Source organism: Episyrphus balteatus, chromosome 2 (genome assembly GCF_945859705.1).
Source record: "Episyrphus balteatus chromosome 2, idEpiBalt1.1, whole genome shotgun sequence".
NCBI classification, from domain to species: Eukaryota; Metazoa; Arthropoda; class Insecta; order Diptera; family Syrphidae; genus Episyrphus; species Episyrphus balteatus.
Window position 1 is genome coordinate 129,674,825 of NC_079135.1, and position 144,179 is coordinate 129,819,003.

At 28.6% G+C, this 144,179-nt stretch overlaps 1 protein-coding gene and 1 long non-coding RNA gene across 4 annotated transcripts; both read left to right on the forward strand.

Moving 5' to 3' along the window:
- The first annotated feature begins 20,177 nt into the window (after positions 1 to 20,177).
- On the forward strand, positions 20,178 to 76,301 carry LOC129909943 (cholecystokinin receptor-like). 3 transcript variants are annotated; one of them, XM_055987122.1, is made up of 6 exons: positions 20,178 to 20,298; positions 49,264 to 49,845; positions 56,287 to 56,484; positions 68,484 to 68,669; positions 75,009 to 75,204; positions 75,300 to 76,300. In XM_055987122.1, exons 2-6 carry the CDS (start codon positions 49,350 to 49,352, stop codon positions 75,691 to 75,693), a joined length of 1,470 nt encoding a protein of 489 aa, XP_055843097.1. In that variant the 5' UTR covers positions 20,178 to 20,298; positions 49,264 to 49,349; the 3' UTR covers positions 75,694 to 76,300. The 3 variants fall into 3 exon arrangements, with proteins under 3 accessions (XP_055843097.1, XP_055843098.1, XP_055843096.1); XM_055987123.1 differs by lacking the exon at positions 20,178 to 20,298 and adding an exon at positions 49,003 to 49,167 and having other exon boundaries at positions 75,012 to 75,204; positions 75,300 to 76,301; XM_055987121.1 differs by lacking the exon at positions 20,178 to 20,298 and adding an exon at positions 49,004 to 49,167.
- A 16,888-nt stretch (positions 76,302 to 93,189) lies between these two features.
- On the forward strand, positions 93,190 to 93,998 carry LOC129912007 (uncharacterized). Its single transcript, XR_008771732.1, has 3 exons — positions 93,190 to 93,335; positions 93,397 to 93,632; positions 93,718 to 93,998. It is a non-coding gene; the product is annotated as an uncharacterized LOC129912007 (long non-coding RNA).
- The last annotated feature ends 50,181 nt before the right edge of the window (positions 93,999 to 144,179 follow it).

Consider the following 144,179-nt stretch of genomic DNA (forward strand, 5'->3'; position numbering starts at 1 on the left):
TTGAATTATTCACATTTAATGAAGAATCTCCATTACTTCTGTCTGTAATTTTACAGAGTTTTCAAGAGGAATGATGAATAAATGTGAGATGTCAATGTCACTGATACCATTATAATAACTCTAGACACTCACAATGCTATCAAACAAACAAACATAAAATATTAAGGAATGATGGGTGTCTCTGGCTACAAAGTGACAGATGATCCTTTTCTTCCTGAAATCGTTATCCTTTTTATTCATACGGAAGAAAACTTTCCTTTTGTGTGTGGTAATCAGATCCGAAAAAGAGTATCTGAATGTCCGAAAAAATCCCTAAACGAGATAGCTTTAATTTATTTACTTTATATCCAAGCTATGAAAAATAAGGGACACATTGGATTAGATGCTTGTTTATATCTAGAAAATAATTGTTTCTGTCCCTTAGACATGTTCTAAGTGAAAAGTTATTCAAAGTAATTAAGAAGTAATTATGAATGAGAAAGAAAACAGAAACAAAACACCATCAGATCCGTAAAAGTGTTACTTAATGTTTCCAGGGATAAAGTTTGGCAATAAAGGACCAAAATTGTGAAACTGACCTACAAAATTTATCAACCGTAGAAATCTGAAAGAGAAATTTATTTTCCTTATTTAATTATATATTTAGTTACTCGTTTGGAATTAATTTTAGTCTTTTTATGTTTATTTAATGAGCATATAGTTTCAATTTTCCAGATTATTCTTTCAAATAGGTAGGGGCAGGATATTCGGCAAATTCTAGGGTGTCAAAACTAGGTCAAACGGAAACGAAACCCCTCTGATTTTAAATAGTGAAGAAATGATTGTATCACTTTTCATAAATGGTTTTTGGTGACACCAATTGATGAGAATCAACAAGAACGAACTTTCGTATTTTTTTCATTCTCAGAAAATAATGTAGTTTTCGGTTAATGGACGATAATTTTACGTGATACCGTCATAAGAAAACAGGTTGTGTGCTTTTGTTAAAAAATGATCTAAAAATTATTTATTTTTCTTTTCTCATTTTATCAATTTTTTTATATGAAAAGGTTAGAAAAAAATTACACCATTGAAAAGCATATCAATTTTCCTAAAGAATAAAGCCATACTTAAATTTTTACAATATGCAAAAAGCATAATTGAAAACAATCATTTCTGATGAAAAAAGCAAAAAAAATAATATATTTTCTTCTTCTATCACCATTAAATTAATTTTTTTTCTATGACAACCTATAATAAATTTTATATCATGTGAAAGCTTATTATTTCACCTTTCATATGATGCTTTAATCATATTTCTACGATGCGTTTTTTTTTTTCAAAAATTCATATTTCAAAAAGCAGAGATTTAAAGAAAAATCCATATTAGACCTCTAATTTTTTTTTATTATCTTTCAAGTGGCATTTTTTAAATTGTTATAAAAAAAATGTTCTCTATCTATAATCATTACTTTGTCAAAGGTTTAAGCTTTAAAAAAAAAACATTTATAACTTGGTTTTGAAATTTTCTAAAATTTTTTCAATACATTTGTTAGCCTTAAATCTATCGATTCAAAAAAAATTCAACTTTCCAGAACGTCGCTTTTAGAAAATAGCCACTTTTTTGTAATTTTGTTTTACCAAGGACAAAATCAAATAAATTTATTTGCTTCCAAACATAATTATTTCAACCTGTATTTTATCCAAGAACGTGTCTACTTTTACACAAACTCTGAAAATTTACAAAGCCCTTTGAAAATTTAATATCTTTCTATATTATCTTGGCCACATTTAAAGAATTTCAAAATCTTTTTCCTTCTTTGAATGAAAATTCTCGTTTTAAGAAGAGACTCTTAAAAGCTTTAAATTATTTTCATTATATCCCACATACCTACCAGTATTTTGACGAAATGTAGGTACTTTTTCGAACAAAAAAATGAAACGAAAATTTCTTCAACAAAGAGGTAATTCTTTTTTTTTTTTCGTTCTTTCTAAAGAAAGCTTGGGGCAAAATTACTTTCATATTATTCACTCACTCGTAAATGGTACATCTACGTGCTTAACTGTCACATGATGATAAAAAAAATTATATAAAAAACTTAAAACCATTCGGTAGAAAAAAAAATTCTTGGTAAAGTATTCAGGTAGATACAGATCTCTGATTTCAAAAAGAAGAGTAAACTGAAATGTGATAAAAAAGAAAAAGAATCAAAGTAATTCCTGGAAAGTTCTGAAGTAAATTTTTTTTATTTCGGTTCTTGGTTTTCCACATACTTAAAGAATATAAATTATAGCCATTAAAATGCATGGCACGAAAAATCTCTTTGATAAGTGTTTTTTTTTTTACGTCGAAAAATGAGAATTAAAACGAGATGGAAATGTTCATTCGTGTAGGATAAAATTCGTTGAGGTTTCAATGTCAATTATTAAAATCTTCTTCTTCTTCTTCTTCTTCTTCTTCTTCTTCTTCTTCTTCTCATAGTTAAACCAGTTGAAAGTTATATTTTCCGAAAGGTAGTATCTAAGGAATAAGTTTGCGCATGGGTTGCCTAGAGAGGGAAACCGACGAAGTTATGAATACCAGAGTTATGCGCGACAGAGTTACGCGCGTCAAAGTTACGCAAAACTGAAGCTACGAATAACCGAAGTTACGAAAAACTGAAGTTACGAATAACCGAAGTTTTGAAAGACCGAAGTTATGAAAAACCGAAGTTATAAAAAACCAGAGTTATGAACAACAAAGCTATGAAACGTGGTTTTTGGGTAATTTTATTTAGTAAATTCCCCCTCCCGGCTAAACGGAGGGAAAAAGACACCCCATCCCATAAAATTTTGTTTTTCCCTTGACTCAACCTATACGCTCTAGCTTTTTGGAACGTTTCTCCCCTATATCGTTCATCTCAATGGTTGCCAACCGAAAAACCACGTTTCATAGCTTTGTTGTTCATAACTTTGGTTTTTCATAACTTCGGTTTTTCATAACTTCGGTCTTACCTACAAACTTCGGTTTTGCGTAACTTTGACGCGCGTTACTCTGTCGCGCATAGCTGTTGTATTCATAACTCCGTTACCATTTCGCCTAGAGACACTCGTAAAGGCATAGGGTTGCCAAGCTTTAAAGTTAATTTTTTGAGTTATTTGACTACGCCACCCGGCTTAGATAGAAAGTCTGACAGTCTTCAAAAAAATATTATGTCATAGAAAAAACCATTACAAAATTTGGATATTCAGGATTTTTAAAATTTTTTATTTTAGTAGGGTTAACAAAGGTGAATTTACAAAAAGAGCAAAAAGCTATTTTCTAAACAAAAAGTGATAGAGACAAGATTAATGCCGCAATCTATAGATATTATAAATATAAGAAGGTTAAGCATACAAATAAAAAATGTCAAATATCCACAACTCGAGATATGGACTCTTTAAAGTCAAAAAATACAAATTTGATGTTTGAGAAATAATTCACCAAAAATCAGAATAAAACAATTTTTAAACAATTTTTATGTTATTAGACAGCATAAAAAATATTTTCACTGCCTCATTTTCAATTTAACTTAACATTTTTGGGGAGCGATTTTTTGAAGAAGTACTTATTCAAGTATTTCAATTTATTAAAGTTGAACTTCCCACCATATAGGATGACCTATCCTCATCGTTATACCAGTTGTAAGTTATATTTTCCTCAAGGTAGTGTCTAATGAAGCAGTTTGTACATGGGTTGCCTAGCGATATTCTGTCAAGACATAGGGTTGCCACGCTTTAAAGCTTAGTTTTTAGAATTGAAATAAATAAATAAAATAAAAAATAAAAGTTTTTGAGTTTTTTTCGACAATGCCACCCTGCTTATACGGTAAGTCTTGTTTGGGTCAAAATACTTTTTGATGTCTAATTAGAGAAGTGAATTTTGAAAAAAAAAAAAAAAAAATAGGTATGAAAATTTGTATCAATATATTTTCATATATTTTAGTTGATATAGAATGGTTATAATTTAATCTATTATAAAATAACATTTCTACCAATGTTTTGAATAATATTTCTATATTTATGACAGTTCAAACACAAAGTGATCAAAAACCAAACAACTGCGTTACTTTACTGCAAATTTCAGTTTTATTTGTAAAATCATATAATTAAGCTCTCTGATATTATTATTTGAAATTATAAGAACAACGTAAGTCTCCTATGAAGTTAAATCACAGAAAAATTAATTTCAATTAAATATTATTAATAGTTTATTAACAAAAATCAGATTTAAAACTTTAAATACCACTGCGTTACCAACATAAACCATAATTTTACCCCTATTTGTAAACAATTCAAACTTGTAAATGTAAATAATGTTAATTTTATAAATCAATATAGTTTTTCTACTAATTTGTAGTTTTTCTTCAAGAAAAATGAAATTCAACCAAAGGGACAACTTTTTAGACACTAAATAGTATTAAACAAAATAATTTGACACGTATCTGCCAAATTTTTTATTTAACAAAGTTTTATCAAACTTGATATTTTTTTAGTTCAAAAGTGTTTTAAGCACACTTTTGAACTCGAGGTTCAATTGGAGAAAATGTTGAAAAAACACTATTCTTGAGCTTATGAAGCAGTGGCGTACGTTGAGTCGCCGGGGCCCCGGGGCAAGACTAAATTTTGGGGCTCCTTTGATATTTTGGGCCCCTTAGATACAAAAAAGTACGTATACACCATACATTTTTTTTTGTATGGCTTATTTAATTTTAGGTTTATTTTAATGTTTTAATATGTTCGTAATGCACTTTGCTATATTTACTTAAAATGTCTATCATAAAAGTAGTAAATACTTGTACTAGGGGCCCCCAAAATTAAATATTTAGAGACCCCTAAAATAAAATTTTGTTTAGCTTAGAATTGATAGTTATTGGGGCCTCTGTTCTGAAGTAATATGCACACAATTGATTTTCCATCATGGGGCCTCAAAATTAAGTGCTTAGAGGCCCCTAAAATATAATATAATTTTTTTTGAGCCAAGAATTAATAGGTATTGGGGCCTCTGTTTTGAAGTAATATTCGGAATGCCACCAATAACGTAATGTTTTTATTTTGGGTCCTGATGTATTTATGTCAGGGCCCCTGAATTGATATTTAATTTTAAATTGGATTGTTTTGAACCACTGAAGTAATAGCTTTTAAGGATCCTCAAAAAATATTTGTCATGCCATCCAAAAATGTGATGAATATTTTTGGGCTCCTTAGTAATAGATTTTAGGCTCCCCAAATTAATATTTGACTGCCTCTCAACTAACGTGGCTCCTAAAAAATTATTTTTTGGGACCCTTCATATAATATTTTTGGAGCCCCGAAGTCATATTTTTTGGGGCTCCTAAAGTAATATTTAGTAATCCATCAACAAATGTAATTTAATTGTTGTTTTTTTTTTTTAAATTTTTTTTTCTCGCACTGTAGTAAAGGCTTTTGGGGTTGTTTGCTTATTTGGTACCCCTAATGTATTGACTTAAAGTAAGCCATTAAAAAAACTTTTTTTTGGGGCCCCTAGTGTATTATTTGTGGTTGCAAAGATTTTTCAAGTAATATTTTTTGGGGCCCTAAGATAAAATTATAATTTTTCTTTTAAAAAAGCAGTTTAATTTTCTGGGGCCCTGGGGAAACCCATTTTTTTAAATCAAAATATATTGTGTGGCTATCAACACATTATATATTACACTGAATGACATAATTTGTTTCCCTTGTATTTTAATTTACTTCGTAACTCAATTTATGCTTACAGTTTCCTTATCTGCATTGTCTCCAGTGCGGGCCCTGGGGTCGGTCGGGGGCTCCGGGGCACCGCCCCGCTTGCCCCAAGAAAGTGTACGCCCCTGTTATGAAGTCTATAAGGTTTTTTAATTAAAATCATATACATACTGTTGGACAGGTTCAAAAATTAAAAATTGGTTGAAAATTGACAAAGTTAGAGCAAACAAAATTTTATAACTATTTTTTATTTTAAAACTTGATGAATTTAATTTTTTTTTTCAAAATTTCATACTCTTATTTTTGTTTTGTTAACAAAAACAGAAAACCGTATGCAAAATTGTCTTATCGTTTTTGAAAAATTAATAAAAAAAACCATAACAACTTTTTTCTTTATTTTCTGTTTTTATGTGGCTGGGCAGGGTTAAAGTAAGGTAATTCTCCCACATTACTCGGTGTCGAATTCTTCCAAATATCTTTTTAACAATCCCCACCTGCTGCTCAAAACATTCAATAAGGGAAGGGAAATTTAATAATGAGAGAACCTAATACAATGCTTATTTTTCGTATAGTATCGCCACAAGATAATTTTTGCTCCAATAACTAGATGAAATCCGTTGGTCGAAATATAAGTAATCCAAAAGTTCCCTAAAAAGTTTACAATTGGGAACGAGGACATAATAAAACTGTGAGACGCTTTCTTCGCCTTCTTAGAATGTAATGTCATGCTTCCTCATTATCTAGTTAATTTTTTCGTGGAAATTCATAATTGGGATGAAAACTCGTTGTTTAATTAATTCAACTCCTTGGTCCTTATAATGATTTGATTTATTTTGGTATGGTTTTTATTTACGAAATAATCTCTGGGTTATAATGTACAAAAAAAAAAAAAAAAAAAAAAAACAGTTTAAAATGAGTCAATTGAAGTGTTTATTTATTTCAAACAATCATAATTTACAAGAAAAAGCTAAAAAAAATTACTTTATTTTATTTTCTCATTATATTAATTTTTTAAAAGCTTAAAAAAAAAAATTATGCAATTTAAAAGCCAAGTATTTCTTCTTAATAATAAAACCATTTTTAAATTTTTGTCAAAAAATCATCATTTTGTCATAGCCCCAACATATGTACATCGTTCAAACAAAACGTTATAGTTTAGTTCCAAAATTTTTTAGAATTTTTTCTTAAATGCAGTTATTCTTAAATTAGTCTCCTCTATCTATAGCAAAAAAAATGAACTCTCTACGACTTCGCGTTTAGATTTTAGCCCAAATTTCATCTTTCCGTTTTACCCCTGTTTACCCTATTAAATGATGGAATTTTTAAAAATCCATCATTTGGATTAAGCCTTAGGTTATTATCTTTCAAATAAGCTATAGAAGATTTTTGTATCTCTAATATCTAGTTTATTTTTAATTTTGAATTGAAATTTTTGTCGCACTGCGAAAAATTTCAAGTGGAACGCTAGAAAATGGCGTCACTTTTTTGTGGTGGCTTCATCGATTTATAAGACGTTATCACGTCAAAAAAAAGAAAAAAATATTAGAAGAAAAAAATACCTACAGAATACGAATATCACAAAATATCTCTTCTGATTGATTGATTTCTTCATCAAAAAAACATAACCTACACGAATTTATCTGACATAAACTAGACACATTTTTTTGCTCATCATCCGAAGTGTTATAAGTCTAGTAGCTTAATAATAATCTTTTAGAAAACACAAAGCATTCAAGGTGCTTTTTTTTTCTTTCTCATTTAATATTAATGACTTTCTCCAGTAATTGGCTGGCTTATATAAGTGATACTTATAATTTGTATCTTAGCTTTCTTCCAGAGCCCATTAACATCTTCATTCTCGGTTAGGTAATACCTATACCTACTTATGGTAGGTATAACGTCTTATCTATATCTATGAACAAAACGTAAGGCTATCTTCTAATGAATAGCCATTAAGCTCAATGAAATAAATGGTTATGTCTGGATTAGGTACTGGACTCTTGTGTTCAAATAGATATGAAGAAAATTCTTTTTTTTTTTTTTTTCTTCTGTTTTTGTACCTAAAATCTGAAAGACTAAAGGACTTAACGAGCTGGGTAATGAATTACTGAATTGCAATAAAAAAAAAAATATGTTTCACATGGATTATATAAATTGAGTGTTAATGTACTTGGAGTTTTTTTTTTGTAGCAAGGGATTAATGGGCTTAAAGGACATGTCAACAAGAGATTATTTTTCATTTTAAATAAGTTAACGTCATTTCTCAATTTTTAAGTGGACACTTAAATTGATGACAGTTGAAGTAGAAGAACCCAAATCGACTTCTGGAATTGTCATTTTTCTTGATATCGTTGTACGACGAGACAACATTTTTCAAAGAAATAACTTGAATCTTTTCTGTGAACACCAGTCTCCAGAAATAATGTTGAAAAAAGGTTTTTAAATATAAAATAAGAATTGAAAGACAACAAAAACTTTTTGAAGTAACTCTATAGAATGTACAAACTAAACATCTCATCACACTTGTGACCTTACTTTATGGTTTAAATTCCATCCGATGTACATACGTACCAAACACCTACACACACATGTGCACATTCATGAATAATGCCTTTGTTAATTAAGACCAATCTACGTTATCGATTTCCGGCAACCTAGATTCTACAACGGCATCATCTTTCTCTGAAACACACCGAAACAAACCGAATATGATATCAATACGCTTCGGCATAGATTAAAAGTTTTGTGCAAATTTCGATGATGCTATGCTATGACAGGCTGCCACAGAAACATTATTCCAATGGACGAGTATAGATTGGATTGAAATTTTATTAAAAATTTAAAATTATATTTAATATTCGGTTTGAAGCTGTACTCGCATGTGGCATTTATTTGGATATTGAACAAGACATTTATTGTGTTACCCGGTCTTTAAGAGAATTAAATAAAATTGCTTTGCTCATCGGTAATTGATTTTATGAAATTCAATTATAATTTTGTTGTTCGGTTCTTGATGAGAAATTATTGAAAAATATAAAATAAAAAAGATTTTTTATGCATCATTGCCGTATTATTTGAAAAATTAATTTTATAAATAAAAAGATAATTACGAACAATTTATCCATAGCCCATTTCTTACTAAGGCCTTGCCACAAGGAGCGCGTTTAAACGGTAATAGAAAAATATTCCCTCTGTCACATAGAGCCTTTTTTCAAATTTATTTAAAAGAATGTGCTTATTTTGTATCAAGGATGAAGATTAGAAGACTTTTATTAAACAAAAACCTGAGAAACCGTTCCGATGGTGCCTGTTTTTATTCAAAACTTCATTGATTCTATAACATAGAGGGAGGTTTATAATTCTTGATTTTTATATTGAGAATATAGTGTTGCCAGAAGATTTTGTAATCAAGGACAAAATTTTGAAAAATTTTGGAGTTAATAGCTTCTTTCAAAAATGGTCCGAAAAAAAAGCAAACAAAATTTTTTGGTATGCGATTTTTGGTTTTTTTTTTTAAAGTTTTTAGATAACTTTTGTTTATTAGACTTCTCATTTTGTTGATATATTGTAGTTTTAATGCTCATTGGCAGGTGTTAAATTAAACCCAACAAAAACATTACTGTTAAAAAAAGAGCCAAGTTCTCCTATGTTGAAATTATGCTGGCACAAAAAGTACTGAGATGTAAAAGTGTACCAAGTTCTAAAGTTTGGGTTCAAATTCGTATCAATAAAATTTTGATTGTTCTCTTGACAATTTTTCTTTTAATTTCCGATTTTTAAAGTTATTTCAAAAATTGCCAAGTAAACAATCAAAATTTTATTGATACGAATTTGAACCCAAACTTTAGAACTTGGTACACTTTTACATCTCAGTACTTTTTGTGCCAGCATAATTTCAACATAGGAGAACTTGGCTCTTTTTTTAACAGTAATGTTTTTGTTGGGATTTCACTACTTTTTGCAAGGTAAGGCTGTAGAATTGAAAATCTCTATTTTCACCTTAAAATTAGGTGAAAATGGGCGGTTGCCACGCCCCCTGGCTGAAATTCTCAAATTTTAAATTTTTTCCTTTGTATAAACTACCATCTCTACCATTCTACCAAATTTCAAGATTCTAAGATAATCAGAAGTGCTTTATAATATTTGATGAAAATTCAGCGGAAATGGGCGGATGCCACGCCCCCTGAATTGAAAATCTCAAATTTTCGATTTTTTCCTTTGTATACACCACAAGTCCTATCACCGTGTAAAATTTCAAGTTTCTACGATAACGGGAAGTTCTCCATAATTTTGATGATCTGTCAGTGAGTGAATCAGTCAGCCCCTCAGTTGAAAATCATGAATTTCATATATTATTCTTTGTATCTATTGCACGTTGTACTTGTACCTATGCCAAATTTCATGATTCTACTGTACTCCAAAGTGCTCCATATAATTTATACTAATAATATAAAAGAAGGCGGCTACCACGCCCCCTGATTGAAAAATGTCAAATTTTCGATTTTTTCCTTTGTATGTACCACATGGCCTATCACTGTGCCAAATTTCATGATTCTACTGCACTCCAAAGTGCTCCATATAATTTATACTAATAATATAAAAGAAGGCGGCTACCACGCCCCCTGGTTGAAAAATTTCAAATTTTCGATTTTTTCCTTTGTATGTACCACATGGCCTATCACTGTGCCAAATTTCAAGTTTCTAGGACAACGGGAAGTGCTTCATAATTTTGATGATCTGTCAGTGAGTGAATCAGTCAGTCAGTCAGTCAGTCAGTCAGTCAGTCAGTCAGTTACGGTTTTCGTGATTTTTGGAACGTTGTATCTTAGAAACTACTTATGCTAAATATCTGAAATTTACTGAGGTGCTTCTTCTTGACTAGCTTAACAAATAATGTGAGTTTGAAACTTTTGGCTTCTTTGGTATAGAAGTTAGAGGGGTGTGGAAAATGCCCTGAGTTGTATCCTGTAAATAAGGGTGTAGTGCCAAAGTTGCTAGAGAACTTGGCTGGGCACTACCGTGCCCCTTGATTTGTAATAATTAGGAATTTTATAAAGAGGATTTTAAAGCTCGAATTTTCTAGTTTTGAGATCTTCTGATAAAAACATTTTTCAATGCTATTGAATACCGAAAAAAGAATAGAAAATTTTCCGGTTCTCTTTTTGATCTAACAATTTTTTTTTTCGGTACAATATGGAACTTTGAAGGGAATAGGATATTTTTGTATTTAACCATCAATATCTCATGACCCGCTGGTTGATTGAACAAGAAAATTAAAAAGTGTTTTGAAATCTTTGGGATTTAGAAAAAAGAGTATTTTTTTCATTTTCTGCATTAATTATAAAAAAAATCAAAAAAAGAGGTTTTGTGGATTTTGAGATAGTAAGTTAGGAAAATCGAGAAAACTATAGTAATAATATATTCTATCGAATTTTTGCGAAAAAATTAAAGGATCAAGATTTTGACTTTAAATGATCATAATCTTTAGCAAACATGTTTTTTTTAAATTATCTTTTATTGATTTTTATTGATACCTAAAAATGTTTGAATTTATGACATTTGTGCAAAAAAAACATTTCTTTTGTTACAAATTATGTTAATTTTTTGTTTCGAATTTTTTTTATATTCAAAAGAAACGTAGGTTGTATTTTTTTTCATCATAAGATGACTAGATATTTTGACCTTTCAAATCTTTTTCAAATTCCACTAGGGTAGAGGGGGGAGTTTTCGACACAATAACTGTTGTTAATGAATTAAACTTAACATTTAAAGAAACAACGAATGAAAAAAAACTTTTGGTACCCACCACCCACATTTTTGAAGTCAGGGGATTTTTTATGATATTTTGGTGTATCATTTATTCGGTTATACCTACCAAAACGCCAAAAGTATTTAGCGACATTTTTTTCAAAAATGACATTTTCATGTGGAAATATACTATGAGTTAAGAGCCACGTTTTGATACCATTTTAGTTGTTCTATCATTTTGCAAATGAAACTAGAGAGAAAATAAAATTGTGCAAGCCATACATTTCCTCACTAGAATAATGTTTGTTTTTTTTTGCGTTTAGAGAGCAATTTAAGAAATGTCGCTTAATACATTCTTACGGGAAGGTATCGATATGTATTTAACATTGATAGGCCAGTCATTATGTCGGAAAAAAACGGCTTAGAAATGCAAAAATGACCGAGAAAGCTAAATTTTGGATATGTTGTAGAGGATGCTTAAAAAAGCTTAACTTGAAGTTTTCGACCAAGATTTCCTATGAGCTTTTTCCGCAATAAATTTTTTGACAATAACTCGGCTATCCTTCGAGATACGAAAATTGTAAGAGGATCTTTTTTGTAGCTTTTAACATGTTCTACAATTCATGCATAAACATTTTTTGCGTATCTTGAACCGTTTTCAAGATATCGATCAAAAAAGTCAAAAATTTACGATATGCGATTTGTTTTTTGACATTATCTATTTTTTGGTGATGAATATCCAAAATCAAATTTGTAGACCCTGTTCAGACCTACAATTTCGTATTTTAATTTTTTTTTTTTTGGACAAAAATTACGACCTCCAGCCGCCCGCAAAGTCGTTTAGTCCGCACCCACCGCCAAGCAAACCGCTCGTTCGGTTGTGAAAAAAACAATCATTCATGTTTTTTTTAATGTAAAAAAAAAAAAAAAAAAAATACGAAATTGTAGGTCTGAACAGGGTCTACAAATTTGATTTTGACATTTTTTTTGATATTCATCACCAAAAAATAGATAATGTCAAAAAACAAATCGCATATCGTAAATTTTTGACTTTTTTGATCGATATCTCGAAAACGGTTCAAGATACGCAAAAAATGTGTATACATGATTTGTAGAACATGGTAAAAGCAACAAAAAAGCTCCTTGTAAAATTTTCGTATTTCGAAGGATAGCCGAGTTATTGTCTTGGTCGAAAACTTCAAGTTAAGCTTTTTTAAGCATCCTATACAACATATCCAAAATTTAGCTTTCTCGGTCATTTTGTATTTCCAAATGTATATAATGACTGACACAAAAAATTCATTATTTTTCATTAGTCAAAACTGCAATTTTATGATTCACTAAATAGATGTTGTAGATGAGATATCGATTTCTATGGAACTAACTGCAACGGCATGTCACAAAGCAAATATGTTTTCAATGCGTTTCGCCATAGATTAAAAATTGTGTATCAATATCGATTATGTTATGCAAATATAACTCATCACAGTGGCTCGTTTATGCAGAATTATTTGATTTTGATTGATTAGTCAAATAAAAAAAATAGTTCAGGTGTAACATACCCAAAGTTCAGAAACGTGGGGCCTCTTTCTCGTCGAGGTATATCAACAACATATAAGCTCCATTAATGACATTAAACGTCAATAATGTTCATCCTATCGAACCTGACGGCAGTGTCGACAGTAATATCCTGTAGATATTCAATAGTGAATGCTTTCATAGGAGGCTATGAGATGGTTGTAATAAAGGCATCAGCTTTAACACAAAAGTCTTTAACTTAGACATATAACATTCCGAAAGGGCGAATGTGAACATCGACATTTCCAGTGCACTGGTTGAACATTTTAATATGGCAGTGCCGTATCAAAATGTTCAACCAGTGCACTACTAATGTATATGTTATGCCACATTCCTCCAAAATTTTATTTTATTTATTTATTTATTTAACAGCTCCATAGAATTTGAAATTATTATTTTTATAAAATGTATTTATGTTTGATTTTTTTTTTGTATTTTTTTTTTTAATTTTTAGCAATTTAATGCAAAATGTTAAAAATATATAGAAATACACTTACAACCTTATAACTGACAAATTTAAATACATGATTTATTTTAATAATAAGTGAACGTTGAAAGTTGTGAATTTTTCGCAAATAGGTAGTATTGCAAATGATTTGACATTAAAAATCCCAAAAAAAAATTGAATTAAATTTCGGTAATGTTAACAATCGGTCAAAAAATTACAACTTTTAGCAGTCAATTGAAATAAAAAATAGTTATTGTTTTGGTAAGCAAAAAAAGATAAACCGAGTCACTATTTTTTGTTTGACGCAATAATATTTCTGTGTATATTTACTGGAATGATGTTTAAAATTTAGTATTCAATCGAATTCAATTTGCAACATGTTGTGGCATTTATTTGGATATAAAACAAGAAATTAATCGTGTTGTGGAGGATTAAATCCAAATAGCATTATTAATTATTGATTTTTATAAAATTCGAAATGAATTTTTAATTTTTGTTTCAGCTTAAACTATTTTTGTTTATAGTGTATTTTGATGTTGTTTCGAATTGTCTTATTTTTTTATTTAATTAAAATTCAGATTTGTGGGATTAAAAATGATTGTAGGATTATTTATACGCCACAACTTAATTAAGCCCTCTGCCTATTATCTCCTTAAACATGCGTGGATGCACTTTTTTTTCAAATTTGGTACAGACGATTTTTATGGAATTAAAAAAATTTAATTTTTTGTTTGTTTCTTTATACGTATCTCGCAATAGACCAACTATAACGCTTTAGATAAAACAATATAATAACACTCGTCGGCAAAAAAACAAAAAAAGTCTAGACCAAGAACTTTGTTAGGTGATTTTAATTAACTTTAGGTTTAGTGTGCTGAATTCAAAACTGTTTACAGATTTATTCTATTACGTCTAGTTTTTTGGCTATATTCATTACTATTTTCGCTATAAAATCTCAAAATCTAGTTTTCAATTTTTTTGATGTTTAGTTAAAAATACATATTTTTCCGTAATATGTTACTTTTGTTGAGTCGAAATAAGAAGACGCAAACTGAAATTTGGTTCAGAAAAACCATTTATTACTTTTAAAAAACCAGTCAAGATTTTGAGATATTTATCACAATTTTTTTTTTAAATATCTTAGAGAAAAAAATTATTATGAAAAAAAGTAAATCACTTAAGGATGTTTTAATATGGCGTTTTGAGATTGCATAAGTAGTTTTGCAATAAATAAAAATTAACGGTGATGTAATTTGACATCAAATGTACTTAAAAAAGGCGTTTTCGACCTGTTTATACTCAAGTATTTCAAATTTTGATTTCGGATTCGGACTCAGTACACAAAAATCCTTTAAAAAAGTAGGTTTTGGTTCGAGATCTATTTTCGATGCCGACCAGTGTAGGTAATTAAAGCAAAATAACAATAAAACTACATTTTTAATATAAAAAAAAATCAAAACACTAGGAGTTTCAGGGGACTACTCACAAACACATAACTTTTAGTTTTTTAAATGGTGACCTTATTTATGGGTGCGATAAACTTTAAAATCAAATACGTGGCTGCCTAGTCCTGTATTTTATTTTCAACATATTGAAATCACGTTGATATCATAACACCATTAAATCCACCAGGTGACATTCTTGGGAACAATAACAATATTTATCAAAAAGTATCATCTGTTTTTACTTTAATAAATTTAATTTCTCAGAATAAAGCTCACATAGAAAACAGGACAAAAAATATTCTCGCTCAGAATACAACAACGTGACATTTGAATAAATTCTATTGCATTTTTGTCACGTTTATTTCGTGTGAATCTGAGAAAATAATTGAGAAGTATTGCAAGCACAGTTTGAACTAATAAATTTGTTAAATTTTTCAGAACAGAACGCACTCTGATATACGAGAAGCACGAATTAATATGGGTTCTTGGAACAGGTTGTTGTTTGAAATAAATCAGAAAATTTTATTTACATTTTCAGTTCATTTTTGTTTATGTTTTTTTAGATTAATGCTACAAAGCCTTGGGCTTTAAGTGGAATCAAAAATAAACGTATTTCATACAAAAAAAGCAATTTGCCATACCAGTTGGAGGATATGAAAATTAAAATAATAAACAAAAGATATAAAAGAGGGTTCTGGAAAAATATTTACTTGCTCAGACTTTGAATGAGCTTTTTAGTTCAAATATGCTTCAGATTACAGACTCTCTCATTACATTTTTTATACTAAAAGCTAACAAAAAATTACAATATAGGTTTAATATTTCTTCTAAGGAATAGAGCCATACTTTAAGTTTTATAATGCGTTAAAGGTATAAAAATAATTTATTGAAAACGATCATTTTTCATTAAAAAAAAGTAACACCATTAAATCCATTTTTTTTATCAGACAATCTATAGTAATTTTATACCATCTGAAAGCAACAGGCTTTCAGCTCAAAATATTCATATCAACCATGTCTGCATGACGTCTACAAAAAGAGATAGAATTTTTTGAACCCAATCACTTTTCGTCACAAAAAGCAAAAAAATCAATCTTTTTTATCTTCTAACACCATTAAATACTTTTTGTTATATGCCAACTTATAATGAATCATATATCATCTGAAAGCTTATTATTTCACCTTTTATATGACGCTTTAATCATACTTTTACAATGCCTACAAAAAAAGGTTTTTTAAAGCCAACCATGTCGAATTTTCAAGCAAGTGCTTCCCCTAAAAAATTAGGTATTTTTCAAAAATTCGTATTTCAAAACGCAGAGATTTAAACAAATTCCGTATAAAATCTCTAATTTTGTTTATTTTTGCAATTTCAAAGACAGATACAGTTTTTATTTATCCTTTTGACCATAAAAAGTTTTTTAATTGATTTGTTTTGTATTTCTATTTTATTACCCAATTTTTACTTTTTCGAAAATAGGCGTTCACAAACAGATGAATAAAACTTATTAGTTTTCATTCGAATGCCTTCCCACGTGTTTGGTTATACCTACCTATGGGAAAAGCAACACAAATTTCATAAAATCAATTAACAATTGTTTTTTTTTTTTATTCTCAAAAATACCCGTAACACAAAAAAGTGTCTTGTTAAAATATCCAAATAAATTCCATCCACATGCAAGTTATTTCAAATTGTCTCTGATCGAATATTAAATTTTAAATTTTATATAGAATTTCAGTCCATTCTGTGGCATCCTGTCATGACATGGCATCATCGAAATTTTCACAAAACTTTTAATCTATGCAGCACTGTATTGATATCATATTCGCTTTGTTTCGTTGTTCGTGTTTTGAAGGAAGCGATATGCTCTTGTAGAATCTTAGCTACGATGATGGAAATCGATAATGTTGATTCGTCTTAATTAACAATGGTATTATTCATGAATATGTTCAGAGTTATCTGCAGCACATGCATTAGAATGGAATTTGAACCATAAAGTTAGGTTAGAAGTGTGGTGTGATGATAAATATGTACATTCGTGTCTGCATTCTGGAGAAACTTAATGAATAGCCTTCATTTTCAACATGTTTAAAATCAATTAATAATATGTGTTAAAAAAAAACCTTGACATGAAATAAATATCATTTTCACCCGTTCCCCTTGAAATTTTTAGCAGTGCGGCAAAAATTTCAATTCAAAATTATAAATTAACTATTGGAGATCTACTTTAACTTATTTGAAAGATAATAACCTAAAGGTGATCAGGATCACTAATAAAGAATTTTTAAAAATTGAATCATTAAATAGGGTAAATAGGTGTAAAACGAATTTGCAAAAAAGTGGCTATTTTCTTAATGCGATATTTTAGAAAGTTGATTTTTTTATCCATAGAAAAATTTATTTTAACCCATTTACTACCACTGTACCCGCTTGGGTACAAAAAATTGGCTTTAAAAATTCTTACTTTTTTTGTAGGCATCGTAGAAATATGATTGAAGTGTCAAATGAAAGGTGAAATAATAAGCTTTCTTATGATATAAAATTTGTTTTAGGCTGTCGTATAAAAAAATGGATTTAATGGTGTTAGAAGATAAAAAAAAGATGGATTTTTCACATTTTTTCGTGAAAAATGATTGTTTTCAATAAATTATTTTATACCTTTTACGCACTGAAAAAAATTTAAGTATGGCTTTATTCTTTAGAAGAAATACTAAACTTTTTAATCGTGTAATTTTTTTGTAAGCTTTTCATATGAAAAATTTGATATAATGAGAACTTTTTCTTGTAAATTATGATTAGATTCAAAAACGTTATTCCGTTTTTCTACAAAACATACAGATATAAATATGTAAGGTCCTTAAGAATTATTATCTTATAATTTTTTGTACAATAAAGTTGACAAATTAATAATTTTTAGATCATTTTTTTCAACAAAAGAACAGAACCTATTTTCTTATGACGTTATCACGTAAAATTGTGTCGTCCGTAAACCAACTTTACAGATAACCACTTTTTTCTTTAATTTTAAACAACTTAAGAATTTTTTGGGTTAAAACCTTCTTAAAAAAGATTGTTAAAAGGACTCGAAATTGAATACCATATTTTTCTTTTTAAATCCTTATAGAAGTTAAAATATGGTTAATAGAAGGAGAACTGTTAGTAGGCTGTATGACTGATTACTCTCCTCAAGCTAAAAACCAATCTTTTAAAACCAGCACTTCACCATTAAGATGATAAATTACTTCTGTGTCAACAGTTTTTTTTTTATTTTAAATTACCTCAGAAACTATTCTATATTTTTTTTTAACACGTAAATTTATTTTTTACGTGCCTAAGAGAGATTAAAATAACCATCTCATATTTAACCAAAGCCTGCACCCACATCTTTTCGTTTCAAAACTTTATAATGCCAAAGATACAATTTTATTTTCACACAACAAAAACACGTAGGTATAATATCTTTTACTCGCATAAGCTAATATTTAATTTTCAAGCGCATAAAACTTGAACCTAGACTTTTTAATGACGGGTAGTATTACTTTTAATTATAATTTCACAATACTGCTAGAAACTGTGAAGTGTTAGGACGGTATTTTCTTTTTATTAAAACTAACCCTAACATTAAAAAACCTCACCTTGTTTTTTTTTTACCATCCAAGAGCACAAATATAATGAAAAAGAAACCCTCTTGGGGGTGTACTCTATGAATGAAGAACGAAGTCTTAATTCGCCCCAAAAAATACACGCTTTTTATAATTAAAATTTATCACAATCATATTCTCAGGATAACTCATCATTGTTTCTATATCGTTCTTCAGAGTACAATATAAGGCGTTATTACTTCAACAGGCATGTAATTCATTATTCATGACCTCTTTTTGGTCTTCAGACTTTTATGACAGTCCATTAGCAAAGTGATTATTGCTATAACTTACTCATAAAACCATAATAACCTTTATCTATAAGCACAAATCTATAAATTAAGGTCCTGAAGCCACAAGTGAGTATATTTTTCGCTAAACATATTCAATACTTTGAAAGTTAACCTACTTAAACACACAAACACACACAAATACAACTTTACAACTACATCGCCTGGCAATGACTTTTTCCTTTTTTTCCCCCTGCTTACATTTTTCAAGTTCTATTTCTGAATTTCATTGAGGAAAATGTAAATTCAAGGTTAATTTTACGCAAACCTAAAATGCAACCAAACGGGAAATTGTTGTGTAAACAAAAAATCATCCCTTAAATTCCCCATCCCTTAAATCTACCTTTTTCTACATTCCAAAATTTCCAACGCAAGCGCAATTTTATTCGATAACAAAAAACATAGAATGGCAATTTTGTTGCCATTCACAAGGACTACAAATATATCAAATAATGATGACTTGAATCCTTTGATGTCCCTACGAAGGAACTTGTATTAAGGATTCGGGAATTTTAGTTCTTCGGGATTCTTCAAACGGTTTGGTACTAATGAAATCGGTATTAATCCTATAGCATATCTTTTCTAACACAAATATCGGGAGTGTTAGTGGTTTAAGTCTTTGCTAAATTGGAATTAAGTGATAATAAATGGTTATTTAAAATTTAAGTGGTTAAGTTAATCAAAGTGGTTGTTAAACAAACATAAAATTAAAAAAATATTGAATGCTTCTATATAATAAATACAAAATATGTATCTAGAATAATTGATTAAAAAATAAATAAATAAATAAATAAAATTTAAAATTAAGTGAAATTTCATATAAATAAAAAGATAATAAGAATATTTCAATACAAAATTAAGTGAAATGAGAATTTTTGTTCATTTAAATAACAACGAAAAAAGTTAAGCTAATTTAACTAAACGAAAAAAATATAACATTAAATAAGATTTTAAACAATTCTGCCTATAGATTGAAAATAAAAATAAAATATTAATTATTATTCAACAAAATACGTAAATCGACGTACAAATATAAATTAAATCAAAAATAAAAAAAAAATAATTTATTGAAATCTTATAAAATAAAATATTTAATTTTAAAAACAAAATTGAATTTTGTAAATCCTATAGTTTAAGTGATTATCTAAAAGAAAAAAAAATTAAATACATATTTTGAATCAATAAAGCAAGTGAACACAAATTTTAAAATAAATAAATAAATAATAATAATTTCCAAATTATTATAAATTTAAATAAAAAAAGTTTATAGAAGAATAAACAAAAATATAAAAAAAAAAAATTTACATTGACATTAAAGGTGACAGAAATAAATACAAATATTTAGTAAAACAAAAATATACATTAAACAATTATTAAACAAATAAATGATACATTATCTGGATTGAAAAAAAAAAAATGGATAACATTAAAAATTAAAATTTCGGTGAGAATTTTTACTAAATTTTTTAAATACAATACTAAATAAAAAACTGAAAGATACAATTTTATAAAAAATCTTCTATAGCTTATTTGAAAGATAATAACCTAAATCTTAAGATAAATGAAGGATTTTTAAAAATTCCTTCATTTAATAGGGTAAACAGGGGTAAAACGGAAAGATGAAATTTGGGCTAAAATCTAAACGCGAAGTTGTAGAGAGTTGATTTTTTTGCTATAGATAGATGAGACTAATATAAGAATAACTGCATATAAGAAAAAAATCTTAAAAATTTTTAAACTAAACTATAACGCTTTGTTTGAACGTTGTACACGTGTTGGGGCTATGACAAAATGATGATTTTGGGTAGAAAACATTTTTTTTTGACAATTCTAAAGGTGCCAAGTGAAAGATGAGGACAAAAAAGTAAGCGTCTGATACGGATTTTTTTCCAACACTCTGCGTTTCGAAATGTGAATTTTTAAAAAAAACACCTTGTTTTTTAGGAGTATTTTTGGGTAGTTTTTGATTTTTAGCTTTTAGTGAGTTTTGACTGAATAACGGAAGAAACACGTTTTAAAAAAACACGTTTTTTTACCGTTTTTAACCGATTCTCATCGTTTTTTTATTTTTATCTTTTTTTCTTTAATAGATACAGGAATAAAGTATATACAGTAATGATAGACCATGACCACGACTAAATGTGTGCCAAGTTTCAATTATTTTCGTAAACATAATTTTGAGATAACGGTAAAATAAAATTTTAGAATTCAACACGTTATAACTTTTGACCAAGAGCAGATAGAAATTTTATGAGCATCCTGATACAATTACCTTTCATTTGGTATATAACACATAACGGTAGACTAACTACAAGCTCCACAATGTTAAATCATGAAACTTACGAAAAACCTCAAAACACTAACACTGACTTTAAAAAATTCTAACTTCTCATGTAGGCATCTTTGAAATGATAATGATACGTCATATGAAAGGTGAAATAATAAGCTTTCAGATAGTATAAAATTATGTATAGGTTGTAAGGGGAAAAAATGGAATTAATGACGTGAGAAGATAAAAAAGCAAAAAAAAAGAGCTTTTTTTGATGAAAATAATTGTTTTCAATAAATTATTTTTATACTTTTTGCGCATTGCAAAAATTTAAAAATGGTTTTATTCTTAAGAAGAAATGCTTGGCTTTTAAATTGCATAGTTTTTTTTTGTAAGCTTTTAAAATAAAAACAATTAATATAATGAGAAAATGAAAAAGATATTTTTGTTTAGTTTTTTCTTGTAAATTATGATTGTTTGAAAAAAGTAAACGCTTCTATTGACTCATTTTAAACAAAAGCACACAACCTGTTTTCTGACGACGTTATCACGTAAAATCATCGTCCGTAAACAGGCTTTACAGACCTCTTTTTTTTACTTTTTATATCCTTAAGTTTATCTGTAGAAGCGCCAAATGAAAAATTACAAAGATAGAAGCAATCTGACGAAAATTTTTAGAATAATGAACAAAAGAATTGTAATTTTTTAAAATACATACGTAAACGAGCAAATATTCCTTTGTTACACATCCACTTGTTTCGTATTTTTAAGAAATAAAATCATGTTCACTGTGGTGTATGAGTATTTTTTTTAAATTATAAAAAAATACTCATACTCATTTTTTAAACTATAAAAAAATACTCATACATAACAGTGAACATGATTTAAGTAATTTTTGAAATATACAAACTTTGAATTTTAGGGAAAGTACGTATATACACTTTGGTATTCAGTATTTTACTCAGTAAACATTTTATGCTGTTAACAACAATAATTGATTACTTTTATTTATTTGTGAAAAAAAAATTCGCTTTAAACCAACAAATAAAAAACTTTTGTTTATCCTTAGCAATAATTTTTGTTACTTCCCGTGCAAAATTTTACTGAAACGGCTTATGTTATCCTTTGTTAAAAATTTTAAAATTCTTTATATAATAAAAAATTCAGTAATAAATTTTATATTGCTCAGACAAAAAGAGTAAATTGGAATGAAATTAAAATTTTCTTGCAATTGAAAAAACTAAAAACTTCTGCGATAATATTTTTTGCCTATTGGTGTGTCACACCCAATCCCAATACCTTTACCTGTTCATCTCTATGGGGTGCAGCATTATTGACTTCGCCATGTCTTGTGGAGCTATGTCACTTAAAAATGCGATCACTTGAAAATAATCCTTTCAAGAGTGCACAAACTTAATTTAACAAACAATTTTTAAATAAGTATTCTTTTAGTATATTTATTCATTATTATTTTAAATAAATTATTATTAGAGCCAATTTTTCAATCTTCTAATAAACAGTCAGTTAACTGTTCGACGAATAAAGTATTAGGCTCATAAACAATCAGATAAAAACATTGAATTTTTCAATCAAGAATAATTTATTCTACAAAATAACAAAAAAAAAATTGTCAAATTCAAAAATATTTAAAATTAAACGTCATTTTTATTCATGATTGTTTTTGTTTTCTTGTGTTCCACTGTATTTTTTTCAAAATTCTTTCAAAACAGCTTTGACAACTGACACAATATTTTTGTTGAGATTATTCCTTAGAATAATTTTTATTCGTCTCTGAAAGAAGCAGATAGTTTTATTCTTAGGAATAAGCTATATCTGCTTGTTGAAAAATTGATTTTTTCTCTATCCTTAGGAATAAGTACTAAATGACTGTTTAACTGACTATTGAAAAATTGGCGCTTAGTGAGATATTGTATAGGTACCTTAGTTAAAGACTAGAAAATACGCTCCCAATTTCTTATGATAAAAGTAACCGATTAAAATTTTGAGTACATGCAGGTCTATAGTTATTACTTATTACCTATAAATAAGAAAATAAATTTTTCCGCCTGGCTTGAAAACTCAAAAAAGTCAGTTAGAATATCAAAAGAAAACATAATGTCAATATAAAAAAACGTTTATTCGTAAGAATAAGCCTTAGCTGGGGTTTATCTGACTAGTGAAAAATTTAAGTTATGTATGTCAAAAGTTCCAGTTTAAAAAATATATCCAAAGACTAGTATGTGTCAGAGTCTGGAAAGAGTCAATGCCCTTGATAAATCGTCTCGCCTGAAAACTTTAATGTTAGTTTTCTTTGAACTGTTTTGTTCAACGGGGATTATATAAATATTTGCTTTTTAATCATTGAATTCGGAAATGTAATTTTTTGAAATTTTTAAATTTTATATTAAACCCTCTGTCGGCACACCGACCGGTGCGAATTTGGCAGGACAAAAATTAAAAGTGGTTACAAAAAAGTGTCTTTATAAGGGTGAAAATACATTTTTTTTGAATTGTGAATACAATATTCGAATTCCTCGGAATATTCTACATCAATTTCATATTATGTGATTCTCTATAAAATAGTGAGACCGAAAAAAGTTCTAGCGACATGAAAAAGTATAAACCAAATTCGCAAAAAAGAGGTGTGCCTACAGAGGGTTAAAAATATTTGTATTTAATAACTTACATAATGTATGTATATATGTACATTTGAAATTACTTTCTTGGAAACTAGATACGAGTTCCTTAAATAAATAATAAAAAAAGAACATTATTTTATTCTCAATGAAATTTTTGTTTATTTAGAGCCAATTTTTCAATCTTCTAATAAACAGTCAGTTAACTGTTCGATGAATAAAAATATTAGGCTCATAAACAATCAGATAAAAACATTGAATTTTTCAATCAAGAATAATTTATTCTACAGAATAACAAAAAAAAATTGTCAAATTCAAAAATATTTAAAATTAAACGTCATTTTTATTCATGATTGTTTTTGTTTTCTTGTGTTCCACTGTATTTTTTTCAAAATTCTTTCAAAACAGCTTTGACAACTGACACAATATTTTTGTTGAGATTATTCCTTACAATAATTTTTATTCGTCTCTGAAAGAAGCAGATAGTTTTATTCTAAGGAATAAGCTATATCTGCTTGTTGAAAAAATGATTTTTTCTCTATCCTTAGGAATAAGTACTAAATGACTGTTTAACTGACTATTGAAAAATTGGCCCTTAAAGAAACGTTTTCTAGAAATCTTATCATTTCCATATTGCTTTAAAATTGAAAATGAGAAGAATTATTGAGTTAAACAAAAATTTATATGTGAAAAAGAAATTATTTTTTGTCTATTACACTGAGGAAAAAATAAATTAAAGTTGAAACGTCCTTGTTTCAAAGATGAATTACTTTGAAATATGTTGTTTTGAAATAGAAAACCACAAAAAATTAACCTTATTTCCACGTTGATTTTAAAATGTTCATTTTCAACGCAAAATTATTCCGAATAATAGTTAAATCAATGTGGTTTTCATTGATTTTACGTTGTTTTATGGTGTATATATTAATTTATGTAAATGCAGTTCTGCGTAGACAAACAATCATTACTGATTTTGTTGTAAAAAATAATTAAATAATTGCATAACAATGCCACTTATTCTGATTTCTGGCAGGTTTATTTTAAGTTATTGCTGAATGTGGTAAATGCGTTCATGTTCTTGATAACTATAAGCTGAGCATTTCATTGGGTCACTATGGCGTATACGTGTTTTTTTTTGCTTCATGCTTTTTAGTTTTTACTCACCAACCAACTTAATATCAAACAAGAATACATAATATTCATATTGCTGTTCGTTATTGAAATCAAATCAATTAACCATCGTTCTTAGAAAGAAACCTTTTATTAATTGAAAAAAATTATAAATTAGCAAATATAAAATTCTTGGAAAGAGAATTAACGTCATTATTTTAGTCGTTATTGATTTTCCACTAACCTTGATTTGCATTAAAATTAATCAATAATTAATTTAAAAAACAATTAAAAATCTGTTGAAAAACAACTGTATTTTATTTCCTGATATTAATTGTCGTCATAATAATTAGTTCTTTTAAAGCTTTTCATAGAAAAAAAAAAAGTTTAAAATGTTGTGTTAATTTAATTGAACTGAGAATCAAATTACTTTCATGCAAATCATATAGTTGTGATTTTTGCAAATTGAAATATTAAATTTCGATTAACTATTTCCAAGAAATATTTTATTTTTTCAATAAAAAATAAAATTCCAGTAAAATTCAATTAATTATTTCAATAAATCAGTTTTTCTCTTCAGAAAAAAGTAAACAATTTTGCCTTCATTTAATAAAAGCACGTTTCAATTGGACACATATAGGTCACAATATAATTTTATTTATTTTTATATTTCATTCACACCCTCACAATCATAACAAAAAATAAGTGTAACTTCTCAAAAAAAAAAAAAAAAAAAATATTTGGTAGGCTGGTTTACAGAAGCGTCCTAGGGAATAACAATTTTTGTTTTTATTATTTTGGAAATCTTGATTGTTTGTTATGTGAGTTGAAAAGCTTTTTTTCAATTTATTTTATTTTTATTGGATTCCTCTTATAATGATTTTCAAGACGTGTTTTGGATTGTTTTTTTTTTTTTTTTTTTACTAACGAAGGGAAGGTTAAGAAGGTTAAACAATACGTGCGGCCATCATAGGAAAATAGTCATGGTTTCAAATCAAAATCAAATATATTATCATCTCTCACACTGAAATTGAGATTGATCCATGAAATATCCCAAATTTATGGCGTATCACGAGAGAAATATATTCGAACAAATGAAGGCATTTTGGGTAACTAAGGGACTTTTCTTGAAAAATAAAAATGTCTGGAATTTTTTATTTCATATGAGTTACCTTCGAGTTTTTTGATGCCTTTGTGTTTTCTGATCAAAAAAAAAAAAAACCGTTTTTGCTCTGAAACTCAAATATTGAAAATGTTTGGTGAAGTTGAAGGTTGAATATACAAGAAATGCTGTTTTGTTGCTTTTTACTTCAAACATCTGAAACGTATTTCGATTTTTTTCTTGGAATTTTTGGTTTTATTCTTGGTTGTTTACTTATTTCTGTAGACAAAAGAGTAAAGGATAAACCCACGCAGTGAACTGGTCAAACACAAACACACTTAGAAAGGAGAACAAACAAAACATTTTTTACCTTAATTCTTCTGTTTACTCTACCCATGTGAAAACTTTCAAAATACGTGATTTTTGAAGGCATTTTATAAGGATTTTTTTTGAAAAAAAATGTAATATGACTTTCGGAGTATAGTTCTTTTAAAAACGACATTTCTAAATCAAATTTGCACCCCTTTGTAGAATCGAATAAAAACTTTAGAAGCTGAAAAGGGATTTTAGAATTTTTTTTTTACATAAGTTAATGTTGACTGTTAGACTTTAGAATTTTCGAGAAGAGATTATTTTTTCAAGAAACATCATTTTCACATTTCATTTACTCAAAAGTCGGCCAACTTTGTATTATCAAAAAAAAAAAAAAATGTTAACAACATTCCTATTAATTGTGAGAAAAACATCAAAATGAGTTCACAATAGAAACACTATAGATTTAACTAAACATAAATTCTTGCTTCTCCCATCTCTCGTGTATTCGAAACCAAATTCAATTTTATCGTAATTAATAATGTTGAATCTTTTGTATATAAAAGATCAATTTTATTAGAGAAAATGGGAAATTAATTTTAGTAACTAAACTAATTACATTACGAAAATTCATTATAAATTGTATAGGAATAATATTAAAAGGAGGTTGGATATTTACGTAAAGAGTATAAATTTCGATTGAGATTTATTATAAATTAATTACATTTTCTAAGAAGGCGTTGCGTTGTTAAGCTGTCAAGGATCTTTATAGAAAATAGCTACTTTTATTTTGTTTATAATGTTCGATTATTTTGAATAAATTAATGAAGATGTCTTTGATACAAAATTAATGGGATTGGTTTTTCTTATTACAAGTAGAATAAATTTCGATTTAAAATGAAATACAAATGTTCTATTCTTAGATAATTATATCCTTAAAATTAGGATTTTTTACCTTGTTTTAAATAAATTAAATTATTGAGAAGTATAAATGGGTAGAGATAATGACCATAATATAATATAAAAATCAATGAAATAGGCGTGACAATATGCTCATTGAAATTAATTTTTAAGAACCAATAAAATTCACGGTTGCACGTATTTGCTCTTTCTTATGGTAAAAGTTGCTTAAAAAAAAAATGTATTATAGACCAGGGTCGATAATTTTTGAAACCAAAAAAAAAAACATAGTAGATTTCATTTCATTTCATGTAACATTGATAAATCTTACGTTTTTTGAGTAATTAAAGTGTAAATTTGAATAAATAGGCCAAAATTGTAAACAATGATAAAAATTTTTTTTCGAATTCAAGCTTTTTCCATTTTTTGAATTTTACCAGAACATGTTCTATAGTATACTGATGTAAATTTTTTTTTACACCATCAGAAAATAGACATTTTAACGAACGAAATGCCCACCGACTTTTTTAAAAAAAGCTGATTTTTGACACGTGAATTTTCGATTGAAAACTAGGGTGTTTCAAATAAATTACAGTGTATTTGGGACACAATAAGGTAAGTTTTCACCAAATTTCGTAGAAAAATTTTTGTTTTTGAAAAAGATAAAAATAAAAAACCAAAAACTCGGTTTTTTGAATTTTTCACATAAATTTTGAGGTTATGTGAAAAAATTGTTGATACAAAAGTTGTAGATATTTTCATTACCTACAACTTTGCCATACAACTTTTTTCTATAGGATTTGTAGTTTTGCCGGAAATCGAGATTTACCATTTTTTACCATTAAAAACTCAACCCACCCACTTCCCGAACTCGACTCACCCGTAATTTATTTTTCCTTTAATTTTCATCATATTCACCTCCTTTTCCAATGAGTTTCATTTTACTATAATTTTTTTGTACTTTTTAATGTCTTTAAAGGCATTGGCACTGGTCTATTACAGAATATTTTAAATTTAATTTTATAAGAAATTTAATAAAAACTCAAAATTCGATATCCCAAAAACTTTGCACATTCGAATTTAGAAGGTCAAATTTCATTAGAAATTATAACTTAGTTTTTATGCAAAATCTGGCTGGCCAATATTTATTGTAATTTACTAAAAAATCGATCTTAAAAAATCGTGTTTTTGCTTTTTTCAATTTTCTTAAAAATATTTTCCGAAATTAAGTGTTATAAAAAGATTTAATCTAAAACACGGCATTGCAAACTTTACAAAAATTAAAAAAAATTCCGGTTACTTTTTTGATTGATAAATAAGCTAATTTATCAAATTAATTTAGTCAAAAAATTCATATTTTGTTAAAAAATTAAAAATTAATTAAAAACCTAAAAAAGTACATTAAAATCCAACAACTATTCTTGTAAAAGATAAGAATAAGAAAACAAAACATTGTTTTTTCGCATTTTTAACTATTTTTGAGGTTACCTACATATAAAAAAAATTGAGTAAAAGTTGTAGTTTATTAATTACCTATAACTCTTTTTCGCCCACCTACCCCTTTTCCCCCAATTTGTTTGTGGGCAACTTATTTTTTCCCTTTCATATACCATTTATCCTAAATTTTCCCATTAACAATGTTCTGCTAGTAATTTTTTTTTTTTTTTTTCAAAAAATTATTGGCAATGGTCTATTGTATGTCTGTTCGTTTCAATAAAATGTATTTATTTTTGGGTCCCTTTTTGTAAAATCCCTCAAATGATCGCTTTGGGCTGTCGGGAGTTCAGTTTTGAAATTAAATGAATTTTAATAAGTTGTGTTCTCAGTGATTCATGTCTTTGATATGCATTTCCTGACTAAACCCCTGGTCATAGGCGGATTTAGGGGGGGGGGGGGCACGGGGGCACGTGCCCCCCCCCCCCAGAACTTATAGTTCATACTTAAAGGAAATCAAACTATAAGAGTTTTAAAAATATATGAATAATAACAGAAAGAACTTGAGTAAAATTCTTGTCTATTTCTGGCTGAAAATGCGAATTTTGTTGATTGTTTCATCCCTTTCCCATGAAAAGCTCCACCTCACAAATAAATAAACGATTTTTCGATTTAAAAAAAAGTGAATTTTCAAAGTGATTTTGGTGAAAAATTTTGATATGGACATCGAATGACATTGAATGATATAAAAAAAATAATTGTACCTATATGCAACTCTATTTTTTCATACAGAGGGGTTAAAAAATTTGCACTTTTTTGCATAAACTATACATTATAGAACTGCAATATATGTAGAACAAACTTGCATTTCAGAAGTTTGCCCAAGTTTGCACCCCGAAAATAAAGACCCCTTAAAAAAAAACTCCTCAAAAGCGACCCTTCCTTATAGATTTTTATAAATATTATTTTATTGAGAAAATTTCTCCAGGGATACCTCTAAAAATATGTAAAAAAAATAGTGTTCCAAATTTCAAAAGAATCGGTGCAGTAGTTTTGAAGTTATGAGGAGCACCGGCGTTGAAAACATTAGTTGTGGGGATAACGATTTAAAGTTTTGAACTCTGGACTAAAAGACTAAAACGTTCCTAAGGGTAGTATTAAAATACTTATAACTTGGTCAATTTGGCTCCAAGAGACCCACAATTTGAACACAATATTCTTGAGGTATAAAACAATTTAACCCCTTGTAGCCCCATGTGACATTTCTGTAACAAACCGAAAAAGATTGCAAAAAAGCTCTACAAACTATTTTTTTTTCTTTTGAAGCTTCTAATATTATAATCTTTAAGTATTGCTTTATCGAAATAGTACTTCAAATTTCTAATAAATAGCACCAATAGTTTTTAATTGACAGTTAATGTTGAAAGTTGGGCTTTTTTTGAAAATAAGCAAATTTGTATAAAAACTACGAAATTCAGAAAAAAAATAGTTTTTGTTTGTAAACCCCACGGGGTTTTATTTTTGGATTTTAGGAAAGTGCCTAAAAATTAATATTAGATAGTTTTTTGCTTGAATTTTTGAATTTTTATATAAAAATAAATTATTTAAACTTTTTTTTACTCCCAAAATAACTAAGTAAATAATGACTTTATTGAATTTTTAAAAAATACGTGTTTTATCTTTAATAATAAAGGCCAATCGATTGACTTATTAATTTTTAAATTTACGACCTTGGGTTACAAAAGGTTAATGCAAATAAAAAAAAAAACTGGGTTTCCCGGCAAAAAAGTAGGATTCAGTTTTTTTGTTATTCTTAGGAACTTTAATATTTATTAGAAAGAAGTCTTTAGTATTTGACTAAAAACTACTAGGTCATTAACTAATGGTATAATTATGTCCATAATATTGCAAAATTTTATACAAAATCAATTAAAAAACGTAAACATTTTTTTTTTCAAAATTTCATCTTTAAAACTTAATTTCTCAAAATCTATTTGGTGAAACAACTTAAGTCAAAAAATTAAACAAAGAATAGATTACTAACTTTAATATAGCACAGAATTGTACGTGCATTTTCTGATTTTTTATATTTTTTTTCTTCCGGCTAATCCAGGAGTAAGAGGGTTAGCACTTAAGTGGCTTTTACTGTAACAAGAAAATGAAAATTTTTCCTTTCGAATAACTTTTTGGTCATTTGGTACCTATTTGATGTGGGAAATGTGCCTAAATATTTTTGGCCAGGTTTTAGACCACTGTGGGTCGTTAAAATTTTCTGCTTGTTAGTCAGTCGTATGGTACTTCACTTTATTTCTAACTGTTATTGCTGTTTTTTTTTGCCAATCCGTCCCTTGTGCCCCCCCCCCCCCCCCAGAAAAAAATCCTGGATCCGCCCCTGCCCCTGGTAGTAGAAAGTTGAAAACAAGTTTATACACCTCATCAAACATTTTTACTTTAAAACTATATCTGAAAAAATAACCTCATAAGTAGAAATTTACCTATTTCTATAATGAGAAAACCATCTAGAGTCAAAATAAAAATCTGAAAAAATTAGGGTTCTCGAAAAAGCCTTAAATAAAAAACGCCTTAGGTAATCTATACCCCTGTGAAAATTTCAGATAATTCCTTAAATATTCCGACTACATCAATTAATTTAATATTGACACCTTAGGTATTTTATAAGAATTGTTTCACTATCGTTATTTTAAAAGAATTTCAAACTACTGAAATTTTACTCTTTTACCAATGTGATTTAATTTACTCGTGCCGTAGCTCATTATAAGTGAAATAAAGTGAAATCAACGTATATTTTTTGTTTCTACCGCAGCCAACACGTTGCATTTTTGTTTTTCTCTGTAATTGCGTGTGTAATTTTCCCCTTTGTATTCATTCAAGCGTTTACAAAGTGTAATTTAATTTGTCGATTTATTTTTTTTATTAATAAGCTTCTTTGAACTTTTCACCACAAAAGCACAAACATGCATTACATTTAATCAACAAAGAGAAAAAGTGAGAAAAATGAAAATGATTAAAAGCAATTAAAGCCTTTGAAAAAACGAAAACGTGCTCGAGGGTTTGTAATTTAAATTTTAGTTCGGTAAAGAATATTTTATCAGAATCGTCTCTCCCTTTTTTTTTTTGCCTCAATATATTTTATCATATTTTACTGAAATATATTCAAACATAGTTCATTAGGTAATAAATTTTTTGTTAAATGAACCCATTTTTTCAACCTGGTTTCGATCGCGATTCTTTTAAATAACTGCAAAGATAATATCGCAAGTAAAAAAATACGTACCCGTTTCTTCCCTAACTGTACTAGTTACGAAAAAAATTGTTTTCTATAATTCATGCACTTAAAAATCACAAAACACTTGTTATATACGAATTTCGTCAACTTCAAGGACACAGCCTTAAAAAATTTAATGGATTTAAAAGCTATGAGTGACATTTGAATAAGAACAAAAAAATGTACTCGTACGAATGCCTTAAGACAAAACATTTTGCTTCCTAAAATATACTTTTGTTTAACACAATTGAACGTTTTATGTGACAATGAGTAAAAATAGGAAATGTCAATGTTAAAAAAAATTTCCTACAATGCGCAATATAAAAGCAAACATTTTACATCAATTTAATTTGATTTATTGTAGCAGTTGGAGTTAAAACACAATAACCTTCTTATGGTAAGGTATACCTACAGTATTTTTATTTGATTTCAAGAAAAGTTTATCACAACAAAAACATTAGTGTTAAAAAAGGAGCCAAGTTCTCCTATGTTGAAATTATGCTGGCACAAAAAGTACTGAGATGTAAAAGTGTACCAAGTTCTAAAGTTTGGGTTCAAATTCGTATCAATAAAATTTTGATTGTTCTCTTGACAATTTTTCTTTTAATTACCGATTTTTAAAGTTATTTCAAAAATTGCCAAGTAAACAATCAAAATTTTATTGATACGAATTTGAACCCAAACTTTAGAACTTGGTACACTTTTACATCTCAGTACTTTTTGTGCCAGCATAATTTCAACATAGGAGAACTTGGCTCCTTTTTTAACAGTAATGTTTTTGTTGTGATTTCACTACTTTTTGCAAGGTATGGCTGTAGAATTGAAAATCTCTATATTTGATGAAAATTCAGTGAAAATGGGCGGTTGCCACGCCCCCTGGCTGAAATTCTCAAACTTTAATTTTTTTCCTTTGTATAAACTACCATCTCTACCATTCTACCAAATTTCAAGATTCTACGATAATCAAAAGTGCTCTATTATATTTAATGAAAATTCAGCGGAAATGGGCGGATGCCACGCCCCCTGGCTGAAATTCTCAAATTTTAAATTTTTTCCTTTGTATAAACTACCAGCTCTACCATTCTACCAAATTTCAAGATTCTACGATGATCAGAAGTGCTCTATAATATTTGATGATAATTCAGCGGAAATGGGCGGATGCCACGCCCCCTGAATTGAAAATCTCAAATTTTTGATTTTTTCCTTTGTATACACCACAAGCCCTATCACCGTGTAAAATTTCAAGTTTCTACGTTAACGGGAAGTTCTCCATAATTTTGATGATCTGTCAGTGAGTGAGTGAGTGAGTCAGTCAGTCAGTTACCGTTTTTGCGATTTTTGAAGCCCTATATCTCAGAAACTGCTCATCGTAAAAGGCTGAGGAATTTGGTTTTGACAAGCTCAATAAATGTAGCGAGTTTGAAATTTCTAGCATCTTTGGTGTGGAAGTTAGAGGGGGGTCGAAAATGGCCTGAGTTGTTTCCTGTAAATAAGGGTGTAGTGCCAAAGTTGCTAGAGAACTTGTCTGGGCACTACCGTGCCCCTTGATAAAATCACTATGGAGAATGATCAATTCTCTCTATACTTTGGCTGTCAATATTTTGTCACATTTGACTATAGTAAGGAGATGGACTTTCAACGAATAAGAAACTTGATTTTTTCAAAACTGTTTTTTTTTTTTTGTAAGGCATTACGCGGTACATTTGTAGTGAAAAAAATATTTTTTTTTACCACTACACTGTTTGACAAAAACAAGGTTTCAAGTGTTCAATTCTGCCTTTCTAAAATGGTATCATTTATATTTGTAAGTGTTGCCCTTGTTTTTTAATAAATTTTTTTTAAATTAATTTAATAGAAAATGGATTTTTTTCAACTTTGTCAGCTTAAAAATTCTAGGTGGTTTAACCAAACCACATATTTCATACATTGTTGAAAAGTGTCAAAATGTCTTCTATCTAAAACTGTACAGAAACCGAAAATGGATAAAAATTTGACGAAGCTAGATTTTTTTCAATGGGTGAAGGTACAAAAAAACCGTTTTTTGTCCCCAACTCCAGATTTTTAGATCAACTTTTTTTTCATGTACAAAGTTTAAGTACAAAAAACCTTAGATTTCTTTTAAAATTATTGTCTTAGATCAAAATTACTATACTCAAAAATATACTTAAAAAACTCAAAAACATTGCGAAGATAAAAAAAATTTTATTAAAAGCTTTTTGAATTAATTACCTTAAGAGTTAAGACCCATATGGCGACAGAAAGATAAGATAAGACTCATTTGGGCCATCCTACATTCTTTTAGATAACACTGTTTCAGGTTCGTTTTCATAAATTGTATTCATAAATTGTGAAATATTGGTGGAGGGTTTTAAATTCACAAACGAAAAAAAAAAAATTATTTAAATAATTTCGGATTGAGGTCAATTGAACTTTTAAATTGGTTTTTTAATTCAAAATTCTTGTTAATGTTTGTTGTTGTTATTTCTATTTTTGAATATTATTATTTAATTTTATTAAATATCACGGTTCATTTGACATTTATTTTTTAATTTAATTATTTTTAATAAATTTCTTAGTTTTTTTTTTTTTAAATTAAAAAAGATCAATTGAATCAATCCGGATTAACAAAGCATTATTCAAATTGTTTTCAAATCACGCTTTTTGCATTTTCTATGAATTTTTTGTTTTAGTTTTTGTTGAAATTAAAGTGTTAAATAATATTTAATTTGCTTTCTTTTTTTTTAATTAACACGAAAAACTTAATTATTTTCGACTGAATAACATTTTGCTTTGATTTCAAATGAAAAAAAAAAAAAATATAGAACAAAATGTATTTCATTGGAAACGTAGATTGTTAAATGCTGATAAAAACTTTTTTTTTATAATTAATGATAATTTGACCAATTTATTTTATTTCACATGAAACAGGATTATGTGATATCAAGGCTATTACTAGAATAAATTCCATTTAAACTTTTGATACATTTGTTTCAAAAAAGAAAATATTAAATAAAGCAAAATCAGACTTAGTTGTAAGTATCCACTTTCCACTTGTCGTATTTGTTTCTCCTCTAGCGAATTACTCGAAACTCTAAATTAATGAGTTTGAAGGAAATTGCTTCGTTCAGATTTCCTTTAATTTTTTTCACGAATCCAGTTTCTCTCAAAGAACTCAACTACATTATATGGGTAAAAAAAAAAATAAAATAACCCTAAAGAATTTTGCTAAATCCTTTACCAAGTGAGCATGAAAAATAAAATGCAGCATTTATGAGGATATTCTTATATTAATTAATTTTTAAATGCATGGTTGGTTAAAAAAGGATTCAGTACACGTGTGTTTTCAAAGAGTAAGTGGGTAATTAGTTCATTTCATATGAAATTACACGTTTAATTAATTACTTATTTATTAAATAATTAAAACGAATGAAATGTTGGTATCAACATTTTTATTACCATAATATAAAATAAACTAAAAGTTTAAGTAAAACGTAAAGTGTCAAAGAGAAAACAACTGCATATGAATACTATGAAAGGTTTTGACCGAGAAAGTGTTCAAGAAATGAAGACACGGACTAGGTATCTAAGACCAATCACTTCAACAAAATATCAATCGAAAATCGGCGATTGGTTGGACTTTTCGGACTGATTTGAGAGTCAGAAAATACGTATGTACGTAAAACTCACAGTAGGTACACGTATTTAATAAGGTAGTAGCTTCCGAACGTTGCCAAAATTTGATCGTCAAATTTGACAAGATAAATTACTGGCAAAAAACCCACAAAACCCGGATTAACCACGCACACAATTAATTTTTTTAACAATTATTGACAATTTTCCGACAAGAAACGCAAAGAAAATTTGTTATTTTTCAAATTAGGTATAATTTTTTCAAATGACAATAATTTATAAATTAAAACAAAATCAAATAGTCTAAGAGCCGGGAGCAGATTTCTTGCGTGAGAGGTAACCGATTCATATGAATGTCAGAGGTAGCGTGGGTCATGGTGATGACGAATACCTTAGTCTGCCTGCATTTATTTGGGGCGTTGTCGAGAAAAAGCGCATCAAAAGTACCATTTTTCTGAAAATCGATTTAGTGAGGGTAACCACTTAAAATTTATAGATAACCAACGCCACATACTCACTGATAACAAATATACTAATGGCAGACATTTTAAGTGCGGCCAAACCCCCGGCAGACTGTCCCGAAAATGAGTTTTTTTTTTTGCGTTTTTAGACTTTGGGGTAACCACCTAAAATTAATCGCATCCTGTAGCGGTGGACTCCCTGATAACAAAAACACCCATGGCAGACATTTTGAGTGCAGCCAAACCCCCGGCAGACGGTCCCGAAAATGCAGTTTTTCTGAAAATGTATTTATTTTACTTTTTCACATAACTCGCGTATTATTGGACCTAGCAGAAAAAATTGTATAGCAATCTTAAAGATAATTGAATTTCCTACAGAATATGTTAAATAAGTTTTTTCGAATAAACCTTCGGTTTAAGAGTTAGGGTGGTTTTTTTTTGAAGCAAGTCAAGAGTGAAAAAAACTTCAAAAAGTTTGCAATTTTTTATATAGCTTTTTCCTGTATAAAAAATTGCAATCTTTTTGCCTCTCCCCGCCTAAAACTATACGATTTTTTTCTTGCCTGAGTGCAACCTACACGCCTAGGTTTTTTGTTACATCTATTGCGAACTACCCTGTACTATGTAGAACCTTTTTCCTATATAAAAAATTGCAAACTTTTTGAAGTTTTTTTCCTACAGATCGACACTTTATTTTATCAGCCATTTTTTGTATTGTAATCCACAACCTTGACAAAAATAGTATTCAATGTGGTTTTTTAAACTTTTATCCCCAAGTTTTTACTTTTAAATCGATTATTTCAAAAACAATTAATTGAAATAACCTAAGTTAAAAATTAGAATGAAGTGTACAGTTCTAGCTTTCGAAAAAGGTATCATTCATAATTGTAAGTGTTGCCATTGTTTTTCAATATTTTTTTTTATTTTTTAAAGTCATTCTTTAGAAAATTGCCATTCCCGCCTAAACGGAGCCAGATAGACCACCGCTCTCATAGTAAAAAAATGATCGTATTTAACTCCTCTACAAACTACCGTTATCAAATCTCGGCGCCCAAGATATAGTACCCTCCCCCATTTTTCCTTCACTTGTTTTGGTACGATCTTTTTTAAAATTTTTTTTTCTTTTATCAATTTAAGAAGAATTGAGCAATATAAAAGCACGGTTTTTATAGTAAATTTGATGAGGAATACGATAAAAATAATTTTAACCGTTATAAAAAACAGTAAAACATAGTTTTAAGGCTTTTTTGCCAGCATTTATCAGTAATTTCGACTTCTAACCCCTGGGAATCAGTCAAAAATATTTTTTTTTGAAAAAAGAAAAATTGAAGCAAGCAGACCTATTGAAACTCAATACTTTTTACTCGAACAGCTTTTCGATTAAAAAATTATTTAAGCTTAAAAAAAATTAAAAACTAAAAGAGCTTATTTTTTTTAATAAAGGAGTGCGTGCAACCCCTAAACATCATCGAAAAATTCTGAAAAAATTAGGGTAGCATTATTTTGTGCCGAGAAAACAAGTTATCGGTAGAGCAAATCAAAATAATGAAAAATAATTTTTTTGGTCCACCCTAATGTGTACTGTGCGTAAGACTGGTCTAAATAAGACCGAGTTCTGTGAAGCCAGAACTGCGATCTCAAAAATTTTGAACCAAACTTGTCTAATTCGTTTGTCCTCCGTTTGTCCATGTTTGTCCACCCAAATTTTTTTTTTTTCACCCTACAAACATTTATTTTTTATTATTTTATAGGAAGTCTGAAAATGAAAAAATTGTCTAAATACATACCAAATATTATCTTTTTCCCAGCCCTCCGTTTGGGAGCAAATCAAAAAACACATTTTAAGAATTCCTATAAAAATTACGCATACACCACAGTGTACCTAGGTAATGAAAATTTCCAAATCCTCAAGAAATGAATACAAACAAAAAATCATCGTTTGTCCACCCTACGTTTCAAAAAACAAATTTTTGACTGAAGAATTAAAAAAATAAGGTACATTACATTCGAACCAACCTAATCAGTGATACATACACAAAAAATAATTGTTTATTGTAGTTTGCAAACATTCTAAGGAAATATTGAATTTTTATTTGAAACAAAATTTTGATCGTTATTGCGCATCAATTTCATCTTAACAACTGCATTGGCATTCTATTCCAGTGAAATTCCAATTTTTCAATTTTAAACCATTTTCGTTTCTAGTTTCTTTTAACTCATTTTTCATCGAAATATTCACAACATATCCTTTTCTGAAAAATTGGCTAAAATATACTACAAAAAGTCCCCGTTATCAATCAATATTCGATGATACCACTTCATCCATCATCGGGTTCGTCTGTAATCCTTTCATCAATATATTCTATCTGCTACGCATATCGAATATCTACGAGTTCTATCAAAAACATTTTATACTGGATACAAAATATCTGGCTCGAAGGACCATATTTTGATGCATGGATAACTTTTATTTTCTTATTTTACTCTGTACTCACTTAAAATTTACCATATTTTTATATTTTCTTTTTCAGTTATGGAAACATGAAAATGGTTTTTGTTTTTTGTTTATACTGGCAGATAGAAACTACGCTATCATGAGATATAATTCTGTACAACAACTTTCCATCTCTCAAAATACGAATAATAAAATGTACAATACACTTCACTTTAATAAAACAATGGAAAAATCATTGTTCATATCCTGAAGTATAGTCGAAGAGAATAAAAAAAACGCACTTATTTTGTGATGCAGATGAAGAAGAATATTGCTCAAGGAATTGGAATTGTCTTTCCTCTTTCACAAATAATATCCCTGTGATGACATTTTGCTCTTCGCATCCTTTTTCGAGAAATCGGAATAAATTTTTATCGAAGAACAAGTACACACGCCGCCCGCCACTTTAATTGAAAACAGATGATGCTGATGGTGACAGGACACAATACTCTTGTGTGATGGCTGGTGGCGAGAATCCTTTTTTCATAATGAACAATATGCATCAGCAAAGAAATGCCTTGTAGTCCTGAAAAATATACTTTTGCATGTACAATATGCAGCAAGATTATTATTCATTGTGCTGAAAAAAAAAAAAAAAAATAAACTCGACTCTCCTCTCCAATGACACTGACATAGTTTGAGACGTTATTAATGAGGTTTTTCGTTGCTCTGTCAACAAGAAGAAATAAATGATGAATATACGAAAGTTCTTCTCCGCAGAGAATTGTATCTACTGCATCTTTTGTTTTATTTATTTTTGTATTTTTTTTTTATAATTTTTTTTAATGACGCACTGAGACTTAATATGACAAATAGAGTACAAGAAATGATATGAATTATGATCCAGTACAGTAATGTGGAAATTTAAAAAAAGGAAGTGTTACTTTCTGCGGAAAAACCCTACCCATGCAAAAATTAGTGGAATTTATGGATTTTTATGTCCTTAATGTGGAATTCGCATTTTTTTTGTTGTCATGGAATGTCTGCTGAATAGATCCAAACAGATATGTTTTTCAGGACTTGCAGAGATTTACTGTTTGAATGCTTCTTCAATGCGAAAAAATTGCGGTTACTTAGAATGTTTGTCTCATAGATTTAATTTTTCATCTAAAGTTAAGAAAGAAAGTTATTTAAATAAAATAAAAAACTGAAAGGCAAATGTCCTGTTTTTCCAGTACTTTGTTTGCTCTTTTTGTTGGACAAAGTAAAAAAGTCTTTTGAAAAGTTCATAAAATTATTTTCTCCTACTACTGAAATGTCATAAAACCATAAAATTCTTTCAAATCTTTACAGAAGTGAATTCTATTCAAGCTTCCTTGTGCTGAAAAGTTTTACTTCATCTGTATACGGATTTTGTGGTTCTTTAAATAACAGTACAGGTTAAGGTTAGGTCATTTTCATAAAACTTAGGAAGAGGAAGTAAAACTTTGGATAAATATACATATTATTTAGGTTTTAAAAAGTTTTTTTCTTTATATAGACTGAGTAATATTACAATTTTCTTTCCTTTACTTACCTCAAATAAACAAACTTTGTATTTTCTGAAAAAAGAAAACAGATTTCGTTGAAAGATACCAAAAATTTAAACTTTTACAGAATTGATATTTTTGAGATTTTTTTTTTGTTTGATAAATTGAACACTTGAATGGTTTTAAAATAATATTTATTTGTTAAAATTGTTGATTTTGAAAACAGAAAGAATGATAAAGGAATGTGAGTCTCACAAATGGAAAACGGGACTCTTATGGGCTCATTCGGGATTCTTGTTTTTAAAAAATTTTTAGTTACTGCACTTATATAATGGAGTATCTAAAACAAATTATTAGGGAACCCGCCCGAACAGCTCCGATTTCGATGATCTTTTTTTTTTTTTCAAATGTCGGTAGTTAAAAATACTTTAACCTCTATAGTTTAAAAATTGCCGATGTTGCCTTATTGTATTTTTTAAATTAAAATTAAATTTTTTTTAACAAAACCAATTTTTTTTTCAATTTCTAAATTAAATGATACCAAAAGATTCTCTAGGTAATGTAAGGGAAAAAAATATGTAAAAGAGTAAGGGTCAATCTTCCATCGTTTAAAAGATAAATGCAATTTTCTCACAAGCTGACTTCAAACCCAAAAGAAATATTTTGAACATAACGGCCACACCTACAATATTAAAAAACCCATTTTAAAAAAGCCAGAAGCTCATCTGTAATAATTAAATCCACTAAATTTAATGAAGAGTTTTTAAAAAAATGGTCTTCAAACTCAGAATTTTGAAAAAAAAAAATGATGTTAAAAAAATTTTAAATTACTTTTTATCAAACTTTTTCGTAATAAAATATTATATCATTTAAAAAAAATGTTTGACCATGAATATTATTATAGTTGAATTCCGAAGAGAAAATGGTAGTATATATTAGAGTTTTGAAAAAAAATAAAAATTACTTCAATTTCATTTGATTTTTTGATACAAACTGAATTTTTGTTTTTAAGATTTTCTCTAAAACTTTTACAAAATCAACAATTAGGGCTGTTGAATGAAGACAAAATAACTTTATATTTAAATGTTGAACTTTAAAAAAAAAATATGTTAAATATTTATTTCAAAATCGTCTATTAAAGAAAGTTCTTCGAAAACGAAATGCTTTTTAATTTTTTTCATAAACTGTAATACATATTGACATTTTCTTTTGAGAATTCAAATAAAAATTAATATGTCCAACAAATTTTAAAAAATAAATGCATATTTTATTACAATTTTTACAAAAAAGCAATTTTAACATTTTTTTAATACATTTATTTTTTCAAAATTCTGAGTTTGAGGACCAGTTTCAATTTACATGATTTTAATTTTACAAATACGAATAAGTTTCTAGTTTTTAAAAATGTATAATATAATATTGTTTTTTTTTTTGTGTTAAAAACGATGGAAGATTGTCTCTCACTCCCGTACCTTTTTTTTCTTTAATTTTCTAGACACTCTTTTGGAATTAGTTAATTTTTGAAATTTAAGCAAAATTTTTGAAAATAAAATTTAAAAAACAATACGGCAACAGCTGCAATTTTCAACATATAGAGGTTAAAGTATTTTAAATTACGGACGGATCAAAATCGGAGCTGTTCTGCCGGGTTCCCTAAAATTGCCATTTTTTTAGCTTTAGTTACTCCTCTATCTTTATCAAGTGTCGACCGTACAAAATATCGATAAATTACAGATAGTTTTTATGTAGGTATATATACCCAGTTAAAAATAAACGCCAAATTTGTTGTTGTTTATAGAATTTTTAGCGGATTAAAACGGCACGGGTAATATAGTAAAAATACAAGAAAAAGAATACAATATACAAATTTCGATAATGTTGTGTGATTTGCAAATTAAAATTTTAAAATAAAATTTTATTACATTATCTCATTTCCCATCGATACGAATTTCATTAAAATTTATTTTCAAATTTCATTAAAAAATGAGTGAAAATATAAATTTCCTATATATTCAATTGAACGGTGTTCTTAAATAAATAATAATTACAAACAGATGTTCAACTGGACGCAGTACAAAGGAGAAGAATTATATCAAAGTCATTGATTTAATTGTTTACCGAGAAAAGGCTCTTAGAAATATTGCTTGAAATAGCTTTTCTATTATAATTGAAGAATAACAAACAAAATTGTAGGCATAACATTTAACATTAAGTTTAGCATGTTCGATGTTTTCCAAGGAAACATGAATAAATTTCAATCATGTTTTCAATTCTACGAATTATTTAAAAGCCAAAGGCAAAATTTTGATGATTCTTTCATTCCTTTTCTATAAAATCAGAGATGTTTTCGATTTAACAAAAAAAAATAAATACTTAAAATAAGTAATTTTGTATGATACCTACTTTCAAAGGATATCAAAATTTAATCTACATATTTATAAAAAAAATCTTCATATCAATAAATCTTGATGATTGAATTCTCGTCTACATTTATGTATAAGGCTTTAGGTCATAGGTTATGAAATTGACAACGAACAAGAAATTTTTTTTTTGTCATCAAAAAATGTCCTTTTGAAATTTGTAATTTCTATTCTCAGTACCCTCGATCACCTAAGACCATGCAATATTAAAGCAATTATCTGTGCTAGAAAAGATACAGCTTCATTTCACCCACACATGTTCATTTCAAAAAATAATATTCTTGGTTACCAAATTAATTTTTAACCCAGATTAAGTCATGTGTGCAGACAATTCAGGATACGACACGTGGGCCTTAAGACAGACTTTTAAAGAAAAATCAAAAGAATATCTAATTTATAACAATAATTATATGCTTAAAGTCCTTGAAAGAACCCACTTATTAAGTACTTTGTATTGATTTTTTGACATGGTTTAAGTGGGAAATATTGTAAAGCTGTTCTCACACTATTTTCTGAATAATTAATATTCATATTATGCTTCTCTAAAAATCTCCATAGACATAAGCAAAAAATCAACATACCAGCAACCCAACTTATAAATAAGTATAAATCTTCCTCTTCTATCAAATTCTTGAACAGTAGGTAATTGGATGTTGTGGGACTTGCGAATTCCTTCGACTCACAAAACCGACCTTCAATCTTTTATTTTTAGCTTGGTGCGTTGGAAATACAAAAAAAAAAACTTAATGGAGCTATTTGCACAAAAAATGTGTCAATTTTATTTTCTAATTTAGCTAATAGTCAAGGAATTTTAGTTTCAACTTAAAAAAAAAATTCAAAATCAAATCTAAAACAAAAGTTATTGTCTGTAAGCCGGTTTAAGGACGATGATTTTACGTGATAACATCATAAGAAAACAGGTAATGTGCTTTTAATAATTTTACCTACAAATTATTTATTATTCTTGTAAAAAAATGTATAAGATAATAAATCTTATAGGTAGTAAAGAACTAAAGCTAAAGATTAAGACCTTATATATTGCTTATATCAGTATGTTTTGTAGAAAAACGAAATAACTTTTTGAATCCTATCATAATTTACAAGAAAAAGCAAAAAAAAAATACCGTTTCATTTTCATTAAATCAAGTTTATACACAGTACACATAATAAGGTAATATATTCCGAACGTTGTCAAAATTTGTTTGTCAAAAATGGGCACCAATATGTCAAATCGGCCTCTGATTTTTATATTTTAATCGCAGTAAACAGGAAATATTTTTTTGTTTTAATTTATAAAATGTCATTTAAAATAATTATAAATTGAAAAATAACAAATTTTCCTGGTGCTTCTTCGCGGAAAATGGTCGATAATTGTTAAAAAATTAGTGTTGTGCGTGGTTTTTCGGTTTTTGTGCGTTTTTCGTCGGTATTTTAAAACAAATAAGAATTCGATAGCTGACGTTGGTTGCCAAATTGTCATGTTTTGACAATTTGGCGACCAATGTCAGTTCGGAATATATGTGTGGATTAGAATCAAAACCCATTTTATCCACTTTTTTTGATTTCGAGTAAATCGAGAAAAACTTGTATCTCGTAAACGAAACATTTTTTAGTACTTTTTTAAATGCAGGATGGATTCAATTAGGATTCCCTACAGTTTAAGTCCAGAAATCGTGATCTGAGGGTAATAGTTTTAGAGTTATACCCAAAACAAATATGGATAGAATGGATTTTGAAAATCACCTCTGAATTTCAGACCAAAATAAGAAAATATGGCATTAAAAAAACTCAATTAAAAACGAGAAAACTTTATTTCCTTTTTTTTTAACTACGCCTACTTTCTTGAACAAATAAATTCAATCCTAAATGCCGAAATTTTTTTTTTTCAAAAATCCGTATAAATTTTCGGATATTCCCATCTAATCTCATCCCATGGATAAAATGGTTTTTGAATTTCAAATTAATTTTAGAAATAATATTTTGAATGGATATAATGGATTTTGATGCGAATAAAATTGTTTGGATATAATGGGTTTTGAAACAAAAACTCAAGTGGATAAAATGGGTTTTGAAATTAACCTCTAACTTTGGGGTCTGATTTCTATGCCAAAAAATGTAATTAAAGACTCAAACTTGGGCGCAACGTATGTATTTGAATAATAGAAACAAAACCTCATACCTAAGTCATTTTTTTTTTGAAAAGTGGATATAATGGGTTTTGATTCTGATCCACACATATTACCTTTTTATGTGTACTGTGAAGTTTATACAGGGTGTCCCAAAAGTAATGGATCAAACGAAATATGCTGATAGGCAAACTTTAGGGCTCTCAGAATTTGGTAACTTGTTCATCCCAAATCCTTACGGTTTTCGAATTAATGCAGTTTTTGTGAAATTTCGATAAATCCCGACTTTGCAACAGTATTTTGCCTCCTCCGCTCATAATTGTTTTTTGTTTTTTACAATTCTTTCACTAAAACATTGCCTAATAATAAGAAATAATTAATTGATCAAAAAATTATTTATTTCATACGCCATTTTGCTGCAAATTAATAAACAGTTCCATGTTTTATAAAAACTTAATTTCTTACTTTTATTTCAGAGCAACATACTGAAAAAAATTTGTATGGTGTAACAATGGTTTATTATTTTGAAAACTTGCCGTGTTATTGCAGTTTTCAAAAATGCATAAAAGTTTCCAAAGTTAAAATTAGAACTAAAGATATTACAATTCAAAAGCAACAAAACAGGGCTTTTTAGAGAAAAATAACAAAGAAAAATAAAAACATTTTCTCGACTGTTGTTTGTTTATTTTTTTTTGAATAAAAGCCCCGATTTTTGTTTGTTATTTTTCTCTGAAAACCTCTGTTTTTTGCATTAAAATCCTAATATCTTTCGTTCTAATTACAACTTTGGAAACTTTTATGCATTTTTGAAAACTGCAATAACACGGCAAGTTTTCAAAATAATAAACCATTGTTACACCATACAAATTTTTTTCAGTATGTTGCTCTGAAATAAAAGTAAGAAATTGAGTTTTTATAAAACATGGAACTGTTAATTTATTTGCAGCAAAATGGCATATGAAATAAAAAATATTTTGATTAATTAATTATTTCTTATTATTAGGCAATGTTTTAGTGAAAGAATTGTAAAAAACAAAAATCAATTATGAGCGGAGAAGCAAAAATCCTGTTGCAAAGTCGGGATTTTTTGAAATTTCACAAAAACTGCATTAAATCGAAAACCGTAAGGATTTGGGATGAACAAGTTACCAAATTCTGAGAGCCCCAACGTTGCCCTATCAGCATATTTTGTTTGATCCATTACTTTTGGGACACCCTGTATATTAAAAGCTAAGAAAAAATTGCGCAATTGAAAAGTTTTATATTTTTTCTAAAGAATAAAGCCATACTTAATTTTTTACAATGCATAAAAGGTATAAAAATAATTATTTGAAAACAATCATTTTTCATGAAAAAAAAGTGAAGAAATCAAACTTTTTTTCTTCTAACTCCATTTAATCCATTTTTTTATATCAAAACCTATAATAAATTTTATACCATCTGAAAGCCTGTTGTTTCAGCTCAAAATATTCATATCAACCACGTCTGTACGACATCTAAAAAAAGAGCAAACATTTTTTGAACCCAATCAATTTTCATAAAAAACAAAACAAAACAAAAATCTATCTTTTGTTTCTTTTTTTTTTTTAATACGACAACCTATGATAAATTTTACTATCAATGAAATTGAGTAAAATCTATGACAAACTTGAAACCAATATTACCTTTCAGACTATTACAGTTAGAAAGAAGGCAATTTTATCATCTCCGTTGCTTCCAAAATAATAAGCTTCAAGCTCGGAAATAGCAGTGAGTGCTTTTTAAATTGCCGTGCAAAATGCTATTTTAGTCGAATTAATGTAACATTATATTTATTTTACTTATTCCTCGTAAATAGTTTGAGAAAGTAGAGAGAGAGAGGATTAAATGAAATTCGCACTCGCATGCTGACTGCGTATGAAAGCAAAAGGCAAAGCAATTTCAACTTTTTCATTTCAAGGATATAAATACCTTACCTACACTTTTTTCCATTCATTTTACCACAATTCAGGTATCATGATGTACCTGGGAATTCTCTTTTGCTGTGTTTTTGGTATGTAACAATATAATTTCTTTTTAGATTCTTTTAATTTCTTGCAAATGAGAATTTGTTGCTAGGGTTTGCTTTATTTAATTCCTTTTAGCGAAATGATAATGTAGAAGAAAAAAAAAAATATAATATTCAACAGAATATAACCGCAACAGTTTTTCTTCTCACTGCGCTGCTTGGAGAGATTTATTGATCTAAGAAATAAAAATAAGTAAAAAGCATTTTGAGATTGAAATCTGTAATAGCATCTTAGTGAAAAGCTGATTGCTTACAAATTGGATTTGAAATTCAAAACTCGAAGGGGGTTTCCGCAAGGACATCTCTAAGGAAACACGTTCTTTGGAGTGTGCTTTAGATATTTGATATTTTGTTATTTATAAATATAGGTATAGGTACTGGTGTACAAATCTCAGTAATTGTATGCAATTATATGCTAATTTGTTGCGTTAATCGAACATTTGTAGCCTGCATAGTTTTTTTTAGTTATTTAATCTTCAGATAAAATATACCTTTTTAAGGCTTGTAGCTTTTTAAATATTTTTTTTTTTAATTTCCAAAATTTCGTTTCGTGTTTCACGAAAATAATACCGAAATTAGCTTAAGAAATAAAAAAATTTTAATTGTTTTTGATGATTTGTAATTGTAACTTTTTTGAAACTAACTTTTGCTTCAAAAAATTAAATAAAATAAATAAATTTAAAAAATTTAATAAATTAAAAAAAATTAATAAATTATATAAATTAATTAAATTTTAAATATTTAATAAATTAAATAAATTTAGTAATTAAATAAATTATATAAATTACATTAATTAAAAAAAATTATTAAAGTAAATAAATTAATTAAATTTAAAATATTTACTAAAATAAATAAATTTAATAATTAAATAAATTAAATAAATTATATAAATTAAATTAATTAAAAAAATTAAATAAATTAAATAAATTAAATAAATTAAATAAATTAAATAAATTAAATAAATTAAATAAATTGAATAAATTAAATAAATTAAATAAATTAAATAAATTAAATAAATTAAATAAATTAAATAAATTAAATAAATTAAATAAATTAAATAAATTAAATAAATTAAATAAATTAAATAAATTAAATAAATTAAATAAATTAAATAAATTAAATAAATTAAATAAATTAAATAAATTAAATACATAAAATAATTTAAATGAACTAATTGATAACAAAAAATTAAAAAACTGGCCTTATTGGGAATTTTGTTTTGTTAGTAACTGTAGCTTTTCAAAACAACATTTCTGGTGCACACCAATATCATGCAATTCAAACACTTTTTAACACATTCATGTATTTGTCTCCCTTGTTATTCATTTTTATCTCCCAAATAGGAGGAGTTCTGAAAAACAGCTCGCCATCAAGAATTTACAAATGTTTAATTTTTCATGCATAGTGACCAAACACAGGGTAAATTTTAACTTAACTTTCTAATGGAAAATAACACTTTTAGCTTCAAACTCTACCGCTATCAGCTAAGGAACCAATTTTGACTTTTGTAGCTACATACACCCAAACAAATGCTGCAAAATTTCCAGGCGAAATTTTGAAACGAAGCAATAAGTTAATTTTTTTAATTATATTAAAATTTTTCACAATAAAGTCAATAATAACAAGATTACTATAAAAAGGCGTAATAAGTAGTAACGTATTTTGATGATGGTTTTTAAGCAAGCATTGCTTTTTTAAAAAGGTGGTCTTTCTCCACCCTTTGGTTGGAAGTTGCAATTTTCTAAATTTTAATCATAATTATGAAATGTTTCCAGCGATTCCAACATTTTTAACATTCACAGCGTCTCAAAAATCATAAAATTAATACGAATTTGAAATAAAGGGCTCAATAAAAAGCAAGTAATCACTTGTGTTTTTTATTTCAACAAAAAAACGTTATTTACCAAGTTTAAGGTAAATCAATACTTCCAATAAGTATGAAGATTTTTTTACCGATTTTAAGACGGAATTTTGGGGGCCGAGTATTTTTCGAACTCTTTTTTACTTTTTCACATAACTCTTAACTTGCTCTATGGTATCGACTTTTTATTAACATACCTTATTTAAATTTTCACCTGAACGAACTTTCTACAATTTCCAAAAACTAATTCTTGAATGACAAGGTTCCATTATTTGATGATATTCTTTTCATGTCATTGCATTTCCAATTATATCAAACATAGATACTTCCCAAAGGCCAGATACAACACCCTCTAATAGCACTTTGTTTCTATAGTCACCTCTATTAATATCACGACACCTACCACCTACACCGAAACATAAATATAGGTAGGCAGCTATTCTGATTAATATTTGACAGTGTGCTCCTCTTCATCCGAAACTCCATCTATACTTACCATCATTTGAGTGCACTCTAAAATAAACATTTCCTTTGACTATATGAAATTCAAAACTCACTGAACTGAACGTGAACCACTTTAATCAAACACAGAGAAGCCATCGGCAAGCGTTCGTTCTGTCAAATAATAATTTTCCAAAAAATCATTTTCACACAAAAAGCTTTCATTATTCGGATCAAATGGAATTTCTTAATCCTTTGAATTTCAAAAAGAATGGTTTTTACCAACAAAAAATCAATACTCTATCAGATTGTCATGTTAGAAAACTTATTTAAAATCCTTTTTCTACACTCTTTTCATCAAATAAAAAGAAAATATTGACAAATTTCTTTTTTTCATTTTTTCTTGTATAGATAATTTACTCCCATGGATAACAACAAGAAGAGAAACTTGAAAGTCCATTAGTCACATGATCTCCATCAAAGCAACGAGTCTTTAAATGACACTCTATCAAATTGCGAATCTAATGAATTCCACCATCATCACCAGCACATCGTCAGCAGCGGTGGATAGCAGCATCCTCTTATCAGACGACATCGTGGTGTTTGAATTGTCAAATGTCACAACCACAATATTTTCATTAATCTCGCCAACGACAACAGCATCGGATATCGGATCTCAAAATGGCCTTGCACCATCACACTCGGCATCGCCACCCCTTCAAACGGCTGCAACTTCGCCAGCGGCAATGGGACAAATACAAATTGGTCTATATGCGACCATCTTCTTGTTGGCAATTGTCGGTAACATCCTTGTGATTTTAACGCTAGTGCAGAATCGTCGAATGCGGACGATAACGAATGTGTTTCTGCTGAACTTGGCAGTGTCCGATTTATTGCTTGGAATGCTGTGCATTCCGTTTACATTGGTCGGAGCCATGTTGAGGAATTTCATTTTTGGAGAATTCATGTGCAAGATATTGCCATATTTGCAAGGTAAGTGTATGAGAGTTATGAGTGTTGTGGTAAGGAAGCACAGTGCGGTATTTTGGTCTAAAACCTGACTAAATATATTTGGACACATTTTCCACATCAAAATTGGTACCAAATCAGTTAAAAGTTATTTGGATGGGAAAATTTTCATTTTCTTGTTACAGTAAAAACCACCTACCTCCCGATAAGCCGGGAGAAAAAAAATTATTGAAAATCAAAAAATTCACGTACAATCATGTGCTATAACTTTTCTAAAAGCTAGTAATTTATTCTTTATTTTGTTTTCTGACTCAAGTTGTTTCATTAAATAGTTTTTGAGATATTGAGTTTTAAAGATGAAATATAGAAATTTTTTTTTTCGTTTTTAATCAACTTTGTATAATATTTTGTAATATTATGGATATTTTTTTATCATTATTTAATTAAAGTTTTTAGTTAAATACTAAGGACTTCATTCTAATAAATATCAAAGTTCTTAAGAAATAAAAAAAAACTGGAATATATTTTTTCCCCGGGAAACCCTGTTTGTTTTTTTTTTGCATTCAATTTTTTTTATATGCATTTTTTTTTTAAACTTTGAACTGAATGCATTACTTTTCAAAAAAGGTCGGTTAGATTTAAATTGAACAAGTTATCAGTATTTTAATACTTTGCTTACGAACGTTTTATTCCAGAGTTCAAAACTTTAAATCGTTCTCTAAACAACTAACGTTTTCAAAGCCGTCGCTCCTCATAACTTCAAAACTGCTGCGTCGATTCTTTTGAAATTTGGATCAATATGATTTCTGTACATATTTTTAAAGGTATTCCTGGAGAAATATTCTCAATAATATAATACATTCAATGGAATAATATACAAAATTTATTAAAAACGGTCGTTTTTGAGGATTTTTTTTTTCAAGGCATCTATTTTTCCCGAGGGGGCAAACTCATTAAATGCAAGATTCTATATATCCAGCAGCTTAATAACACTGGTTAACAACCAAAATGTACACTCAACCCCACTATTTTTTTTTCTTACGTACTTTGACCTTAGGAACTCACTTAAAAAAAAATTACGATGGATACGTTTTAGAGATACATATAATTTTTCAAATTTTTTTGTCGTTTTTTTTCCCACCGAAGTATTCGGGCTATATCTTGCCAGAAAATGCACTACACATAGAAAATATGAAATTATGAGGATTAGAAAGATTAAGATTTTTTTTTGCAAAAATTTCTTTTAAAAAATTGATTTATTAAACATCTGGAGTGACCCAAAAAAGTTATTTCAGTATTTGTTGCTTATTTATTCAGCTTTCAGGTGGCGGATTTTCTGTTCAGATTGATAGTTTATTTACTCAAAATATACCCCAAATACTAAGGTGGGAAAAAAAATGACAAAAACTTCGAAAAATCATATCTCGAAAACCTTTCGATAAACATTTTTTTAGATAAAATTTTCGTGGTTTCTGGGCTCAAATGAAAAGTATAACGGCACTATTTGGAGTCCAAAATTTTTTAATTTTTTCGTAAGCTAGTGTAGCCTGGTTATCTACCAGTTATCGGATATAAGCTTAATCCTGGGGGGCAAAATTGAGCAATTTGATTTATGACCACGTTTTAGGTCAAAATACCGCACTGTGAGACGCATTATATGCGCTTGAAGTCTCTGGCTTGTGGTAAAATCTCAAGTGAGTGTTGGTTTACCAACACAATCACTGACATACATTTTAGGTCAAAGAGGATAGGATACTAATGAATTTTTGAAGTAGGTAGTAGGTCATTATATCCTAATTAGTTGATAGAATGTGGCAAATTTACGCCTCGATGAGGTTTTTGTATTCTATTGGTATTTCGTCAACCGCAAATAAAGTGCATAGTACATCGACTATGAGAGTGTTTATGCACACGAGTATACGAGTGGTGTTGTGGGAATTAATTAAAATGTATATAGAGTATCTATAAGAGATGAATTTAACTAAATGGAAATGTATACTCAACCCAACCTCAAAATAGGATACGAAAGCTTTTTGTTACAAGCTTGTAAAATTTAAATACTTTGTTAGTATCGTAAAATATAATGTTAGTGGATAGTTTCCAAAAACAAACATTTTGAATATTTAGTTGGAAATTGAGTCTGACATCGTGTCGGTTGTTTTGAAAATTGTGTCAACGTTGGAGAAAATTAGCATGTGGTGCGACGAGCCAAGGCCTATTGACCTACAGCCACTAACCAATATTTATTGTGCATTTAATTGGTTTAGTTTGCAAGAATGTATACCTAATTTTCTGCTGGGTAGGATCTGCTAATAATTCAAAGGTTGCAGATAATAATTGTTTGTTTTGATTTTATCTAATGAAAGCGAAAACAGGCGATTTTCTGGTCCGTCATAGATTCTATTTTCAAAGGCTATAACCACTTAAATTAGTAGAAACCTGACCCTCATGTTTTCCTGATTCCAAAAACTTCCATGATGTGCAAAGTGCAAAGTTGTAAGCCATGTTTTGAGGTTAATTACACGGTGTTACAAAAATGAGGTTTCAAAATATACGCGGGCGGAGACCTATCAAGTTTTGTAGAGCTAGTCGCACTGAATACAAAACGGTATTTGAAAATCCCCTAACACCCCCAAAATCTGAAGTTACGGGCAAAAAACGGTTTTTTGGACCTTCACCCATTGAAAAAATTCTAGCTTCGACAATTTTTTACCCATTTTCGATTTTGTTACAGTTTCTGATAGAAGATAAAAATACCTTTTCAACAATGTATAAAACATGTAACTCGGTTAAACCACTTAGAATTTATAAGCTGTCAAAGTTCAAAAATTCCATTTTTTTCGTCATTTGCCCAACTTCGGCATCAGTTTAAAGTATATGTTTTCAAAACAACATGCTATTTAAAAAATATATTCATAAACTATATCTATTTTCCAATCAATCGATGTATTTTTTATGAAAATCACTCCAAAATTGGCTTAGAAAAAAAAATTTTTCGATTTCAACCCAGATACAGAAATTCGAACTTTTAGGTATAGAACAAAAATGTTGTTTCGGCACGTAGTAGGATAACCTTGGTGCCATGATTTGATAACGGGTTTTTATAGAGGAGCTCAGTACAAACATTTTTTTCTTTGGGAGGGGGTCTATCTCCCCCCGTTTAGGTGGGAGGGGCAGTTTTCTAAAAAAAAATTATCAAAATAAAAAAAAATTATTAAAAAACAACGGCAACACTTACAGTACTAAATGATACCATTTCCGAAAGGAAAAATTGTACATTTGATTCTAATTTTTAAATCAATATAACATAACCAATTGTTTTTGAAATAATCGATTTCAAAGTTTCGACGTTAACTTTTGGGACTCCCTGTATACGAGAAAATGGTATATTTTTTATATTCAAAATGTATACCACGAAAGTGCAAAAAATACTCCAAATACATATTTTGGTGTACTAAGAAGAATTCAATGAATATTTTTTAGAATTATGTATGTGTTTCAAAACATCAAAGATATTTGAGGTTAAAGTAGGAGGTCTTTATATCGGGCTTTTTACCTCTAATTTTATTTTAAGAATATTCCATTGTATCATTAACAGGCCTTAGTTTTAAAAAAAACCTTGCGCCATTTCCATGAAAATAGTTATTTTTGTAAAACTGTAAAAATCTCTTCTTCTCAGAAGAAGATACTCACGTTCTGAAGAACGGATTGAATTTACATGAAAAACCAGACGAAGTAAAATAAACTGAACATTTTTTTATCAATTTAACATTTTTTTAAAATTTCAAATTCATTTTTTTCAAACTCAGTTTTTCCGAACGTAAAATTTGAAACAATGATGCAGAAAGCTTATTTTTTGGTTCCAAAAACAATTTTTGTAGTTTTTTTCAAAAACAAATAGCGCTATAAAGATATAATAATTTTGTAAATCTCCCACTAATAATCTGTTATTTTCAAATTTAAATTAATAGGTGTGTTTACAAATAAAACGCTTTGTAGTTTAAAATTAATTATTTTTGCTTCTAGTGGTCACAAAAAAAAAACTAGATCAAAACTGTATGGCACGCCGAAGGCACCTCAAATAAATATTTTTTTTAAATGGCACGAGGCTCTAAAAAGGTTCGCCATCCCAGGAGTAGAGAGTAAGCAGAGCAGTGTTTCCAGAATATTTTCGAGGCAAGGAGCCGATTTTGGAGCCAAAAATAGCCGCTTTCAAAATTGGTTCAAAAAGCGCAAAAAATTTTTGTGATTTAAATTTTTTGGTTTTTAAATTTTCAAATAACTTCTACTTATCAGACAATTACGTTTTTTATTTTGCTGATATATTCTGGTTTTCATGCTCATTAACCTGCATACAATTAAGTTTGAAATTGAAATCAAAAGAATAATGTATGCAAATTGGTTGTCTAATCACATTTTTGGTGGGTATTTGCTGTTAAATGCTTTGATTTTAAAAGAGACTTAAATTTGCCAAGTTCAAAATTTAAAGAGCCAAAATCCGATAAATCGAAATTCAAAATGTTAAGGAGCGAGTTGAAAGTTCGAGGAGCCTGTTTGGCGATAAATAGCCGGCTCTGGCAATACTGCAACAGAGTAGTTGGGGAGTAACGCAGAATTTGAATTTCAGTCTATTTACAGTTTTCGGAATGACTTCAAATTTTCTGGGTTGCTCCGCTGCATGTTTTCTAAAAAATGGCATTCAAAAGTCATTTTCGAAAAAAAGTGGAGTTACGAGGTTTCCTTATTAGGCCGACGATATCGTACGTTCTTTGAAAGCTAAAACCATATTATTTTGTTTTGTTTTAAAATTCATTTTTTCCGATGAATGGTTTCTGAAAAATATTTTTATAGCTTTCCAAAAACGTTAAATAAGTTTTTTAAGATATTTTCGTTGATTTTAAATATGTAGTTATTTTAAGTCATTTTTTACCTAGAACAATTGTTTTTAAACGATTTTTCAAGGCTACACTTCTAAATGGTCACTGAGGCGTATACGTAATTTTTTTTCCAACTTTAGAAAAATGTTTTTTGCTGCTGAAAAAATATTCAAACCTAACTTACGATACTCTTAAGTTTTTGGTAGTTTTTTGACGAAAATTCCAAGATTCCTTCAGATGTGTAGACAAAGCAACAATTTTTGGTTCCATTTCAACTGCTCTTTTCTCCAGACGTTATTTTTATGACCTGATTATTATAAAGACAAAAAAAAAAACTTTTGACGACTGACTAATATATTATTCTTAGGTATAGATAGAGGTACATATATGTAGTTACGTTTTATTTGTATTTTCCCCCATAAGGAAGATTAATCCCCATACCCATATACAGTACTTAACTTTCTCTTACATTGATTTATACCTCATAAACTTACCCATAAACACAAACATAAATTCGTAAAATTACATGTGAAATACGAGGTAAATGTGTTTTGTTTTTTTTTTTCATCAAGTCTATTGCAGGTCGTTTTCTCCATATCCAAGCAACAGATAAAAAAAGGCATAAAATCTTTATTGAAGCTAAAACAAAGGCCTTTATTTTTTTATTATATTTGTGCTAATTAAGAAAAAAGCTAGTTTTTTTTTTCTTAGTCCATTCGGACATCCTAGGTTCACAACCATTTCCGTAATTTCAAACAAGGAACTTCAATAAAACAAATCGCACCTAATTTTTACGTTTTTTTTATGTTTTTCTTTTATTATTTTTTGCTTTATTTTATTTGATAAGAATAAACTTTATGGGTGAAAACACATTTTATGACAAAATTTGGATCAGTTAAGTCCTCTATTTGACTTGGTGATTGAGAAAATCATATTACTGTTAATGTGGTTTTAGAATAGTCTATGATTTAGTTTCTCAACTTTTTTAAGTTTAGTTTAGGGTTATAATTTCGTGATGAAGTATCTTCATAATTTCTGTAAATTATTGTGACGTCACATAACCTATATCAAGCGGTAAAAAAAGACGCTTCCAATGATAGCTCATTTGTCAAATTACGATAAGTAGTTATAAAGTTATGATGGAACAGATGAACATATAAAAATAAATACCGCACAAATACATGACCCTTCTTTTGGTTCTGGCGTAGTTGATGTAATTTTTCCGCTTTATTAGAGTGTCAAATATCAAATTCCAGGAAAACATAAAACTGTAATTTTAGTGCAGATACAAACCGCAGATAATCATACATAAACTTTTGAAAGCAATGCGGTTTATAAATGGAGGAATATTTACTAAACAGATTTGATAATAATCCTTGAATTTATTGAAATATTTGAAAAGTTGTCAAAATAATTTCGTCCTTCATAAAGTCCATACCGTTTCCGTTATTTATAGGAAATTTAATATCCTTCCCAATAGATTTTTATATTTTCAAAAAAAAAAAAAAAATTCAAACTCAATTTTTTTCCCTCATGGCTATTTGATTTTTTTTTATATATAATTTTTATATTTTATCATCATTTTCAGCATGCTCTGTATCCGTTTCCGCTTGGACATTGGTGGCAATTTCCTGTGAACGTTATTACGCCATCTGTCATCCTCTGCGCTCTCGCACGTGGCAAACTTTAAAACATGCCTACAAACTGATTGCTCTGATATGGATTTGCAGTTTAATGTTCATGGTGCCAATTGCAGTTCTCAGTAAATTAATTCCCATCGGAAAGGGTAAGTTTATTAAAAGTTTAATCGAGTTTATATAAATGAAAACCATATATAATAATTGGATTGCATGATAATCATGAAAATCACTCATATATTTATATGTGCATATAAAACGTTAAATTTATTCAGTTTAAGAGGTGTCAATATTTTTGTTTACTGTGGTTTTTGGGAGAGAAAATAAAATCAGCATGTTTTCATATCATAATAAACCAATCAAAAAATTCTTTAAAAAGAAATAAATGGAGTAAAAACCACCAAACCCTCGAATAATTTTTAAATTGGAAAAAATATAACAAACAAGTTATGATTGGTATTGTGTTTTTGTTAGAAAATTTACAAAAAAAAAAAAATTTACCACACAATAAAGACCATTAAATAGTCAAATGAAAATAAATTTGAAATGTGTCAACCGAAATTGTATTAGTTTTTTTTTTACCTTTAAGAAAATATTTTTTGTTTGAGGAATTTTAAAATAAAAAAATACGACTTTATACATTTTACAGATTTTATATTAAATTCAGCAAATATTTGTCTTGTTGAGCATTCTAATAATAAGATAAAACCAAAACAAAAAAGCGGATTTCTTACTTGTTTTTATATTTTATATATGTACTAAGTAGGAAACCGACGAAGTAATGAATACCAGAGTTATGCGCTACAGAGTTACGCGCGTCAAAGTTACGCAAAATCGAAGTTACGAAAAACCGTAGTTATGAAAGACTGAAGTTATGAAAGACCGATGCTATGAAAGACCGAAGTTATGAAAAACCAAAGTTATGAAAAACCAGTGTTATGAACTTGAACACCAAAGCTATGAAACGATGTTTTTGGGTTGGCAACCATTGAGATGAACGATATACAGGAGGAACGAACCAAAAAGCTAGATCGTATAGGTTGAGTCAAGGCTAGAAAAAAATTGTATGGGACGGGGTTGTCTATTCCCCTCCGTTTCCGGAAGGGTGGATTTTCTAAAAAAAATGACTTAATTTGGAAAAAAAATATTTAAAATCAACGGTTACACCAAAAGTAACGTCATTTGTGACAAGGAGCTCAATTTCCACGCCCATATCGATTACATTATAAATAAAGCCAATTCCTCCCTCGGATTTGTGAAACGATGGTCTAAGGAATTCACCAATCCATATGTTACAAAAGCATTATATATGACATATGTGAGGCCAATCTTAGAATATGCTAGTCAAGTTTGGTCTCCATATCATATAACATACTCCCGCAGAATTGAAGCAGTACAGCGTCGTTTTTTACGTTTTGCCCTACGTGGTCTCCCATGGGCCGATCAACTTAATCTACCTCCCTATGAAGATCGGCTAAAGCTTATTAGCCTTCAGACTCTTAGTCAACGCCGCGCCATTGCTGACATAATTTTTGTCCACCAGCTTATAACAGGCTCTATTGACTGTCCAGCCTTGCTTGAAATGATTATATTGAATACTAACCCACGTAACCTTCGTTCTGTCTCACTTTATCACCTTCCTCTTCACCGTACCAACTATGGCCAGTTTGAACCCATTTCCAGAATGATGCGTCTCTCTAATAATGTCCACTTTATCCTTGATTTCAACATAAGTGTTTCTTCCCTTCGCAGATCCCTTTACGACTTCTCCTTCCCATAATTTCCGTTTCCTCTAGTTTTTAAGTTAGAATAAGTTTAGAATGTTTAAGGTTTATCTTTTTAAGCTTAGTTTAAGTTTGTTTTTTTTGCGTGCTTGTATTTAAGCCTCATAAATAAATAAATAAAATAAATAAAAGTACTGTACGTTCTTGTAAAGCCCAAAACTATATCTTTTAATTTTAAATTTTAAATTGACTAGTTTTAAAAAATTAGTTTTCAAAATCAAAATTTTGAAAAAAAAGTTAAAAATAAATTTCGATCTTATTTAAGCCTAGTACGCTGCTGAAGCGAAACGAAAAATTTTTGATGTCTCAAAAGTCTACAGAGAACATTTTAACACAAAAATACCATCGGGTATAATTGTAGCAAAGTGAAAATAATAAAATTTGAAATAAAAAAGTTCAAGAAAAAACATCAAAAAATAAGTTTTAAAGCAAAAACAAAACAAATTTAATTTTGTTCAAGATTTTGTTAACGAAATTTTGTATGCAAAATTTCGTTTTGCATCAGCAGCGTACTAGGCTTTAAGTGCTAATTTAAATTACATAATTTAATGTTTTTATTTGTTTTTAAACGAAAACTAAAAACTGGATCCAAAAACGTCTTGTCGTTTTCGATAAATAAAAAAAAAAACAAAACTACTTTTTTTTTCAAAGAAGCCATATATTTTTTTTGTTTTGGTGTTCATAACTGCGTAACTTCGGTCTTTAATAACTTCGGTTTTGCGTAACTTTGTCCCGCATAACTCTGGTATTCATAACACCGTTACCATTTCGTACTAAGATGCGTTTTTAGATAAAAATTTTCAAAATCGTTATAAATACATTTTTGGAAATAAAGATTTAAAATAAAATTGGTACGCCATTTTGTAGAAATCATTAATCAACATCTAAAACCAAAAATTCAATGATACGTTTTCGAAAATTTGATTTTTCAAAAAAAAATTCAAATTTTTTTTTAATTCAAAAATTATTTTTTTTATTATTTCTGGTTTATATTTATACAAATTTCGTCGAAATACATACAATTAGCGGTTTGGCAGAAAATCAGATTTGAAAAAGAGGTTCTATGGCAGGTACCGTTAATAATGATTTTCAAAAAAAATATTTTTTCATCAAAAGATAGATCTTGTTTAAAAACTAATATTTGAATTTTTTTAACAAAATCTTTTGGAGCCGTTTTCGAGAAAGTTAAACTTTTCGACGTATTGGTAAGAATTTCACCATAGACAGCCCTCGCTTCGAAGTAGTGAAGATCTCTGCCTACCTATGCTCAGTGACTTAAGTGGCGCATGTAAGTAGAAAGACAGCTTTGAACTACGTACTTAGTTTCAACTATGCTAACGTAATAGATTACGTGAAAAAAATCTCACCAAAAACTAAAAAAAAAAAACTAATGTATGTACCTAAAATTTAAATACACATCAGTGGGATAACTAAAGCAAACAGCTATGATTTTGACGATTTTTTTTTTTTCAAACGTAGGTAATTAAAAATACTATAAAGACTATAGCTTAAAAATTGCCGATGTTGCCGTATTGTTTTTTAAAATTAAAATTAAATTTTTTTTTTAACAAGCCCATTTTTTTTGCTTAAATTTCATAAAACAAATGATAGCAAAAGATTCTCTAGGTAATTTAAGGAAAACAAATATAAGTGAGTAAGGGACAATTTTCCATCGTTTAAGCGATAAATGCAATTTTCTCACAATCTGACTTCAAACACAAAAAAAAATATTTTTAAAGCAATGGCAACACTTACAATATTTTAAAATACATTTTTAAAAAGCCAGAAGCTTATTCTTATCTCTTAAATTTAAATCAACTAAATTTCATTAAGAGTTTTTGAAAAAATGGTCCTCAAACTCAGAATTAAAAAAAAAATGTTATTAAAAAAAAATTTAAAATGACTTTTTTCCAAACTTTTTCTACTAAAATATGAATTTTTGGCAAATAAGAACTTCAAACTTTTGCTATTTAACTTTCAACAATAAGGGCTATTAAATAAAATAAAAAATAACTTTATATTTAAATGTTGAACTTTAAAAAAAAATAAGTTAATTTTTTTTTTCAAAACTTCTATTAAAAAAAGTTCTTCGAAAATAAAATACTTTTTAATTTTTACTTGCTCTATAGGGCAAGTATTGGTTTCGTGTCGAAAAAAAAAATTGAGGTTTTAATCAAAACCAACATTACGATGATGGAGAATTCCGAAAAAGTGGGTCTCGCAATTCCGTCCGTGCGTCTGTGCGTCTGTGCGTCTGTGCGTCTGTGCGTCTGTGCGTCCATCTGTACACATTTCCACAGCCTAAACGGGTGGACGGATTTTCTTCAAATTTGGTACAGATGATTTTTATGAAATTCTGAAAGTTGGTTTTTTTTTGTTTTTTTCTATCTCGTTTAGAACGTATACCTCCCATACAAAAAAATACGATATTGCAAATTTCTCGAAAACGGCTCTAACGATTTTGATTAAACTTTGTATACGTAATATTTAGTGCAGTGGCAATAAAACTGCATTTTTATTTTTTCTCAAAAAAGTCAAATAACAAAAAAAATTTTTTTCATTTCACAAAATTTTTGCCCTAAATGTCGGCTCTTCCCCAATATCATTTTTTTTTTTTTAATTTAGAGGCAGCTTTTAATATCTACAAGTAGACTAACATAAAAGTGCTTTGAACTGCAAGAGCAAGTACGTGCGACCCCAGTCGTGCATTTTATTTTCATTAACTGTAATACATATTGAAATTTCCTTTTATAATTTCAAATCATAATAAATGTGGCCTAAAAAATTTGAAAAATAAATGCATTTTATATTACGAAAACGTTTTAAAAACGGCATGTTAAAATTTTGTCAAGCATTTTTTTTTTTTCAAAAATCTGAGTTTAATTACCATTCTTTCAAAAGCCCTTCACTCAATTTTCTTTATTTTAATTTTATAAAAATGAATATTTAAATATTTTAGGTGTTGCTGTTGTGTTCTCTTGAATTTCCTAGACAATCTTATAGCATCAATTAATTTTTAAAATTTAAGAAAAATTTTTGAAAAAAATTTGTTTTTGTTCACAAAAATCTTCAATTAAATTTTAAAAAATCAAAACGGCAACACCGGCAATTTTTAATCTATAGACTTTAAAGTATTTTTAATTACCGACGTTTGAAAAAAAAGATCATCAAAATCTAAGCTGTTCGGCCGGGTTCCCTAATATTGCCAATTTTCGAGCTTTAGTTACTCTACTACATTCCTAAACTCGTTTACATAATTCAATATACAAATTAGATAGTTCTTAGATAAAAAGTATAGATATTGGCGAAGGAAAGTTACTCTTTAACTTCAGTATTTTATTATTCCCTTCTTTAAATGTCACTTAAATTTTATTCATTCGAATGCTTTCAACATTCAAATCAATTGAAACGGAAACAAATAGATAATTTAAGGGTTTAACCAAGCAAAAAACAATAGATACCAATTCCAATCTTCACTCTAGAGAAAGAGAGTAAAATCCAGAAAGACTCACGCATAGCAATTGTTATTGTTATAAAGAAGAAGCAAATAATAATAAGAAAATATTTTGAACAGAAGGGTTCTACTCCTATAATAGAATCCCTAAACACGACTATAAATGTATTTACGTGCTGTAGCCACCACATTGCAATTACATTATTTCAATTTCAAAATTCGGTCTGTATTCAAGAAACGCGCCATTCAAACGCAACATAAATACAAATTGCTCATTTACTGGCAAAGGATTGTTAAACTGCAGAAAAAAAAGGACTAAACAGAAAACGTATTGGAATTACAATATTTGCTATTCCGCTCAGTGATTTAATTATTTTTTTTTTCTCGACCCGATTTTGCTTTATTTTTCACTATGGTAAATCGCATATTTTAAAAATCATCTTTTGAAAATAAATGTGTTTTCGCTGAAAAAGCAAAGAAATATTTGGAAAGGAAAATTCTCGCTACACAAATCGGGATCAACTAATTAGAGTTTGTTTGATCCCGAAATGATAAGTTTGTATTTCAAGACCGTTTCAGTAAAACTTGCTTTATTTTATTGCCATGAGTATACCATCAATACAGCTTAGCCAAGTGTAAGCAATTAAACGTTTGTGTATTGGTCAGGTGTGTGTCGTAATTAAAGTCGAAGCAAACTACTTTTACCGTCAAGATAAATAGAAAAAGCAATCAGTGACAGATGAGAGTATGTTTTTTTTTTTTTATCTCACAGTCTGATGGACATTTGTGTTACACATAATTATAGTAATTAAGTTCTGGAGAAAAATGCTACTCCGTGAGCTAGGTACGAGGTACCTCATCTAATATACACAGTATTTTAAAAGAGAGAGAATGTTTCTAAAAATATTGTTGGTTGGATACAAAATACAATTTTAAGCTTGTAGATTAAGTTTGTTTATTTTATGTCTCTATTTACTCTTTGTGTAAAAGTTCAATTTGGTGAAACTGGTAGATACAATTTAATGGGAATCATCACTGTGCTTATGGTCATGATCAGAATTTAAATAAAATGCACGACTAGGTCACACGAACTTTTAGAAATCATGTTGATTAATTTTTTAAAAATTTTCTTATACAAATTTTCAAAAGCACAACATTCGTGTGCAAAAAAAAACATCTTAAATCAATTTGAGCTAAAAAAATGTGTGTTATTTGATTTATTTTATCAATATGCATTTTTAGAAAAAAAGAGAAAACATTGGTTTTCTGTAAAGTCGGTTCACGGACGATAATTTTACGTGATAACCACATCTAAGCGATTGTCAATTATGCATAGTTGATAGTTGATAAAAGTTGAAATTAAATTCTTAAAACTTTTTTTTTTTTTATTCATGAATTTCTCGTAAACGAAACATACAAACACAATCAATATATGTATAAACATTTTGAAAATTTTTCAAAAAACACGTTTTTGGAATTTCAAAAAATATATCAAAACTTTTTTTTTGAAAATTCAATTTTTTTGAAAACGTTTTGATGAATTTTATTGAAATTTCGTTTTATGTGTTGAATAATATTTTCTTAAAAATGGCATATAGACCAGTGCCAATCCGGTTTTCAGAAGGCAAAAGTTGAATAAACAGGGAAGAAGAAATCGAATGCCTTGTTCGATTTCACTAGTCAAAAAGTTTTTTTTTCATAGAAATCAAAGTATATTTTTCTAATGGTTTTTTGTGCGCTGAGCTCGAATCTGAAGTCAGAAAAATTCTATCACATCACGTTTTTGACATATTACCATGGCAAAAATCAGAAAAATAGTGTTTGGGACGTTCAAAATTCAATATCTCAAAAACTTTGCACGTTAGAGTTATTCTAGTGCTTGATTCAAATAAAAAAGGACAATGACCATTAGAAAAGCATAATTTGGGGTTGGGTTCGATATCCCGCTTTTTATATTCCCGTTTTTTTAAATCCCGCTTTTAAAATCCCGTTTTTCATTATCCCGCTTTTTATAATCCCGCTTTTTAAAATCCCGATTTTTATAATCCCGTTTTTTACTATCCCGATTTTGCAAGCAAAACTAGTTGTTTTATTTTAAAAAATCGCGCGATTTTTTAAAATAAAACAACTAGTTTTGCTTGCAAAATCGGGATACTAAAACAAATTAAAAAATGAGACATTGTTCTAAACGCATTTAATTAAAACCCTTAACAAAAAATATATTATATAAAAAAAATAAGAAAAAGTAAGGAATGTGATACTAAAAAGAAATCAATTAACAAACTTATATTTACTTTAAAGTTTCAGAAGAACAATCAAATCGTGATATTCCCAAAGATTAATAATAACATAAAATGATCACAACACCTTAAATTAAGTACACACTACATAATCAAAAGAAATTTCATTTAAATATATTTCAACTTATATTTGGATGCATTTCAACAATTTTGATATTTAAATAAATGAAATTTCTTTTACTTGCGAACTCAATTTAAGGCTTTAATCATTTTATGTTTTTATAAAAGAAATACCGTTTTCATAATGTGTTGAAGGTACATATTGTGTGGGCAAAAAATCAGTTTTACTAGTTTTTTGTCTATTTCTCATGATTTTTTTATTTGTGAATTAAGCATGTATTTTGTAAAAAAATCGGGATTTTCGGGATTTGACGGGATTTTAAAATGCGGGATTTCAGAAAACGGGATTTAAAAAAGCGGTATTTTAGTAAACGGGATTTTGAAACTTTTTTTTCGGGATTTTCGAAAAACGGGATTTTAAAAAGCGGGATTCCGATACGCTCCCCATAATTTGCTTTCTATGGAAAATTATTTCTCTCCAATATTACTGTCATTTTCGGAAAAATCAATCTTAAAATCGTTTTTTTGTTTTTACAATTTTTCTCAATATTTTCTAAAACAAAAGTATAGTTTTTCCACATAATCTTTAAAAAACGGTTTTAAGCTAAATAATTGCATTCCAAACTTTTCAAAAATCAAAAAATTTTTTGGTAACTTTTTTGATTGAAAAATAGGCTATTTTTTCAAATTAAATTCGTCAAAAATCCAAAAAATAACTTTTTGCTCAAAAAACATTTTGAATACATAGAAAACATAACAAAGTATTTTTTAACCAAGTTTTGTTAAAATCCAACCATTTTTGTAAAAGATAAAAATAAAAAAAACAAAAAATCGTATTTTTGCATTTTTTTCAATATTTTTGAGGTTATAGACAAAAATTGTTTGAGTCAAAGTTGTAGACATTTATACTACCTACAACTTTTGCATTTGACTTTTTTCGAAAGGACGTCTAATTTTGACAGAAATCGTAAAAAACCATGATTATTGACACCCACCCCACTTTTTCGCCCACCCACTCCCTTTCCCCCAATTTTTTTGCGGGCAATTTATTTTTCGCCTTTCATATACCATTTATCCTAAGTTTTCCCACCACCCATATGCTGCTAATAATTTTTTTATTTTCAAAAATTATTGGCACTGGTCTAATAGGTATCAACTTTTTTTTGAAAAATGTTAGAAAATTTATATATATAAAAAATTGTTTTTTTTTTTTTTAACGGCTATAACGATTTTCGTTTTTTTTTTATAAATTAGTTTTTTGCAAGAAATCAAATCGCATACTTGGTTTTATGAAAAAGATGTTTTAAAACATTGCTTACTTAATTATAAAAACAGATTTAATTTTTATTTGCACTACTTATGAAATTCCTTAAAAATATCAAATTTTGTTCATTAAAAAGCTTTAACATTAGAGTTACTTTAGCCATAAGAGGAAGTACAAGCAAGAATTTCTGTCTGTCTGTAAACGAAGCTACAGCCTTGACGGATGGACCGATTGATGTCAAACTTGGTATGTAGCATTATTTGTGCGACTCTCCAGAGGGATTTTTGGAATTAATTTTTTTGGACCAAAAATAACGGTACTTGTCATATACCGATTTTAGTAAAATTGAAATTGCTCAAAAACGGCTCAAACGATTTTGTTTAAAAAATTCAAATATAAGTTTAAAGACAAGGTCTAACTTCTAATACAAATTTTTTTTTTGAAAATCATTATTAACGGTACCTGGCCATAGAACCGTTTTTTTTTTTTCAAATCCGATTATCTCCGAAACTGCTTATTCGATTTCAACGAAACTTTTTGTGAAAAAGCATTTATATAATTTCAATATAAGCCGAAAATAAAATTACAAAAAAAATAATTTTTGGATTTTTAAAAAATTTTGAAAATTTTTTTTTGAAAAGTCAAGTTTTCGAAAACGGGACATTGATTTTTTTTTTTGAAATTTTGTGTTTAGATGTTGATTAGTGATTTCTACAAAATGGCATACCAATTTTATTTTAAAACTTTTTTTCCAAAAAATTATTTACAAAAAATTAGTTTTTTAAAAAAAGATTTTGAAATTTTTTTTATCAATCAAAACTACATACTTGTTTTGGAGGGCAATTTTATTTCAGATTTTATTTTATTTTTTTTAAAAACAAATTTAATTTTTTTTTTTGTACCTATATAGTAGATACCTACATGTTTCAAATTTCTATATAAAAAGTCTTAAAAATTTAAGCAAATTTAACTCTAAGAGCAAGTTCGTGCGACCCAGTCGTGCATTTTATTTTTATTAAGTCACTATGCTCAATTTCTTATGAACTTGTACAAAAACCTTTAATATTCAAAGCAATCGTTTTCATTATAGCAACTACGCAAGCAATAATATTTAAATTGAATTTTTCACTTCACAATTTTCAAATTAACAACAATTCAAATTAATTATTATTTTTATTCTACTCATCTTACGTGGGAAATTTTGAATTTTTTTTTTTATTTCTTGAACTCTAAATTCCTGCGATCTTTTATATTTAAATTGTATCTTTAATGAACTTTTGCTGACGAATTATCTGTAGGTAGGTATATTTCTACCAACATTTTGCTTAGTTTTTGCACTTTTTTTTAATGAAATTAGCTTGATTACAGAAAAACTTCATCCATTAACGTTATAAAATGACTGTAGTTGTAGTCCTAAAATTTTCTGTGCGTTCATACATAATTACCTACGAAAATTCAAATGAACAAAACAAGTTGTATGTAAAGTCAACAGTGTGTAATTAGTGACAAGAACTCCAAGGATATAAGCGAAAAACAACAAAATGAGTTTCAAAAGAATCATTAGAGCAATGTAATGGGTGTTGAATGAATACCGGGACAGGATGCCTAATGGAATTTTCCTTGTAATCCTTACGCAATCCAATTTCGGATTTCTCTCTGCTATAATGGGTTAATTTGTACGCAGAACGTTTAAAAGTTCCTTAATTAGATTCCTTTTTTTTTCAGGTTAATTTTACTTTCGTGGATAAGCGAGTGATGGTAAGCAATATGGTAGATTTTCGAGTGAAATATTGGCTTCAATGAGAGTTACCTTTTTTAGTGGGAATTTGTCAAACGATTTCGTTTCAAGGCTATTTAAAATTCTGAAAAGCAAAAACAATATTGAAACATGTTTCCTCGTTGTTAGTTTTCAGTTGTCATGAAATAAAACAAGTTCAAACGGTCAGACAAAATTCCAGGACACCAATATTTATTATTTTTGTAAGCTTATTGATATTTTCTATTCGATTCTAAAAACATGTTAAATGTTCTGATGGAGCTTTTTTGATCCTAAATTTTTTTTTAATCCTTTCTCACTTAACTTAATTTAGTGATTCCATCTGCTGTGTCAAAACCTTCACAGCCAAACCACACACGTTACACCAAAACGAATTATTGATTTTATTTTCTGAAAGTATAAAAACGTAGTTTTGAATGATAAAGTTCTGCTCTAAAAATGAAATACCTTGAGGGCTACTTCCATTTCACTGTATGTTTTATGGCTACTATGGCTTTTATGGCAATGTAGTGGTGGTTGAGGTAATTCCTTAAAAGTTTTTTTTTTTTTTCTTTTCTGAATAAATTTTCCCTATGGAATTTCCATTTCAATTTACAAAATATTAGTTTACGGTTGGGAAAGTTGGTTTCCATGGAAAACACATCTTTCCACAATAGTGTAACACTCGTGATGCTGCAGTTATCTCGTTTATGTAGTTATATACGCTGATAAAAGAGGTTTATACCAGATGTTGGGCTTTTTCCATTTTTATTTTCGTTTGAAAAGCCTGTGGTAGCTCCATTAGCACCAATTTTTTCCAACGAACACTACCAATTCTAATGGGCATTGCATTCAGCATTGACTTGGTTAATTGATTTTAGTGGTGCATATGAGTGTGAGATTTTTGCCAGTTTTTCGAGTGATTTTGTATTCGTTGCTTGAAGGCTTTTATTTTCTATTGCTATAACCAACCGCAGTATGAGTGGTCAAAAATCCTTTCATCTCATCACGTAACGCTGATGAAATTTGCTTCAATCCCGTTTAATCCGATATTGCTTGCTAGTAAGCTATTTTTTGAAGTTATATACTCGGCCATTTTAACCATTTTTATTGGGAATTTTTGAGCTCGTAAAGTTTTAAGTTTTATGGTTTAACGTTTAAGGTTTAAGGATTAGAAAACAACGGTAAAACAGACATTTCCCTAGAAATCAATCAATCACCAAAAGTTCACTTTTATTCTTTGTTCATTCAACTTTTGAGCTTCTTATTTACGAGCTCTTGAAGAATACCACCTTTAATCTCAACTCAAAGCTCATTAAAAGTTGAATATTCATGATAAATAAATTTTCTCTTTTCTTTTCCTATAGAAACTTTACAAACAAAATGTCTTTTTCTAGATTTTATTAAAATCATTTGCATTAAAATTAATTAATTTCTTATAAGAAAAACAAAAATACATAAATAAAATTTAAACGATAAAGTTTTTAATCCCCATCGTCCTTTTTTTTTTTCAAATTTCTTATTTTTCAGGTCATCATAAATGCCGTGAATATTGGCCACCCAGCGTTAAGCCATACGAAAAAGCCTACAATATTTTCTTGGATTTAATCCTCTTGATAATTCCCGTCGTTGTGCTAACAGCAACTTATTCCCTCATTTCGAGGACTCTTTGGCATGGAATGAGAGCTGAAAAAGTCGCAAAAAGTACACAATCGAGTAAGTATAAGAGTAAGATTTATTTAATTAAAAAATTCCTTCCTTGCCTATGTATTTTTTTTTTTTTTTTTTTTTGAGTTGAATGATATAAATACAACAAAGTCACGAAAAGGAAATTAAATCAGAATACAGACAGAGAGTGTATACTTTTTTTGACAGATTTGTCGTCATACGGATGAAGGAGTCTTATAATAAATTTTAATACCTACCAACGAACTTAATTTCAACTCAAAAACCCAATGACATCCATCAATTTGGCATTATTTTAATTCAATTAAAATTAGAGAGACTCTTTATGATGATGATGATTTATGTTGTTTCGCGTTTGAAGTTAAGTAGGAGGCAAGATTCACACTTCATTAAGCAAAATTATAATAATTTTCAAAATATGAGGGTGGATGTGATTACTTACTTTCATTTTAAGATGTATTATAATTTTCACCTTAGGGTACAAAGACATTTAATTTAAAAAGAATGTTTGTTTTGTTTTCAAATTCAAAAGTGGAAATCCGTTAAATATGCAGGTTTATTGGAGGAAGACAAATACTGGTATCTTTTCATTCAAAATGAGATATAGTAGCTTTGTTTTTTGTTCTTTGATGTTGAATTTGAAAATTTAATTTAAGTAAAACAACGACGTAGGTATGAGAGGGAAAAAATAATTTTCAGAAAATATTGTAATATCCTGTTTAAGAGATGTATTAGTTCTTTTATTTTATAAACTGGCTCCAAAATTCTCAACAGTGAAAGTCTCCTATCAAAAAAGAACAATTTATTATCTTCTGTGTTTCTGGTCTTCACTCTTAAACGGATGCAACTCCTCTAATATCTCTGTACTCTGTGTCTCAAGTCTGAAATAATAGACCGAGTAGCAAAATATAACGAGTCCTTTTGATGAACACATCCACATAATGGGAGAATATACAGTGTAAGAGGAGGAGAGAATGAAAGAATCGGCTGAGTTAGAAAGTCAAAGGACACAACCAAAATGCAAAAGGAATTAAATTGCTTGGACTTAGTAATTCATTTTGTCTTCTTCTTTTATGAATGGTGAATTTGAAGGTGATAAGTTGGGAGAGTTTACATTTGTCGGATAACAAGGAAGTTCGGTTTTAGATAATGGTCTGAATTATGGTGATTGGAGCTTGCATTAAAAATAAATATTAATGGGTTGGGGTCGAAATTCTGTATGTTGCAAAATTCTGTATTCAAAATACAGTATGCCAAAATACTGTATGTCAAAATTCTGTATGTGCAAAATGCTGTAGGAACAAAATTTTGAAAGTCAAAATTCTGTATAGCAAAATTCTGGTTGGTCAAAATACTGTATTTCAAAATTCTGTACATCAAAATTCTGTAAATCAAAATTCTGTAAAAATGCTGTAAAAAAATATCGTTTTGATAATGTAAAAAAGTGCGCGCACTTTTTTACATTATCAAAACGATATTTTTTTACAGCATTTTTACAGAATTTTGATATACAGTATTTTGCCGTACAGAATTTTACAAAACAGAATTTTGCATGTCAGTATTTTGTTCATACAGTATTTTGACGTACAGAATTTTGTATTTACAGTATAATGACGTACAGAATTATGGTATTACAGTATTTTGACCCCACAGAATTTTGTCGTACAGAATTTTGACAAGCAGAATTATGACCCGCTCCCATATTAATTGCAACTAAAAAATATTTACATTGCAAATAAAATTTTCATTGCAAATAAAAATATTTTGCATTAAATAAAAAATTTTATTGCAAATAAAAAATTTTCTGCACTGACAAAAAAAAAATGCAATACAAAATGGGTACATTAAATATTTTTTTTCTAATATTCCTTGAATTTCTTACAATTTTGGTTATTCCACCTTACTTATAGTGGAGTAACTAAAGCTCAAAAAATGGCATTATTAGGGAATCCGGACGAACAGCTTAGATTTTGATCATCTTTTTTTTCAAACGTAATTACCTACGTTTGAAAAATACTTTCAAGTCTATAGATTAAAAATTGCCGGTGCTGCCGTTTTGATTTTTTAAATTTAATTGAAGATTTTTGTGAACAAAAAAATTTTTTTCTCAAAATTTTTGCTTAAATTTCATAAATTAATTGATGCCAAAAGATTGTCTAGTAAATTCAAGGAAAACAAATATATGGGAGTAAGATACAATCTTCCATCGTTCAAACGATAGATGCAATTTTCTTATTAATTGACTTCAAACACAAAAAAAAAAATATTTGAACATAACGGCAACACCTACAATATTTAAATATATATTTTTAAAAATCCAGAAGCTTAGTCATATTTGTAAAATTAAAATTAAGTTAATTGAATGAAGAGCTTTTAAAGAATGGTAATTGAACTCAGATTTTTGAAAAAAAAATTATTGACAAAATTTTAACATGTCGTTTTTAAAACTTTTTTCGTATTATAAAATGCATTTATTTTCAATTTTTTTGGCCACATTTATAAATATTTGAAATTATAAAAGGAAATGTCAATATGTATTATGGTTTATGAAAAAAATTAAAAAGTATTTCATTTTCGAAGAAATTTTTTTTAATAGAAGTTTTGAAAAAAATTTAACTAATTTTTTTTTTTAAAGTTCAAAATTTAAACATGAAGTTATTTTTTATTCATTCAATACCCTTATTGTTGAAAGCTAAATAGCAAAAGTTTAAAGTTCTTATTTGCCAAAGTCTTCAATTATTTCAATGCAAAAATTAAGTTTTTATCAAGAAAATCCGATGAAATTGAAGTAGCTATTATTTTTTATTTGCAATAATATTTTTTTTTAAATCTGTAATCTGTAAAAAAAAAAAATAATTTTTTACAACCCTGATTTAGACCAAATAATGTCTGTTACTATCTCGTTTACGAATGGACAAAAAATGGTGGCGGGGGATGAAGGGTAAATTACATTAAGAAAACCTTGGTTTGATAAGGATTTTGTGGAGGTGAGAGTCCTTTCTAACGACAGCCTTAATGCATTTAGAAAGTCCAATTCGAGTTTAGCGAAAAATTGTACGTTAAAAAACTTTAAATAATAAATCTCTGTCGGAAACAGAAAAAAAATTGAAACTTTTCCCTCAAGCCTAAGGGTATGTATGAAAATAATTGTCATCATCCCAAGAATTAAACATCCTGCAAAAATTTTTCGAAATACAAATGTATTTGGACCGAAATGCACTATTTAACAAGCTTTTAAAAAAAGGACCAGTTTTGCTAAATTTAATAATTATCACTGATGGGCGATTTCGTGTAAAAAATTGTTTTTACATTTTTTGTATAAAAAAACGTAAATATGGTAAATAATGTGTAAAAAATGTAAAAAAAAAAAACGTAAAAAGAGTAAAAAATGGTTAAAACGGTAAATAACTTAAAAAAACGCATTCACTTGGACAGGTTTTTCATTCGAAGATTTTGAACATTTTGAACAAAACACTTTATTTTGCGGCATTGAATTCTAATAAACGGTTATAAACTATGTATAATTAATTTTAAAAAGATGTCATTAACGGCCTCTTTTCTCTAGAAGCCAAATGAGTTAATTTCGCAAATTATGTCATTTGGGACGAAATTTCCTTTACGATTTGGCATTCGAAATGAAATTAGCTATTTGTGAAATTTTCTCATTTGGACTATAGTTAGATCACGGCTGAAAAGAAACACGGAAACCTTTAAAAATTATATTTAAAGTTATTATATTTTCCAGCTTCATCAACATTCACAAATTGCCCAACATTTAAATTTGACACAAGTCCATTAACATTTGAAAAGAAATCAAACATTTCCTCTGAATTTAGTTGATGACCAAATTTAATGAAATTAACTCAGTAACCATAGTTCAAAAATTTGAAAATAAAAATAAAAGAATTCAATCATTTAATTTTTTGTTTTGAATTTCTCAAGGAATTTCATTTTTCACCATTTTTAACATCAGTTAAAAACAATGTAAAAAACTCGATGTAAAAAACCGGCACAGGGAGAAGGGGGTCTATTACCCCTCATTAACTTTGGAAAAAAAATTATTAAAAACCTTCAAAAACGTGCTATACTTTTTTGTAAAGCCAAAAATCTCGTCTTTTATTAAAACCTTAAATAAAGCCATCTCATATAGCACAGTTTTTTAAAAATTAATTTTCAAAAATAAAAACTTGATTTTGATTGCACTGGCCATTGCAAAACCATGATTTTATTTTGACTTGTACTAGGGTTAAGTGTCGTGTTGGAACGTCTCGGAAAATAGCATTTTCCAATCCATACACTGAAAATAATAAATTTCGTAATATTACGAAAATCGTTTCATACACTACATTTTCGTTGGCCCAACGAAACTTTCGTTGGCTCAACGAAAATATGTAATTTTTCGTAATATGAAAACCTTCATCAATTAATGAAAACGTTTCATACACTTTTTCTCAATTTTTAGTGCCAAAAAATCTAATTCAATGAAAAGATTCATCAATTAACGAAAAATTTCATACTCATTTTAAAGAATAAAAATAAGAATTTTTTCCTTACTTTATTAAAGTTTTAATAAAGTAACGAAAAAATTCATTGACTTATGAAATTCAACATTAACTAACGAAAATCTTCATAAGCTTATGAAAATTCTTCATATACTAATGAAATATTACATTGGCTGATGAAAAAATACATCAGTTAACGAAAAAAATCGTTGCCTTACAAAAAAAAAAACGTAGACTTTAATGATTAAAAATTGAATCTTGCTTTATATAGTTCACATTAGGTTTTTGTTTAAAAATCTATGTAAGCTGAGCTGAATATAAAAAATATTTGCGTATTGACAAGGTATCTCACGATAAGTCGGACTCATCAGTTGACTTAAGTGAGCTCCACCGGGTCGAAACGCCAATTTTTGGTTTGGACTATATTAAATTAATACCTAATTTAACAAGTCCAATAAAAAAATACAATTAATACAACGAAAAGTTTCGTTAGCTAACAAATATTTTTTCGTAATTTAATAAAAATTTTCATTAAATTTACGAAAAAATTCGTTAGCTAACGAAAGTTCTTTCATAAATTAATCAAAAAATACATTGACTAACGAAAAATATCACCGTGGTTAATTAAATTTTACGTTAATCGATGAAAAATTTCGTAAAGTGATGTAAAAATTCATTAACTCTCGATCAAAAATTTTTATGAAAAATTGCATTAAAATACTACAGTTTTCGTTGATTGATGAAGTTCTGCATTAACGTATGAAAGCCATTTCGTTGAGCCAATTAAATTTTTCATCGGCTGAAAATTAATTAAATTTTCGTTGGCTCAACGAATTTTTTCGTTGTATTTACGTAAGGATGTTTCTTAGAATTTCAACGTAGTCTTCTGGCTTCATTATGCCCTCTACTTGTCGAATTGATACAAATTCTTTGGTCAGAGTTGTAACCTCAGAGATCTTACCATCACTGAGTCATTTGTGTGTTTAAATGTTTCTCTATTATACACATTAGGGCGTTCGTTAATTAGGTTTTTTTTCGAAAATCAAGTTCCTAAGTAGAAAAAACTGTTTCTAAATAGTAAAAAAAGTCCTCTAATTTTTCAGATCTTTATTTTGACACTAGATGGCGCCCCAAGAGGGTTAAAGTTTTTTATCATTTGAAATAGGTATGTTTTGACTTATAAGGCCATTTTTTTAGATATAGCTTCAATCAAAATTTGTTGATGGCTGATGAGGTTCTTGTGTACATTAAACAACGTTTTCAAAAAGGTTTAAACCATTTTTCTAGGACTAGGGGTTTTGTCAGGGCACAAAATTTTGATTGAAGGCTATATCTAAGAAAATGGCCTTATAAGTCAACACATACCTATTTCAAATGATAAAAAACTTTAACCCTCTTGGGGCGCCATCTAGTGTCAAAATAAAAATCTGAAAAATTAGAGGACTTTTTTTTATTATTTAGAAACAGTTTTTTCCACTTTGGAACTTGATTCAAAAATAACGAACGCGCTTATACACATACTTTGGATTTAGTATCTCGCCCCTTGGCCAGAGATACCCAAAGGAGATCAGAAACTTCTGACGTCAAACGGGTTTGCCTACAAGCTCCGTCGGACATTTTTGGCTAAGTATGCGTGAAATTTGAATTTTGAAACAAGAAAACAAGATTGTTTTCCATTTCTGCAAATTTCAATCGAGATGAATTCTTGAGAATTGAAAGAATTTTTCACTATTTGCAAACCACGCAATGCTTAGCCTTTCAGCTTCGGCAGTAAATTGTAGGCCTCATCCTTTTAAATAATTTTCTTTGATTTCTTAAAGGTAAGAGAAGTAATTTATTCTTATTTTTTTTTTCTTTCTTGCAACAGCAGATAATTTAATGGAAGTCTTCATCAGTAAAAATGGTTCGCCAGGCAATCGAAGCTTCATGTCATACCGAACGACTTCACGGGACAACCTTGCCGCCAACTATACTCAATACGCAAACAATTGCGTTCAAACGCCGAACAACACAACATTCAAAGAGTTTTCATATTCGACAAGAAGGAAACAGGGTCTAAGGAGGTAAGTTTCTAAAAATCTTTAAAAAAAAATTAAAAAAAAAAAAAAATTTCTTAGAACCTCAAAGCTAACGACAACTTCCTCTTTTATATTTTCAGGACAAACATTGAAAAAAGCCTCCAAAACAAGAAACGTGTGATAAAAATGTTATTTATGGTTGTGTTAGAATTCTTCATCTGCTGGACACCGCTCTACACCATCAATACAATCTCAATGTTTAGTCCGTCATTGGTGTATCAAAATTTGGGATATTCTGGAGTGATTTTCTTTCAACTTCTAGCCTATTCATCCAGTTGTTGCAATCCAATAACTTATTGCTTCATGAATCGTGGCTTTCGAAAGGCATTTTTGAATTTATTTCGGTGCTTCAAAAGATTTCGTTCCCCAAAACGAAAAATCAGCATTGGAGATGTTGCCACTCAAGACACTGACTTGGAAATAAGTAAATTTCAATTTCAACAAATTTGTAATGATTCAACGGTATCATATTGATTAAGGCCTAATAATTATTCACCAATGGCTCAGAGCTCACATTTTTAAAAAAATTAAAAAAAAAAAAAGAGACTGTAAAAATACAAAAACAATATATAAAATAAATGGGCAGGAAATTTTTATTATTTTTTTTCTAATTTGTAGTAACAGTAATTTAAAAAATTGGAATCGAACTTAATTTTTGTAGATTTTTTACTTATTATGCATTTCTTAAAAATTTATCACAGTTTTACGGGATGTTTTGAAAAATTTGGAACAATTTTTTCTCACGTCGGTTACACTTGACAATCATAAAAAAAACCTGTCTTATGTTCTTTTGATTGGAAGACTTTCTTCATCGGGACAAGAACTCTCCAAATTCAATGTTTCACCCTCCACTAATAGAAGACGGAAGCCTAACAGCCCTGAATAAATAATACTGTGCCAGCTTGCATTTTTTTTTTTCTAAATTCCAATTTTTCTAAAGAATAAAAAAACAAGCCCATTTCATATGCCCTTCGAAATTAAAAAAAATAAAATTTTTAAACAAAAAAGGTTGTTACCAAATTTCATTTTCTGATTCTTAAAATAAAACCACCAAAAAAACGAAAATGACTTTAAAAAAAAAACAGTTTCATCTGTAAAAAATAATATATTAATATAAATAAGATTTATGATTTAATTTAAATTTAAAATTTTTGTATAAAATTTTGTATTAAAAATTTTAAACTAAGTATTTAAATAAATAAATTTAAGCAACTGAATGGTGATATCGAATAAAAAAAATAAAAATGAAAAGTCCTGGAAATGATTATTTTGTTAAATATTAAATAAAAAATGTAGTAAAATAAAATTTATTAATGTTGGTCTTCTTAAAAGAAATAAATAAAAATAAATATAAAAGTCATAAAATCGAATTTTAAAAACTCATTTCAAAATCTTAAAAAAAAAAAAACATGTAAATAAAAAACAAATATGAAAAAAATTCAATCTTACAAGAAAAGAAAAATCAATACAAATAAAATTTTATGTCTAAATAAAAACAAACACAAAATTTTTATTTTATCTTGGCATTGATTTCATTGATTGACAAAGAATGGATTGATAACAACTACCTACTAACTTTGCGTGAAACTAAGTAAGTATTGGGGTCGGTATTTCTTTATAGAGCAAAAACTGCCATTCTTATGTGCGTGTAATTAATTTATTTGCAACCTCATGTATTTTTATTTTGATTTTTGAATGTCAAAAAGAAAAAAATGTTTTGTCCAATTTTCAAAAAGATGAAGAAAAATAATGTTAATATTTAAAAATTGAAAAAAAAATGTATTCATATTCTTTTTTATCATAAATAAAACCGAATGGTGAAAAAAAAAAATCGAATCGGTTTTAAAATCCATTTTTTTTTTATTTTCGAAAAACGTGGTCCAAAAACGTAATGGGTAGTCAAAAATGGTCATCTTTTAGGAAAATAAAAAAAATGATCACTTGTGAAAGTGTGGACGCAAAAGGCTGCGTCATATATTTTTAAATAGCTCAATTTTACTAATTTATTTTTTGAAGTTGAAGAAAATTTTTTAAATTTTTCCGTTAAATCAACCAAATTAAATAAGTACGAAAAAAATAATCTTTCTAGCTTTCATTAACGTAAAGTGTAATATTAAAGAATTTTAGTTACATTCAAATGATTCCTTTTATCTATTTTAAGTTAATTTTTGGGATGATTGCCTCTACCACTTGAAAAAAAGGGGGAAATATAGTGCATTATTTAACTTTGAATTAAAAAAAAATTGTAGAGTGCTTATATTTTCAAAAGGTAAGTATTTATGTTAACATTTTTACAAATGAATTCATCAGAATCGGAACACAGTAAATTTCATTATAAAAAGTAGTAGCCCAAAACGAATTAGTGATGGGAACTATTGAATAAAATCTTTCAAACCATCGATAGTTGACAAAATATTCATTCATTCGACAGTTTTAAATCTTTTATTCATTTAGTTACTATATTTTCATTCGAATAGGTTTTTCATTCGGATAATTTTTTTATACGATAGTTTTTTCATTCAAATAGATTTTTCGCTGAAGGGGATACAAAATTTTAAGTTAATTTTTTTATTTAATTTTGGGAAAAAATAATTTTTGACGTGATAACGTCTTATAAATCGATGAACCATGGCAGCCACCACAAAAAAGTGACGCTATTTTCTAACGTCACACTCTCAATCTTTCGCAGTTTTGAGATAACGGTAAAATAAAATTTTAAAATTCAATAGGTTATAACTTTTGACCAAGAGCAGATAGAAATTTTATTAAACTTTAATGAGCATCCTGATACAATTATTTTTCATTTGGTATATCACACATAACGGTAGACTAACTACAAGTTACACAATGTTAAATCAAGAAACTTGCGAAAAACCTCAAAACACCAGTGGAGATCTGTTGCCCCCCAATGTGGGAAGTACCGTAATCTCAGTCTGGAAATTCGACATAGTTGACTTTAAAAAATTATAACTTCTCTTGTAGGTATCTTTGAAATGAGATTGATACGTCATTTGAAAGGTGAAATAATAAGCTTTCACATGGTGTATATTTTGTTATAGGTTTTTAAACAAAAAAATTGATTCCATAGCCTGAGAACATAAAAATAAATGTTTTTTTTTTGTTTTTTTTTAAATGAAATTTGATCGAGTTCAAAAAATTCTAGCTCTTTTTGTAGATGTCTTATAGACCTGATCGATATATATATTTTGAGCTAAGACAGATGTATAGGTTTGTATAGGTTGTTAGGTAAAAAAATGGAATTAATGACGTGAGAAGATAAAAATTCATGTTTTTTTTGCTTTTTTTTTGATGAAAATGATTGTTTTCAATAAATTGTTTTTATACTTTTTGTGCATTATAAAAATTTAATAATGGTTTTATTCTTAAGAAGAAATACTTGGCTTTTAAATTGCATAATTTTTTTTGTAAGCTTTTAAAATAAAAAAATTAATATAATGAGAAAATAAAAAAGGTATTTTTTTTAGCTTTTTCTTGTAAATTATGATTGTTTGAAATAAGTAAACGCTTCAATTGACTCATTTTAAACAAAAGCACACAACCTGTTTTCTGACGACGTTATCACGTAAAATCATCGTCCGTAAACCGGCTTTACAGACAACCTCTTTTTGTTAACTTGAAGTTGGGCTATATGAAATTATTTTCATATTTTTCATTCGACGTTTAAAAACTACAGCACTCCAAGTTTTATAAAAAAAATCTACACGAAATTGCAAAATTTTCAAAAACCAAATAAAAAACCGTATAAAAACTAAATATTTGAAATATTTTTTTAAAAATTTCTTAATTTTGAAATTTAATTTTGAATTTTTAAATTTTGAAAAATATATTGCAAAAGGGTTCTAATAATATAGATTTTTCTTTCCTTCTGAAAGTTCAGGATTAATAGAAGAATTATGGTTTTTCTCTTTTTTGGAGCACAATTAGGTACATAATGATAAGAATTGTTTTTTTTTTTTTTTTTTTGAAGAACGATTTTTTTTAAATTTTCACATTAAATGTTTTAAAATGTTAAAATGTAGGTAGCACAAATTCTGAGAATCTGCAACACATTCTGCATTTTTTTTTTTGGTCTATAATATTTTTCAATATATGACATTTTTTTTCCCTTAAAAAAAAAACTGTAATTAAAGGGAAAGTTATTAAAATACCAAACCATTGTCCAACCATTACAATTTTGTTGAAGGTCCTGGATGACCAATTCATATCAATAAATAAAGCAGTGCCATTTATGGAGATGATGATTTTATTGATGACAAATACGTTCATCTACCGACATAAATTGGGTCCGTTTCTGAGAAAAAGTGCAATAATAATGGCCATCAAAATATAAAAATTGTTGCCTTTAAATATAATTTTTGATGGCAATGCAATTGATTTACGTGGGTTCATCTCTTGCCTTCTATAAAAAAAAAAAAAAAAAAAACAGAAAATGTTGTGGACAGTTGCCTTTATTAAGTATATTTTTAGCATCATTAAATAATGATCTCCGGTAGTGTCAACAAATTTTTTTTTTAATTGAAAAATCATTTAAAAATAAAACTGCATTGTTATTGCACTTTTTCTCGGAAACGGAGGCAATAAATGTCATCAGACTAACGTATTTGTTATAGGTAACTATGAATGGATCCTCTTGTAATATTGTTATAAATAAATCGATTACCTCTCACACATAAAATCAGCTGCAAGTTCTGGGTCATTTTATTGTTGTAAATTTTGTATTCATTTTAAATAAAAATTCAATTTGTCTGTTTTTCTTTTTTAAACAACTTTAAACTTTTTTTCGTGTATTGGTGTTGCGAAATATATGTACACTTTAGTCACACTTTGTTGCATCCCAGATGTATCACGTTTTATAATAGGATTTATTTGGAACAAACAAGCAATCTCCTTAAACATATTAGTTTCTTGGGAACATTGTATACCCAATGTACTTATAAACATTTTAAATTATCCAAACAAAAGTGATTCCTTCTAAAACTTTATAAAGTTTTCATTGACAATTTTCAAAATAATTTCTCCTTTTGAACACCAAAAAAAGTGTAAAGTTTCTGTTTTGACGGAGGGGAAAATAGTTTTGAGCTGATGGGATTTTCTTCATTCATTTCTGAGAATTTCAACATGTTTTTTTTGTCGACAAAATATACAAACTTAGTGTTAATTTTATAGAAACTTTCACTCAGATGGGAAAATCCTTTTATAATCGATGAAAAGTATTTTTAACTTTCTTCAACAGATGCTCGAAAAATATGAGAAAGTTATATTATGCGTAAGTGGATTTTGGAAAATTAAGTATTCTGAATGGCAGCAGACACTTTTTGAGCAACATAAACAAAATTCAGTTATAAATGAGGAATAAGTAGATGACGATGATCTGCTGTTATGTAACATGGATGGTTTTTGTGGAGAGAAAACTTTCACTAAAAGATTATATTTATGGAATATTTTATAAGGGAATTTAAGAGAGTATAATAAGGATTTGTTTTTTTTTTAGGGTTACAGTTCGAATAAACCACTTTAAACTTAAAATTAAGATGAACAGATTTGAGTTGAAACAAAAAAAAAACAAAGCAGTTCCTTGATTATCAAATAATATATGTAACAATGTTAGTTACTGATAAGTTCGTGTTATAGTTGGAACTCAGAACACGTCCATCTTTTTATTTATTTTAAAAATACGAACAACAGCTAAAAAAAGAAAGACTTTTTAAAAGCGTTCTTGCAATATCAAAGAATCCTAGAATGGAAGATGGACACGGACACAATCCCAAAATTTTGAATCCATAAAAACCCAGAATCCAAACAACTCAGAATCCAGAAAATCCAAAATCCCGAAAACCCAGAGTACCGAAACCCAGGATCTTAAAAATCCAAAATCCCAAGAATCCAAAACCTCAAAACCCCAGAATCCCGAAAACACAGAATCCCAGAACGGGAATCCATAAAAACCCAGAATCCCAAAAACTCAGAATCTAGAAAATCTAAAATCCCGAAAACCCAGAATCCGGAAACCCAGAAATCCAAAATCCCGAAAACCCAGAATCCCAAGATTCCAAAACCTCAAAACCCCAGAATCCCGAAAACACAGAATTCTAGAATGGGAGACGGACAAAATTCCAAAATTTTGAATCCAAAAAAAACCCAGAATCAAAAGAATCTACAATCTCGTTACCTAACCCAGAATCCTGAAAAACCGAAAACACAAAATCCAGAAAGGCCAAAATCCCGAAAATAAAACTGAGACCATATTTGAAATATAAAATAAAACACCATTTTCGGCATTCTAATTTTCAGGGATTCAAAATTTCGGGATTGTGTTCGTCTTCCTCTTTCATACTTTAATATTAATTGGTTATAATTTCTTGTTAAAAATTACATTTGCCTCTAAGGGACATCACATTTAGTTAAATGTTAAGTCCTAAGGCCAGTAATGATCGAACGAGGGAGAAGCTTCTAACGATATCTCTTATGTCAAGTTACGATAAGTAGGTTAGAGATAATAATCACTGGTCAACAAAATTAAACTTTTTTTTTGTTACAGAAACCAAGGTATACTTTTCTATAGGATTTTGGTGTGCTGAGCTCAAATCCGAAGTCAAAAAAATTCTATCACATCATGTTTTTGAGATAATCCCGTTAAAAAATCGAAAATGCCGCTTTTTACCAGTTTTCGAGATTATTTCTTAGCTTTTGGTTATTTGTTTTAAATAAATTTGTAACAGTTTCTAATAGAACTAAATCTTGTCTTTCTAAATCCGTTTAGATCTTTTAAAAATCTCTTATCTTCTTTGAGAAATCTGAAATTGAAATCAACGTGTTTGGTATATCTCATGTTTATTTACTTTTAATAGCGAATCTCGAAAAGTTCTTTGTCAATCGCTTTCAAATTTTGACACAACGTTCCATTTAGAATCTTGCAAGTTCTTATATTTGCGAAGGTGGGGAATCGCAGTGAGATACATCAAAGCGTGACCGTGTCAGATACTTATACTAAATAATTACTAGTGAGAAAAATATAATTTTTTTTCTTGTTAAAAACAAGATTAGAACTTACTGGAATGTAAATGAAACGTTGTGTCAAAATTTGAAAGCGATTGGCAAAGAACATTTCGAGATTTACTATTAAAAGCAAATAAATATGAGATATACCAAACACGTTGATTTCAATTTCAGATTTCTCAAAGAAGATAAGAGATTTTTAAAAGATTTAAACGGATTTAGAAAGACAAGATTTAGTTCTATTAGAAACCGTTACAAATTTATCTAAAACAAATAACCAAAAGCTAAGAAATAATCTCGAAAACTGGTAAAAAGCGGCATTTTCGATTTTCTAACGGGATTATCTCAAAAACGTGATGTGGTAGAATTGTTCTGACTACGGATTCGAGCTCAGCACCCAAAAAACCTATAGAAAAGTATATCTTGGTGTCTGTAACAAAAACCTTGTTGACCATTGTAATGGAACATATGAATATATCGTTCATTTTCTGCAAAAAAAACTAAATATTTCAAAATACAAGATTTTTTCAGATAAGAATGATTGCAACTTTTTTTTAATTAGGTATACATTAATGTAATATTTGAACAGTATACGAGTTAAGTCCTTGTATATGGTGTTAAAAACGCTCTTTTTAGGCATTTAGATCTTAAATACTGAATAATCCCTTTATGTTCAGATGGTGTGGAAGTAATCTGCCTTGAAGTTAAAACTCTTGAAATGTCTGCTAAAGAGTTTGTTGGGTCTAAAATATTTTCATTTCGGACTCTTGGAAAAATGACAGAAATAGTGTTTTAGACTTTTTTAACCTTATCTTAAACTTGGGTTCCGACATTTGGAAAACCCACAGATAAAAGTTCGGCTTCCGGAACTAAAGATGATGGAAGTAAAAAATATTTGACTATATTCAAAGTCAATGGAAGATTCCTTGAAAAATGGGACGAACGTAAGTTTATTAACCAAGCCAACCACATTGATTGAGTTGAACTTTAGAGAAGATTAATTGCTTTATAACGAAAGGCTGTATAAATATTCATATACGCACTTATTTTATTATTTTCTGAAAGGTCACGTAAATTACGACTAATTACTCAATTATTGGCAATATCTCCTGCGATATAATGCACTGCGATCAATTTATTTGAAAATTACAACATTCATTGCCATTGTAATTGTGCACACTTAAATCGAATCACCTTTCACCTATATTCATTCTTATACCTTAAACACGCATTGAAATATTAGAAATTAGAAGCACGAAACTAGCCTACTGTATAGCAATTACTAGGTGGAATTGACTCAGAACTCTTTTTAAATGAAAATGGAAAGTTTTCCATTTAAAAACTATTATAGTTGCAAGTCTTGAAGGTTAGCCCGTTCCAAAGTACGTTCAACGCCCCTGGTTCATAACATTGCCTTTTCAAAGAAAATTTTCAAAAAAATTCGCAATATAGAAATTTAATCTTTATACAATTTGAAATACCTAATAACCCAAGCTACAGTTTTTTTTATTTTTATTTTCAGAAAATGGAATAAGCTATTGAATTTAATGGACTTTAAATCCGATTGATATTTCCCTTTCACTAACTCTTCTATTGGAGATTTTCATGTTACGGAACATTAATCAAAGCTCAATAACCCATGAATACATACATTTCGAATGTAGGAATATTTATCACAGTCACTTGCACACAGAAATCCATTTTAATTCTTTTAAAAATATTCCGTACGTGCACTTTGGTTACCCATGAATAAAAAAATGAATAAAAAGATTAAAATACAAAAATATACGGGTTTGTTAATAAACATCACGTATTTTCATTTTTAAATGAATTATTTGGAGTTTTCGATGTAACACAGATATGTGAAAAATACAATCTCGTTCTCAATAAATGCAATCGAAGTATTTTTTTTTTTTTAAATTTTATTTTGCTATTGGAACATTTATTTTTCTGTTGAAAATAAAACGTATGTCATCGTTTTTTCAGTTCAACTTTAATATATGCATGCATGCTAACTGTATTTCTCAGATAATCCTTTCTCATGATAATGGAACAAACATGATAAAACCGAGTATTCCAACGGAAATACTGACATGGACTGAACAAGGTCACTATGAAATTGAGTTGGTGTAATTTAATGAAAGCAATATCCGTATTGGTCGGATTAAGTTTTCATTTTCTCTGGATGTGTTATTTTCCTTTAAAAAGAATTGCCAGTCAAATTAATAATACCTAGAATTTTGAGGAATTCAATGTGTACATCGATTTAAACCAAAGTTCTGTTCCATTTCATTACAGTAATTTGAAACCAGTTAGAGACTAAGCTCCTGAGAAACAGCAGCTGCAGAAACACTACATCAACCAATTGGCAAGATATAAGAACCAACATTTTTAATTGGGACTTATTTCTAATATTTGGTGGGACATAAGTTCCAAAAATTAAAATTTGGTGTTATATTCTTGCCACTCGACGGTATGTCTCTACTTATTTTTTTTTTTTATTTTTATTTTTATTTTTATTTTTATTTTTATTTTTATTTTTATTTTTATTTTTATTTTTATTTTTATTTTTATTTTTATTTTTATTTTTATTTTTATTTTTATTTTTATTTTTATTTTTATTTTTATTTTTATTTTTATTTTTATTTTTATTTTTATTTTTATTTTTATTTTTATTTTTATTTTTAACAAACAAATTTTTATAATTAAGGATACATCGAAAAAAAATAAGAAAAAACAGCTTCATTCAAAAGCAATAATAATAATAATAAAAAAAAACTAAATTAAATAAATAAATAAATTTAATTCAAAGAACAAATTAGAAAACAAAAGTAAATATTCACAAAGGTGTATTTTTGTTTAAAAAGAAACAAATTAAATAACGTTGAAATAAATAAGGTAACAGAAAAAAAACAATATAGAACAAAAAATAAATTAATAAATATATAACATAAAGTAAATAAATAACATATATCTTATAACAAATAAGAACAAGAATAAATAAATAGTTTATTAACGTTTAAATAAATAGAAACATGAATAAATAAGAATGTAGATAAATAAATAAATAAATAAATAAATACAAAAAAATAAATAAATAGATAAAAAAAAAATAATAATTACACAAATAAATAAATAAGTGAATAAATAAATAAATAAATAAATGTATAAATAATTTAATAAACAAATGAATAAACAATAATTAAGTAATTAATTAATAAATAAAGGGAATTAATTAATAAGTAAATATTTTGACAAGTTTATAAATAATTTATACACAAATATCACATTAATGAAAACAAAAAACAATAAGCAAACGTAATAAATATTTTTAAATAAGTATCAGAGATTACATATTAAGTTGTCCTATAATATAATTTTCAGAAATATCACAGCTGTTATTAAAATTTTTTGTTAGTTTGAGAATTCTTTCAAAAATCGATTCAACATCCGCCTTTATGTGGAGATCTAAGGTCGAGATATGCCAAGGTAGATTGAGCATCATTTTTAAGATTTTATTTAGAGATACTTGCAACTTTTTTATATGGCCCCATACTGGACATCCGTACAGTAAAATTGCTTGAAAAACAACTTTGTGAATGATTATTTTATTTTCTACGCTAAGTAACGATTTTCGATTTATGAAGGGATAAAACATCTTAATTGCAATATTTATTTTCTTTATCGTGCATTGAATATGTTGGTTGAAAGTAAGCTTAGAGTCAAGATGAACTCCAAGATACTTTACGGATTGTTCCCACTTTATCACGTTAACATTAATTTGAAGCTGACTGTTGGGGAGAAAGCAAGCTTTTCTTTTTCGTGTAATGTTGCATTTTCCCAACATTCAGCTTTATTTTCCATCTGTTATAATATTTTTCAAGTTTTTTAATCGCATTTTTTAGATTCTTTAACTAAATTTTTATTTTTATTTTTCCTTTGTATTATTTTTTTTTTTTTTGCACTACTAAATTCCGTACAATGTAAAAACTTCGTATACATTTTATAAACTTACTTTCCGAGAATATTATAATAAAACTTTTGTTGCAATTCGCAAATAATTCAAAAGGGAAAACATTTCAATATGAAATGCAATAACCAAACTTAATCTTTTGTCTCTTCTTCTCAGAATTTTTCATCCCTTGCCACAAAAGTTAATCGATGTGTAAACGCAGATTTATAAAAAACAAAAAAAAAAACAATGAAAAAGAAAATGATTGAAAGTTTTTCCAACTTCAAATGAAAAAAAAAAATCATTTCCGTATAAAAGACATTACTGACAGATTTAAATCAAAGATGAAATATTCACTTCCCAAAGGCATGTCGTCCAGCATACAATTTTTTTTTTTGTGTCTTTTTGTTGATAAAATTTCATTTCAAGTTTCAATGAAAAAGAGAACAAAAAAAAACTAATTAATTGATATCGAGTTGCTTATATTTAAGAGTATATCCATATATCAACTAACGCATAGACAAAAAAATTAAGATATTTCCTTTCATTATAATGCTCTTCCCAGAGGAATAATAAACTTTTAAATGAAAAACTCATTTTCCAGTTTTACTATGAATACAAAAAAAAAACAAGCTTCAACAAGGATAGCATATCTCTACAAGTTTGAAATTCAAGTCCAACCAAAGAACCACACACACAACTTTTTCATCATCGTCATCATTATTAAAATAAAAAACCTATTATAAACTTTCAATAGCCATCGCCTTCATTTCGTTTTTTTCAACTTTTTTTTTATTTCTCTTAAACTCGCATTCCAGAAATATAACAACAAAAATTAACCAACAAAATAACTACTACAAATAACTCAAAAACTTTTACGTTTGGAATTAATTGTTGAAAAATAAAACTCGTGTATCCGTTTGGTGTTTTCTGTGTAAGCGAAACAATCTTTTTCAGAACTCGTGTAGTGTTGTAGGTAGTAAGTGCGAACCTAGTTAAAGTTTCTTTTAAGCGATTAAGCGATAAAGCTTACGTCCAGAACCCTTATGCATCGATTACTTTAACTTAGACAGAATCTTAACGTCTACACCCACACTCTTCTGAATGTGGACGAACTTCGAAATTATTTATGCTCTTGTTTGGAAGAACCTACACTCAGAGAAAAAAATCCCATAAGTCGGTAATGGGACTACCATTAATGAAAAAAAGACTCTTTTTAATAGTATTTCAATAGTTTTGTACCATTGTATTAATAGTTTTGAAACTATTATTATTTATAGGACAGAAACTATTGATTTAATAGTAAATACTATGTAAACTTATGGTATTTACTATTGTATTTATAGTATCGTACTATTAACTGTCTCGGAATTCGAAAAATAATTTGTAATGGTGTATCCCATTAGATAATTTTCGTTTTAATAAGACAAATACCATTGGTTTTAATCGTATATACTATAGTTTTAATAGTACTGTACTTTTAACTCTGTCGAACTTCGAAAAGTATTTTTTAATGGTGGATCCTATTAGATGTTTAATGATTTAATAAGATAAGTATTATTGGTTTTAATCGTATATAGGTACTAATAGTACAGTACCATTGGCTTCGATCGTAAACATACATTCTTATTTTAGTATTGTCATATTGAGTGTTTCATAAATATTTTAGACTAAAATTTATAGTTCATACTTTTGTTACGTATTATCAGCTCAAAATATTATTAATATTGAATATTTAAACATAACTACACAAATTTAATAGGATTATTCACGTTGTTGATTATATTATGAATTATTATTATTAATCTAATAAAAAGAATTGCCAATATCTAAGGATTGCCAGGAATGTAATGTAACACGACAGTGTTGCCAGAGTTTATATTAATAAAAATCATGTTAGAAGTAAAATTATACTTATATGAAGATTTTTTTTAAGAAAAAGAGATATTAATTCGACAAACTACTATAACTAACAGAAGATTACTTTATATGTATGTATATTTCAATCATTTACACAGTTATGAGCGAGTTAGGAATAGCATTTGATTTAATTATAAGTAAATAAGGAAATGCACGACTCTGTAACCCGTACTTGAAAGAGTTAAGAACACCCACAGGATTTCATCCAAATCGTTTAGCCGTTTTTGAGAAAACATTTTTGGTGTTTGGTGACCCTTAAATTCGAGAACATTTAAGAAAGAAATCCTAGACCTTATCAAAAATTTCAGCTGTACTAAATCTCAACTAAATCCTCCAAGCCTTTTTATTTGCCTTTGAAAAGAAAAAGACATAGGTCAAGGAAGGGCCTATATATTTCATCGCAGAGTTCCGGAAAATAAAATCTCAAAAACTGCAGTTGCAATACTTGCTCTATGACTATAACTTCTATAGGTAGAGCAAGTAAAAGTAATACATATATATACAATCAATATGAAACATAAAATTAATAAAAAAATAGTATATTTTCGAAAGTTAATCGCAATTTATCTTTGCTGACGGGCTTAAGCATTGAGTTTTGAATTGTCGGAGTTCATGTTAATGAAATTACAATTTTTCTCAAATTGCGTAGGTAAGTAATGGAAGGTAAGTAAAATATTAGTGAGCTAAATACAAAAAAGGGATACAGATTTTAACTACGTAATACATATTTCAATCGAAAATATTTCAAATTTTCTTAAAATAAAAGATTCTGCAATGTTTTTTTGCTAATAATCAATAATCTTAAATGCGATAATATCAGACGCCGCCAGAGTCCCGTTATATTTTCATGGTATGAATACCATAAGTAAACAATTTTAATAGTATATACCATTAACCTTAAAGTTAAACCATTAAAACTTCAGACTTATAATAGTATATACCATCAACTTCAATGGTATCCGATTAAAATGTGGAATATTTTTTTTTTTAATTCTTGAAATTCTCCACATTCGTTTCGTTAATGTCCGTGAGTGCAGACCTTTTCAAAAACTTATAGAATTTATCAGAGCATAGTAGTGAGCTAAATAAAAAAAGTGATACAAATTTTAACTACGTATGCTACATATTCACAGAGAAAAATAGACCACATAAAATAGAACAAAAACAATAAGATTTCTCTATGGTTTTCATCCAAGAAGGAAACCTTATTAAAACAATCGGGTTTTCCTTATTGTTTTAAAATCTGCAAAAAAATAAAAAAAACCATGACCAGGCTGGGAATCGAACTGGAGACTTCAAATCATTAGTCGCCCACCTTACCACCTGAACCAATCTGCCATGAAAATATTGATCGCGATTTTTGTTCTAGTGCTAAGTTGCAAAAAAAATCAACTTTTCAGTCAAATTTTCATAAGATTTTCTCTATAAAAATAATAAGAAATCTCCTTAAAAAAACCTTATTAATCGTTGATTTTAATAAGATTTCCTTATGAAATGTATGGACGGTAAAACAATATGGCAATCTGTTAGTTTTTAGCGGGTCATATTTTTTTCTGTGTTTCAATCGAAAATAAGTCAGGTAGTATTCCTTACTTTAAATTGTCTTAAAATAAAAGGTTTTTCAATGTTTTTTGCTAATAATTTTTCAATAATCTAAAATGCTATAATATCAGACGTCACCAGAGTCCCGTTATATTTTCATGGTACGAATACCATTAGTGAACAATTTTAATAGTATATACCATTAACTTTAAAGTTAAACCATTAAAACTTCCGCTAGTATAAAAGAAAGTGTTCGATTAAAAACCCTTTTCTATTATTATTTTTAAAAAGCTATGGATCCCTGCGCACTTGGCAATTTATTGCTTATTGAAAACTAATGCGAATTAGAAAATGAACAAACCATACATGTGGAGGGCAGCATTATTCTCGATGCATCATCTCTTGGAATGCAGAACAACGCAAGCGAGCAAAATGAACCTAAGGAATTAAATTGCGAAAAATTTGGATTCGACGAAAATGTGTTTAAGCGTGTGGCAGGTACCTTCAAAACTATTCCCAAATTTTTAAAAAAAAAGAGTGTGTGTACACATGTACACGCGACTGAAGTTATACTTCTCATTCATAAATGAATTTCATTTGATATTTTTAATTTCTATTATTAAATTAATTAATCCACACTTCGTTTTTTACATTTTTATCAAGTGAACAATAAATTAATTCTTTCATCCTCCTTGCGTCCATGTAGTTTTCAATTTATTCTTTGAAATTTACTCATGTTGTGCGGTTCAGAACGTACGGCTTAACGAAATTAAATGAATTGTGCATAAAATGTGCGATATGGTAATTTTATGAGAATTGTGTGTGCTTCAGCACTAGTAGTAGCAATATGGAACTTGCAGGGTTGCTACAAAGCTCAAAAGTGAGCTGAGCTCAGCTCACAGCTCAGCTCAAATTTTGAGCTAGCTCACTTTTGAGCTATGTACCATAACTCAGCTCATTTGAGCTTAGCTGAAAGTGAGCTGAGCTGATGGTTGAGCTGAGCTGTTGGGTGAGCTAAGGTAAAGTGAGCTGAGCTGAGCTGTGATGGGTGAGAGGATACATTGATTTTTATTTGGAAAGTATAATGAAGGGATCGGGTCAAAATTCTGGCTTCAAAATTCTGTTTTTCAAAATTCTGCTTTTTTTCTATTCTGTTTTTCAAAATTCTGCTTTTTAAAATTCTGCTTTTCAAAATTCTGCCAGCATTATATTTGAACAAAAAAAAATTCTGCTAATTCTGTTTTTTTTTATAGCATATGCGCTGGCTAAAGAAAAATAAACCTCATCAATGTAATTCAACATTGGTACTTTCCTAAATTTTTTTATTTAAGTGTCGCAAATATTTTTTGAAATGCATATACTGACTTTCTTTCAAATAAAATATGTATACTAATTGGAACCGATGTTGTATATTCCTTTTCTTATTCAAATTTTTGAATATTCATCTTTATTTGATAAATTAATAAATTTTTAGTTATTTTCGGAAATGTTTAATATTAAAAACCTTTTCTTAATATTTTCAAATTTATTCATTTATAAAACAAAAATTAATTCGCATTTAAAAAATGACAAATTATGTGTGTAAGTAATCAAATAAGCAGATAATTTTTCAAAAAGATGATTTTACAGAATTCTGCAAAAAATTAAAAAAGGGTTTGGAAAATGTTAAAAAGCGCGCGCTTTTTAACATTTTCCAAACCCTTTTTTAATTTTTTGCAGAATTTTGAAAAGCAGAATTATGAAAAGCAGAATTTTGAAAAACAGAATTTTGAAAAACAGAATTTTGAAAAGCAGAATTTTGAAAGCAGAATTTTGTTAAGCAGAATTTTGAAAGCAGAATTTTGACAAAAGAATTTTGACCCCGGCAGAATTTTGACCCCAACCCTATAACGAAATATGAAGATATTTTAAACTTTTATATAACACCATAGCTTAAGATGTTTGGTTCTAGTTATTAATGGAATTATTTTAACACATAGATATTTTTATAAATAAAACAGATAATTTTTTGTGATCTTTTCTCTTGGTGTTTTTGATAGTAAATATATTTCTATTTTTTTAGTAAAATATTTCTTTTTTTATCATAAAAAAAAAATTCCGGTACAATCCGGTTTTTCGACTTTTTTCAAAATTCCGAGAAAATCGGTTTTGAAAGTTGGGGTACATTTTTTTTTTCGAAAAATCCCCGAATCTTTCAACGCTCCTGGAAGCTAAACCGCTTTAGAGCAATTTTTGTGAGTGATGCCAAATGATAGCTTGTGTCATGGGCCTACGCTTTGCACATTGTCAGATTTTTAAAAAATCGCCTTCCATGTTAAACCGCCACATCATGCCTATTTTTTCAGAATCGTGCCTATTTTTTTTTTACTTTTAAGTTCTCCCGGTTTGAGAACGCGTGGACCTACAGGGATGGGAATTGTACCCAAATGTAGGTTAAAGTCCCCGCTACCTTTTGGCATCAACAAATTTATTTTCATTTTCTTAAAAATTCCGCGATATAGGCGTTGGAACGCTTTGATCTAGAGACAGGGGAGTGGTGCCATATGAAAGCTTATATTCTCAGCTAGCCGATAGTGGTATAATCCGGTTTTTCGATTTTTTTCAAAATTCAGAGAAAATCGCGTTTGAAAGTTGGGGTAAAATTATTTTTCGAAAAATTCCCGAATCTTTGAACGATCCTGGAAGCTAAACCGCTTGAGAGCAATTTTTGGGAGTGATGCCAAATGATAGCTTGTGTCATGGGCCTACGCTTTGCACATTGTCAGATTTTTAAAAAATCGCCTTCCATGTTAAACCGCCACATCATGCCTATTTTTTCAGAATCGTGCCTATTTTTTTTTTTACTTTAAGTACTCCCGGTTTGAGAACGCGTGGACCTACAGGAATGAGAGTTGTACCCAAATATAGGTTAGAGTCCCCGCTACATTTTGGCATCAAAAAATTTTTTTTCATTTTTTTCAAAATTCCGAGATATAGGCGTTGGAAGTTGGGGCGCTCACTTTCAGCTCAGCTCACTTTCAGCTCAGCTCAAATGAGCTAAGCTATGGTACCTAGCTCAAATTTGAGCTGAGCTGTGAGCTGAGCTGAAATATGAGCTTTTTGCAACCCTGGCAACTTGCCACATGGAAATTACCACATGCAACTTGCCACATGTAACTTGCCACATGCAACTTGCCACATGCAACTTGCCACGTGCAACTTGCCACACGCAACTTGCCACATACAACTTGCCACATGCAACTTGCCACATGCAACTTGCCACACGCAACTTGCCACATGCAACTTGCCACACGCAACTTGCCACATACGACTTGCCACATGCAACTTGCCACATGAAACATGTAACTTGCAACGTGTTGTGTGTTTTATGTTTGCCGTACTGCGGCGTACTGCATTTTTAAATACTAAAGTACTGCCTACACTAAAGGTGAAACGACAGCCCTGCTACCCAGGGTGATCGCGTCATAATCCCTTTGACATTCTTGTCAAAAAGTAAATTTTCATACCCACCCTCCCATAAGAAGTATAACTTCAATAAACTCATTTCACATGCATTTAAGACAATGGTTTCGACTTGGAGAGCCTTTTGGTTGCAACCGAATCGGAAATAAACGAGTTATTTCCAGCTTCTCTCTTAGGCACAAGGGCAAAATTTAAGTTTCATTTGAATTTCTGGAGAAAGAATGTATGTACAATATATTTGAATGATAACTTGATTTAAAGTTTAATTTTTTTTTTTTAATTAGCCACCGAAAAATATTTCTGAGGCATGCAAGAACTGGATTGAGTCAAATTACTTAGAACCGAATTCCAGTTCAGTACATAGTAATATAAGTTCACCCTCATCTTCACATCGGTCCTTTGAAAATGATTCGATCTTTTTCGACAACAACACATTGAAAGAATTGTTAAGCCAGACAGAGAGGGGTCAGAGCATACTTAACTCTTATGATGAAGAAAAGCATCACTCGGACATACACTTGTAAGTTATCATTCATATAATTTCACTTGGAAATCTGAATAAATAATAGTAGTAAAATTTTTATTTCCAAAATACATACTTCCAGGTTGAAATCGACTATAATATCCTGAAACCAAACAATCAATCGCAACTTTTCAAACTCTGGCCTTCATTCATAAAATAAATCGTTCCCGTTATAAAAAAACAAGTGAAGGAGAAAGGTTCATGGGCTCTATTAAACGATCTCGAGAGTATTAGCGCAAGTAGGTGTATCCTTCTTTTTAAATACATATTAATTATTTTTAATTTTCAATATTTTATATTGCTTCCTGCTTCCTTGCCCATTTCAATTTTTTCTATCCTCATTTGTTAAGTTCCTTTTTTTAAGCTTTAACTCGTGTAAGCTGTTATCATAATTTAAAGAGTTAAAAATGTAAAACAAAAAACAAATGTCATGGCACTGTATAACGTATTTCGACAGTCCACCAATTCATATCCATTTCTTACCAAATAATCATAAAAGTTTTTAGACTGAAAAAAAATTAATCTACTTAATTGAATTAATTTGAATTAATCTTATACAAGTATCTTAAAGTGTTGAGACTAACAAAATAATATTTATTTAATTAAATGAATTAACATTTAAAAGTATTATTTAAGAAAATGTTATGGTTATATAATTATAATAAAAGAAATTTTAAAAATTGCAAATTTTGCTGTTTACATATTTAATAAGGTTTCTTTTTGAACAATTTGTGGATAAGTTCGGCATCTGGTAAGCTAAGTGAATATTAATAAAAGTTCAATAGTACACTACCATTAACTTAATGGTACAATACTGTTAAATCAGTACAGTACTATCCAATGAATAGTATTACAAATTAATGGTAAGATACTATAATATTAATAGTACAGTACTATTAAATTAATAGTATACTACCATTAAATTAATAGTAAGATACCATAATATTAAAAGTACATTACTTTAAATTGATAGTATACCACCATTAAATTAATAGTCTTATACCATTATATCAATAGTATCATACTCTTGTTTCAATATTATTAAACCATTAATGTGTGTGTTCGAAATTATTTAAACTTCGAATTTCGATTTCGAAATTTCTTTCTTATTTCGAAATCTTTTATAGGATATACCATTGAATTTATAGTATGAACCTATTATTTCACATCGCCGAAACATAATGGTATGAAAACCATTGAAACAATAGTACAAATCCTATTGACCAAATTTAATAGTAGAAAACTATTGGAACAATAGTTTTCCTATTGATTTTATGGGATTTTTTCTCTGAGTGTAGGTCCACAGTGAGATGCATTTTCCTAATCATGAATGATAACGATAATAAACTGTTTTAAACTTTGAGGACCTCAAAGATTTAGGTGATTTGTTAGTCGAATTTGACGAAGCAGTCCGACAGTTTAGTCGGTCTCTTAATCAGTTTGAAAATGTATGAAAGTGCGCACACTACAAAGATTGAGTATAGGCCGATCAAAAAGTTTGTTTGATCGAAAAAAAAAAGTTTGTTTTGCTACACAATTGCCTTCAAGCTGAAATATTTCCTACCTAACCGACTATTAAGTCATCTGCCTATCAGCAGACTAGGAGCCCAACCCGACTAAACTATCGGCAGATAGAAAGTCTGTAGTGTGCGGGGGCTCTTAATTTAAAAATTCGAATAGTTACGACTGAATTTTTATGATACTTAAAAAAAAAAATTCGAGTTAAATTTCGAACTCAGTAATAGTCCAGTGCATTTATAATTTGACCCAGCAGTTTGTACCACCCCCAAATTTTTTTTGCTCATTCGATAGATCATTGGCTGAATATTATTACCCTGATTTTTCGCACTCGCGATATTCACCTTTCGGCCGCCATCTTGGATTTAAGTTTTTGTTAAATATCTCGATTTATATTTATCCTACATAAAAGTTGTATATACAGAAAACGTAGGCAATCAAATTTCGCGTCTTTTATGATGAAAACACTTTTTCGATATTCTGAATATTAAAAAAATTACAAGCCATATAAGTAAAAAAAAAAAACCGAAAAAAATGACAATTTTAAAGTTTTGAGCACTTTTTATCAAAATTATAAAAAAACCTTCATATAAAAGATTATTCACCTTGAAATTCTCTACAACTCTGCTGTACAACTTTTTTTGTGACGCTATAAATACAAAAGTTATTAATACTTTTTTTTGTTAAAAAATACCCTTTTTTGTTTGTGAGTTTTTATCTTTACTTTTTTCTTTATTTTTTGTACAAAATCTTGAATTTTAAATGATTAGTAAGTATTTTATAGCTTTATGTTACAAGAGAAAATTCAGGACATGCATTTTTTTTATATTTAAGCCTCTTCATTTCGTAAAAAAGCGGTATTTTTTAACATAAAGTATTAATAACTTTATTAATTACAGCGATACAAAAAAAAGTTGCATAGCAGAGTTGTAGAGAATTTTAAGGTGAATAATCGTTTCTCGAAAGGTTTTTTCATAATTTTGATAAAAAGTGCTCAAAACTTTAAAATTGTCATTTTTTTCTTTTTTTTTTAATTTTTTGGCTTGTAACTTTTTTAATATTCAGAATATCGAAAAAGTGTTCTTAACATAAAAAACTCGAAATTTAATTGCGTACTTTTTTAATACATACAACTTTAATGTAGGATAAATAGAAATCGAGATATTCAACAAAAACTAAAATCCAAGATGGCGGCCGAAAGGTGAATTTCGCGAGTGCGATAAATCAGGGTAATGATATTCAGCCAATGCTCTATCGAATGAGCAAAAAAAATTTGGGGGTGGTACAAACTGCTGGGTCGCCCATATATGAAACATCATAAATGCACTGGACTATAATAAATCACAGACTATTCCAAATAAATTTTGAACAATGCGGTAAGTTCACTAACGAATCCGGTTAACAAAGGCAAAATTTATAAAAAAAAAAAATCATGACAACATGGTGACAAATCCCTCTTTACTTTGGCGGACATTTTGTAGCGCCAAATTTTATTTTGTAGCTCCCACTAGTCATTTTGTATTCAAATTTTAAGTTAACAAAGTGAACTTTTTGTTTGTTCAGGCCAGTGGAGACATTTTCAAAGAATGACTATTTTATTTTTTTTTTCTACAGTAATTCTGGCTTTTGAAATCAAAATTTTTGATGCAAACCCCAATTTTTTAGCTCTGATTAAAGGTTTTGTTTAAAAAAGTTAGCTCAAAAGTAAGCTTTAAAAATTTTAAATAACCTAGATTCAGATAAAACCCTAAAACCTCGATTTTGTAACTTGATCAGTTTTCATGTTTTAAAGGCTATAAAACTGACAGATCGGGGTAAAAATTGAGAAGATAGGGTTCATGGTTGAGTAAACGGTATAACTTCCTTTGTTGAAACAAAAGAGCTGAGTAGCGAACTTTATATCTTTTTAAATTTGTTCAAAAAATCTTATTATTTTTTATTTTCCAGTATAAATATCTATAAAATGTCAAACATGGTCAAACATTAATATTTCACAAAACTTAAATTTTAAAAATGAGTTTTAAAGCCCATTCAGTGTCGATTATATTTAAAGTCACCATTAAAAATATATATGAAATCTGTCAAATCGCACACGAATTTTAAAATTTACCATTTTAAATTGTAAATTCAATTTAAAATTTGTGCACTAAACTTGTATAAAGGTTTTAAGGACATACAGGAAAAAGAAGATTGATATCACTTTCTGTGTAGGGTAGAAGGGGGAGCATTTGCCAGTGGGGTACCTTTGCCAGTCCAGGTTTTTTTCCAAACCAACAGAATATTAAATACAGAAAAATCATTTTGTGTTGCACATTTATGATTGAAAACTTTGCACAAAGTTTGACAGCTTTTGGCTGGACACGAAATAAATTAGACGCTTGTGTTAGTTTTTTAATGTTGAGAACCAAAATATGAAGGTACATAACCGTCGTAAATTGTAAGTATTTGTCGTGTTAAATTACTTTTTGATACAAATATCTTTTCAAAATTATGTGTACTATGCTGTGTAGAAGCGATTTTTTTACTGTTTAACTTATAAAAAAGTTATAAGTACATTTTTGAAAGATTAGCTTGTGGGGTGCATTTGCCATTCGTTTTTGGGTAGGTTTTGCTCTGGCAAATGCACCCCATGGGGTACATTTGCCAGAAGCAAGCTTCCTCAAAAGAGGATGGCAGAATCCTTTAAAATCAGTCCCTTCTTCGTATTTTCAGCTAAAAAGTAGTTTTGTTTATGAATATTGGTTTTATTTGTATTAACTTTGATATTTAGGTAACTGGCAATCCCTCCCCACATCACTTTTCATTTTTTTGAATAAATTATTAAAAATAGAAAAAATTAATATATCAAGATGAAAAAAATATTTAAGTGAAGATAATAAAGTCAATAATAATATCATATATAAAAAAATTAAAAGAAACGTAAAAACTTTGCGTTAAGTCAATTTTCCTAAATCCTGGCAAATCCTCCCCCTTCTACCCTATATTAGACTGATTCAAAAAAAAAATTTTTTTTTTGTTCAAAGCATTGTTGAAAATATTATTGGAAATGACGAAAAAAAAATACTGTAAAAGTTTCAGCCCTTAATGTTAACATTTAGTACCGCCGCCGCATCGCAAATTTCTATTTCCCATACGATTTGTATGGGAAAGATTGTGTATTTGTGTTTAGAATTTTTTATCTTTTTAATGGTTCATCTAAAAGGCTTGGCAAAATCATTTTCTTTTATAAAATTGTCCGCTCTACAAAAAAGCTCTTAATAATTTTTTCGATTAACCCAAGCGTTTCGAAGTTATTCAACTTTAAAATATAAAAAGTAATTTTTTCTCATTTTTTTCCGATTTTTTGACGAAATTATTAGGTTTTTCAAAAAATTTGGCAAAATTTTCGAATATTTGTATTCTATGTTGTGTTTTGGTTTCACAGATCCTTTTATATAACTCTCAAACCCCTAATACTACCATTTTAGATTTCTTCAATAAATTCGAATTATTCATTTTTTCAACTAAAAATTATTTTAATTAATTTTTCGCGTCCGTTTTTTTTTAAATTTCATAAATGCAATTTTGTAGAGCGTTCAATTTTATACAAGAAAATGATTAAATCTAGCCTTTTTGATGACCCATTAAAAAGATAAAAAATTCTAAACACAAATACACAATCTTTCCCATACAAATCGTATGGGAAATAGAAATTTGCGATGCTTCGGTACTAAATGTTAACATTAAGGGCTGAAACTTTTACAGTATTTTTTTTTCGTCATTTCCAACAATATTTTCAACAATGCTTTGAACAAAAGAAAAAAAAAATGTTTTTGAATCAGTCTAGTGTATATGCAACAGCCTAGCCTGGTTTAAACAAGTTGGCTGATTTCTCTAAGAGCTGGTCAAAACGAAGACCACCTAAAAGCAGGCACATTTCTGCATGTTTTTTGCCAAGTCTTAAATACAACGAAATATATTTAATTTTGGATGATAATTTCCCAACTAACAATTTTGCTTCTATAAAGGCTTATAGAAGCAAAATAAGCATGTATAAAGCTTTACAGAAGCAAAATTGTTAGTCGGGCTTCTTATATTTATAATAACAAGATTTTCATTTTAATATAAGTCATCTTGGCAAAAAACCGTGGAATAATCCGCTTGTTTTTAGGTTGTATTTTTCACCGAGTGAGATTAATTGTAAATTTAGGATAGTTCAGGATTACGCGCTAATCAATATTTCACTCTTGGTGTTCTTTTCATTTCATACTCTCTTTTCTCGCAATCTAAAATCCTTGAGGAGGAAAAAATTTTTTTTGTTTTAAAATTTCTATATTTGACTTAAGGATATGGGTTTTAGATTGCCTTTGAAAATTTAACCAAGAGACAAGGCATTCAAAAAGATTCACGTTGATAGACAAAAATAAATTCCTAAAAATAGACTGACCACTTTTTAAATTAAAAACTTTGTTCAGTTAAACAAAAATATCAACAAATTTCCTTAACTTTTCAAACCATCATTGGACATTCTCTTTTTATCTAACTTCTATTTTTCTTTACAAAACCATAAATTCTCATTTTACCTGTTGGTTATTTATGATTCTTAATTAGTTTTACCTTGAAAACTTATTTCTTCAAAGTAACTAAAACTTAACACAACAAAAACTAAAAAGTTTCAACCTACCTTTTACAAAGTTAAATATAAACACCAACAATATGACTTAACAAAAGAAAACATTACCCAGTTTTTGTATCAGTTATCTAACAAACAAACTAAAAGTTACCTTCCGGTAGTTCTTTTAATGGAGAACAAAATCAAACAAAACTTTATTTGTGTGTTTCCTTTATTTTAACAGATGTAAAAGAAAATGGAATTACCTAGGAAAGTTATAATTAAGACCAGAAGGTCATTACAAATTATAAAAAAAAGGAATTTTCATGTTATTTTATCCTTTGATTTTATAACTTCTTTCGAAGAAGGACAAAGTTGTTTTTCTACTCCACCAGCTCTTCCAATGATAACAAACAACTCTTCAAAGCTAATAATTTCCCTTCTAAAGAATTCCCGTATTCCTCAAATATTCACTTCATCTTTCAAATAAATCATAAATATTCCAAGCATCTTTTAACATTTAATTTATCACATCATATCAACATTGTGCCATTGTGCATATCCAAATATTTACATCTGCATATTTCTTGTGTTTCTTTGGAAATAATGTAATGCATGCAAACAACGTCGGGGAGGCTTTCTGTTTCATATGTTGCGAAATGAGAACCCTGCAGGGGCTTAATTACATTACAAACTCCCCCGTCTTCTTGTGAATTCCGTGCGCTATAATATAAAATATTATATTGTAAGGACGTGGAATTAATTACGAATACATAACAGAGTCGTCAGCTTCTGTCCCAAGAGCATTGGCATGTTGCTATTTTTGTCATCGTTTACATTTAACATGTTTTCTTTAATAATATCCTGAATCTTAATTGTTATATCCTCGGGATATTTTTTTCCCGAGGGTGCTTAGTTGAGGGCTAAGTTGGTGACTAGCCAAGCGTTGATTGCTGACTATGTGTCAGCCTCCGTTCGTGGGAATCCCACCCAAAATTTCCATAACACAAAAGGACCAGAAAATTGTGAAAGTAAACGGTTCTAGGCTAGGGACTTTAATTTTAGGCTTCTCTATGGAATAGCTTATTCTTGAAATCTTTCTGTGGAAAGTGAGTTAAGTGCGTACCTTGAAAATATTCCTTTGTTTAAGTATCGGAGGTTTTTGACGTCATAACGTTCCACTTGAAATGTTTATCAGTGCGGCATAAATTTCAATAAAAAATAAACTATTGAAGATACAAAAATCTTCTATAGCTTTTAAGACAAGTAATAACCAAAAGGTGAATACTTATAAAGGTTTTTTAAAAATTCAATCATTAAATAGGTAAAAACAAATTTGTTATTTTCTAAACGCAACACTTAAGAAAGTTGAATTTTTCTATAATCAATCAATACATTTATTTTAAGGCTGACAAAGGTATAAATGGTTTTTTAAAACTAATTTACCTCATGAATTTTGACAATGAGGTTTGACAAAGTGGTGTTTATAGGTATGAGACATTTTCTTTGACAATATGAAAAATGCCATTCAAAAATAATAAAACTAAATTAGAAGTCTCGTACGGATTTTTTTAAAATCTCTGCGTTTTGAAATATGAATTTTTAGCAATTTTTTTGAGCTTTCAAAAAGTCTCAAACTTATAGGACATATAGGCTATGCCGTTATGGTAAGCATGTTCAAAAAATTGGTGTTCTAAAATGACGTTTTTTATTTTTATATTTTTTTTCAACAGATAAATGAATGGAATTTGTACTGCAGATAGATAATAGGCAGGACTTTATTTGTACAAAATTTCAATCAATTTCGTATTCACAATTATGAGATAAAATAAAGTTCTATTTTTAAACACGTTCTATCTTTTGATCTAGAGCACATACAAATTGGATTTAATTTTACTGAGCATGCTGATAATGGTACCTTTTATTTGATATATCACACATAACGGTACTTTTACTACAAGCTCGACAATGTTGAATTGAAAAACTTCAGAAATATCTCGAAACACATGTGGAGATCTGTTGCCCATGACAGCCACCAGTGTGGGAAGCACCGTAATCTAGGCCGGTTTAAACCGGTTTCGGTTTTTTTTGCTTCGGTCAACCGTTTTTTTTCGTTTTTTTTGCTCTCCCGGTTTAAACCAAAAAAAAAAACCGGAAGAAAACAAAACGTCGAACAAAAAAAAAAAAGTCCTGACGAGACAAATAACTGAAAACCGTCAAAACTTTCATTCCCTCTCTCAACTAACCATATAATTATAATTTTCATTCATATTCAGCTTTAAAAATTCCTCAAAACTTGTACTAAGAGTGAGTTAAGAACTCTTATAACAAAATCAAAGTAAATAAAGCTTTGCTTAGGGATTTTCTTTGAAGAGTTTTTTTATTGGTTCACAAATAAGGTTAATTTAAAAAAAAAAAACTTAAACTTTTAGCAAAAAAAACCGAAAACCGGTTTTTCCAAAAACCAGTTTTTTGGCCCGTTTTAAAACCGGCCGGTTTAACCGAAAGGAAAAAACCGGAAAAACGAAAACCGGTTTTTGTACTAACAACCGCCATCCCTACCGTAATCTCAGTTTGAAATTTCCACATGGTTGGCTTTAAAAATATTCTTACTTTTTTTGTAGGCATCGTAGAAATATGATTGAAGAATCATATAAAACATGAAATAATAAGCTTTCAAATGATATATAACTTATTATAGGTTGTCATATAAGAAAATGGATTTAATGGTGTCAAAACATTTTTTCACTTTTTTCATGAAAAATGATTGTTTTCAATAAATTATTTTTATACCTTTTATACGCATTATAAAAATTTAGGTATAGCTTTATTCTTTAGAAAAAATTTTAAACTTTTAAATGGTGAAATTGTTTTGCAAGCATTTCATATAAAAAATTGATATAAAAGAAAAGGTATTTTTTAAGCTTTTTCTTGTTAATGATGATTGGATTCCCAATATTATTCCGTTTGTCTACAAAACATACAAATATAAATAAAATATGTAAGGTCTTAATCCTTAGCTTAGGTGGGTACTTTGCTATAAGATTTATTATCTTATACATTTTTTTAACAAGAAAGTAATTAACAAAAGCACACAACCTGTTTTGTTATGAATGGCGTTATCACGTAAAATTACGCCCGTAAACCGTAAAATAACTTTAAACAAAATAATGCTACCCAATATAGTGCATTTTCTATCTCTCCAAACAATCCATTGCGAATCGTCTAAAATCCTTTTCATTGAAATAGAACATCTTTGATGACACATCCGTAATGGCTATGACTGAAAATGTAATTAAAAGTTCTCTGTCTTCGGGTTCTTTCAAGTTCTCTAGAGGCTCATTATTATTTCTGTGCAAGTTAGAATTCTTAGAATATTAATTTTCGCATGCAATCATTATTCCCATTGCGGATGTTGAACGAGAAATGACTTTTATTTTTCTTGAAAAAAATTTAAAAACTTCCTAGAGCGTGTTAATGACACTCAAGAAGAGATACTGCAATTATAATAAGGAGCGTTTTTAATTATAAGTTTCAATTTCCAACATGAATAGTTATTATTGAAAATTATATTGATGGGAATAGGGTTAACATGATTAATTGTCGTAGGAAAAGGAGGATATAGAGGACCACCTCCGTTATAAATCGATATATATGTACATAAATTTAAAATTGCCAAAAAGTTAAATGCAATAACAATCGAGCTCATCTAACTCCTCAGTTAGGTGATTTCAATTAACTTCACGTGTGGTTTTCAAAGAAATAAATTTTAATTTACTGTTCTTTAAGCTTTTTAAAAAAGTTAAATGATACTGTGCATATTTTCAATTTAAATGCTTTTAAGATAAAATTATTAGGGTTATACATCGAATACGGCGAATTGTAAATTTTAACATTCGTGTGCGATTTGACAAATTTCCTATTTTTAATGGTGTTTTTAAATATAATCGACACTGAATGGGCCTTAAAATTAATTTTTATTGGAAAGACTGGGTAGTAAAAGGAATGGTTTTCTAAAAGTTTCGAAAATGTTTGAAAATATTGATAAACAAATTTTTTATATATCGTGCATTTTATTTTTTTAATTTGGTGATCCTAAAACTTAACGACCCTTTACGGAATTAACTAGTATTTTCCAACACAATTTTTACTTTTTTATTTCCATTTCCAGTTTTGTTGAATTTTTATTTATGAAAAATGTAGTTAATTTTTTCCTTTTTATTTATAGAACTTTCAAGCAGAACAAAAGTTTATTTTTGGCAGTACATACCTACATACTTCGCTTACAAAAAAAAAATTAAAAAAAAAAAAAACAAAATTTGATTTCACATTTAAAAAAAGTACCAAACATCATCTGCAACTAAACTCTCTAGTGTATCAAGGGGCACGGTAGTGCCCAGCCAAGTTCTCTAGCAACTTTGGCACTACACCCTTATTTACAGGAAACAACTCAGGCCATTTTCGACCCCCCTCTAATTTCCACACCAAAGATGCTAGAAATTTCAAACTCACTACATTTGTTGAGCTCGTCAAAACCAAACACCTCACAAAATTTCAGCCTCTTACGATGAGTAGTTTCTGAGATATAGGGCTTCAAAAATCGCAAAAACCGTAACTGACTCACTGACTCACTGACTCACTGACAGATCATCAAAATTATGGAGAACTTCCCGATATCGTAGAAACTTGAAATTTTACACGGTGATAGGACTTGTGGTGTATACAAAGGAAAAAATTTGAGATTTTCAATTCAGGGGGCGTGGCATCCGCCCATTTCCGCTGAATTTTCATCATATATTATAGAGCACTTCTGATTATCGTAGAATCTTGAAATTTGGTAGAATGGTGGAGCTGGTAGTTTACACAAAGGAAAAAAGTTAAAATTTGAGAATTTCAGCCAGGGGGCGTGGCATCCGCCCATTTCCGCTGAATTTTCATCATATATTATAGAGCACTTCTGATTGTCGTAGAATCTTGAAATTTGGTAGAATGGTAGAGCTGGTAGTTTACACAAAAGAAAAATTTTAAAATTTGAGAATTTCAGCCAGGGGGCGTGGCAACCGCCCATTCCCGCTGAATTTTCATCAAATATTATAGAGCACTTCTGTATGTCGTAGAATCTTGAAATTTGGTAGAATGGTGGAGCTGGTAGTTTACACAAAGGAAAAAATTTAAAGTTTGAGAATTTCAGGCAGGGGGCGTGGCAACCACCCATTTTCACTGAATTTTCATCAAATATAGAGATTTTATATTCTACAGCCATACCTTGCAAAAAGTAGTGAAATCACAACAAAAACATTACTGTTAAAAAAAGAGCCAAGTTCTCCTATGTTGAAATTATGCTGGCACAAAAAGTACTGAGATGTAAAAGTGTACCAAGTTCTAAAGTTTGGGTTCAAATTCGTATCAATAAAATTTTGATTGTTTACTTGGCAATTTTTGAAATAACTTTAAAAATCGATAATTAAGAAAAATTGTCAAGAGAACAATCAAAATTTTATTGATACGAATTTGAACCCAAACTTTAGAACTTGGTACACTTTTACATCTCAGTACTTTTTGTGCCAGCATAATTTCAACATAGGAGAACTTGGCTCTTTTTTTAACAGTAATGTTTTTGTTGTGATACATATTTCGTGAACATTTTCCATTGACAGTCAAACATTCATTACAAACTTTGTTCAAAATTAAAATTTTTAAAATTTGCAAAAAAAAAGTTAAGACACGTGTGGATCCACAATACCGAAAGGAACATAGAATTAAACTTACGCTAACGACGCGTCGAGGGTATTTATTTATATCTCAATTATTATTTTGCCCTTAGGCTGCTTCAAAAAATTATTTCAAAGAAAAAATATTAACAGAAAAGATAAATTTTAGCTTTATCGATATGTATTTTAGCAGAGGGCAAGGTTATAGATTAATTCACAGAAAAACGTCAACTGCATACTATTACTTTTAGCTTTTACAAAGTTTTCATCGAAGAATATTCTCATTTCCGGTTTCCTGGAAATACAATATAAATTGCTTACTGGTCAATGTGAAGTATAAAGCTAAATTTGATGTCCCGCTACAAGGAAAGTTAAAAATAAAACTGGTTCAACGGGGTGTATACGTAACGTTTTAGTGAACAAAATCGTTTATGACAAACATTGATTTTGTTTACAATTATTCTCCACCAATTGAACTTTTAATCAAAAATGAATCTTCCATTGAGGCTAAATCAACAGCCCATCAAAAAAATAAGACTCAGTACAAAAGAAAATTTAATTTTATCATAAACAGATTGAATTTTTAAATTCACAATAGAATTTATCCGATGTATAAAACTATCATTCATCCTTGAAAGCCAAGAAACATTAAATCTCTTGAACCGTAAAGTCACTAGCTGTCCCCAATTGGATGAAAGTACACAGAAATCAAATTGGTTTTCATCCTCTTTTATAGTTTGAGGCGGTTCGGTATTAAGAGATGAAAAAAAGGCTTGGGTCCATTACTTATTTTGACTTTATCCACTCTGTTTTTTTTTTTTGCTTTTTTTTGATAAAATTTTAAATCCTTAAAAGATATAGATAAGAATTTTTTTCTCAAAACTCTATGAATTAGACAAAATGGGACTTTTAATTTAAGACAACGAATTAGTTAAGAACTTATCCCATTTGAAGTCCTGGGACTGTGTTTTCTAATTATTTTTACATTTTTTTATTTTTAATCTATCATGAACTCACGAGCTCTTCAATTCTCATCTTTATTAATCTATTTTGCTTGCAGAAGACTGCAAAACTTAATAACTTTTCCAAGAAACATACAAATTACAAAAACGATTCTGTAGGTAAACAGACGAAATTATTAGTTACTTCAACAATTTCCAAGGAACCCCAATTTGAACCTTTTCGGAAACTAAATTAATAAAAACAGAAACTCAATTTTCGAATAACAAATCCTTTTAATCACTGTTGGGTTTTTTTGATTTCCCTATTTGGGTTAATTTTGGCAAAAGCCCTTTGAGGAAAATGCAAATAAGGAAATTTTATAACGCGCAGTGAGGAAGATTTTTATTTCATTTGAATTCTATTTCAAAGGGTTTGTTGCGGCTTAATGATGTAAAACAACAACCAAAAAAGTTGTCGAAAGGAAATTTCAATAATTTTATATAGAAAAAAAAAGCAGAAAAACAGGTCAAAGTGTTTTTGGGGTTGAGTTTGTCTTTCATTGATTGTTATGCCCGAAGGAAACATAACAAGGAAAAAAAAAAACGAAGGCGTTTTTGTGACCTTTTTTGTAATAATGTTTTTTTTTTTTAAGTTTTGGTCATCCATTGGGGATAATTTTTTTGTTTTTATTAAACCACGATCCATGAACTGAAAATGACAACAAAACGGAACATCTCAATATTCAAATGTGCCTGTGGGCCATTTAGCACCTTAAATGGGAAAACTCTGTGATGTTGTTTATTTATTTGAATTTTAGAATGAAATTTGTTTTTGATGCTTTTAAACAAGTTTTAATGACTTTTACTTTTAGAATATATAAAAAAGCATTTTAGAAAAACTTTCAGGAAAGTTTAAAAAAAAAAAAAAACATTTATATTCACAAAATATAAAACTCTCAGGAGCACGTTGAATTGCTTGACGTACCTACATAAAGTTGTTGTGATGAGCCGTACTGCCCACTACACAGCTACACACACAAATAACCTTAACTGGGGATGTTGTTCAGAAATGCGTAGATTTTTATAAAAATAAGTTGAAGAAACTTTTTTCTATTTTAATTATGTGCAACTGGGTCATTACTCAGTAAGTGATGAGAGTTACAAATTTAAAATGTTTTTTGTTTTTGAGAGGCACGAAAGGCTAAAAATCCAACTTATTAGTATGACATGAAGTAGGTATTTACGGTGTTAAAGTAAAATTGTATAGATATGATTCCTTTTGATTTAATAGGAATTGAATAACAATTCAAAAGGGATTAACAAGCGGTTAATGCTTAAAAAGGTATTTTGTTTGAGCTTAATACATAGTTAAGTAAAAAATGTGTGCATTCGCCATGGATGAATCAGTGGTGGTTGAGCACTGATTTTCTATACGTTTTCATTCCCTCTAAGTTTATTAATAGAACCAGCTTAAATGAAGGATATAAATGCTATTTACCCGTAGCAGAATGCGCTTGGATCTTTCGTAGGTATATTTATTTACTATAAGAACTCCCAAACCAAATTAGGGTCATACTTAATTATATCAAAAAATGGTCGGTTCTTCGCACCTTACGTGATTGGTTGATCTTTAATAGTACATAAAACTTAGCTCCCCATTATTTTAAAAATGCTTATGAAGGTCTCTTAATTCCCTGCATTTTAAACAAATAAACTGTCTAAGACCAAACGTCGGTAATTAAAAATACTTTAAAGTCTATAGATTAAAAATTTCCGGTGTTGACGTTTTGATTTTTTAAATTTAATTGAAGATTTTTGTGAACAAAAACAAATTTTTTTCAAAAATTTTTCTTAAATTTCATAAATTAATTGATGCCTAAAGATTGTCTAGGAAATTCAAGGAAAAAAAATATATGGGAGTAAGGGACAATCTTCCATAGTTCAAGCGAGAGATGCAATTTTCTTATTAATTGACTTCAAACACAAAAAAAATATTTGAACACAACGGCAACACCTACAATATTCAAATAAACATTTTTTAAAAGCTCGAAGCTTAGTCATATATGTAAAATTAAAATTAAGTTAATTGAATGAACGGCTTTTGAAAGAATGGTAATTGAACTCAGACTTTTGAAAAAAAAATTCTTGAAAAAATTTTAACATGTCGTTTTTTAAACTTGGTCGTAATATAAAATGCATTTATTTTCAAATTTTTTTGGCCGCATTTATTATGATTTCAAATTATAAAAGGAAATGTCAATATGTATTACGGTTTATGAAAAAAATTAAAAAGTATTTCATTTTTGAAGAACTTTTTTTAATAAAAGTTTTGAAAAAAAAATTGTAACCTATTTTTTTTTTTTAAAGTTCAACATCTAAACATAAAATTATTTTTTATTCATTTAATAACCCTTACTGTTGAAAGTTAAATAGTAAAAACTTAAAGTTCCTATTTACCACAGTCTTTGAGAAAATTAATTATTTCAATGCAAAAATTCAGTTTTAATAAAAAATAAAATCGCGACTGGGTCGCACGAACTTGCTCTTAGAGTTAAAGTTGCTTAATTTTTTTAAGACTTTTTATATAGAAATTTGGAAAAAAAAAATAAAATTCGTTTTTTAAAAAAATAAAATAAAATCTAAAATTGAATTGCCCTCCAAAACAAGTATGCAGTTTTGTTTGATATATTAACATGTATTTTTAGAAAAAAAATTTTCAAAATCGTTAGAGCCGTTTTTAAAAAAAACTAATTTTTTATAAATAATTTTTTGGAAAAAAAGTTTTGAAATAAAATTGGTATGCCATTTTGTTGAAATCACTAATCAACATCTAAAAACAAAATTTCAAAAAAATTCAATGTCCCGTTTTCGAAAATTTGATTTTTCAAAAACAAATTTTCAAAATTTTTTTAAAAATCCAAAAATTATTTTTTTGGAAATTTTATTTTTGGTTTATATTTAAATAATATAAATGCTTCTTCACAAAAAGTTTTGTTGAAATCGAAAAAGTAGTTTCGGAGAAAATCGGATTTGAAAAAAACCGTTCTATGGCAGGTACCGTTAATAATGATTTTCAAAAAAAAATTTTTTCATTGAAAGATAGGCCTTAGCTTAAAACTTACATTTGAATTTTTTAAACAAAATCGTTGGAGCCGTTTTTGAGACATTTCAATTTTACTAAAATCGGTATATGACAAGTACCGTTATTTTTTTTCCAAAAAAATTAATTCCAAAAACCCCTCTGGAGAGTCGCCAAACAACGCTACATACCAAGTTTGACATTAATCGGTCCATCCGTTTAGGCTGTAGCTAATTATACAGACAGACAGACAGACAGACTTCCGGGACCCACTTTTTTGGCATTCTTTACCATCGTAATGTCATGGAAAAATGTTATCTCAACTTTTTTTTTTGTACGAATGCATAACTTGATATATAGTACCTATATCGCAAGTAAAAACCATTGAAATTGAAGTAATTTTTCATTTTTTTTTTTTCAAAAGTGTGATATATTTTACCTTTTTTGCTTCGAAATTCAACTGATAATATTTATGGCCAAAATTTTTTTTAAATAAATTAATATTTTATTAGAAAAAGTTTGGAAAAAAGTCATTTTAAATTTTTCTAATAACATTTTTTTTTTAATTCTGAGTTTGAGGACCATTTTTTCAAAAAATCTTGATTAAATTTAGTGGATTTAAATTTAAGAGATAAGAATGAGCTTCTGGCTTTTTAAAAATGTATTTTAAAATATTGTAGGTGTTGCCGTTGTTTTCAAAATAATTTTTTTTGTGTTTGAATTCAGAATGTTAGAAAATTGCATTTATCGCTTAAACGATGGAAGATTGTCCCTTACTGCCTTTTATATATTTTCCTTAAATTACCTAGAGAATCTTTTGCTATCATTTGTTTTATGAAATTTAATCAAAAAAAATGGTTTTGTTAAAAAAAAAATTAATTTTAATTTTAAAAAACAATACGGCAACACCGGCAATTTTTAATCTATAGACTTTAAAGTATTTTTAATTACCTACGTTTGAAAAAAAAAATCGTCAAAATCAGAGCTGTTCGGCCGGGTTCCCTAATAATTTGCTTTAGTTACTCTACTATTAGCTACTACGAGTATGTGTAGGAGTTAGAGAATCATTTGAAGAATTTTTGAAAAGGATTTGAATTTGATTTTTTATATCATGAAGCACATTGAGACAAACATCAAAAATATTTTTTTTTTTTCCAAAAACATGCATTTTGAAAAATGCGTTTTTGTGATTTTCTCGGCTTCTCTTTATTGTATAATGAATTTTTTGTTTTGTTTTGTAGAAAAACGTGTTCTGTAATTTTGCATTAAATGATATTTTTGCAATAATTCTGTATATAAAATATAAGACGTATTTGAAAGTGGGAGATATAAGTCCATTTTCCATGCTTTTCAAAAAATCTCAATTTTTTTTAATGAAACATAACAATTAAAAGGATTTTCTGTAAAAGTTGAGTAACTCACACATACATATAATGTATACAATATTTTATTAAATAAAAAAAGAGATACGGTTCAAGGGCGGTTAGTTTGAAAGTCAATTTAATCATTTTTTTACTACTTTCAAATATAACGACTCATGTATGAGGCTATGAGAATAATAGTGGCGTAACCCCCTTTTTTTTCATAAAAATGGGTCTCTTAATATATCTATTTTAATACAAAAAATAGATACACTCAAAAATAAATGGCACTAAAAATGTGTTATTTTAAAAACCCCTGTGTCTTAAATCTTTCGTAGCTCAAAACTTAATTTTATAATTTTATGGCTAACGCCAATATTGTTCTCATAGCCTCATATAGTTATTGACGAAAAAATGTAAAATTTTCAAAATTGGTCGTGAATATTACTTCTTTCATCCTTTATAAAAATTTTCAGGTGATCTATTTTTAACTACCTTCTTTAAGTAGTAAATTTCGTCAAAAAAGATGAACCGAAATGTCTTTTTTTGCGTTCTAAAGAAGAGTCGTACCAAAAAATTAATACTTTATATTTCATATCGTGGAGAGAAGTATAAAATCAATAAATTTTGATTATGTATCAAAATTTTGCAACGTTTTAAAATTCCAACCTGTATTAAAAATTTTAATTCAATTTATAAGTTCAAGTGACCTCAACTCCAAAAATTTATTAAAAATTTTAATTTAAAATTTTCAAAACTCAAACACATGTTAATCTTTTTATAAAATATTTATGCATAAGCTAGACCAATTCCAAGTCAGCAGCAAGATCTAGTTTTAGTATTTTTACTTAAAAAAAAAAAAACAAATGGAAAAAAAGAAAGTCTCAATAAACTTTGAATTGAATTAAAATCAAAAAATTATTATTTTCTTTTAACAAAATTCAAACCACTACAAAAAACCCAAACCACATGTCAAGTAACGATATCTAAATGTCAATTAAAAGGAATCGTTGTGGTTTAACCATACCAAGAAGCAAACAGGAAAATCTTTCTTCGGGTTTTACCGTATTCGGTCGCTGATTAAAAAACAAGGAAACGGGCTTAACTAAACAGTACTTAACAGCTTCGGTTTTCCTGTATGTTTCACTATTTTCGGAATTAAAAAATTTGAAATTTTCGAACGAAAGATTATCAAGAGTTTCACTTAATTTTGATCAAAAACAATAAAATAAATACCCATTTTTTTTTTTTGTCACACAGTTTTACTAATTGAAACAAATTGAAACAAAATTCCCTTTTCAAATCACTCTTTAAACAAAAGTTCAAAAACTTCAAAACAGGCTCTTATATTGATACACAGTGAGCCTGAACAAGTTTAAGGTTGACCTAAAATGACGACAAAAACTAAAGATGAGGCTTTGTTCCTGAAGGCCTCAGCAATAATAATCCGTTTTAACCAAAATCGGATTAGCTTAATTTTTCGAGATACCCCCCTTAAACGTGTTTTTTTCGAGAAAAATTTATATCAACGCAAGGCTCGAGTACGATAACTTAGGCGCCGAGAATTGAAAACGGTTTTTAGTTGAGGTATTCAATACAATCATTTTTGGTCTTGGGAGGGAGGGTCTATGTCCCCCCCTCTAGGCGGGAGGGGCAGTTTTCTAAAAAATCAAGCAAAAAATTATTAAAAAACAATGGCAACATTAACAGTTATGAATGATACCTTTTTCAAAAGCTAGAATTGTACACTTAATTAAAGTTTTTAAACCAAGTTATTTTAAACAGTTGTTTTCGAAATAATCGATTCCAAAGTCAACAATTGTGAAAAAGAAGTTTAAAAAAAATACATTGAATACTATTTTGTCAAGACTTTGGGTTTCATTACGGGATAAATTGATAAAGTAAACTACCTCAATAAATTCCTTATCAAATACTGAAAACCATATGTTTCTATGCCTTCTAGTTTTTGAGAAAATTGAAAAATACGAAAACTACTTTCTTTATCTTATTTTTATTTTCTTGGCTATTTTGCTTTGCCATTATCAAAAATTAAAAAGTACTGTGCTTAATCTACTTCGATTCCATGAATTTGTTTTATTTCCATTTAAAATTGGACCTTAAAAATAAAATTTCTTAGTACCAGTGTGGTACCAGAACGCTCATTAGTGAGCCTGATAAAGAAAGTAGTTTTCGTATTTTTCAATTTTCTCAAAAACTAGAAGGCATAGAAACATATGGTTTTCAGTATTTGATAAGGAATTTATTGAGGTAGTTTACTTTATCAATTTATCCCGTAATGAAACCCAAAGTCTTGACAAAATAGTATTCAATGTATTTTTTTTAAACTTCTTTTTCACAATTGTTGACTTTGGAATCGATTATTTCGAAAACAACTGTTTAAAATAACTTGGTTTAAAAACTTTAATTAAGTGTACAATTCTAGCTTTTGAAAAAGGTATCATTCATAACTGTTAATGTTGCCATTGTTTTTTAATAATTTTTTGCTTGATTTTTTAGAAAACTGCCCCTCCCGCCTAGAGGGGGGGACATAGACCCTCCCTCCCAAGACCAAAAATGATTGTATTGAATACCTCAACTAAAAACCGTTTTCAATTCTCGGCGCCTAAGTTATCGTAGTCGAGCCTTGCGTTGATATGAATTTTTCTCGAAAAAAAACACATTTAAGGTGGGTATCTCGAAAGAGGAAGCTAATCCGATTTTGGTAAAAACGGATTATTATTTCTGAGGATTTCAGGAACAAAGCCTCATCTTTAGTTTTTGTCGTCATTTTAGGTCAACCTTAAACTTGTTCAGGCTCACTGTGGATACAGTTTTGTTAATAAAATCGATCACATAATCTTATCCTATGAATAAAACCCTTACGGAAATAAATCCAACTCCTTGAAAATTGATTATCTTACACAAATACCAAATAAACTCGAGTTTCAAGTTGTATTTTCAAGGAACTAATTTTTGAAAATTAATATTTGATTCATACTCTTTCCGACAAGCTTTAAATAAATCCATAATACCATAATACACACTCAATGATAAAACTACCTACACACGTGTGTTTACGGCAAAAAAAAAATTATTTTCAGAAAATTTAAACAGAATGAAAATTGGGTCGGTGTTGTGTAAGAAAAATATTAAAGTTGTCCTTTAGATTGATGGTTTCTTTGCTTTTGTAAATAAGTTTTAAAAATATTCGTCACCTTGGGCACAATTGTTATCTTTTTCGGATGCCTAAAGTAGCTTTGTCTCGTAACAAATACAAAAAAAAAAAAAAAACATAAAAAATGATTTTGCATCTGCAAAAAGAAGTTTTCTTGTCTAAACAAAATATTGTTCTTTTTTTTTGGCTTAGATAGATGTCGTCCTTTATCCAGGTGTGAAGAAAAAAAATTCAAAGAAAAATATTTCGATTGCAAATACAAAAAAAAAAAAATATTGCCTTGAACTGTTGTTTATACAAAACAAAACACAAGCAAAAAAAAAAATATTTCGATTTTTCATTCGAAATGAAAGAAGGACGTAAGGAAGGTCCTGACAAAAAAAAAAAACACATTCAAATTGTATGCAAATCAAGTAGGTACTATCATCAATTGAAATTTTGGTTATTGTACGTCAACAGCAGAAAATGAAAAATGTATATATACACAAGAAGTCCATCTGTCATTTACACTCAAGCAAATATTCCAATTTGGGCATCATCATAAGAAAATGTCATTCATGTCTTTAGGTAGGTTGGTATTGAGGATAATGGTAATTTTGCCCTTGGAGAGTGTAATAGGAGAATATATCACTTTTAAACAGTAAACATCCTGTATCTCTAAAACAAATCACACTAGAGGGAGTTATTGCTTTTTAAAATCACATAGTCGATGGTCTCTTAGGTTTATCTATAAATAGCCTGCTTGGCGACTGAATATATGTACCCCGAAAAGTTGTTTGATCGAGGTCCAATAAATTTGAAATCTAACATCAAGAAAGTGGGTTACCTTAGATTTTTAAAATTTCAAGCACTAAATAGGGTAAATAGGGGTAAAACCAAATTGCAAAAAAATTGTCTATTTTTTTAAAGCGACGTTGTAGAAAATTGAATTTTTTAGGCGTCTTATAAAATTTTTTCTAAGGTTCTGCGTTTCAAAATATGAATTATTGAAAACAGCTCTTTTTATTGGTATTTTTGGGTAGTTTTATTTAAAGATCATGGCTATGAGCAGTGAAATAATTTTTCACCTAATAACATGAAAAACAAGTTTTTTTGCCCCAATTCTTTTGACCTTTTTTGACCAATTTTGACCGTTTATTATTTTTATCTTTTTTCTTTAACAGATAAATGAATGAAATTTATATTGTTGATAGATAATAAGCAGTAAAATTTCAATCAATTTCGTATTCACCATTTCAATGTAATAGTAAAATAAAGTTCTTTTCTTTGACACGTTATATCTTTTGATTAACAGCAGATAAAAATTTGATTTAACTTAATTGAACATGCTGATAAATGTAACCTTTTATTTGATAAATCACACATAACGGTTCATTCATTAAAAGCTAGAAAATGTTAAATTGAAAAACTTCAAAAATATCTCAAAACAACTGTGAAGATCTGTTGCCCATGACCAGCCACTAGTGTAGGAAGTACAGTAAACTCAGTTCTAAATTTCTACATGGTTGGCTTTAAAAAATTCTAACTTTTTTCGTAGTCATCGTACATGTATAATTAAAGCATCATATTAAAGCTGAAATAACAAGCTTTTAGATGATATAAAATTAATTATATATTGTCATATAAGAAAAAGGATTTAATGGTGCTAGAAGACAAAAAAGATTAATTTTTTGCTCTTTTTGATGAAAATTTATTGGGTTCAACAAATTCTAGCACTTTTTGTAGATACTGTAGGGTAGGTACAGTAATGGTCGTCATAAATATTTTGAGCTGAAATTATAAGCTTTCAGATGAAATAAAAATTATTTTAGGTTTTCATATAAAAAAATGGATTTTTGGGTGGTGGAAATGATTTTTTCACTTTTAGGTAGGTATACATGAAAAATGATTGTTTTCAATAAATTACTTTTAAACCTTTAACGCATTGTAAAAATTTAAGTATGATTTAATAACTAAATCTCCGATAGAACTACAGTCTAGTGAATTTTTAAGTTTAATACCTAAATAAGAGATTTTGACTGTTGATCAGAAATTGAAGTGTTCTTAGCTTCTTAAAGTGTATCTTCGTTATTGAGGCAGGTGGGTAGACTCAAGTCCTTTTTACTTTTCTTTTTTCATTTGCATCTTTTTGTAGTCAAATAAAAAGCCTGTATGAAATAAATCGTACGTCCTTGAATAACAATTCAGGCAATTTAGTCTTCTTACAAAAATGTTATAAAGTGCTCCTTCACACAAAATAATTTATCCCTGAAATATAAAGAAAGATACCTAAATGCCATATCTCTCAAAGTGAACATCAAAAGATATACCTAGTTTCACAGACAAAATGTTTTTATACCATGTCCAAACTAAAGTATCCTTGTTCAATGTTTCGAATAAGATTAATATTGTCGGACATCTGGGTAATCCATATCCAACCTTATATCCCACCTAGATAAAGAAACTTGTCTCTCTTTAGATATTTTCCAGTATAGTTTGATGAAAAATTTATAAGGATTCACTTGAAGAAGATAAATTCTCCTCTAACCGAACATATAATAATAATTATCAGAGTCTCTTTTATGAACATGGTTCACCCATTAAGCAAGGATATTTCAGTTTAAATTGTTAATAATCACCCTTTGAGAGGAGAGTTTAATCGAATAAAGAGAGATAAGTGAAATTAGTTTCGATAAACACCCTTGTGTGTTATAGCAGCTATTAATTTCAGTGCTAAATGATTCATTTAATCCATTTTGCTGAAACTACTTGTTATTAATTACTTTGAATGGCATAAGGATCATATAGATATTGATGATTGCATCCAAATTGATGATAAGTGCATTAATCGTATTTATTGATTCGAATATTTCACACCAGAAAATACATTTTGCATTATGCATTTTAAACATTTAAATTTATCAGACATTTATTTAATTTATATTTAGTTTAAAATATTTTTGTTTAAAAATTTAAATTATTCCAAATTTTAACATTCAAGCGCGTGTATCCTTTTTTGAATTATTTTCAAAAATATACTTTTTTTTGTCTGTTAACTTACCATAAAAACACTATCTTTTTTTACAAAAGCAGATTTAATTAAATCAGCTGCTAGTTCCAAGAAAATTTTATATTTTTTCGTATTTAGATGAAATCTCGTTGGACTGTCTGTAGTGGAGGCTAATCTACCTACAGTTAGATTGGTTGCACTTTTCCATGAATTTTTTCTTTTAATTTTGTTATTTTTTTAACATATATAGAACTGATTTAGTAACATATAAAAAGACAAAACCATTATATAAAATAGAATTTAATTAAACTAAAAATAAATTAATTAATTTTTAGTTGCATAAAAAAAGTTTAGCACGATAGGTGTTGTACGATTTGTCGTTTTTCTTTTTAAATTTATTCTTCTTCTCTTTATTTGAATGATTTACATGCTGAAGGGATTATTACTCATGGTGATGAATTTTTCTTCTAAGAGGCGACGACATAATATTATGGCTTTTTAATAACGTCGATGTATGTGTGTTTCCCCCATAACCTCTGTAATACTTACCTATTTTTACTTGAAAAATAAGGTATCGTTGGAAAGGTCTTTCTTGTCCAATGATTATAGGCTATAGTTTGTGTTCTAATATTTTGCCCTGCAGAAATTAGAAAAATTAACTAGATATTTTGTTCACACTAAGTTTCCCAACGCGTGTTTTGAAAAATCCCAAAATTTATTTTTCGATAATTGTAATTAATTTTAGTTTAACGCTTTCTAAAAAAATTAAATATTTCTATTGAAAAATGTCTTTTAAAATTATTTGAGTCTCTTACGATTTGGTCAGAAATGAGGAAAATGGCTCTATAAAAGCTAACAAAGTTTACTTAATTTTTACTTTAGAAGTATGAATTGATTTGCGACACAGCACACAAACAAAATTTAAAATTAATCGTTTGAGGCATTTTTGAATATCTAAAACTTAATGTTTATTTTCAAAATCAATTCCCATATGCCCTTTGAATTTGGTCTAAATTGATTCACCAATATAAAAAAAATCTAGAATATGTCCGCTGGGGCGTAGGTATGTTTAACATGTTTTTATTGAAAAAAAAAAAACATTTTGCAAAAATTAAATCGCTGACAATTTTTTTACATCAATTCAATTTGAAAGTGACCATAGATATAAAAAAAAAAACTGGTAGGAGCCAACAATGCGTTAACTATCAGTAAAAAGAAATAAAAAAAAAGAGGTTGTCTGTACGATGATTTAACGTGATGACGTCGCAAGAAAACAGGTTGTGTGTTTTTTAAATGAGTCAATTGAAGCGTTTATTTATTTCAAACAATCATAATTTACAAGAAAAAGCTAAACAAAATTACCTTTTTTCTTTTCTCATTATAGTAATTTTTTTTATTTTAAAAGCTTATAAAAAGCCAAATATTTCTTCTAAATAATAAAACCATTTTTAAATTTTTAGAATGCGCAAAAAATATTAAAATAATTTATTAAAAACAATCATTTCTTATGAAAAAAGTGAAAAAATCATTTCCGTCACCCAAAAATTCATTTTTTGATAGGTATGACTTTGATATGACTTTCATATGACTTTTCAATCATATTTCTGTGATGCCTAGAAAAAAAGTTAGAATTTTTTAAATCCAACCATGTCGAAATTCCAAACTGAGATTACGGTAATTCCCACACTGGTGGCTGTTCATGATCAACAGATTTCCACAGGTATTTTGAGGTATTTCGCAAGTTTTTTAATTTAACATTGTGTAGCTTGTAGTGAATGTACAGTTATGTGTATTATACCAAATGAAAGGCAACATCATCAGGATGTTCAATAAAGTTAAATCAAATTTGTATTTGCTTTAGATCAAAAGATCGAACCTGTTGAATAATAAAACTTTATTTTACCATTATCTCGAAATTGTGACTGATATAGTCCTGTCTAATATCTATCTACAATATAAATTTCATTTATTTATCTCTTGAAGAAAAAAAGATGAAAAGAATGACGTTTTTAAAATTGTAAAAAAGAAATTCCCCTACCTATAATCACTACTTTGTCAAAGGTATACCTAATGTTTTAGTTTTAGAAAACCATTAGTAGCTTGGTTTTGAAATTTATTACAATTTTTTCAATACCATTGTCAGTCTTGCAATAAATTTATCTATTAATTAAAAAAAAATCAACTCTTTACATTGTCGCGTTTAAAAAATAGCCAATTTTTTGAAATTTTGTTTTACCCCTATTTACCCTATTATTTAACTGTAGGTTATTATCTTTCAAATAAGCTATAGAAGATTTTTGTATCTCTTATAGTTTATTTTTAATTTTGAATTGAAATTTTTGCCGCACTGCGAAAGTGGAACGGGAGAAAATGGCGTCACTTTTTTGTGGTGGCTGCCATGGTTCATCGATTTATAAGACGTTATCACGTCAAAAAAGAAATTCATAAGAAGTGAAAGAAGTTAATTTTATCATTCTCAGATTGAATTTTTAAAATCACAATAGAAGCTATTCAATATATAAAACTATCATTCATCCTTTAAATCCAACAAACAATAGATTTTTTAAGTCGTAAAGTGTCTCACTGTCCTTAATTGAAAATACAATTAAGTTAACAGAAAAAATGCATGGATATTTATTACGATTCAGTCATCAAACAAATAAAATTTCTTTTGTACACGAAATGATTGCAAAATCTAATAATTAAATAATTTTCCTTAGTGCAATTAGTTAGAGCATTTTTTTAAGTAGATAGATTAGATAGAAATATTTTAACCTGCAAATATTTCAATCAGTTAATTTGATATCCCTTCGTTCAAATCGTATACATTCAGTTTTGAGAAAAATTATTATCTCTTTTTTTCAAGGATTAAAAACAAAACTTAAAAAGAAATGGGTTCATTGTCAGGAACGCCTGTTATATATTAGATATGTACTAACTATATAATATATATTATAACATTAAGCTTTCTATGAATATGTATTATACTTTTAGCTTTAAGCTTCTTATGAATACTTAGATCGGTCTTTGTTCATACTTTGAGAAATAAACATCTTATAACATGGCGCAGTCGAAAAAACCGAACAAATAAAAATTATTGGAAGTTAAAAAAAAAAAAACAAACAAAAAAAAAAATAAATACACAGTTAAAAATATTATTACAGAAACATGCAAAACGTCGTAATAAGTGAAATTTTTGTTTCGATTTTGTTGAAAATTACTATATAAAATACAAAAGTGATCTAAAAAAAAAAAAAAAAAAAAAATTAAAAACTAACAAAGTAAAAAAGTTAGAGTGCGCTAAAATCTAAAATGGATCTAGCAAGTTCTTTTCGTGCTCCTGCTCCATTAACATTTGAGGGCAATATAAATGTTGAGTGGACACGTTTCAAAAAACAATTCGACATATTCATAACAGCCGCCACAAAAAACGAAAAGTTACATGATGAGGTTATGGTTGCCATGCTTCTTAACCTCATGGGAGAAAAGGCATTAGAGGTTATGGAAACTTTTAATTTAACCGAGCAACAAAGCAAAACCTTTAAAGTCGTCAAGGAAAAATTTGATGAGTATTGCTCTCCTAAAAATTTCCTGATATACGAACGATTTAAGTTCCATTCAAGAAAACAACAATTGGGAGAGAGCTTTGACAGTTTCCTCACCGAAATTATCAATCAGGCAAAAAAATGCGAGTTCGACGACACAACAGAAACAATTACGGATCAAATGGTCAGAGATCGCATTGTTCTTGGGATCAGCAATGCCGACCTACAAGAAAGGTTGCTACGTACGTCAGAATTGACACTCAAAAAAGCTATTGAGTCATGCCGCATCGCCGAAGCCACACACATCCAAGCAAGAGAGGTTCAAAACTCGCAACAAATACATCAAGTCAATAGATATCAAGCAGCATCATCACAGAGTAAATCGTTTAAGGTAGAAAATAAGGTAGAAAAAAATAGTAAAGATAATGAAAATGAATTTAATCAAAATAAAATTATAATCAATTGTAAAAACTGTTCCTATAACCATAAATTGAATGCATGCCCGGCCTATGGGAAAAATTGTAATAAATGTGGGAAAATTAACCATTTTTCAAAAGTATGTAGACAACAATATACTAAAAATAAAAATGTTAATCAAATTTTAAACAATGAAACAGAAATAGACATAGATGACCTTGTTATTGATTCTATAAATTTGAAATCAATTGATAGCGTTGACAGAGGTTGGTTTAAATTTGTAAGAGTATGTGGAATTAATATTAAATTCAAATTAGACACAGGATCTGAGGTTAACATATTACCAAATTATTTATTTATGAAATTTTTTAATAAAACACATCAATTGCATGCAATCTCAGTAAATTTAGAATCATATGGTGGTGGTAAGATTAAGGTCTTAGGCACGGTGAATTTAGAAATTATATATGAAAATAAAAAATATAATGAAAATTTTATAATCGCGGATGTTAATTCAAATCCAATTATAGGTTTGGAATTGTGTCTTAAATTAGAGCTTATCAAAAGAATAGATGAACTAAAAACCATACCGAATAGTAAAACCGAATTCATAGAAAAAAATAAAAATAGCTTTCAGGGATTAGGTTGTTTTCCGGAAACGTGTAAGATATATGTTAAGCCTGATTCTGTTCCTACTACCAAACCGCCGCGTAGAATTCCATTGATTATACGGGATAAAGTTAAAATTAAACTAAATGAAATGGAAAAGGCGGGAATAATTTCGAAAGTCATAGAACCTTCCATGTGGGTTCATAATTTAGTAATCGTTGAAAAATCTGATAGGTCAATACGTATTTGCTTAGACCCTCGGGAACTAAACTTAAATATCGTCAAGGATTCTTTTGAAATACCACGGTTTGAAGATATCTCACACAAGTTACAGGGTATGCGATATTTTTCAGTGCTGGACCTTAAAGATGGGTTCTGGCAAATCAAGTTAGACGAAGAAAGTAGCCAACTTTGTACCTTTAGTAGGGTAACTTCGGGCATTATGGCGCACCGGGCATTATGGCGCAACTCTCAACTACCATACTTCCAATACTCGCATTTAAATAAAACCAATGTAGAAACTTTGGTCTTCGTTGAGCACTATCCTTGTGAAAATCGCAGGTCAGTGCTATTATTTTTGTGTCAAACAAAAAAGAAAACAAAAAAAATATACCGGTTCTGGGTTCCAATATAATATCGCTTTGTTTTTGTTTGTGTGTATCTCGGTAACTATACAGTGCACGTGTTTGTTGTGAAGAGTGGAATGCAAAGTACAGTTTTGGTTTGGTTATATAACTTGTAAAATTTTAAATTAAGTAAGAATTGTGTTTGGTTTTTGGTGTTTTGTGAATATGTGTATATTTTGCAATATGGCGCAGATGCAATAGGGGCATTATGGCGCTACATTATAGCCGACTGCGCCATAATGCCCTTATGTAAAACTAATTTCCAAAAGTAACTTACATAATATGTCTGCATTTTTTTAAATTTCAAATTAACCTCAATTTAACGTTAATTTTATGAAAGTTATTTACAATCATATTTCAGAAATGCCGAATATACGTAAAAAAAGTAAAGGGCTTCGAAGTAAATGTTGTTCGCCATATTGCCCGTACATAGGGCAATATGGTTTTTTTTTGACTATTTTTAATTTAATTTATTTTTTGTTAAAAAGCTTGAATTTTTATTCTGAAATAATTTATTTATGTTACGTTTTTATGAAATTTAATTAAAAGAAATGATTGAAATAAAAATTGTTGTCCGTAGTAAAGTTATTTGAGTTTGTGCTTAGGTATGCCATAATGCCCTTTTACCCTACACCTTTCGGTTGTTATAAGTTTTTGCGACTACCATTTGGGTTGAATCTGGCCCCAGAATTATTTCAAAAACTAAATTCCAAATATTTTGCTGATATAGAAGGTGTATTTGTATATTTTGATGATATACTTGTTTATGGGCGCGATAAAATAGAACATGACAAAAATTTACAAAACGTAATGGAGCGAGCAAACAAACTTAACATAAAATTCAACGCTAAAAAATTGCAATTTCGACAAGAACAGGTTAAGTATTTAGGACATGTGTTTTCAATGTCAGGTGTTAGATTAGATCCGGATCGCATTACTGCTATAAAAGCTATGAAGGAACCAAGTAATATAAAAGAACTTCAGCGTTTCTTAGGCGTCATCAATTACTTAAGAAATTTCATTCCACAGCTTTCTGAAATCACAACTTCTTTTCGAGAGTTGTTGAAAAAAAATACACATTTTCAGTGGACAACTATGCATAACGTTGCTTTTAAGAACCTTAAACGTTTAATTACAGAGGCGCCTGTCTTACAGAATTTCAGCGAAAAAGTACCTATTACCATTCAAGCTGATGCATCACAATCTGGGTTAGGGGCTTGTTTAATACAAGAAAACAAACCGGTATTTTATGCCTCTAAAGCATTAACTGACACTGAAAAGCGATATGCTCAAATCGAAAAAGAAATGCTGGCTATATTGTTTGCATGTTTCAAATTTCACAATTTCATATATGGCCGGCCAGTCACTGTTATAACAGACCACAAGCCTCTTGTGGTAATTTTTGAAAAACTTGTAAGTGAAGTTCATTCAAAAAGGCTCCAAAGAATTAAACTTAAGTTGTTGCCCTATAATATTTCTGTTAAATACGTTCCGGGAAAATACTTATACATTGCAGATACATTGTCCAGATCATATATAGAGGATGACTCTGGTGAAGTAGATAGAGAGCTTAATGAAATGGTTCATTCCATTAATGTTAGTTATGACCGTCAGGAAGAAATTAAGTCTGAGACAATGAAAGACCAGGAATTAGCTTTATTAATTGATGTATGTTGTAAGGGCTGGCCTGTAAACTATAAAAAAGTAGATCCTTATATTAAAAAATACTGGCATCTTCGTCATGACATATACTTTGAAAATAGTTTGTTATTTTACAAAAATAGAATTATTATTCCTCGCATTCTGCGTCGGAAGATGCTAAATAAATTGCATGAGAGCCATATGGGAATATGTAAAACTAAAAATGCTGCACAGGTTCTGTTTTACTGGCCGAACATTAATGAAGATATTGATGAACTGATAACTAGTTGTAGAACATGCGAAAAGTATCAAACTTCGAAGTCAAAACTACCACTAATTCCTCATGAAATACCGCTTTTGCCATTTAACAAAGTTGCATGTGATTTATTTGATTATGGTTCTAAATCGTTTCTCACTTTAATAGATTATTATTCAAAGTGGATAGAGGTGAAACAATTAAAAAACAAAACTGCAGGTGAGATAATATCAAAATTAAAATCGATTTTTTCCACTCATGGTGTACCAGAAGTAATGGTTACCGATAACGTTCCTTTTAATTCATCTGAATTTAAAAATTTTTCATTAGAATGGAATTTTAATACTATTTTTTCGAGTCCAAGATACCCTCGATCTAATGGCCTTGCTGAAAAGGCAGTTTCAATTGCTAAATCACTCATGAAAAAATGTATGGACGATAACAAAGACTTTCAAAGTGCCCTATTAGCGTATCGTAATACACCAATTACAGGTTTCTCATATACACCTTCTCAAATGCTTATGAGCAGATTATTACGTCCGAAATTGCCAATTTGCTCTAAAAACCTCAATCCAGTTGTTGTTAAAGGCATAGATGAAGAAATAAAAAAGAATCAAAATCGTTATAAATACTACCATGACCGCAAGATAGGCCGAAATAAGGAAAAAGAATTGTCCAAAGGTCAAAACGTTACATATCAAAATGGGAATATATGGGAACCAGCCAGAATTATTGATAAAGACTCAAATCCAAGATCTTACATTTTAAAAACAGAATATGATAAAATTTTAAGGCGTAATTCCTTGCATCTAAGACCTTCGTCTCTAGAACCGCATAAAAAAACATCGGATGAAAATAATTTTACTCAGAGAGCATGTGAAGATCCAAACTTAGCTTTAGTTATTCCATCTAATCCACAACCACAATTCGATTCATCTCCTACTATTGAAGATAATGTAAAAATTAAACCAACCCAAGTCAATATTGAAGCACCAAGCAAGAACGACCAAAATAAATATTATACAACTAAAAGTGGTCGAATAATAAAGCAACCAGAACGGTGGCAATATACATAATGTAAATTTTTCTAATGTAAAATTATAAAAAAAAAAAAAAAAAAAATAAATAAAATAAATGAATGAAAAAATGAAATATGTTATGTTATTAAAAAAAAAAAAAAAAAAAAATGTATAATGAATTATTTAAATTACTCAAATTATAACTTTGTTTATTTTATAACTTAAATTTGAAATACAAAAAACTTTTATTATCTCTAACCATAATATTACTGTAAAAAAAAAAAAAAAAAAAAAAAAAAAAAATATTTAAGATTTTATGCGTACCTACTGCATACTCATTTTTGAATTATGTACTTATAATGAATTATTACATGATTAAGCCTAATACGCATAAGACTTTCATTTAAAAATAAATTAAAGCTACAATTTTGTACTGAATATATGGCTTAGCTTAAAATTGTATTATTATTATTATTATTGTAAATATCTTAAAAGGAGAGATGTTATATATTAGATATGTACTAACTATATAATATATATTATAACATTAAGCTTTCTATGAATATGTATTATACTTTTAGCTTTAAGCTTCTTATGAATACTTAGATCGGTCTTTGTTCATACTTTGAGAAATAAACATCTTATAACAAAAAAAAATGAGTGGATTTAAAATCGAAATAAGTAACTAACCAAAGCATTTTTTACTTGCTCAATAGGGCAAGTATTGGTTTCGTGTAAAAAAAAAAATTCGAGGTTTTAATCAAAACTAACATTACGATGATGGAGAAGTCCGAAAAAGTGGTTTTCGTCATGACGTCCGTCGGTCTGTGCGTCGGTGCGTCGGTGCGTCGGTGCGTCGGTGCGTCGGTGCGTCGGTGCGTCGTCACAAAAAGCTGTACATGAAGCTGCAGCCTAACCGGGTTGAGGGATTTTCTTGAAATTTGGTACAGATGATTTTTTTGTAATTTCCAAGGTTGATTTTTTTTTGTTTTTTAATATCTCGCTTTAAACGTATACCTCCCATACAAAGTTTTGGAGTTATTGCAACTTTCTCGAAAACGGCTCTAACGATTTTGATTAAATTTAACATACGTAATGCTGTTTGCAGTTCTAACATAACTGCGTTTTTAGTTTTTCTCAAAAAATGCGGATAGTGAAAATATGACATTAACTCTTTTTTATATCGCGGATGTCGGCTCTTCCCGTACATCTTAATGGAGTTATTGCAATTTTCTCGTAAATGACTCTAACGATTTCGATTAAATTTTACACAAGTAATGTTATACGTAAATCTAACGTAACTGCATTTTTAGTTTTTCTCAAAAAATACGGATAATGGAAATATGACTTTACATTTTTTTTTAATCTTTGATGTCGGCTCTTCCCGTACACCGTTAATGAGTTATTACAATTTTCTAGACTAAATTTGACATACATAATGCTTTAAGTGATTTTAATATATGTAGCTAATTGCGTTTTTTGTTTTTGTCAAAAAAACACGAGTAACAAAAATATGGCGTAAGAAAAACTAAAAAAAAAAAATAATTTCGTATTTTTGCATTTCTTATGAAATTCCTTAAAAAAATCAAATTTTAACTAATTCAAAATATTTTTTTTTTAAATCTTTGACATAAAAGCTACTTTTATCATAAGAGCAAGTACGTGCGGCCCCAGTCGTGCATTTTATTTTTTCTTAATACCCAATCGCCTCGAACTGTAGCAGAGAATGAAAACCAATTTGATATCTGTGTACTTTTTTCCAATTGAGGACAGCTACTGACCTTAGGGGCCAAGAGATTTAATGTCTCTTGGCTTTCAAGGATGAATAATAGTTTTAAACATCGGAAGACTTCTATTGTGAATTTAAAAATTCAATCTGCTGATGATAAAATTAACTTTTCTCTTTTGCTTTCATATTGATTTTTTATTCCTTGTGCTAGTACGGCAAATGAATATTTAGGCTATGCATATAGCCATAGAAAATTTAATTGATGGGAGAAAATTGTAAGCAAAGTAAAATTTTGTTATTTTTCGTTTTTGTTCAGTGAAGCATATTACGCATACGCCATAGTGAACCAACTTTTTTTTTAATTTCTTTATATTTGGGCTTCAAATTTAGCTTTATATTCCACTTGACCAATAAGCTTTCCATATGTTTTTTTATAGGAAACTGGTAATGAGCATATCCTTCCACGAGAACTCTGTCAAAAGCATGCAGTTGACGTTTTTCTATGAATTAATCTATAACCTTGCCCTATAACAGCTAAATATCAAATCTCAATAAAGCTAAAAAAAATATTTAAAATTTCTGTTCAAATGTATTTTGTTTTCAAATAGGGACATGATAATCAAATTGCAATGTAAACCAAAACACAACCTCGACGTTAGTTTAATTCAATGTTGCTTGTGGTTAACGTGTCAGAGCTTTGTTCCAATTTAAAAAAAAAAAAATAAAATATTTTTGGACAAGTTATACCTATGTATGTATGTACTAATGCAAGTTTGGCTGTCAGTGAAAAAATATTAAAAAATAGTTTTGTTGCAGTTGGCGTTTAGTTCTTTTTTAAATGTGAAAACAAATTTGGTTAGTTTTTTGTTTATCGCAAACAAAAGATGTACTTTTTAAAATAAACTTCTGTTCAGCTTGAAATGAAAAAAATTATACCTACATATATTTTTTTTAAAGATGGCCAACAACTTTTAAAAAAAAAGTACGACTTTTTTTTGACAAGTTGACAAAAGCTATCAAAAAAAAGAATACAAATTTTTTGTCTTTTTAATTTTATTTTATCCGGCATAGTTTTGGAAAATTTTGATCATTTTATCACTTTTTTAAAAATTTTAATAAATTTTGAAAAAAATTTGTTCAGTCTTTTAGCAAATGTACTCTACTAACAAAGTTATATTTATCAGCTACAAACCCATTTTTTTTTTTTTGAAAAAAACCAAAATTGCAATTATATGTATGAATTATGAACCCAAAATTCAACCACTAGCTGTTTTGGAGATTATGGTCACCGGGCATTATGGCGCACCTCTCAACTACCATACTGCCCATAATTTCGTAAAGGCCCTAACTACAAAATTTTCGATTTTGATTTTTTCACATATTTTGAGTAAAGGCATTGTCTCTAATTTATTCTCATTTATTTTTTTAGCCTTGGTCTTCAAATACGTCAGAAAATTCAAAATGAACTTTTGATATTTTTCATTTTTATATGAAATTTGCGATATTAAATTTACTGTTTCCCTCTATAACTCAGAACTAAGAAAAGTGTAGTTAGGGCCTTTACGAGATTATGGGCAGCATACTTCCAATACACGTTTTTAAATAATACCAATGAAGAAACTTTGGTCTTCGTCGAACACTAGCCTTGTCAAAATCGCAGGTCAGTGCTATTATTTTTGTGCCAAACAAAAAAGAAAACAAAAAAATATACCGGTTCTGGGTTCCAATATAATATCGCTTTGTTTTTGTTTGTGTGTATCTCGGTTACTATACAGTGCACGTGTTTGTTGTGAAAAGTCGAATGCAGAGTACAGTTTGGGTTTGGTTATATAACTTTTAATATTTCAAATGAAGGTAGAATTGTGTTTGGTTTTTGGTGTTTTGTGAATATGTGTATATTTTGCAAAATGGCGCAGATGCAATAAGGGCATTATGGCGCTACATTATACCCGACTGTGCCATAATGCCCTTATGTAAAACTAATTTCAAAAGTAACTTACATAATAGACCAGTGCCGATGCCTTCAAAAACATTAAAAAGTACAAAAAAATTATAGAAGGATGAAACCCATTGGAAAAGGAGGTGAATATGATATAAATGAAAGGAAAAATAAATTACGAGCGAACCAAGTTCGGGAAGTGGGTGGGTTGAGTTTTTAATGGTAAAAAATGGTATATCTCGATTTCTGGCAAAACTACAAATCCTATAGAAAAAAGTTCTATGGCAAGATTTCATGTAACATTGATAAATCTTACGTTTTTTGAGTCAAAATTGTAAGCAATGATACACTGAGCCAAAAACAACGTAAAATCAATTGAAACCACTTTGAATCAATGGAAAATCACTACATTTTTAGTCTAAAGTGGAAAATGATTGAATCAAAGTAGCACATCTAAGTTGTTCACACATTAAAAAAAATAAAAAAAAGTAAAACTGGCATCCTCTGGGGATCGAACCTTCTATACCTGGGTTGACAAGCTTGTGCTTTACCACTGTGCCATCTCACTTATAAAAATTGATGTGACAAACTGTAACTTAAGCATAGGACGATTTTTAGAAAATTAATGAATATATTTTTCACCATTGATTCAATGTAGAACGGATTAAAAATTACTATGCTTTTTTTCTCTGGGTGTACAAATTTTTTTTCGAATTCAAGCTTTTTTTCATTTTTTGAATTTTAAGAGAACATGTTCTATAGTATACTAATGTAAATTTTTTTACACCATCAGAAAATAGACATTTTAACGAACGAAATGCCCAACGACTTTTTGAAAAAAGCTGATATTTTGATATCTGAATTTTCGATTGAAAACTAGGGTGTTTTTTTGGTATTAAGCCAAAATAAGGTGAACAAATTAATATTTTAAATCAAATAAATTACAGGGACATAATTAGGTAAGTTTTCACCAAATTTCGTAGAAAAATTTTTGTTTTTGAAAAAGATAAAAATAATAAACCAAAAACTCGGTTTTTTTGAATTTTTCACATAAATTTTGAGGTTATGTGAAAAAATTGTTGAGACAAAAGTTGTAGATCTTTTTATTACCTACAACTTTGCCATACAACTTTTTTCTATAGGATTTGTAGTTTTGCCGGAAATCGAGATATACCATTTTTTACCATTAAAAACTCAACCCACCCACTTCCCGAACTTGGTTCGCCCGTAATTTATTTTTCCTTTCATTTTTATCATATTCACCTCCTTTTCCAATGGGTTTCATCCTACTATGATTTTTTTTGGTTTCAAAAATTATCGACCCTGGTCTATAATGTCCCTGCATTTTTTTAAATTTGAAATTAAACCCAATTAAACGTTAATTTTATGAACTTATTTAAAAAATGCCGAATATACGTAAAAAAAAGTAAAGGGCTCCGAAGTAAATGGGGTTCGCATATTGCCCGTACATAGGGCAATATGTTTTTTTTTTTACTATTTTTAATTTTATTTATTTTTTGTTAAAAAGCTTGAATTTATATTCTTAAATAATTTATTTATATTACGTTTTTATGAAATTTAATAAAAAAAAAAATTATTGAAGTAAAAATTGTTGTCCGTAGTAAAGTTATTTGAGTTTGTGCTTAGGTATGCCATAATGCCCTAATTTACCCTATATTACATACTGTCAAAAACCTGGTGATGCTGGTGTACTTTTAAATCCACGACACTAAGAAATAATTCAATCTTAAGATTGAAAAGAAAAATTAATATTTCTTTCATAAATTCATTTTCCGAATGTTTAAAATACATCCTGTACAGCGACCACGTCCGTCGCTATTGTGCACTTCATATTCAGCAAATCATTCAGTAAATTAATTTGCCCTTTACTACAACAAGAAAATAATAAATTGATATCCTGGTTTTGATTGAGATTTTTTTATACAACATTTTTTGTACAACAAAAAAAACCATTTCAAGAGTAGCTGTGTTCAACGGTTGATTTCTGATCCATGGATGCTTTGATTGCGATTTGTATTTTTTTTTTTTTATTTAATACACGAATGGTAGGTACGTTCTTACAAACATAATTTACAAAGTCACAAAAGAAAGTATGCACTCAAGCTGTAAGGATATCAAATCCAAAAAAAAAAAACATTTATTAAAAATTGATTTTTTGAAAAACTGCACTAGATTAATGTTCCTTGTCATCAACAGAATGTGACAAAAAATCACATTACAAAAGTAAGAAATCGCAAATATTTTGTTTAGAGATCTTGTAGTGCTAAAAAGTTTATCTCGGTTTTTTTTTAAGCTTTTGAATTTATTTTATTTCCTATTTTTTATAAAAAATTGATCATTTGGTTTTAATTTCCTGAGAGTCACAATTTAAAAAAAATACTATAGGTAGGTAATTATAAAAATTTTCAAATGTCATTTTAGAGTAGGTAAGTAATTACATACTTGTCAAATGACATAACAAAAAAGGAAAAAATATTTCATCAAAATTATACTCGCGCAACCTTGTTTAGGTCAAGTTCCTCATTACAATGAATTTTGTATAACTTTGAAAATCCCTTTAATATTTGTGAAGTCTTAGTTCGCACACACAGAATTTAATTTCCATGCTACACATTCAGTTTTCATTTACTGGATTGTAAGCTGCATCCGACACAGCTGCAAAAGGTTAATTGAATTTTTGATTTCACGATGAGAGTTCAACTATAGCTACTGTGCTGGAGGACATCATAGTAAACACATTCATTTCCTGTTTTCAGATGTGCTCACTTGAAACTGAATTGTAGAACTTATGAAGTTCAAAAGTGATGTAAGGTTTAATTAAATGGCATTCAATGAATGCAATGAGTTAAAAAAAAATTGAAAAATTGTCTACAAAAGAATTAACTTTAAATGACAGGAAAGAAGGTCCTTAGAAACTTCGTTAAAACTTCTTTAAAGATTGGGTCAGGGTTAAGGGTTTTAAAATGTCTCAAAAAACTTTTCTAGGTAACGATTTTTTATTTAATGAAATATGTATGTGCAATCTTGATATGAGTCAAGACCTTTTAAAATAAAAAATAATGAAATTATACAAAACTAGAATTAATTTGCTAATACTCGTTTGTAGATCAATTTGTTTTTTGAGTAATTCAATTAATGAATAAATCAATTTAACGCAATTAAAGTTCCATCCTTTTGCTCAATGCGTAACACTTTTCAAGAAAGTATTTTTCTTAACAAATACAAAAAGTTAAAATTATGTACTTTTAGAGATTCTGAAAGTCTTGGAATAAATAAATTCGAATAAACCAAAAACAGACAAAAATTCTTTTTCTTCTGTTTGTAGAAATTGAATTGATTTAATTTCAAAAGATTAATTTCTATAAAGCCGAAAATTAAATTCATGCTATTTCGTATTGATTTTGTTGCAAGACCAAAATTTTAAATTGGAGTTATCATATCAATCGAGTTGGATCATTTGATTTCTCATGAAATTTAAATCAAGAAATTCTCTTTTATTTGTCTTCAGGAATTGGAACACACATTTTCAATTATTTACATTTGCGGTTTGTTTGATTTAAAATATGAATGGTTGTCTCTGTCATGTTCTAAAATAAAAATATCCCTTAAAATAATTTTCCAGGAAGATTGGATATCTTCCTAGAAATTTATTTTCCTTAATTAACAAGAGATCTTTATTTGGCACGCTAATTAGTATAGATTGTATATGTAAATTTCTAAGAAAACGCAACGCATCCTCCTACTGACTGTAATGGTTATTGAACCACAAGGCCACCAGCCACATGTTTAGATTAATTTAAAGAATTCAAATACAAAATAATATAAATTTAATAAATAAAAAAGTGATTTTCTTTAAAGTAGTTTCACGGACGATAATATTATACGTGATAACGTCATAAAAAAACAGGTTGTTTGCTTTTGTTAACAAAAAAAAAAAAATATCTAAAATTTATTTATTGATTGCTCAACTTTCTTGTAAAAAAATGTATAAGATAATAAATCTTATAGTAAAGTACCTAAGCTAAAGATTAAGACCTTACATAGTTCATGAAAAAAGTAAAAAAAAATCCAACTTTTGTTTTCCTCTAACACCATTTTTTTGTATGACAACCTATAATAAAATTTACATCATCTGAAAGCTTATTTTTTTATTTCACCTTTTATATGACGCTTCTATCATAATTCTACAATGCCTGCAAAAAAAGTTATAATTTTTTTAAGCCAACCATGTCGAAATTAAAAAACTGAGATTACAGTGCTTCCCAAACTGGTCTTTGGTAAGATCTTCACAGGTGTTTTGAGGTATTTCTGAAGTTTTTTAATTTAACATTTTTGAGCTGTAGTAAATGTACCGTTATGTATGATAATTATTTAAGTTAAATCAAATTTGTATGTGCTCTAGATCAAAAGATAGAACGTGCTGTAAAATACAACTTTATTTTACTGTTATCTCAAAATTGTGAATTCAAATTGCACACATATATTCCTGTCTATTATCTATTTACAATATAAATTTCATTTATTTATCTGTTAAACAGAAAAGATAAAAATAAAAACGTTTAAAAACGGTCAAAAAACTTGGGACAACAACAACAATTGTTTTTCACGTTATTCGGTCAAAAAATCATTTTTGAACACCAATTTTGAACATGCATGAACATAACCATAAACTATAATATGCCTTATAATTTTGAGGTTTTTGAAAGCTCCAAAAATTGATAAGAATAAAAAAAACACTCGAAAATACCCCTATAAATAAAGTAAGTGTTTCTAAAAAAATCATATTTCGAAACGCAGAGACTAAAAAAAGTCCGTATAAGATGCTTAACTTTTTTTATTAGATATCTTCTGAGTTGCATTTTTCAAATTTTCAAAAACAAATTTTCCCTACCTATCAAGAGGGACGGTAGTGCCCAGCCAAGTTCTCTAGCAACTTTGGCATTACACCCTTATTTACAGGAAACAACTCAGGCCGTTTTCGACCCCCCTCTAACTTCCACACCAAAGATGCTAGAAATTTCAATTGTTGAGCTGGTGAAAACAAAACTTCTCACGAAATTCAGCTTCTTACGATGAGTAGTTTCTCAGATATAGAGCTTCAAAAATCGCAAAAACCGTAACTGACTCACTGACAGATCATCAAAATTATCAAAATTTTACACTTGTGGACTTGTGGTGTATACAAAGGAAAAATCGATAATTTGAGATTTTCAATTCAGGGGGCGTGGCAACCGCCCATTTCCGCTGAATTTTCATCAAATATTATAGAGCACTTCTGATTATCGTAGAATCTTTAAGTTTGGTAGAATGGTACAGAATGTAGTTTATACAAAAGAAAAAATTTAAAATTTCAGATTTATAGCCAGGGGGCGCACAGTGGAACGTCTAGTACAAAATTCCGGACATTGATTGGGTGAAAATTTTTTTTCATTCTTGTAAATATTTTTTGTTTGTTAATCATAGAAAATTGTCCCTTCTTTCATAATCCACAAGTTATTTTTATCAAAATGTTTTGGTTTCCAAGATACAGAGTCTCAAGTGGGGACTATTTCACAAGAAAAAAAAAGTTGTTTTTCTTAGAAATTTTCATACTCTTAAATCTGGCTCATTTTTTAAGATATCTTCTTGAAATAAATTTTGTTGATAAGATACTGATATCTAAAAAATATATTTAAGAAAAAAATCCTAAAATTATATTTCTAAATAATTCTAAAACACGTTTTTCTATAACCCGTTTTGAAAATTTCTCTTCAACTTTGAAAATGCTTTTAAAAAAATGCTTACATATGCCCGCTCTCTTAGTAGTCTAGAATGAAAGCTTAATAGTTTGTGTGTAATATTTTAAAACATTTGGATCCGACCAAATCCGACCCCGTTTTTTAGAGCACCATCTTTATAAATTTAACCCTTTAGGTAGTATTTTTTTATTTATTTTTTTTATTTTTTCCTATCTGTAAAGGGGAGGGTTGGTGTTATTTGGCTAGCTTAAAGTGTCATGGGGTAGTTTAAACCAAGAATATAACTACTGAATACATAACGTAAGGCAGATTGACCAAAAAAATAAAGAAAGAGTAAGTAAAAACAATTATTTTTTAAGGTTTTTTTTTAAGAGTAAAGCACTGTCAGAGCGATCAACGAATGAACGAACTGATGTAATTTTTTATGCTTATGTATTTTCTAAAAAAAATCTGGATAATAAAGTAAGAATCTAACTAAAGTTTAAATGAAAAAAAATATGTATATTTCAATTTCTAAAGCGAAACGGAAATTTGTATAAAAAAACAGCAGAACGAAAAAATTTGTTATGCTTTTCGTTTCACAGCACACGAGATTGACAAACGATATTATTACCTGTACTTGAATACTTGGAAAGTTTTCAATAATGTTTCACTAATGTTTTTTCAGGTAAAATTCCTTGGTCCAAAAGAATTTTGCACCTTGTGAATTTTAATTTCTTCAAAATTATTTTCAAGTTTTAATTTATTGACATTATTTAATTTTGACTTTCGTTGCTGACTTTGGAGGCTTAGAAACATTTTCGTTTCTCTTCAGCAGCGTACTAGGCTAGCTTAAAATAATGTCATGGCTTCGAAATAAAATTTGTCTTAGAAACAATTTGTTCTCTGAATTGTTTCTTATTTAAGAAAATAAAATGTATTTTTTTTTTGGTTTTTTGAAAAATTTAAACTCCAGTTTTTTGTTAAGAAATTTGTTCTAAAAATATGTACAATTTCATTTGTTCGTTCATTTGATCATTCGTTGGTCGCTCTTATGTACATTGTACATTTTAATTTGCAATTTTAGCTACTTGTCTTTCATATTTAGCTGTACATAGCTTTATGATTTTTTGATAAATAATTTTAGTGTATAAGTAGGTACATATATCGTATTTTGTTTGCTTTTTTTTTTTTATGAATCCATCATTTTCTTTTAAATTATTAAGTTGACAATATTTATATTTTATCACATTTTTTATGTTTATGTTGGTATTTTCATAATAATACCAATTCATTTTAAAATAACACATATTTACATAAGATAATCCTTTTTAAGCTATTTTTTATTCATAATAATTTTTTTTTGCAAATAATCGGTATTTTAAAAGACTTTTAACAAAATGTGTAAACGCTTTTTTTTACTTAATAAATAAGACAATAACGTAAAGTATTAATTTTATGTGTAGTAAAATAAGGATTTGGTAGTTTTTGTATGTTAACAGCTATTTTAAGTAAAAAAAATTAAAGAACTAAACATTTTTTGTGATTTTTTATTGGATTCAATTCTGTGATTTTCAAGAAGCAATATAGCGAAAACCGTTTTAGGATCCGTTCATTAGATCAGAAGTTACAGTCCCATGACCACTTTTTCATAGCTACGATCCACATCTCAGTACTCAGAGCATTTCTCATAAATTGTTGAAAACCTAAAAATTCAGCGACAACGCTTAAACAAATCCCCTCAAAAATACCAGCGAAAGCTGAACGTATCCAACATCAAAACATTCTTATTTCTTTTTCTTCTTTTTATTGCTTTGATTGAAAACTGAAAAACATTAAAAAAAAAAAATATATTACATAAAATATACAAAAGCACTTCCTTGAGAAAGATGATGACAATTTTCTATTGTTTCAGTTTTCTATGAACCCAATCAAACCCAAGCTCAAAACCTGTGTTACTTTCTATTAAAACATTAAAAATTGCTTTATTTCATTCTTTATCAATGTCAGTAACCTCGAAAGGCAATTATTTACTTTGATTTCACAAGAAATTTCTAAAATTAAAAAGAATTCCATCGCAATGTTAAATTTTAACAAAAGTAGGTACCTACTTTTGGTTTGTTCCTCTCTAAAGTGAGAAATAAATTCTTAAGAAATTGATCTCAATCCAAACAGAAAATCCTTCAACTTTCAATCCAAGTTACCTTTGTATTATAATCGTTCACTTGACTTATTTCTTCGACTGAAATAATCCTAGAACAACTGCTTTTTATTTCTTATCTTAAAAAAGTTAAGGGATCTCAGCAGGTTGATTTTTTTTTTGGGTCCTTGAAAGATGAAACTTGGAATTGAATCATTTTAAGAAGAATCTTTGTCAATCACATACTTCCACATAATCATCACCAATCATTTATTTAAGCTCCCAGTTATCGTGTATTGTGTTATAATACAAAAAGGTTTCTTGATCTTGTCCTTATCGGGTTGTGAATCCAGTTTCGTGTGTGAAAATATTTGTAATACGAGAAAAGTGTCCTTTACCTTTCTCGAATTAAATTTGCCCTCTTTGAAGGTATTTTTCGAACCATATTCAAACTATTTTCTAGATTTTGTGTGTAATTTAAACTAACAACGGTATGAAGATAGATAAAATGCGAAATAAGGTTATTCGTGTGTCAAAGAAAATAATAATAAACGGTGTGCCCTTTATTATTTACTACCAAAACATGCTTTTATAAGATTACAGATATATAAAATTTTATATTAAGTTTAAGTGAAATACCAAATTGAACGTGATTGAAAAGGGTTGCTGTCTTAATATGGCTTTTGGCACACCATTATCCTTATACCAGATGACGTGTTTTAAGGGAAAAATAGGAATGTCATAACTTTAAAAGGTTACAAAGAGTTTTGTGTATGGTTAACTGATAATGAAATTTTGCTAACAACTTTGTTTTTGAAATAATAAATGTGTGTTGTTTTAAATTAGTTTTTTGTCACTACATATTTTCATTAAGAAATGTTTACATTAATAAAATGCTTACGAATGAAATTTTTGAAATGTTTTATAATCGCACGGGAAATGAAATTTAAATTTTCAAAAAAAAGTGTGTTTTAGAAAACATGAACATGTAAATGAAATAAACTAAATTATTTAGTACATAATTCGTATGGAATTACTAAATTTAATTCAAATGCACGATATTTCTCTATGTGTTCAACTTCAATTTATGTTCCTTTATTTCATCTGTGCTGATAGTTTGTATCCTTCTAACAATATTGACAAGCATTTATTTATGGTATGACTATGTCATTGAAGGATTTAACGATTAAGCGTTGTGTGTTTCATCTGAATGATTTTCAAATAAACAAGTCTTTGACAAATAAGTTTGGGTTAGAGCTATACTAACAAGGAAATTACCGCTATTGTTTACGCGAAAGTGCATTATTCCACTAAGGGCATGATTTAATACTATTGAATTTTCAAATCATGCGATAAATATATATCACCCTCATTGATAACACCACAAGCACTTATTTATAGATTTTTAAATATTACTTCTGATTAAAGTATGTTAAGGTTAGAAAAAAGCTTTTGTATGCAGATGTGTCTTTTTTTGTGTGGCCGAAAAAAGTACTCTAATTTTGCAATGTAATAGGTAGTGGTCAAAAGTTTTATATGGTTCCGTAGTAGGCCATAGGCCGAAATATCGATGTCAATATAATGACGTCATTTTTCGTTACATTTGTTATAAAAAGCCTATTCTTTAAGATGGCATAACAGAAATTTTGAGAAAATAATGGAACTTTTCATATAGACCATGAAAAGTTGTCGAATAAAAGTCTAGGTTTAATGCTTTTTTTTTTGTCCCGAATCAACTTAAACGTTTAAGTGTATTTTTCGGTAAAAATTAATTTTAAAGTTTTTTTTTTTGTTATGGAACTTAAAGTTGAAGGTATGTACTATATTTAAAGAGTTTACAATTCTATTTTACTTAAAATTTTCAACAAAAAAACAGACTAGAAAAGGACAGGTTGAAATTCCATACTTTTGTTTTTCTTCTCACTTTAAGGAAACTTTTAACTATGTTGTCATCAATATAAATACATGATTCCTATACATACATTTTCTCTAGCATGTGTAGTTTCTTAAACAATTGAATCTGTCTGCGAATATTTGCGACGGGCTACGACTGACTCTTTCACACCTACTGCTTCAATTTTACTCATATTTCTTATATTTAAAACTTTTGCATAATATTTTTTTTTTCTTTAATTTTTCTTTAACTTTTTGTACATATTTTAATAAAAATATATGATATTAAGCAAGCTTTAAATCTAAAATGCAACACACAAATTATGACTGAAATTGAAAAAAAAAAACCAAATAAATAATTTTAAAAAATAACACAGCCACACAAAAAAAAATAAAAGTTCTGACCTGGGATTGCGACTAAGTTTTTCAAATAGTTTTTGGGTCGCTGAAACCGAATTAAAAGTCCGTTTTGCCCCATCACGTCAGGATTTTGAGATAACCTAAAAAATTTCACGAAAAAAAATAACTCCAAAAAAATGTCAAAACCAAATCAAAATTTTTGGGTCGCTAAAACCGAACCCGAAGTCTATTTTGCCGTATCACGTCTAGTTTTTGAGATATCCTCAAAAAATGTCAGATAAGAACTTTTTTTGAGTTTTGACATTTTTTGAGGATATTTCAAAAACCTGACGTGATACTTCAAAATAGATTTTGAATTCGGTTTCAGCGAAAGAAAAACTATATAAAAAGCCTAGTCGCAACCCAAGATAAGAACTTTTGTTTTTTTTTTGGTTTTGACATTTTTTTGAGTATATCTCAGAAACCTGACGTGACAGGGTGAAATTTACTTTGAATCTGGATTCAGCGATCCAAAAACTATATGATTAACATATTGGCACATCCAGATCAAAGAAAAAAAAATTTTCACCTGACGTGATGCGGCAAAACGGACTTCGGATTCGGTTTCAGCGACCCAAAAACTATATGAAAAACCTAGTCGCAACCCCAGGTCAGAACTTTTATTTTTTTTTGTGTGGCTGTGTAATTTATCATTTGTTTGTACGTTGGTTCAAGGCTTCTTTTTACATTTTGTTATTAAATATGTAACCAAGATTTCTTTATAAATCAATTGTTTTTCATTTGAATTATTCTTTTTTATTGCTAAAAAAATATATTCTCACACATATTCAAGTATATTTTGTTGCTATCCTAACCATAATCCCCGGCGCAATTAAAATAAATTGCACGACTGGGGTCGCACGTACTTGCTCTTATGGTAAAAGTTACTCTAAAGTTTAAGGTTTTTATTGAACAAAATAAGGGAAAATTTAAAATTTGATATTTTCACGGAATTTCGTTTATTAATAATTAAATACCGTTTTAAATGATCTTTTACAAAAAACTAAGTATGCCCTACAAATTTTCTAACACTTTTCAAAAAAAAAAGTTGATATGCAATTTTGAATAAATAATTAATTTACACATAAAAACAAAATTTCAAAATTTTTCACCAAAAAATTGATTTTTCAAAAAAAAAAAAATTTGAAATATTTTTTTAAAAATTAAAAAATGTGTTTTTTGAAAAATTTAAAATTTTTTTAAACGTTTCTGTATTAAAAATTTGGTCGAAATCTGTTTTGTCGTTTATGAGAAATTCATAAATCCAAAAAACCGTTCTATGGCAGGTACCGTTAATAACGGTACAAAAAATATTTTTTTTATTATCAAAGGAGGCTCTTATCTGTAACAGTAGGCAGAAAAATTTTCATCAAAATCGTTAGAGCCGTTTTTGAAATAAATCAACTTTTCTGTTTCCGTTATATGACAAGTACCGTTAGTTTTGGTCCTAAAAAAAAACTTCAATTTGTCCTCTAGGGAATCTTCCAAAACTGTTAACTACCAAGTTTGAAGAAAATCACTTCAGTAGTTTAGGCTGTAGCTCGAGGTTCTTACAGACAGACAGACAGAATTGCTGGACCCACTTTTTTGGCATTCTCCATCATCGTAATGTCATGTAAAATTGTTATCTCGAGTTCGATTTTTTTTACGAATCCTAAACTTTCCCTATAGTACCTATATCGCAAGTAAAAAACATTTATTTTTCTAAAAATTCAAATTTCTTCGATTTCTTCCTATATTTTGAGCGAGCCAAATATTTGGCTATAAAAAAAAATAATTTGATTTTTTTTTAATGCAAAGTAAAAAAAAAAATATTTGTTTGCTCAGTTTAAGCATCGGGACAGCTTGTTTTGAGTTTTGATTTCTAAATGATCTCGTTTTAAAGAAAAATTGAGATTTTCAGTCCCGTTGGCCCAATGCAACCTCATCAAAAATGTTGATATATTTTCGAATTTGTGTTCAATTCCCAATCTTATTGGGCTACGAAAAACATCCAATATTTGTTAGATGCAATTTAATTGACAGTTACTATTGTGAGCAAATTAGCAAACAAATATTTTTTCTACTTTGCATTAAAAAAAAAGTTAAATTATTTTTTGTATAGCCATTGTTCTTTTTTAATAGCTACAGCTGTGTTCAAAATAATAGTAGTGCCTGCATCAAAATAACATTTTTTTATAATTACGGTGCTTCTACGGTTAAAAATTTAGTTTCTTTGATGTCAAAGTTTGTAACGGTCAATTACTAATAAATGTATCATAGTTTTAAAATGAAAAAGAAGGTTCCAAATAATTTTTCATTGACTTTTGGTTGTTCTTTCTAATTTGACCTGTTCAAAATAATAGTAGTTAAAGTTATTTTTGAAGAATTTAAAAGCGGTTTATAATATAGAATATTTATTTTTGGTTTAAAAGTAAGTACTCATATAATAGGAACAATTTTTCAACAAAAAACGATTTGTTTCGGTTTTAATCTATTTAAAGTTCGAAGTGCAAAACACTGCAGTTCGGATAGCGGAAACTTTTACGAAAGCTGCTTGAAGAAGGGAAAACCTACTTGGAAATTCAAGGTTTTATGAGGATGCTCCCCTGCAATGGTAGCCAATGCAATAAACTCAACGAAAAACCCCAAACGCGCGGTAGAAAAAGAAAAAAGACCGTCGTAGATGACAGGCGTACTGTCCAGATGAGCAAAGCTGAGCCTTCAGCATCGTCGTTTCGAATCCAGAAGGCTTTAAGCCTGGATTGCAGTGCAGTGAACATTCGGAGGTGACTGTTAGAGACTAATTTGTACGCTTGAAGTTCACATAAAGTACCGCTGTTAACAAAGAAATATGTTAAAATACTAAAATTTTCGACCCTCCATGTTTAACTTTTTCCGTCGTATACTTTGGAACATATTCCGTATTGGGTGGACGTCGGACGTATTCTGGAGATCCAGTACCACCAAAGAGGACAAATTTGCTCGCATCAGTAAACAATATGTTACGCTATTACTTCGCTGGCCAGTTTATGTAATCTTTTACAAACTGGATACGCTTTTTAACATGTTTCACAGAACTTTTCGTGGACTTCAAGCGTACAAATTAGTCTCTAACAGTCGCCTCCGAATGTTCACTGCACTGCAATCCAGGCTTAAAGCCTTCTGGATTCGAAACGACGATGCTGAAGGCTCAGCTTTGCTCATCTGGACAGTACGCCTGTCATCTACGACGGTCTTTTTTCTTTTTCTACCGCGCGTTTGGGGTTTTTCGTTGAGTTTATTGCATTGGCTACCATTGCAGGGGAGCATCCTCATAAAACCTTGAATTTCCAAGTAGGTTTTCCCTTCTTCAAGCAGCTTTCGTAAAAGTTTCCGCTATCCGAACTGCAGTGTTTTGCACTTCGAACTTTAAATAGATTAAAACCGAAACAAATCGTTTTTTGTTGAAAAATTGTTCCTATTATATGAGTACTTACTTTTAAACCAAAAATAAATATTCTATATTATAAACCGCTTTTAAATTCTTCAAAAATAACTTTAACTACTATTATTTTGAACAGGTCAAATTAGAAAGAACAACCAAAAGTCAATGAAAAATTATTTGGAACCTTCTTTTTCATTTTGAAACTATGATACATTTATCAGTAATTGACCGTTACAAACTTTGACATCAAAGAAACTAAATTTTTAACCGTAGAAACACCGTAATTATAAAAAATGTTTTTTTGATGCAGCCACTACTATTATTTTGAACACAACTGTATGTGTTAGAAGAATTATTGTAAAATATGACTGATTAAAAAAACTGATAACGAAAGATAAGGCACGGGTACAAAAAATTGTTGTCTGAAAGTTTTTTAACACTCAATTTTTTTTGGGGGCCCCTTATCTCATCTCGGAGGCCCAAAGCTGACACAGCGGTAGCTAAGCCGCTGTCTGGGACACACTCATTTCGGTTAATATACCAATTCGAATACCAAAGTAAAGAGGCTTATTATTAGCATTCAACTGATGAAATCGAAGTTTCTTAAACCCATTTTTTTATTTTTTTTTTAAGTAAGACAACTAAAAATGCCAACATGAGGCTATTGGCTCATGTAAGGATTCATTAACTGATTCTCTCGTGGTTTCATTCATTTAATGAGACTCCAGAGATTATATTATGAATAACCATTTATTATGTTACTACACACACACACCATCAACATAAATAATATCTTAATATCTCTTCATAATAATTTTGATAAATAATTTATAGTTCTCATTAGTTTAAATTATTTTGGTATAATATTCCAAAGAACGATAACAAATAGGATTTAATGTGCCTACGGAAACATTAAGCATTTAACAACTAAACTATGGCTTGACACCCACTTCTTCTCATGATAAGTAAACTACTTGTATATATTTTCAATGTTTTATGTTGCCTTGAAGGCAAAAATTATAATCAGTCAAGGTCCTATATCATGTAAGCACAGACACAAAGCACACCCAACAACCCTATCTATACAAAAATAGAATAAAATTCCAGTACAAGAAATTTATTATTGGATGGAATAATTGTGGCAGAGTTGCCAAATGACTTTTTTAACTCTCTGTTTTATAAAATAATTTAATTTCTTGTCAAAATCTTAATCCTAATCTAAATTTTATTAGTAGTTTGTCTATGTTATTTTTTCTCAGTCTTAACTCGAACTTTTTTGTTATTCAAAAATATATTTAAAACTGAAAATTTCGTATTTCACCGTCACGTACAGACAAATCTGCCTTATTATTGTTCATTTTGTCGAAAGATCTTGTTTGTTATAATTCCTTAGATTCAAATTGATGAAGACATCTTCTTCAACGAACCGAAAACTTGGAACCTACTTACTTTTTTTAAGAAATTAAATTTAAAAAAAGTACGTCACGTACAGACAGAATTCTGTGGTATCACAATTAACTTTATAGTCCGCGTAGCTGCCGTTCTTCTGACGCAATTTTTTTTTTTTTTCAAATTGAACTTTCTTCATTTTTGGATGTTTGGCAACTCTATTTTCGCGGCTTCATTCTCAGAATTTATTCTTCGCTCAACATAAAACGATATGATTTTTCCTGGAATGAAAAGGTACCTAAAGACAAATTGTGGGAGGTGTGTTATTGTTGGGCGATAAAAAGGCAAGTTATATCATAATGGCCTTGTTAACAAGAATGCCATTTAAGGACTCATCGAGTTTTATACCACCCCCCAACCAAATGAGAGTCTA

What these genes read in the sequence shown, in the direction of transcription:
- LOC129909943 (XM_055987122.1), top strand. Translation starts at nt 49,350, where the DNA reads ATGACACTCTATCAAATTGCGAATCTAATGAATTCCACCATCATCACC. An exon ending in GATATTGCCATATTTGCAAG is followed by an intron (nt 49,846 to 56,286) that starts GTAAGTGTATGA and finishes CATCATTTTCAG; the next exon opens with CATGCTCTGTATCCGTTTCC. An exon ending in ATTAATTCCCATCGGAAAGG is followed by an intron (nt 56,485 to 68,483) that starts GTAAGTTTATTA and finishes CTTATTTTTCAG; the next exon opens with GTCATCATAAATGCCGTGAA.